The sequence below is a fragment of the Scleropages formosus genome, chromosome 7 (assembly GCF_900964775.1).
Source record: "Scleropages formosus chromosome 7, fSclFor1.1, whole genome shotgun sequence".
Classification (NCBI taxonomy): Eukaryota; Metazoa; Chordata; class Actinopteri; order Osteoglossiformes; family Osteoglossidae; genus Scleropages; species Scleropages formosus.
The window spans coordinates 3,382,975-3,527,153 of NC_041812.1; the positions used below are offsets into that span (position 1 = coordinate 3,382,975).

General features: G+C 45.1%; 4 protein-coding genes and 1 long non-coding RNA gene across 9 annotated transcripts; 2 read left to right on the forward strand and 3 right to left on the reverse strand.

Moving 5' to 3' along the window:
* Positions 1–27,893: 27,893 nt before the first annotated feature.
* LOC108927977 (uncharacterized) lies at positions 27,894–33,801 on the reverse strand. Its single transcript, XM_018741695.2, has 8 exons — positions 33,798–33,801; positions 32,506–32,700; positions 31,299–31,443; positions 30,863–30,976; positions 30,135–30,279; positions 29,561–29,709; positions 29,004–29,143; positions 27,894–28,796 (listed from the first exon to the last, which is right to left on the reverse strand). Exons 1-8 carry the CDS (start codon positions 33,799–33,801, stop codon positions 28,642–28,644), a joined length of 1,047 nt encoding a protein of 348 aa, XP_018597211.2. The 3' UTR covers positions 27,894–28,641.
* A 4,892-nt stretch (positions 33,802–38,693) lies between these two features.
* Positions 38,694–39,194, forward strand: LOC108927978 (uncharacterized). Its single transcript, XR_001965637.1, has 3 exons — positions 38,694–38,769; positions 38,880–38,905; positions 39,010–39,194. It is a non-coding gene; the product is annotated as an uncharacterized LOC108927978 (long non-coding RNA).
* A 2,217-nt stretch (positions 39,195–41,411) lies between these two features.
* msrb2 (methionine sulfoxide reductase B2) lies at positions 41,412–45,682 on the reverse strand. The gene is made up of 5 exons (XM_018741725.2): positions 45,463–45,682; positions 44,955–45,061; positions 44,648–44,724; positions 42,794–42,941; positions 41,412–41,735 (listed from the first exon to the last, which is right to left on the reverse strand). Exons 1-5 carry the CDS (start codon positions 45,572–45,574, stop codon positions 41,613–41,615), a joined length of 567 nt encoding a protein of 188 aa, XP_018597241.2. The 5' UTR covers positions 45,575–45,682; the 3' UTR covers positions 41,412–41,612.
* Positions 45,683–56,726: 11,044 nt separating this feature from the next.
* LOC108927992 (phosphatidylinositol 5-phosphate 4-kinase type-2 alpha) lies at positions 56,727–105,686 on the forward strand. 3 transcript variants are annotated; one of them, XM_029253279.1, is made up of 11 exons: positions 56,727–57,916; positions 83,264–83,361; positions 83,991–84,087; positions 89,135–89,287; positions 90,188–90,334; positions 90,447–90,485; positions 95,091–95,192; positions 102,948–103,061; positions 103,218–103,458; positions 103,758–103,861; positions 103,946–105,686. In XM_029253279.1, exons 1-11 carry the CDS (start codon positions 57,776–57,778, stop codon positions 104,024–104,026), a joined length of 1,317 nt encoding a protein of 438 aa, XP_029109112.1. In that variant the 5' UTR covers positions 56,727–57,775; the 3' UTR covers positions 104,027–105,686. The 3 variants fall into 3 exon arrangements, with proteins under 3 accessions (XP_029109112.1, XP_029109113.1, XP_029109114.1); XM_029253280.1 differs by having other exon boundaries at positions 95,094–95,192; XM_029253281.1 differs by lacking the exon at positions 95,091–95,192 and having other exon boundaries at positions 56,728–57,916.
* A 17,329-nt stretch (positions 105,687–123,015) lies between these two features.
* LOC108927998 (polycomb complex protein BMI-1-like) lies at positions 123,016–131,792 on the reverse strand. 3 transcript variants are annotated; one of them, XM_018741717.2, is made up of 10 exons: positions 131,768–131,792; positions 127,261–127,391; positions 127,050–127,146; positions 126,539–126,594; positions 126,386–126,436; positions 126,122–126,230; positions 125,422–125,467; positions 125,186–125,284; positions 124,786–124,866; positions 123,016–124,362 (listed from the first exon to the last, which is right to left on the reverse strand). In XM_018741717.2, exons 2-10 carry the CDS (start codon positions 127,376–127,378, stop codon positions 124,033–124,035), a joined length of 987 nt encoding a protein of 328 aa, XP_018597233.1. In that variant the 5' UTR covers positions 127,379–127,391; positions 131,768–131,792; the 3' UTR covers positions 123,016–124,032. The 3 variants fall into 3 exon arrangements, with proteins under 3 accessions (XP_018597233.1, XP_018597231.1, XP_018597232.1); XM_018741715.2 differs by lacking the exon at positions 131,768–131,792 and adding an exon at positions 130,678–131,162; XM_018741716.2 differs by lacking the exon at positions 131,768–131,792 and adding an exon at positions 130,105–130,187.
* Positions 131,793–144,179: the final 12,387 nt, after the last annotated feature.

Below are 144,179 nucleotides of genomic sequence, written 5' to 3' on the forward strand. Positions count from 1 at the left end.
AAACACCTCTCTGACACTGATGTGATTTCTTACAGAGCTTTCCTTTTTCCAAGGTGTCTACCTCCAAGTGAGGTCCCTATAAAGGATATCCGCATGAAAAAAAAAAATGTTTCTACTAAATGATTCCATTTACTGCTTCCGTTTCTGTGGCTGGATGCGAAATAACAAGAAGAGGTGTGCTGGCACAGCAGGACTGGTATAATGATAGCAGCGGGTGTAAAGTAGTAGATGAGATGACCGCACGAGTATTGCATTTACACAAGACACAGCAAGATTGTTCCCAGGGGTATTTCTCATGTCCAGTTGAAGACGTTGCAGGAGAAAATGGTGTCTCTAAATAAATTCTACCGGGAGCGATCTTGTGCAGTTGTGTGGGTGAATTTATTACTTTTCCAAACGCTAAATCACCAAATCCTTTCGGATGTAATTAAATTGTCAGCGGTGCTACATTGTAAACTTATGTCGGTTATTGGAATTCTGCCGCACTTTAAACGGAATGGCGTTAGAAGTATTTTATGTGTGTGTGTGTGTGTGTGTGTGTGTGTGTGTGTGTGTGTGTGTGTGTGTCTTTTGCATCAGTGTAGTAAGCTATTAGCTGGCATCAATAACCATGGAATGTGTACGATAGAATTTTAATTGCTTAAGAACATTGTTTTATTACATCCCTGGCAATGACCAATAGCCCGACATGTCCAAGTCCCTCGCTCCCTCCGCTTCGATTTCGACCAGCGCATGGTAACCCCTACGAAGAAGCCAAACCAGAGCAGTGAGACCACGGAGTTACTCTGCTCGTCTTTGCCTTCCTCGGATGACATACTTGGCTTGGCTTCACTTTGGCTGGGAGCTTCGCTTCTCCACAGATGGATAACACTGGTGAACAGGTTTTTGTCACATGGAAAAGAAGCCTGTTTTCTATGCATTTCTGTACACTCAATTCAAATACACACGCTTACTGAAGCCGCTTGTCCCAAGCGGGGTCGCGGTGAGCCGGAGCCTAACCCGGCAACGCAGGGTGTAGGGCTGGAGGGGGAGGGGACACACCGAGGGCGGGGCGCCAGTCCATCACAAGGCACCCCAAGCAGGACTCGAACCCCAGACCCACCAGAGTGCAGGACCCAGCCAAGCCCGCTGCACCACCGTGCCCCCGCACCACGCTGAATTCAAATACATTTTCAGAATTTCTCTATTACCCATAGTTTTTATGTGCCAGTACATTTACATATCATACTGTATAGTATATTGGTACCAGTATTACATTTGAAACAAAAATCCACTTTTTGGACTCGTCCCTTGGACTTTTTCCCAGACAATCTCGAGGCAGTCGGTGATGAGCAGGGCCAAAGATTTCACCAAGACATTTTGGATATGGAAAAAACGGTGCCAAGGCAAGTGGAGTCCCAATATGTTGACAGACTATTGCTGGACACAGAAGAGAGATGTTCCGAGGCCAAATACAGCCGAAAATCATACACTCGTACGTTTGTACATATTTTAGGTGTCATAACAGCCTTGTTTATGAATAAAGAGCATATGTTTTTTCAAAACTTAATTGCTTTGCAACTTTTAAATCCTGCCTGATATAAAAATTCTGAAAACAGATCTGAATTCAGCATAAAAAAAGTACTATGGAGTACAAGTAACTGGTTCATGCTTTTGTTTCAAGCAGGCTGGATTACTGTAATGCTTTATTGTCGGGTTGTCCGTACCAGATTGTATCCAGGCTACAGTTGGTACAAAATTCTGCTGCAAGAATTGTTACTAGAACTAGGAAGTACGACCATATAACATCGGTACTCAAATCACTGCATTGGCTCCCGGTCAGTAGAGTTGATTATAAAATCCTTCTTCTGACCTATAAGGCAATACACGGCATTGCACCGGCTTACCTTTGTGAGATCATTAATTTTTATATCCCAGGACGATATCTCCGTTCATTAGATGCAGGTTACCTTAAAGTACCTGCGATCAATAAGACCTCAGTAGGAGGTCGCGCCTTTAGTTATAGAGCACCTAAACTGCGGAATAGTCTACCAGTTACTGTCAGAAATGCCCCGTCTGTTTCTGTTTTCAAATCCCGACTTAAGACTTATGTGTTCACTCAGGCATTCCACCTCATAATGTAATTCAACCTACCTTGGTTATTTATTTTATCACCTTTACAAAAATGCATTTTAAATTTACTTAAGTAACAAATTACTAACTCTGTCCTATCTTCTCGTTGAGCGCTGCCTCGCTACATAAGACCCGAGGAGGCCGGCCGGTGGTGACGGGCGAATCCCGTGCCGACGGAGGATGATGTCCGTCCGCCGTGACGATCGAGACGTTCCGTGCCGAGCCGGGGACCCAAGATGCCATTTACCAACATTATAATTACTTGGTAAACACTGGCTTACAAACTGTTATTTTCTAGAATGCCCAGGAGGGGTGGGCTACCACTGGCCCGTGGACCCCCAGAGGTTTTTTTTCTCCCTCAACCTTCAGTTGGGAGTTTTTGTTCCTTTCCCCGGTGGCCAGTAGGTATACTTATAGCTCTATAATAAGTTCTTCATTATGGTAGCCATTAGTTGACCGTCTTCTTTGTTTATATCTGTTTTTCTTGCCTTTGTGTTAAAGCGAGTGGGGTGCGGTGGTGCAGTGGGTTGGACCGCAGTCCTGCTCTCCTGTGGGTCTGGGCTTCGAGTCCCGCTTGGGGTGCCTTGCGACGGACTGGCGTCCCGTCCTGGGTGTGTCCCCTCCCCCTCTGGCCTTACGCCCTGTGTTACCGGGTAGGCTCCGGTTCCCCGTGACCCTGTATGGGACAAGCGGTTCTGAAAATGTGTGTGTGTGTGTGTGTGTGTGTGTGTGTGTGTGTGTGTGTGTGTGTGTGTGTGTGTGTGTGTGTGTTAAAGCGCTCTGTGTCACTGCATGAGAAGAGCGCTCTATAAAAAAATAAAAATAATACCGTATTTCAGTTCGTGGGACAAAAAAAGTGAAAATTTTGTTGACCACTGTAAGCGAAAGAAAGACAACGAACAAGATGTCCATGAGCCACAGTAGCAACATGCATGTTTGTCCTCGAGAAGCCTGGACTTGACATCAAATGTAAAAAAAAAAATGCACTTTCGGATTAGGAAATCTAGACTTGATTTAAGAACAAGTGAAAGCCACACACACTTACTGTGGATCTGTCCTCGTTTAGACATAACGGTGGACACAATGGATCTTTGCAGGCGAGAAACAACGGCGGAATTTCGGAAAGAATGTAAATCGAATGCTAATGACACAGACAGATCCTGATAATAATGCGCTTGCAGAGATATCCAGTACAAATAACCGTAGGGCTGTAATTACAACAGCTGATAGGATATGATAAGGGACTCCCAGCAGAGCACATGGAGGGCGAGAGAGCTGGTTTACACTCGCTGGGTTCAGGATTCAGCCTTGACGTTGGTGGAGGATCGGGGAGGATGCGTCAGGAAGGAAGGGATGACCGCGAATGCGTCGACCCGGGAAAGCGAGGGGCAACGGCAGGAACCTCACTATGCTCCCATGCTCTAACATCTTTCGCTGGAGGAGGAGAGGTGAAAATATCGTCCGGGGCCAACACGCTTGGGCTGGCTCGCCTCTGCCGCCCTTTACATTCAGCAGGCCTCCTTCCTTGAGCTCCCCAAACTCCCCCGGTACCCACAAGGACCTGCAAGCAGTCAAGCTGACAGACCGCTGCCCACCTGGTGCCAGCCGGGGCCAGCGTGTCCAAGGCAACCAGCAAGAGGCTGGTGTGTTTGTCGGGGAAAAGCTTTTCATAAGGTGCCACTCTTTTCCACCGTAATTGATGTCGCTCTTCCCACCACCTGCGCAGTATGTGAAAATGTGTGGAGCTGAAAAAACTGTTACTTCTCAATTTGTTTGGAAAAAAAAAACAGTTATAGAGTGAAACAAGATACAGAGAGTCTGTGGTCTGTATATACGTCCGAATTCCTGCCCCAGGACGCAATAACACTGCGGCAGGCTGGAGTTTGGCCACGCCCATCGCTCGACCCGAACAGGACGAGCACCTCTTCATACTTCTTCGAGGTATAAAGACCTCAAAGGAAACAGTGCAGACACATCGTGACAAAGAACTGAGTTAGGCTGAAGTGACAGGGTTTTGCTCCTCTTTGCTTCTCTTCGAGCTCTTGGCTTTTCCTTTCTGTTGGATCCGTCAAGCCATTTCCCTGCCGCATCTTCGATTTTGACAGTTTTCTCTTTTTCCCCTATAACTTCTCCATTTATTTTACTGATTTTTTATTAGTTTTATGAACAGCACCAAATCACAGCAATAGAGAGGCTGGAAATATGTCAAAGTACATGCAGCATATTTCACATGTATGATCGCGCTACACCTTCTAATAATTTCCAGAAGGGTGTCCAGACATTCTAGAATTTATAAGGCTTGTTATGCGAATCAGATTTTAATTTTTCAAGTGGAGGAAACTGAACAACTTGAGTCTTCCACGTATTTACAGAGGCAACTTCAAGTATAGATGAAAGCATAAAAATCCAATTCCAGTTGCAATTCCAGAAGTCCACTTGGGAACGGTTGGTAGTGTAGTGATTCGAGCTGGTGCCGTTAGATCCACAGGTCATAGGTTTGCTTCCCACCTCTGGCTATAATACCTTTAAACAAGGTATTTACCCTAAAATTGCTCCAGTAAAGTTACTTAGCTGTATAAATGGATGAATAATTGTAAATAGACTAACATTGTAAGTTGCTTTGGAGGAAAACATCTGATTAATTTTCTGCCAAGTACTTTCGGTTTTCTGAGGTTTGTTTTATTTCAGAATAACAAAATATATGAAGTCAAACCACGAACACCCAGTGCCCTGTCGCTCCTCGACTCATTTTGGAGACAAACCTTGAGCAACAGGGCACCACATCCAAGAAACAAGAAACCCCATAAGAAAGACTCGTCCTGTTACACACACACGCACACACACACACACACACACACATCCACTACATGACACTCCAGTGTGCATTGAAAACCTTGCACATATACAAATAAAAAGAAATTCCAGCCTCTACAGACACTCCTCGACTTACAATTTTTCGACTTTACGATGATGAGCTGGCGATAGACATTCAGTAGATACCGTACTCCGAATTTTGAATTTTTCTCAGGCAAATGATACGTGGTGCGATACTTTCTCACGATGCTGGGCTGCAGCAGCAATCCGCATCTCCCAGTCTGCCACCCGGTCGCTATAATTGCCCAGCATGAAGGCAGCAAGGCCATGATGGCAATTGTACATATGTTAGGCTGATATTTGGTAGATTAGGTGTATTAAATGCATTTTCAACTTACATTACATTTATTTATTTATCAGACAGTTTTCTCCAAAGCGACTTCCAATGAACTCTATGTAGCGTTATCAGCCCACACACCTTATGCACCATAGTGACTTACACTGCTAGACACACTGCTTACACTGGGTCACTCGTCAGTACAGCAGTGGAACACACTCTCTGTCACTCACACACTATGGGTGAGCCTGAACAGCATGTCTTTGGAGTGTGGGAGGAAACCAGGGCACCCAGGGGAAACCTACGCAAACATGGGGAGAACATGCAAACTCCACACACACTGAGCAGGGATGGAACCCACTGTCTCTCGCACCACCGAGGCTCTGTGAGACAGCAGAGCGCCTTGCTGTGCCACTGTGCCGCCCAACTTACGATGTTTTTGACTTACGATTGTTTTGTGGAACATAACCCTATCATAAGTCAGGGACCAGCTGTGCATCTTTTCAATGAACCTATTACCAAAAACACGCACGAGCAACTGGGACGATCCAAATGGAAATGTCCTTCTGCCTCAGGTGGGGACCATCTGGGCACTCTACCCATCTGCACTTTGGCCCATTTCAGGAAGTCCTGCAAGAGGCAATCACAGTTCATTATAGTTTCCCATCATTTAGCATGTGACCGTCCAAGGTGAGTGTCAAATAAATCAGTTCCAGCGCAGGCTGTCGGCAGCTACAAATATCTCCGCAGCCTGCAGTATCTCCTCTTTCTCCAAATCTGTCCATACGGCAAACCTCCACGTGCACATCAGACTCCCTCTTACTCTCGCTCTCATTTCCTCTCTTTCTCTCCATATTCGTGGAATTCTTTAGTGACATGCAGGAGAAAAAACACAGATGAAAGCTGGTTCAGCCCCCTCCGTGTTCTTCATGATTTAAGAGGAACAGGCGTTTGAACTTGTTCTCCAGGGGAACAAACTGAAGTCGCGTTTCAACGCTATTATTTTTTACAGTCAGCGAATGCTTCCTTACACATTTTACACCACAGCCGTTTTTGCTGCATTGAAGTAACACGGCTTCCAAATAACGCAGCTTTACAGTGTTTCCTTATTTTGTTGTGTCCTCTTTTGTGCGTGGCTCCGGGGTGGCATGGTTTATGAATCTTGACTGACAGTTGAAATCTCTGAAGATTTTACGGGTCTGTTTGGGAGCCCCGCAGCAGAGCTGGGGGACAGTGGAGTGCAGAGTTGTGCCGAATCCTGGGGGCATGTGGTTGGAATTCTGCTTATGTGGTGCATTCAAACCCGCCTGAGAGTTTTTGGTCACTACGTTTTCTTATTACGTCTCCTGCACTGTCCAACAGCCCACCATCTCCAAGCCGTTTCTCTGCTTCCTGTAGCTATAGTCAAGTGTGTGACCCTTAATATAGCCGCAATTTTTCATTAAAAGAAATATTGAATTGTTTAAATGACACTTTCATCCAAAGAAACATAGAGAATTTGACAAATTAATAAAACCGTGCATTTTACATATTTAACAAACACTTTCCTCCAAAGTGACTTCCAATGAACTCTATGTAGTGTTATCAGCCCACATACCTTATTCACCGCGGTGACTTACACTGCTAGATACACTACTTACAATGGCTCACTCATCCACACATCAGTGGAACACACACTCTCTCTCTGTCACTCACACATTATGGGAGAACCTGAACAGCATGTCTTTGGAGTGTGGGAGGAAACCAGAGCACCCAAAGAACATGTAAACTCCACACAGACTGAGTGGAGATCGAACCCAGCTCCTCTCGCACCAGCCAGGCACCGTGAGACAGCAGCACCACTCACTGTGCCACCATGACACGCTTTTTTTTTGGCAGCTTTTTACTTTTAATTATTTTATTGGCCCAGACCATGGTGATATCCCACCAAGGCTACCGCAACTCTCGCCTACCAGCCTCTGCCTCCAAACCTTTCCAGCTGTTACAGAACATTGCTGCATGAGTTGCATTTGACCTTCTGAAGGGTTCCCATACGTCCCTCTCCTCATCTCATGCATTGGCTTCCAATAGCTGCCCGGATCAAATTCAGCTCTCTGATTATCTCCTATAAAACCATCAATGGATCTGCTTCCCAATAATTGCAATGACTGATCGCTCACTAGACTCCAGACAGACTGCTACCCTCCTCCACCTCTGCTTGCTTGGTGGTCCCACACACAAGCAGTCCAAAAGTCAAAGGCACAAGGGTTTTTGGCTGTGGCTTCAATGTGGTGGAATGACCTCCCTCTCTCACTCAGAACAGCTGAATCCCCTTCAACATTTAAGAAGGGTCTCAAAACTCACCTTTTGTTGGATTCACTTCTTCCCCGATCTCCTATATACTCAGTAAACATGTGCTAGAGTTATCTGTTTAGCATTTTAAAATTCTACATGCAGCTATTTCTGCAATGTATGCTGGTATGTGATAAATTGACCGTAGCTGAGAATCACATGTCTGCATCCAGATCTCTCCTTTTCTTTGTGCAATGCATTGTTGTATTGTTGTCTGAGATGTGTGTCGCTTTGGAGAAAAGTATCAGCTAAAAAAATTCAATTCAATTTATTTTTATAGAGCGCTCTTCTCACATAGTGACACAGAGTGCTGAACAAAGGATCAGAGACGCAGTAGAAATAAAAGGTTGGCTATACATTAAATTACTGCAGTAACTATGTAATTATTAAAACCGTAAGTAAGCCAAGTGGCAACAGGAGAAAGGAACGGAAAAACTCCCAACCAAAAAACAAGAGAGGAAAAACACCTCTGGGGCTCCAAGTGTTAGTGGCTGCCCATCCCTCCTGGGCATTCCTTAAAACACTTTTAAGTCATTTTAGAGCTATTTATAACAGCTGTACGCCAGCTAGACGCCAATAAATTGATGTCCCGGATCATATCGGTGGGTTTTGTCCATCGTGGCCTGCAGTCATCAGCTTCCATCAACATGGAGCGTTGCTATCATGGCCGGCCTCCTCCGGTCTGGTCATGTGGGTTTGTAACTGACCATAACAAGATTAGAGAGCTTTATAGTGAAGAAACAACAATGCAAACAGGAATCACATCAGCTATGGATACGCCAGAGTAAACACATGAGTCTTAAGTCTGTACTTGAAGACTGAGACTGGCAGGGATGTCAATTTAGATGTAAATGCACATACCGGACCAATCTCAAAAGTCCTACAGCAGTGAAAGGGCCTTGTCTTAAATCTCTGTTCAAGCTTCTTGATGTTATCGTGATGCCTTCCTTACTTAATGCGATCAGTATGCTATTATTTAGCTCCAGTGAAATAGTACTGTATTGTATCACTCAATGAAGTTACAGCACTGCGTTAAAGTTCTGGATTTTGTTGCCTTCTCAGCGGCTTCTCGAAAGACAACGTTGATTAACTGTTCTGTTAAGAGGTTCACACCGACTGAAATGAACCGCCATCCAAGCTTGACTAATGAGAAACATCGAGCACTGCTGAAAATAATGATGCCTGTATGGTCGGTTGGAAACGCTGGAGTCTCTTCATAGAACAAACATAGACTAATGATGTGAGTCAGGTGAACGACCCTGAACTTTGGAGCACCCATCTGCCCGGATGTGTGCCGAGCTCAGGTGGAGAACATGTCCCCCCATGATCCCTGTGCGTTGTGAGGTTCCCGCGCTGCCACCACCGCTCTCTAATCAAACCTCAAACCAGATGGTTTATGTCACCCAGGGGGCAGTCGACTGAAGCGCATTGCTGTAACGTGCTTTTGTGCCCCTGGAAGCCTCGATATAGCTCCTGTGTGTCACCAGTGCCTCTGGAGAGTGATTTTACCACGAAACTCGTGGAATTCTGATGCTTGATCCTCCCGAGAGACTGACAGCTGTGGGGTTCCTCACCTCGCCTAAAGTCTACATTCATGGATGGCGTGAACAAGAAAAGGATGTTTACTCGCAATCCTTGTTCCAGAGTGGCTATTTATGAAACAGTACCATTTATGGTGAAAGGTTTATAGCGTTGCCTTTGCAAGGTAATTTACACTTACGCACATCAGATGGGCACATGCTAAGGAAAAATCTGTATCCGGGTTTGTAAGGCTGCATTTTTATTCCATTTGAATGAAATCTCAGCAAATTGAGAGCTTTTGAGAAGAGAGCATTTGCAGTAAAAGAGCGGTAATACCACAAGGTGATCATTTCTAGTCTATATTCTTGAGGTTCTGCAGAAAAATATAGCAGTCGTGGCTTGTCATTACTGAGGAGCAGACTTGGGAATAATGGCACAAAGTGCTGATTGACAGCCATTGAGTAAATTGTGTGAAATTTACTCCTTCTAGTGGGTAACATGAAATATAGCGCCGTCTATGTACCAAACTCATAGCTAAAAATTAAATGAAAACACCTACGCATATGGGAAGAGCTAGTAGTGTTGGGGTTAGAGCTGCTGCCTTTGGATCTTAAGGTTGCAGGTTTAATCTCTAGCTATGGTACCCTTGAGTAGGGTATCTACTCTAAATTGCTCTGGTAAACTTACCCTGCTGTATAATTGCAAAAATGTTAACATTGTAAGCTACTTTGGAGAACGGGGTTAAGTAAATATACAGAATGTAGTTTCCAATCTGTTTTTACTAGGTTACCATTTCAGGCTTTTTTACTCATTAAATTTAACACTATTACTTTTCGAATATAAAGGGGTGTGGTGGTGCAGTGGGTTGGACTGCAGTCCTGCTCTCCAGTGGGTCTGGGGTTCGAATCCTGCTTGGGGTGCCTTGTGGTGGACTGGCGTCCCGTCCTGGGTGTGCCCCCTTCCCCCTCCGGCCTTATGCCCTGTGTTGCCGGGTTAGGCTCCGGTTCCCCGTGACCCTGTTTGGGACAAGCGGTTCTGAAAGTGTGTGTGTGTGTGTGTGTGTGTGTGTGTGTGTGTGTGTGTGTGTGTACTTTTCGAATTAAGGTGAAAAGATAGATCCATACATGATGCACTTACTAATCAGCATCACTTACCACAGTTTGTTACATCATCAAAATATTGTCTGGACCGTCAAACATTCAACTCCAACCATTAAACACTGAACACCAGCTGAGTTTCCAAGTTAAAAGAACATGGAATCGCAGACATGGCTTTCATATTCCCTGTGGGTTCAAGTAAGGGCAAGTATTTACACTCTTCTCTGTGAAAATCTGATACCGGCGGCTGAAAACAACTAAGACAGAGTCTGAAAAGCACCAGAAAACTTGGGAAAAAAAACAGTAATATGATCTGCTACCATCCTGTAAGAGGACTGTAATAGAAATTAGAGTTAAAAACATGTAGTGTTTTCTTTAGTTCTGGGACCTTTATTCCCTTCCTTGATGGACACACCTGAGAGAGGCCTCTCCAGCCAAGGTATCCGATTGTTTTTTTGCTTTTTTTGTTTTTTTTTTTTTTTTGAGTAAGCTGTATCCCTGAATGGTCTTGGAGGATCTGAAGATATCCATATTTAATGCTCGAATGGAAGGAGCATGTCTGCGCTGGTTTCCAATATGGCTAAGCTCTGCACTCAGGGGATTGTGAAGATGTTGCAGTCCTCTTCAGAAGTGGACAGAATGTTCCAGGTCAGAGCCTGTTCCGGGTCTACAGACTGTGGCAGGCACGGCACTCTTTTCGTGCCTGAAAACATCTGCATTTCCCTTTCAGGCCTACACTCTAGAGATAGCAAAACAGGCTAGCCAGGCGTGGGATTGCATTGAGTTGGAGGATGGACCGCACCGCTGCCCGAGTGCTGCAGACGTGGTCTTAGGCGGTGTTCTCAGGCACCAGCCAGATTACTGTTCCCACCACGGAGGGCCGAAGAACTCGGGTCGTCGAACTCCCAGACATCTGGACGATCGCCAGCCGCTAGCTGCTAATTTCAAGCGCCATACTGTGCGGTAGGTATTTGAGGACTTTTCCTTTGACTCTCTCCGTTGCCTCCACTCGAAGTCACTCAGCCGTCCGGATCAGCCTCTGCTGCCCATGTCGATATCCTGTGTAGTTCTAGATGTCCTCACTTGCGATGGTTACGCTGCGCGCCGACAGGTTCCCACTGACGTACAAAGCCTGGCGCTTTTGACGGGGCCTCCTTCGGAAACAGGTTAAGGCTGCAGCAATCTAGGAAATTGCCTGAGATTCCTTGTCAGTCTCTTCTTGTTTCTCAAGCTCCTGTCATTGTGGAGCTCTAATGTGCTGTCCCCGCCAGTGGATTAGACGCTTTATTCACTTTATTCGAACCCATTCAGGGAAATGTGCATTTTCCACTAATGGCTGGGGCACATTGTCAGCCGGGGTCTGAAGCAAATTGCTAGGACATCTTCTGTGGTTTCACTGACGGCAGACGTCTCCGTCTCCTTTTTTTTCCATTTTTAGCTTTTATCTGCTCCTGGGGTTTGGAATTCTGCCACCCAACTCCACAATTTATACTCGTTCAGCATACAAATGGCCACAATATAATCGTTTTAGGAGAGGCATCCTGTTCCAACTTTGCCTTTAGGTAATTGGCTGACTTTTGGTGTCATTCCAATGCGGCGACACTTAAATTATTTTATGTCATTCTATTAAATTATTACACTGAATGGTTTGTCGTGTCTGACTGGATGGTACAGCGGCGATAGCAGCGTCCGTAAGAAATTCAGAGCAATGTGTATAATCGTTGTCCACCCAGCTCCCAAACTGTCCTCAACAAATTCTGGTTTATGAAAGATGGCCACAACATCAAAATCGTAGGAATGATCGGTCCTAAGGGCTGGACACGGTTCACGGTGCAGTGCGCTGAGGAAGGACAAAGCCGACTTGTGTTTCTACAGGCAAAGAGCTCAAGTCGAGCGTCGTGTGCAGCCCAGGAGACTTGACGGAATGCTCCACCCCGCTTCTCCCTCGGAGTCAAAACCTCTCCATCGACCAAGTTTAGATGTAACGCATCGCTTGGTTGCTCTTTTGCAGCGAGGCTCCAAAGTGGCCCCGATGTCGTGGGTACGGTACATAAAAGCATCTGCGAGCATCTTAATGTTACAATTATTATCTCACGGCCTTTTGAAATGCAGAGCCCGTGACGCTACGATGATTTTGGGAAATCGTGGTGATGTCACTGCTGCGTGCGAACTTCTTATACAGCATACAACATAGCGGTTACATTAACTGTACACATTACTTCCCTGTGAAGAAGTCTCGTGGTCGACATTCTCTCCCAACCCTCCTCCCCCGACCCCCGAAAGCTTACATGACTTCCCCGTGTGGGGTGACCCCTCACGTACGAGTGCATGCTCAGCCGTACGGGGGGAGGTCGGAGCAACTTCCCCAGCTACTAAATAATAGATTTCCAGGTCTCTGATGCCCAAGCACTTGCTAAGTGCAAAGCACGCCCCCTTTGACACCAGGATGGGTTTCATTCCTCCTCACTGCTCCCAGAATCCGCGCTCCCCTTACGGGCCATCCCTGGGATGGAGCGCTTTCATTTCTGGAGTTCGGTGAGGACACTTCAGGGTTGAGGCACCATCCTCTTTTAAGATCCAGATGTCAGCCCATTTCACCGAAAGCCATCAGCTCCATCCAGATGAGTCCAGGCCCATTAAATCTCCGTACAACTCGCTTTTTAGCGGGGAAGGACCATCTTGCTGCCACCGGTGGGAGTAATATCCTCGTGATGCTGGCAGGTCTCCAAGAACAGCCTAAAGTAAGAGCGTAATTAACACATCGTTCACACACTGGTGTTATTAAAAATGTGTGTGACGAAAGTGTGGTTTTGAATCACGCATGGAACATATAATTTTTTTATTGACTGATTATAACTGATTCACATGTAATTGTTTTATTAAACTTAAGCATCAGGGTTTAATACACACTCTCATGAACTGTTCAGGGGGATCCTAATGAGTTGAGGTCAGTATAGCTGTACAGATGAAACCGAGTAGCTGGATTTTTTGTTCTCCAGCCTTTTCCCTGCAGCCCATGAAATAACCATGCAAACTCACCTCTGCCACAAACGAAATGTCAAAAAATACTGTTTCTAAGTACTAAAAACTGAATGTTTATATAGAGATTATACAGATATGACTAGGGGGTGCGGTGGCGCAGTGGGTTGGACCACAGTCCTGCTGTCCGGTGGGTCTGGGGTTCGAGTCCCGCTTGGGGTGCCTTGCGACGGACTGGCATCCCGTCCTGGGTGTGTCCCCTCCCCCTCCGGCCTTACGCCCTGTGTTGCCGGGTAGGCTCCGGTTCCCCGTGATCCCGTATGGGACAAGCGGTTCTGAAAATGTGTGTGTGTATACATATATATGGATTATTGGATTAACAGTATCTGTTAAAACAGAAGCGCGATGATTTATTTTTAGAACCACACATACATTTTAAAGACATACAGACATTTTAAAATGGGCATTGAGTGGACTAGTTGTTTAGTGGAAAAGTGGCTTTATTTTCAAACATAAAGAGGGCAAAAGTGCAATGAAAGGAAAATCACTATTTAATTTGCAAATGATTACAGGTGCAAATCCTCAGAAATAATATTAAAATCTATCTTAGTTTGCTGCTAGTATCAAAATACAATTTCTCCCTATATATTAAAATCAGCTGACAGCACAGAGAATCTCTTTTTTCTTACGTTGTGCAAGAAATGGGGAGAAAAGGCTTCAAGAGCAGTTTACGTGACCGACGTGGGAAATATGTGTATGTATGTATTTCGGAAAATGAAACAGCCTGCAGAAGTTTTCAAAGCAGTTCAAAGGAATGAAAAACTTTGCTGAATATTGAACTTCAGGTTTTTTCTGTACCTGGTGCTGCGGAAGTTCAGCGTCATCCACTTCACATATTAAATCAACTGAATAGCTGTTGTTTGTTTTTTCGCACAGAATGGTATTAAGTGCAGCAACACAGACAGCTGCCAGTGTAGTGGTTAGAGGTGCTGTTGTTGATCCCAAAGGTCATGGGTTTGATACCCACCTCTGGCTGTACTACTCTTGAGCAAGGTACTTACTCTAAATTGCTCTAGTAAAATCACCCAGCTGTGTAAATGTGTAAGTTGGTGTGGTGAAGAGTTCCAGATGAATGTAAGTTGCTGTAATTCTCCAACATCACATCGGATCCTGTCTTGTGTAATCAGTTATTTATTGTAGTGTGTGAGTGACAGAGAGAGTGTGTGTGTGTTCCACTGATGTATGGATGAGTGACCCAGTGTAAGTAGTGTATCTAGCAGTGTAAGTCACCACGGTGAATAAGGTGTGTGGGCTGATAACGCTACATAGAGTTCATTGGAAGTCGCTTTGGACAAAACTGCCTGCTGAATACACACACTGCCTGAAACCGCTTGTCCCAAGGAGGGGGTCGAGGCGAACCGGAGCCTAACCCAGCAACACAAGGCGCAAGGCCACAGGGGGAGGGGACACACCCAGGACGGGACACCAGTCCGCCGCAAGGCACCCCAAGCGGCACTCGAACCCCAGACTCACCAGAGAGCAGAACCCAGCCAAACACGCTCCACCACCGTGACTCCCACCTCCTAAATAAATAAATGTACATTTAATGTACATACAATCAAAGTAAAATACAGGAAAATGTCTTATTTTAAAAAAAAAAATGGCACAAAATAATACACAGGACAAGAAGCCAATAATAAATACGTATTTTATAATAAGTACTTTATTTTATACACACACATTTTCAGAACTGCTTGTCCCATACGGGGTCACGGGGAACCGGAGCCTACCCGGTAACACAGGGCGTAAGGCCAGAGGGGGAGGGGACATACCCAGGAGGGGACGCCAGTCCGTTGCAAGGCACCCCAAGCGGGACTCGAAACGCAGACCCACTGAAGAGCAGGACCTGGTCCAACCCACTGTGCCACTGCACCCCCCTTAATTTATACATATATATATATTTTTTTACGAGTTTTGATGAGCAATAGAAGGAAAGTAATTTTAAATTTGGTTAATAATGGCCACAAGGAATTATTTTCTGACATATTTCACAACTGGTTGGTAGCAGTGTCACTTTTTTTGGCCTGGGACAAAAAGGTCCACATTGCACCAGTACAGTGCAGATGGAACAAAAAAATTAAAGGCACATTTAATACTGGTTAAGAAGCTTGGGACTGTTTTTATACATAACGGATGGCTTGTATAAAAATGGACTGACATCTGGATGCTAAAATTCTCTTTGGAGAATCATAATCACAACACAAGCTGTCAAAAAACACTGACTCATTGAGGAAAGTGCTATATGGAATGTTTATTAGAAGATGCATTCATTCATTCTGAATGCAAAGAATTGTAAAAATGCTCCAATAAAAAAATGTTAATGTATTAGTCAGGGATACGTTCAGCCTGGTGACTAACATTTTTATAAGTTATTAAACTATAATGAGGGTTATATCATGACCTTCTCAAAAAAACTATTGGACAGTCACACGCCTGTAAAAATGCACACACAGATAGCTAGTTGACTCATAGACAAAAATATTAGTGTTTAAATATTTAAGTCTGAATAATTCCTGTTTACTTACAATTTTTACTGTATTACTGCTTTTAAAAAAAAAACAATGTAGGCATTTTAAATGACAAAACTGAATTCCATGAACTTGTATTAAATTAGGGGGATGCGGTGGCGCAGTGGGTTGGACTGCAGTCCTGCTCTTCGGTGGGTCTGGGGTTCGAGTCCCGCTTGGGGTGCCTTGCGACGGACTGGCGTCCCGTCCTGGGTGTGTCCCCTTCCCCCTCCGGCCTTACGCCCTGTGTTGCCGGGTAGGCTCCGGTTCCCTGTGACCCCATAAGGGACAAGCGGTTCTGAAAATGTGTGTGTGTGTGTGTATTAAATTATTCAAATTGTTAATGAAACTATTTTGTGTTATTCATTATTCATCATTCATTTTTAACATAACTTTTTTAGTGGAGACATTACATTATGTATATTGCCAAACATCACCTGTTCATCAACAGGTACGTTTCTGAAACACAACTGCAGCTATGTCAGGATGGCTTTCCCTCGTGTTTATTGAGTTGACGAATAAAACGAAACAAAAGGAACTTAAACAGCTCTTCCAGCCATTAATTTACACTGTTTTACTGTATGAGCAAGTCAGTTATCTTGGATGCAGAACTTCTGCAGCATTTTCAAACCAAGGGAAACAGTTTTTGAGCATCTTGGCCCTCAGTGTGTGAGATGCTGTTCGGGGGCCAAACAGCATGAGAGACAGTGACACACACACACACACACACACACACACACACACATACAGTCTGAAGCTGCTTGTCCCAAGTGGTGTTGTGGTGAGCTGGAGCCTAATCAGGCAACACAGGGCACAAGGCTGGAGGGGGAGGGGACACATCCAGGATGGGACACCAGTCCATCACAAGGCACCCCAAGCAGGACTCAAACCCCAGACCCACCAGAGAGCAGAACCCAGCCAAACCCGCTGTGCCACCACACTCACCACCAGCATGAAAGAGCCTTTGTAAATACAATATAAAATACAGGGTATGGGACAGAAGGTGACCGGCCCACTATCGCTCAGGGGTCTTCTACAGCAGACCTCCAGTGTCCTGGTTTTGGGATGTCAACTCTGGTTTCTTGGCCCTTCTTCATCTGTCAGCTGCTTTTGCACTCGGCCTCACAGGTGGGACACGCAGCTGGCATGTCATCAGCACCAAGTGTGGAGGGATGAGAACAGTACAGTCCAAGAGGGAACTCGGTCCAATCCAATCAAAGTGCCGAGGCCGGTACATCCTAATTTCATCTGTACTTTATTCACCTGTTGAGCCTGGCTAAAAGCTCAGTACATTCAAGCACAGGAGAGAGTCATCACTGTTTTACCGAAATCACTATTTCATTTGGGGTTGTGTAAAATGATAGGAGCTCCGCCACGGATGGTCCCAAGCCCGGCTGAGAAAGGAGGAGAGGTGGGCGTGGGGTTAACTACCCCACACTGTGAAAACCTTGCCAGCTACAGAAACGCCAAGAATGAAACTTTATGACATCTCAGCTCTGAGGGACACCTGGAGAGCCCTCATTGGCAGCCTATGCCCCAGGAGGGGGGGGGGGGGGGGAAGAGAGGAGGAGAAGAAGAAAATGATTGCAAACACTGCTCTATGTCAAATATGTTCATAATAGTTCATTAACTGTAAAGCGTTTATGATCAAATACAAAGAGAAAACATGGCTATTCAGTAGATAGTTAAATTAAGACAATTTTTAAGTAAGCATGATGCTTTTGCTTCGAGTAGGTAAGGTTATTGTATACACACACACACACACACACACACACACACACACACACACACACACACTGACTGAAACTGCTTGTCCCGAGCGGGGTCACGACAAACCGGAGCCTAACCCGGCAACGCAGGGCTCAAGGCTGGAGGGGGAGGGGCCGCACCCAGGAAAAAGACATCAGTCCATCATAAGGCACCCCAAGTGGGACTCAAATCCCAGACCCACCAGAGAGCAGGCACAGGCCAAAACCCACTGCGCCACCACACCCCCATGCCAGATTACTGTAATGCTCTGTTATCGTGCTGTTTGTACCAGACTGTATCCAGGTTACAGTTAGTACTGAATACTTCTTCTAGAATCATTACAAGAACTAAGAAGTATGGCCGTATAACACCAGTCATTAATCTCTGAATTAGCCTCCAGTTAAATTTAGAATGGATTGTAAGATCTAACTTTGATGTATAAGGCAGTAAATGGCCTTGCTCCAGCTTACCTTAGTGAGGTTATTGATTTTTATGTTCCACAAAATTGTCTTTATTCATTAGATGTGGGTTGCCTTAAGGTACCTGTAATAAATATGATCTCAGTAGGAGGCTGTGCCTTTAGCTATAGAGTACCTAAGCTTCAGAATAGTGTGCCTGTTATTGTCAGGAATATCTCATCTGTCTCAGTCTTTAAATCCATACTTAAGACTAATATGTTAATTGTGACGTATCCATGACAGATGTACAGCATACAACAGAAGTGAGGACACCCCTGTGCAATATCACTTAAATGTTAAACGATTCAAAATTGTATCACCTCTCAATAATTTCATTATTTCTAAGTTGAACGGTAGGGTATTTGTTTTTTTTGTAAAAATTCTAACACTTTAGATTTACTATATTAAAAATACAGCCCCCACAGTAGGAACTCAGTGCAACAGAAGTCAGCACACCTTTCATTACTAAGAATCAAATCTTTTATTTTGCATGTCTACCTTTATTTTTGATGACAGACTCAATCCTCAGCATTGAGGATACCAGTGTTGCACAAATTTCTGGAGAAATGTTCTGCCATTCTTCTTGAGAATTGCGTCCCCGTGACTAGACCAGCACTATCCCCAGCTGTGATCCCAGTACTTCACGTTCATGGAAGCTGATGATACTATGCCATGGTGGATGAGACATGCCTGTGTGAACCGGGACATCAATTTATTAGTATCTAGGGACAATGTTATAAATAGGCGTATGAGTTGGGTTAAGTCTTCTTTAATCCACAATGCCCAAGAGTGGTGGGCAATATTGGCACTTCAACCCATAGAGGTTCTTCCTTGCCTTTCGACTGGGAGTTGTTTTGTTCCTTACTTCCATGGCCAGCTGGCTTACTTACAACTTTAATAATTACATAGTTATTGTAGTAATTTAATGTATCGCCAACCTTTTATTTGCATTGTGCCTCTGGTCCTTTGTTCAGCATTCTGTGTCACTGTGAGAAGAGCACTCTATGAAAATAAATTGAATGTAATTTAATTGAATTTATAAACAGGGCTTATCGGTCTGTTTGCGCCGCTATTAGCTCTTGCAGCAACTCACAGGTCCTCCCAGAACGCTGTTTGTCCGAGCGCAAGCATTCGCTATCAGTTATTGACCCATCCCTGCTGATTGACAGGTATAGGAGTCATACCCACCCAACTCGGTTTTTTGCTTTGTGGAGCCATCCTGTAGCAATTTGAGCTTCAGGTTAGACTACAGTGACTACAGACCACAACACCCCCCCAAATTCTGCCAGCAGAGGATGGGATTAGAAGCAGATGGGGGCAGGTGGGTACAGGGCCGGGGGTTTGTCAGTGAACACATTAAGGGCTGCATTTCTGTCTCTGTTGTCCTGCAAAATAAGCAGACAAGTTCAGTGGTTCATGACGAATCGGCGAGAGACGGCGCTCATGTCATCCATCTCAGCTGAGCATAAAAGATAAAGAATGCATGTAAAGCAGAGCTTTGTACACCATTGCATGCATTTCGATTAAGTAGCGGGCTGCTTCCAGATAAACACCTCTGTTTGTTGGGGAACCATTGCCCACACTGTGCCCCTGACCCTCCGGCCCACTTTTCTAAGTGCTTTATGATAAGGTAGGATAATATTGTCTACAGCTGCAGGTAAATATACAAAATCACCAGTCATTTTTATTTCGTCCTGGATTGATATGACAGAGTGGACATACTGCAGCTGAAGAAACGGCTTTTTCATAATAACAAAGGGTTATAATAAGATCTTATCGGTATCATCATATAATTCTGTAATTTTGTCAGAAACTATGAAGTTCCTCTATAAAGCTGATTAATATAAATGAATTAGATGAGGTCGTGGTAATCAAAGATACTCTTTCCCTTTTAACTCAATCTCCTTTCAGCAGATATAGACTTGCCAAAGAAAATTTCAGTTAATAAATCAGTGTGATATGGTATATCTGCACTTATTCCACAGACGCTCTGAAGGAGATAAAGTTGTGCCCGCACTTCCATTAAAACATGTAATTTCAAAACATTTCTTTTCTTTTTAGTATTTCTGCATGGTGCGTCATCACAGATGAACTAGGTGGTCTTCTGTTCTCTAGCCCTCCACTCATTTTCTTCTTTTTTATAGTTACGCTCCATTAAATCTGCAATCTACATTTCAGTCAGCCAGGCCTTTATTTCTGAAGTCACGTCACCAGGCAAATTTGAGATGATGACCCCCTTCCGGTATCGTTCCATTTACAAACAACCCTCATCATTTGCAAAAGTTAGAATGGATCACAGCAGACAAAGTGGAATATGCTGCTGCAGCAGCTCTGGACCAATAAATAGTGCCTTGCCATTAAAAACAGGTCTTTGTACTGTGGGAGGAAACCAGAGCACCTACAGGACAAGATCATGAACATACAAACTCTGTATGGGCTGAGCCAGACCCAGGCCACATTCGACCCCACGAGCCAGAAGCTGTAAAGCACCAGCACTACCTGCTGTGCCACCGTACATTGAAAAGAAGAACAATGAAATGGCAAAAGCAGGGGGAGTGCGGTGGCGCTGTGGGTTGGACCGGGTCCTGCTCTCCGGTGGGTCTGGGGTTTGAGTCCTGCTTGGGGTGCCTTGCAACGGACTGGCGTCCCGTCCTGGGTGTGTCCCCTTCCCCTCCGGCCTTACGCCCTGTGTTGCTGGGTTAGGCTCCAGTTCCCCGTGACCCTGTATGGGACAAGCAGTTCTGCAAATGTGTGTGTGAGTGTGTGAGAAATGGCAAAAAGGTTGTCCCATGTTGCAATGTTTCATTTTTATTGCTGAAGTTCAAAGCACCAGCTCCTTGTGAGTCTATGTGAAAAGGTGCACTAGGTATATTTTTATATTTATTTATTTAGCAGATGCTTTTCTCCAAAGCGACTTCCAGTGCACTCTATGTAATGTTATCAGCCCACACGCCTTATTCACCATGGTGACTTACACTGCTAGATACACTACTTAAACTGGATCACTCATCCATACATCAGTGGAACACACACCCTCTGTCACTCACACACAATGGGCGAACCTGAACAGCATGTCTTTGGAGTGTGGGAGGAAACCAGAGCACCCAGAGAAAACCCCACACAGACACAGGGAGAACTTGGAAATCCCAGACAGACTGAGCAGGGATGTGTTGAGTGGTGAAGCTTTTTGAACTTAACAGCAAACATTTGGTGTGAAATAAGTTTACTTATCCAACTAAACAAAACTACAAATAGAAGGAAACACCCAGTGTCCCACACACATAATGGTCATCTCTTTGGATGAAAACAGGTCAGCAGAGGGTCAGTTAAATAGAATATTTTGTGATTGCTCCTGACATTCACAGAAATTCTGTGCCTCATTTAAAAGCAGTCTGAACCAAGCAAATCCCGTACTAAACCGCGACAAATGATGCTGTCGTCTCGTCCTCCTTCTGCTGTTCTTCATCTATCAACCCTAATGGGTTTTACGTTGCGATTGCTCTGACTCCGTGGGTGGCCGGGCTGCGGGGAGAACAAGTGCACCCAGTAATTCCCGAAATTAAACTCTCGCTGAAATTATACTCTTGTTGACCAATCTGAGCAACGCCTACAAATTGCATCAGTGCCTCCCCCGCCAATACCATCACTGCCAGGCTGCCATCACCGCACTTGTTCTGCTCAAAAAACAGCACGGTGGCACAGCGAGTAGCACTGCTGTCTCACAGTACCTGGGTGGTGCGAGAGGATGTGGGTTTGATCCCCTTTCAGTCTATTTGGAGTTTGCATGTTCTTGCTGTGTCTGTGTGGGTTTCCTCTGGGTGCTCTGGTTTCCTCCCACACTCCAAAGAGATGCTGTTCAGATTCCCCCCTAATGTGTGTTTGTGTGACAGAGAGTGTGTGTGTGTTCCACTGATGTATGGATGAGTGACCCAGTGTAAGTAGTGTATCTAGCAGTGTAAGTCACCATGGTGAATAAGGTGTGTGGGCTGATAACACTGCACAGAGCTGATTGGAAGTCACTTCGGAGAAAAGTATCTGCTCAATATATATGTATATAAATGTAAAACACATGTTGTAATGACAGCTAGTGGCATTCCGCATCCACTATGGAATGACTGGTCCAAGGTGGAGCGGAACAATGGGCGTGGAACCACAACAGAACTAATGCATTCAAGGGTTTCCATGTACAACAGCGTCAATCAAGTGGAGGAAAAGTGTGTTTTTGGGGAGACTCAAGACAGGGGCAATTTGTAGTTGTGTAGTAGTGGGGGAGCAAAGTGGCAGGAGATCTGCTGAGTGTGGGATTGGGGCAAAGCAGGGGGTGTGGGGTGAGTGTTGATTTGTTTGGGCTGCGAAGGGCGGACCGGGGAGGCAGCAGTAAGAGGGCGAACGTTGCACTGATTGCGAATGGGAACTCCGCAGTCTGCCTGCTGCCAAAGGAGATTTGCCTCACAAATGGAGCTGTCGGAATGACTTAGAGAAACAAGGCTGGCCTTTGCAGCCTGACTTGCTCGAGGGGGTGGGGGGAGGGGGCTGGTGGGGGGATGCGTTGGCTTGGGGTGGGAGCACCGTTGGAGAAACGCGGGACTGGGAAATTGCCGTGTGTGATCACTGATGAGGGACAAACACACGTCGGCTGTCCTGCCCTAAGAGCTGTGACAGCATGGAATTTTTCCAAAGGTCTGGTGCCCCCCCCCCATACAGGAATTCAGTATTTTTAGCACGGTAATTCGGAACTACTTGTTATAACTGCATCGCATGAAAAGGATCGTTTTCTAAACGTATCAGGGCTGCGAACTTGCAAACACAGTCAATCGTGTGGATGTGGAGTTTGCTTTGAATATCTTTCCCTTTCGGGCTCTTCTTCATTTCCAGATGTCCAGGTGTTCGCCGAGCTTGGCATTCAGATTGTAAACATTTCATCGTCAATCGAGGTGACATCATCAGTGCTCAACATGTGCAATCCAGGTTTGAAGGTCAGTCTTTATATTGGGTCTGGAAGCTGGAAACTTCCTTGGCTTCGATTTGATTGGCTGGTTTGAGATGACCTTGAGCGTTGGATCCCAACAACCCGAGCTACGAACACCATCAACCTTCTTCGTGTCCTGCGGTGCAGGGAAACGTCAATAAATTAAAGGTGGTTTTCGAAGCCTCTCAGCTGCTTCAAGAATGATGACGTTTGACACCTGAAGTTTCCGTCACTGGAAAGCACCTTCGCCGACTCAACCGGGCAGACATGTAACCATCATGGTTGCGTTCGCGGAAATAAATATTCAGCCTTTCGACTCGTGTTCGGTTCCTCCCGAAGGCAAAGTCTACTGAGCATCTCTGAAAAAATCCTCCAAAGCTCTCCTCTCCGTGTCACTTCTGCACACATCCTGACCTCTACTCTGTAACATAGCGCCCCCTGTTGATCCCTGCATGACAGATCACCAGTTCTTCTCTTTGTCTCCTTCCCACATGTTCACCGATCCGCTAAAATCACTCCATCACCAAATTCTGTGTCGCTCTGAAGGTGTTCTCAGTCAAAGAGGCGGTTTTTCTCGACCCAATATCAGCTGTAACAACCATTTCAGCAGCGAACATCATAAAACATGATCAAGAGACACATCGTTGCTGTTATGATTCGAAATGCGTAACTGGGGTCACCTTGGAAAAAAATACAGTGCTGCTTGAAAGTATGTGAACCCTATAGGGATGTTCGTTATTCTAATCGGAAATGTTATAACCTTATAATAATGCTCTGAAACTTAAACGTATAAAATGAATAAATGACTATGATTTACACACCTAACTCTACTTACCTACTTGGTTTAATCAATGTAACTTGGGCTTCACTTATTTTTACACCTGTAGTACCTGTGTGTTTCTACCACACGATTTCCTGTAAAGAAACATATGGACCACATTGGTCATTATACACCTATTATGTCACATGAGAAACACCGATTCTCACTGAATAACCATTTCATGGTAAAACTGATGGAAGTACGGTGTTCACATACTTTCAAGCAGCACATTACATCCTTATTCCATGACAGATTGAAAAAAGCGTCTGAGCATCCATGGACGTGAAAAGAAAATAATAATTTCATTTTGATAAGGACTATATTATATTATATTAGATTACATTAGGGGTGTGGTAGTGCGGTGGGTTGAACCGGGTCCTGCTTTCCAGTGGGTCTGGGGTTCAAGTCCCCCTTAGGGTGCCTTGTGGTGGACTGGTGTCCCGTCCTGGGTGTGTCCCCTCCCCCTCCAGCCTTATGCCCTGTGTTGCTGGGTTAGGCTCTGGCTCCCCGCGACCCTGTATTGGACAAGCGGTTCAGACAGTGTGTATGTATATATTATATTATAATCTTTGATAAGGACATTAGTAACCAGCTACTCATCAGTCATTTCTGAGCATTTATTTCTCACAGTTGGGCTGTTCTGTTTCTCCCGGTCTGTATCCTGGACGACCAAAGCGGCTGCTGTAGGGTCCTACATGACATTTTGCATCACGCCTACCTCCTTTCACATTCTTGGCTGCCTTAAATTGTATTGCCCTGTATTTATTATCTCTTCTTTCTGATTTCTCCTCGAGACTTGATTTGTATGACAGTTTAGACTGGGACTCCCTACAAACAGATTCTGGTAGTTTTCTCTCAGATGGAAGTATAGCATATATATGTATATATGCACTTTATACTTTAAGATCAGAAAATTTCCACATTAATTCAGTTGCCAGTAGTGCTATTACTATTTTTTATTCTGCAACACTCCAAAACAAAAATATAATAAATCTTCACACTAGTGCCTTTTATAACTTTTAATTTGGTACTCAAGATGATATAAAAAACTGCAGTGAAAACTTTTTAGAAGTTCTTGTATAGGGCCTTCAGAGAATGTGGTACCGAATGATGTGTGATCGCTGTATGTTTTGAAGGATTAAAATATCTAACACTTAATGTATAATATGTATTATAAATGCCTTTTATAGGGCCTTTACATCTAAACACTTTTTCAAGAGAAAAATGCAACATTTTACCTTTATAGGAGAAAAATTATACACACACACACACATTTTCAGAACCGCTTGTCCCATACGGGGTCACGGGGGAACCGGAGCCTACCCGGCAACACAGGGCGTAAGGCCGGAGGGGGAGGGGACACACCCAGGACGGGACGCCAGTCCGTCACAAGGCACCCCAAGCGGGACTCGAACCCCAGACCCACCGGACAGCAGGACCGTGGGCCAACCCACAGCGCCACCGCACCCCCTAGAAAAATTATAATAATGTAAAATTCAATGTGGTGTAATTTAAGTCTGACTTGGACACCTTCTCGATAGAAGGTAAAAGGATGTATGTTTACACTCTGCTGTTTATTTAAGCCCAGCTGATGAGCTCACGCTTCCGGGAAGTCCGGTTCATAGTTCAGCCCTACACAGGGCGGCACGCTGGCGCAGCGGGTACGTGCTGATGCCTCCCAGCACCAGGGCTTTGTATGTTCTCATGTTTGTGTGGGTTTTCCCTGAGTGCTCTGGTTTCCTCCCAACGCCCAAAGACGCGTTTGAGGTGAGCCGATGACTCTCAAGCTCCCTGTACTATACATGTGAGAGGCTATTACATCGCTCTGCTGTACAAACAGATGAATGAGTGTATAATGTTCAGAGCAGTGTGTCCAGCAAAGGGATCATCCAAAAAAGGCTCAACAAATCGGTCCAAAAAAAGACTTTGGTGCCCTCAGGTGGTCCCGTCCTGCACATTCCCTGCAGTTTGATGGCACCGTGTGTGTTCCTTAAAGCCGCATCGCAATGCCAGACATGTACAACAATGGTGAAGCTACGTGGTTAAGAAAAGACTTTACTGATTATGATGGAAGACATTCTTATTTCTGCACTGGTTGGAGCTACTGCTGGATCTGAAGGTTGCTGGTTCAGATCTTAGCTTCTGCTATACATTTATTCATTCAGCTGATGCTTTTCTCCAAAGCAAATTACAATTATTTACCCCTTTATATAGCTGGGTAACTTTACTGGAGCAACTTGAGGGTAAGTACCTTCCTCAAGGGTACTACAGCCAGAGGTGGGATTTAAACCCAAACCCTTCAGAGCCAAAGGCACCGGTTGTAGCCACTACACTACCAGCTACATCACAGACCAAAGCCAGCTATAGTACCCTGTAGAAAGGTATTGACTGTCAAAAATTCTCCAGAAAAATTACCCACCTGCATAGTTGTAACTTAACAATATTTACATTTACATGTGTTCATTTAGCAGACTCTTTTCTCCAAAGTGACATAAATCTCAGAAAATGCAATGTGTTCATTACATTAGCAGGAAGAGACACTTAGATGCAGACGTGTGATTCTTAAGTGCAGTTTCTTTCTTTCCACCATATGAACCAACATTCATTACACGAGAAGCTGCATCAAACTTTATCAGAATATCCACGATTCCTGATCACCTTCTTAGTAATATTTTTTTTGAGATACATATAAACATTTACATTGTATTACAGGAGCAGCTGTGTAAAGGTTTATCCGGCATCATCTTAAACTTATGGTGCATGAACATTTACACCTTACATGAACTTAGATGATGGGAGAAGTGAGTCTGGAAGAGGTGAGGTTTCAGACTCTTTTTAAATGTGGACAGAGATTCAGCAGTTCTGAGTGACAGAGGGAGGTCGTTCCACCACAGCGGAGCCAGAACCATGAACCTCCGTGCTTTACCTTTTGTGCACAGGACCACCAAGCGAGCAGAAGTAGACAAGCGAAGGGGTCTAGCAGGGGTGTAGCGGTCGATCAAAACCTGTAAATAGCTGGGAGCAGTTCTATTGATGCATTTGTACACAATAACCAGGGTCTTAAATTTGATCTGGACAGCTATAGGACACCAGTGCAGAGAGACGAGTAGAGGAGATATGTGAGAACACTTTGGCAAGTCAAACACCACTCGTGCAGGAGCATTTTGTAGAAGCTGTAGAGGTTTGACGGCCAAACGAGAGAGAGTTACACATCCAGACGGGAAGTCATCACGGCCTGGACAAGTAGTTGGGCAGAGTCAGTTGCGAGGTAAGGACTGTGGATATTATGCAGGATGCATCTGCATGTCCGGGTTGTGGCTTTGATGTGCTGAGAGAAAGGCGGACTTGGGTCGATCGTCACTCCCGGACTCTTAGCCAAGGAGGTCGGACAAACGAGCGAGTTATCCAGTTTGATCGATAGAACGTGACAGGTTTTCTCTGTACATCTGTAATTTTGTGCGATGTACTACTGTACCGCCTGTGATCCATGTGTTCCCTAAATCCGACTGTGCTTAACTGTCTGTACATTCATATTTACCATGGAATTTATGACCATTAAAGCAAAGTGAGCTTTTAAAATGAAAAATTTAATAATGGTTCCAGCTGGTCATTAAACCCGTGAATACGAGAAAATCTGACCTTTACTGTAGTTCTCTTTTACATCAGTTTATATTTACATGTTTAGAGAGCAGAGCTTTGCTGCATATGTCCAGGTAAAAACTGCCTAATTAGTAATTCGACAAAGTTCTCCAAATATATTTGAAGGAAGTGAAATGTTTGAAATCCATCATCCTTCAATCAGACTCTAAGTATTTACATTTATTTGATGCTTTTCTCCAAGGCGACTTACAATGTTAAGGTTATAATTACCACAAGCTCACTATTTACCCATTTACAGAGCTGGGTAATTTTACTGGAGCAATTCAGGGTAAGTACCTTGCTCAAGGGTACTACAGCCAGAGGTGGGGATAGAACCTGCAACCTTTGGATCCAACCACTCCACTAGAAGCTGTCCCTACATATGCATCTCTATATAGAAAACTATAAGTTTTATTAAGCCTTTATCTCTAAATTTTTTCCATCAGGATAACAGTCACTAAACATCATCGGCATTAATAAAAGCCAAGAATCTTTGCCGATGACTGTAAAAGACAGTTTATTACTTCCAAAAATATTAGAAACAGTGAAATATGTAATACATTTGTTAAATGAGCAAAACGTGAAAATGAACACAATGTTATCAAAAATTAGTATCCGATACAATGGCATATGCTGATCAATGCTCAGTGTACCACACATTCATCATTCGGTGGTATTTTACCCAAACATCTGTAAAACTTTTGAATGAGTAGCTGTCTGCAGTTTAATATAATGTAAATAATGTAAACATTAAATAAAGGAGTCTTTTGGTACAAGTGTCATTTGGTTAATAAGTAAAACATCAGCCCCTTTTTAATTGTTTTACTGTAAAGGTGTTTTCTGCAAAAAGACTGATAGACTCGTTAATCAATTAATTAAATTTGGAGCGTGATGTTTGACCATAGGTCGGAAAAGTTTCTTATCCTCTCAGCCGTTTACTTGACTTTTTTTTATCATTTTCGTTTTAACACAGTACGGAGACAAACCGCCAGTACTGACTGTAAAAAACCTTATCGCCATGAGGTTCGGTTCAACAGCTCCTGCTTTTACCCGATGAGAGCCCTCGATTTCTTTAGAGAAAAATAAAAGAAAATATTCGGATATTGGCTTTGTGTAAGAGTGGGGTTGCTGACAGGTTTTTTTGAGGTGAGACGTTACAGTACCGCTATTTATTCTGTTATTAAAAGGAGGCCCAAAATAAGAGACACTGGACCTTAACAGATGACTCTTTTATACACGACCACTTGGCTAAATAAAGACTCTTTTCTGTTTCTCAGCAATATCTAAGGGTGACATCAGGGCTTCTGTGTTTTCGCCTCGGTAGAGAGGCTGCTTCCAGCATCTGAATACCACCAAGAGAACACGCAGAACGAAGAGCGCACAGGCCAAGGCCAGGAGAACAGCTGGGGGAGGAAATAAATAAATAAAAATACACAGCAATCCCTTGCGACGTAAGCGAAGAGCCCATTCAATCATTTCAATGCTCATATTACAATGAATAAAGGAATAAATCTGTGTACCGTTCCTTTTGAGACCTTTCCTACGAGACCTTTCCCTAGAAGCCGGCGTTTCTTCTCGCCAGCAGTCGCCCACCTTTATTTTATGCCCACCTGTAAAGATGCTGTTCCGACTGGGAGCTGCGGGGTCGTAACGTTTCGCCACGTTGCCGGTCAAGGCGACAATCACCACCGGGTAGACCGTGAGGAGGTAGCGTACGTGTCTCTCCAGCAAAACGTTCTCCAAAATGAACCTGGAAGAATTAACCCAGCAGGAGACTCACCACTCCGGTAACGCACTTCGGGACCTACTGTACATCAAGCCCCCAGTCGAATTTCTACTAAAAATTACTCTTTCTCTTCCATTTCACACATGTCTGAGCCACCTTTGGTATCAACTAGAACACCTGGTAGCGTCGTGGTCAGAGCTGCTGTCTTTGGACCCAAAGGTAGCAGGTTTGAATCCCATCTCTAGCTGTAGTACCCTTAAGCAAGGTACTTACCCTAAATTGCTCCAGTAAAATTACCCAGCTGTATGCAAAGGTGAGTGATAATAAACTGCTTTGTCAGCTGAACGAATAAGTCAACCTACCAACTAATCAATAAAGACAATCCTATCAAATCATATGGAGCACAGCAGGTTATGGGATACAAGCACACACTGTTCTTACCATATGATCACCTCTGCCAAAAGAAGAGAGAGACCCACGGTTCCTGCTCCGGCTCTGGACGCCCCCGCACTGTACTCCAGCACAACGCTGAAGTTGAGCAGCGTCGCTATGGTGGTCCACGTTGCATAGACTCCAACACCGTTCAGGATCTAAGGACCACAAAGAGTGCTTCATGAAAAACCCCACACTATATATCTGTGTGTGTGTGTACATATATAAATAAATAAAACCAATAAACACCAAGACCTTTCCCACATGAAGTTACCCACGTGTACTAAGAGGATCCTCAGAATAAATCGGACTCGTTCAGAACATCAGATGATACGCTATTCTTTCTTCGTGTCTACGTGTCTAATTTATCTAGTCAGAAAAAAGCAAATTTTTTTTAAATTAACATTAAAATTAAGTGTGAACAATGTGTCGGTAAGGTATTCAATCTTGTAACAAAGTTTTTTTTTTTTTTTAAAAAATCTGCTCAACGCTACTTTGTATTACTCATAAGCCGTGTGGTTCATTATGGATCTAGCAACGCTTGTTAGTGCACTATATTTGCTTGGAAAATGAGTGAACTCACCAGCACCCGAATGGCCCAGAGGTCCACTTTGTGGTCTTTGTTCAGCCAAGCCCCGTATAAATGCAACCCGTGACAGCAGAAGAAAATGACGAGGTAATTGGTGAAAGCGATGAGGGCCAACACAACAAGGCCTGCAACAAGTTGCCTTCGAGAGAGCACAACATTTCCATTAAAATCCATATTATGTTTCACCACAAACTCTCAGCACAGACTGAAATTTACATTTATTTATTCATCAGACACTTTTCTCCATAGCGACTTCTAATGAACTCTATGTAGTGTTATCATCCCACACACCTTATTCACCGCGGTGACTTACACTGCTAGATACACTCCTTACACTAGGTCACTCATCCATACATCAGTGGAACACACACAATGGGCGAACCTGAACAGCATGTCTTTGGAGTGTGGGGGGAAACCAGAGCACCCAGAGGAAACCCACACAGACACGGGGAGAAAATGCGAACTCACACAGACTGAGCAGGGAATCGAACCCATATCCTTTTGCCCCACCCAGGCACTGTGAGACAGCAGCACTACTCGCTGTGCCACCCAATGTATGCTTGTTAGCATAGTTATGCGAGAAAAACTTGAACTTGAAAACAAAAGACGGCACAGTCAAAAAAAATGCACTGAAATAAATTATAAAAGGAATGAATAAAGGAAGTTTGGGTTAATCAGCCATAATAACATATCCAGATGTGACAGATTAAGACACTACTTACTCTCTGTCCCACAGGAACAACCACACGATGTTTAAAATCATGTTCAGGGTCCAAGACAAGAAGAAGCCATAGGGCAGGACTGCAGGCTTACAGTACGTCCACCCATAGGAATTCCTGGACACAATGATACACAATCACTCGCTACCTCAGTATAAGTATCAATTTAATAGAAATTATCTTCTGCAAATTATAACAATAGCAGAGGCTGGAGTAATCAATACTCTAGTCAAACAAAATACACTATTCAGACACGATGGTTCAAGGACTTTGACGCATTTCTGCCCAAAGCACTTTTGAAAAGTTCACAAATTGTCTTTATCGCACTTAAACTAGACACAAGTGAACGTTTTGCCACGCTGTCCAACAACATTTCTAATCGATTTGTTGTGGCATCTCGGTCGGGGTGGTGTAAGGTTGGCTGCGGGACTCCTCATACCTCCGGCACAAACCAGTTACGATGTAGAGCATCATAGCAGAGAGCCAGGCGTAGATGACTCCCCAGATGGAGAAGGTCCAGCCCGCCGGCGTTATGTCCGTTTCGTATTTGGCCGATACGTTCCCTGTGCTTTGATGGAAGGGACCTGCAGGACGTTGAAGAAACGGTGGATGTTATCGGGTGATGATCACAGGGCCCAGTAAGTACAAAACCAATAGTTTTAACAATTGCAGCAAAAAAAAAAACACATAGCATGGATGTGGAAATTTTACAATATCTTGGATTATAGAGATTATTAAATCACTGTCTCCATTATGGATCTTGATATTTATAGTCAAGTTTGTACAGGTTGCAACAAAACGAGACCTTCCGGTGAAATCCGCCAGTGGTGCGGTGGTTACAGCAGCTACCTTTGAATACAGTTCTTATTTATTTATTTTATATTTTATGTTATTTCTGGGGGGGGCGCGGTGGTGCAGTGGGTTGGGCCGGGTCCCGCTTGGGGTGCCTTGCGACAGACTGGCGTCCCGTCCTGGGTGTGTCCCCTCCCCCTCTGGCCTCACGCCCTGTGTTGCCGGGTAGGCTCCGGTTCCCCGTGACCCCGTATGGGACAAGCAGTTCCGAGAGAGAGAGAGAGAGAGAGAGAGAGAGAGAGAGAGTGTGTGTGTGTGTGTGTGTGTTATTTCTGCTGCTGTTCTGAGGGTTGCCAGACTAAATTTCACTGTATCGCATACAATGACAATAAATTATCATCTTATCTTAAGGTTGCTGGTTCAAATCCCACCTCCAGCTATTGAGCAAGGTACTTACCCTGAATTGCTCCGGTAAAATTACCAAGCTGTATAAATGAGTAAATCTGTAAGTTGCTCTGGAGAAGAGAGTCCAGTGAATGAAGTTTGATTTGTGCTCATTTTTAAACAAATCACTTTTTTTTTCCCTTTATATGACTCTTTTCTTAGAAAAGAATTATAATATTAAACCAGTACAACCGTGGGTCCATTTACACAGCAGGGTAATTTTACTGGAGCAATTTAGGATAAGTACCTTGCTCAAGCCAAGGGTACTGCAGCTGGAGGTGGGATTCGAACCAACAACCTGCGGGTCCAAAGGCAGCGACGCTTGAGCACTATGCTCCCAGCGGTCGGTCACAGCCTCGACCCCGGTCCCCAAGCCCGTCGGGGGGGGGGGCTGTTCGCCGGAAACGTACCTCCTTTGCTGCCGGATCCGGCCAACGCGTTGATCGCGACCGTTACGCAGAAGGCGAGCGCTGCGAGCGCGAGGACCGCAACGCGCGCGGGGCTCTGATCTCCCATTGCCGTTACCTGGGGGGGGGGAACATTGTTCAACAGGTGAGAATGAAACAGACGGGACACGAATAAGAATGAACGAATGTGTCCCCGTGCTCACGTCACGTGTCGCCCTCAAAACGCGTTTCGTTCCCTTTTACCCACTTTTTACCTTCCTTGTTCCTCCTTGTAACGCGGGACACGTTTCAATACTGAACCCCCAGAAATTCGTTTTGTTTCCGAATCAAACTGCAGCCGCTGCACGAAAAGCGAAGCGAGCCGGTCGCGCGCTGACACCCCCCCGCAGCGACGCGCTCCCGATCGCCTTTTCGTGATCGATACCCTTACCGTTGCGGGGGGGGGAGGAGGGGGAAGAGACCAAAAAAATTCCTTTCAGCCACCGACGGACGATGATGGTCAGTTTGCGGGTCCGAGTGACCCGCTCGATGGCGCGCAACTCGTTTTATTCTTCTCCGTTGCGTAAGTGGCCAATTTTCCTTTCGTAACAGGCGGCGCGGGGAGGAGGGTCTGGAACCCGCGTCACGCACGCGCTCACGTGCGGGGTAAATTTACTGCGGTGGGATTTGAGCAGCGAGGGGAAAATGGAGAGGAAAAACTTCGCACCTCGCGCGTCAATAACATTCTTCTAGGAGGCGGATTATGTGTGTGTTGCAAAACGAAAGTGTTAGGATCTGATACATTTCTCACATCCTTTCCAGTTTTTTTTATTTTTTTTCCCCCTTTTTTATTTCATTTTATTTATATTTTATTTTGTTGCAACGCGTATGTTTCATAAGCGTCACTTGCTCTTTCATAATCTCACAGTGACCTGCTGTGCAACATCCCCAGTGTGACTCATGGTTATGTTTTATAACTATTTGGAAGAAAAGTATGCTGTCATTATACAAGACACTGAGAGGACACTTGGTTTTTGTAATGGTCTTTGCTTATAGTACTGTACCTTTATAGTAAAACCCAAGTTTTATAAGCGCACTACTAGAAAGCCTTTTCCACTTTTCCTTGCCTTGGCCTGCTGGGGAAGCACACTTGAACGAACAAACGCCTGAACAAACTCATCAGGATAAAAAATTAAAAATAAATTCCCAATGTTTGATGGCACGCTCTGAGAATTACAGTGAAACGCAGAGAATAAGTTGCATTCAAACACACCCTGTTAAACAACTGACCTTAAAAAGCCTGTATTTAATTTTACGCATAAAGGTCGTTAAAATTATATTTTTAATTTGCTTTACCGGATTTGCATGAATGTGTGAACCAAATATTGTAGCATTTAGGTAATAAGTATTAGAAAATTGTATTCCTGTAACATTTCAATAACAGCGGTTGACCCCAGGAGGACTTCGTCATACAGTAGGCCTGAACAAATACACACACACACACACACACACACACACACACACACACACACACTGTCAGAAACCGTTTCTCGCGTGTGGGGTCGCGGCGAGCCGGAGCCTAACCCAGCAACACGGGGCGCAAGGCTGGAGCGGACACACCCAGGACTCAAACCCCATACCCACCAGAGAGCAGGACCCGGCCAAATCTACTGCACCACCGCGCCCCCCCCACCTCCCACCTCCCACCTGAACAAATGCGTCATAAAATTCACAAGTGATATAACAAATGTAATAAACTAATACTGCAGTTGAATACACACACTTTCGGAACTGCTTGTCCCATAGGGGGTCACAGGGAACCGGAGCCTAACCCAGCAACTCAGAGCGTAAGGCTGGAGGGGGAGGGGACACACCCAGGACAGGACACCAGTCCGTCGCAAGGCACCCCAAGTGGGACTCAAACCCCAGCCCCACAGGAGAGCAGGACCTGGTCCAACCCACTGCGCCACCGCACCCCCGTCTGCAGCTGAACAAACCACAGTAATTGCAATTTAAAAAGTAAGTTTGTTAGTATTACTGCTTTATTCTATAAACATTGAATACCTTCAAATACACTATTATACCAAATAAAATGCAATGTAAAAGTATATTGTAAACAGGGCACCTGGAAGTGTAGTGGTTAGAGCAGCTACCTTTGGACCCAGGGGTTTGAATCCCACCTCTTCCCCCCAGTATCCTTGAGCAAAGTGCTTAGCCTAAATTATTCCAGTAAAATTATCCAGCTATGTAAATACTGGTAAGTACCTTAACATTTTCTACACTGATGTGGAGCAGAGCGTCACTTAAATGAGTAAATGTAAAATATTGCTTAATTCCAAACTAAACTACTGTATAGACATGCAGACCACCCACTTTGCATGAATGTTCCAACGTTTTTAAGCATAAGCTTAAATGTTTATTCACTTTTTTCACAATACATTTATAATACAGCAGAATACAACAGAACAGATAAATAGAACACAGAAAATGGTTTCAAAAAAATCTCCTGATTTCGGCTCTTTTCTTGCTTTCATATGTGGCCTGTACAGGTCTCCTTATTCTCTGTGTCACTTCTGAACGTTGTGGGTGAGTTTCTCTCCTCCGGGCTTTGTAGCCGTGGGTCGACGGCCGTGTTTTACCCGAGCTCGTTTGGGTCCAGGCCTTCTTGGTTCCGGTAGAGAATATTGAGAAGTTCCCATAATAGACTGTAGGTGTCGCCAAAGTCTCCTCTGTTTCGAAAGGCATTATTGAGAAGTTCCTGGAAAAGCCTGTAGATGTCGCCAAAGTCGCCTGTGTTTCGGTGGAGAACATTGAGAAGTTCCCGAAAGAGGCTGTAGGTGTCGCCAATGTCCCTTAGTTCCATCGCGCACTTCAGTAGCGCATCTTGTCCTGGAACAAAAAAAGGTCTTTTTCAAACCACACGAAACAATGACTAAAACCCGCGTCATTAGTGCAAGGCGGGTCACGGGTACAGTACGATGCTATTGCAGTAAATAAAATCTGCAGTAAATAAACAGCGCGACGTGAAAGAAACTCAAACTGTCAGGTCATGGTAGAGCACTGACTTCCAGAGTAAAATAGGAAAAATCACCAGAACTCTGAACTTCTTACTGTAATGGAAATTTCCATAAATATTCAGTCAAAGATTAAACTGGCTTCGGGATTTTTAATAGAGATTTTCACACTTTAATATGGTTATTTTGAAAGGGATGCAGTACCTTGAAAAGCCATCGTATTGCAATGATTTCACTTGTCTCTGGTGTAATTTTATGCTTCGGCGCTCGTTTCTTGGAGGACTGAGTCAGGCCGAGTTTCACTATTAAATGGTCCCATTAATTAAGGCTCCAGGTGCTGAAACGGGAGCTTTGGGGCATGTTTTCACATGTCCTTGTCATGCTCTATATTAATGATGACCCAGTTTAATCATGTTCCTCTTTCAATACCACAACTTTGAAATAACCCAGTCATCATTTTTATTCAAATCTGTTACATATACACAGATTTTGAAATGTATATTTCATAATAATACAAATTGTAGCACATAGACAGAGACATCTATTTATAATAGTATTTGCTTTAATTAATTTCTCTGTTGCTTTTCTCCAAAGTGACTTGCAATGTTAAAATACTAATGATTATTTACCTACTTATACAGCTGAGTAATTTTACTGTAGCAATTGAGAGCAAGTACCTTGCTGAAGGGTACAGCTGTTGGTGGGATTGAAACCTACAACCTTTGGGTCCAAAGGCAGCAGGTCCACCCTCTACAGTACCAGCCGCCCCTGCAATACTGTTTATGCAGAGCTATACATGCCACAGGTTAAGCACCTGCTGGAAGTTTAGCTTTGGATTACTGTATATATTTTCATGAAAACTATTAGGATGATTTGGGTTTGCTCAAAGAAAGAAGGAATTTTTAAGAAAAATTTTCCGCAGTATGAATGAAAGAATAGGAGAGGCGTCCTGTTGTAAGGATTTTTACAAACCTGTTTACCTCACTCATGTTTAGTTGTTTACCTGCTTGGTAAATGCCATATAGAGAATAAATGACCTTTGTTCTAAAATACTGTCTCCATGAATGGAAGACATGATGGAAGATACATGGAAATTGTGCAAGTGGGGGATTTAATACTTTAAACTGAAAGTAAATTTGAAAGAGGCCCATTACGGACAGGAGGGGAGGAATCGGATAGTGGTGGTCAGAGCTGAAAATAGGTTTTGCTAAAGAATTGCTAACCCACTTTTCACCTTCTGAACCAGCAAAGTCTACCGTGGTAAATTTAAAGTGAGTGGTCATCACAGATAATGTGTCTGCTGTTGCCTTCCTCTTCTCTGAATGCAGAATGTACAGTTAAATATCTTTGTTGCCAAATAAAACCTCAAGCCTATGTGCAGGAAAAGTTTAAAAATTTACCGTAGTACGTTCATGTATGCCTTATTGTACTGTTTGTCTGATTTTCTCTGTGCAGATAACAGAAGACACTAAATGTGTTGCTAATGCTCACTAGATGCAAAGCAGAAAACAAGAAGTTGTAGTCTAGTTGATATGGAAACGCCTACGTTTAGTAGGTGAAGAACGTTCTGTTCCGAAAAGTTATTTAGCAGTGAGCAAAGAACCTATAGAAAGCAAGTAAACAACCTTAGAGCCAATGAAATGTATACTATGAACTGGTTAAGTGTTGAATATGTATGAAGTCTGTTATAAATTGTCCTTTGACCGAAGTAAAGGATACCCCTAGCAAACCTTTCTTCTGTCTTTTATTACAGTTAAAACACAGTTCATTACTTCTGTTTTTTTGTTACGGGGTGGCACAATTAATAGCGCTGCTGTATCACAGTGCCTCGGTGGTGCGAGAGGACATGGGTTCGATCTCCACTCAGTCTATGTGGAGTTTGCATGTTCTCCCCATGTCTGTGTGGGTTTCCTCCGGGTGCTCTGGTTTCCTCCCACAGTCCAAAGACATGCTGTTCAGGTTCCCCCATAGTGTGTGAGTGACAGAGTTGTGTGTGTGTTCCACTGACCTACGGATGAGTGACCCAGCGTAAGTAGTGTATCTAGCAGTGTAAGTCACCGTGGTGAATAAGGTGTGTGGGCTGATAACACTACGTAGAGTTCATTGGAAGTCACTTTGGAGAAAAGTGTCTGCTGAATGAATAAATGTTAGAAATTGGTTTTGTGCAAAATTTCTGTCACACCTACTTCTGTTTATGTTGAAGAAAAACACCAACTCTAAGTGCAACGTTCCAGACCTCTTGTAAAAGTAGTCACACACACACACACACACACACACACACATACACACACATTTTCTGAACCACTTGTCCCATACGAGGTCGCGGGGAACCAGAACCTACCCGGCAATACAGGGCGTAAGGCCAGAGGGGGAGGGGACACACCCAGGACGGGACGCCAGTCCGCCGCAAGGCACCCCAAGCGGGACTGGAACCCCAGACCCACCGGAGAGCAGGACCCGGTCCAACCCACTGCGCCACCGCACCCCCCTGTAAAAGTAGTCATTTAAGGCATTTCTAGTGGGACTGAGTGAAAGTGCAGGTGCTGAGGACACACACACTTTCTGAACCGCTTGTCCCACATGGGGTCACAGGAAGCCAGAGCCTAACCTGGCAACACAGGGCATAAGGCTGGAGGGGGAGGGGACACACCCAGGACAGGACACGACACCAGTCTGTCTCAGGGCACCCCAAGCGGGACTCGAACCCCAGACCCACCGGAGAGCAGGACCCGGTCCAACCCACCCTGTGCTGAGGACACATCACTCTGTTTTAGGCAGCCAGCACAGGTTTAAACCGCCATCTCGAACCTAATCCCCAGGCAAGCTATGATGAGAAGAGCTGCCTCAGTAATCTTGCTTCTCAGGGGGTGCAATAGTACGGCGGGTTTGGCCGGGTCCTACTCTCTGGTGGGTCTGGCGTTCGGGTCCTGCTTGGGGTGCCTTGCAATGGACTGGCATCCTCTCCTGGGTGTATCCCATCTCCCTCCAGCCTTATGCCCTGTGTTGCCAGGTTAGGCTCCAGCTCACTGCAACACTGCTTGAGACAAGCAGTTGTAGAACTTGTGTGTGTGTGCTTTTGTAAGCACTTCAGTTTTTTCTCTCTTTTTTTAGCAGTGTTTTTTTTTGTTCTTTTAATTTTTTTTTTTGTGACTCTCACCACATTTCCTGTGCGTTCTCTCATTTCCTACATGTACAAGCTATTCATCAAACTTCACCAGTTGGTTAAGAGATTATTTCACTTCTGAAACATTATGGAAATGAATACACACCAAAGGTAAGGGAAAATACAATATATTAACATGTTAACGTCATTTTTAAGAATTCTGTGTTGTTTGCAGAGAGTGTTTTCTCAAAAAGTAAAGTTGTTCAACTTTGTTCAAGCAGTGATCACTTCTCTGGACAGCAGCCCTGTAAGTACTGATTTAAACACATTAAATTATATTATTTACATGAACTACAATTGCATTATTTTCTCAATGTGAAGTATATTGAGAATGTCTTCCGTTATCCATAGGGTTTTTGACTGAAGCATTTCGCTACGTTTTGTTTGTGGTGTGGATCGTTGATATTATAATGATATTTGTGGTCACACATTTGATCCACGAAACAAATGAAATTTACGAGAAAACCGTGGAAGCTGGATGGCTCATAAGAGATCCAGAAACAGGCTCGCCGAAGACCCCGCGAAGGAAACAACAATGCTGCTTTTGAAATGCAAATTGAATGCAAAATATTTTTTTCTCTCTCTGGTTCTACTAAAATTAATACAAGTGTAAAAAAGAAGGACAGATATGAAATGGAACCAGTTTTTGTTTTTGCTTATAATTATTGATGTAATAAGGTATATAAAACTATAGTTTCACACTTCCTGTGTTATTTTCCATGTCCATTTGTACATTTTCGTCACTACTGATAAAGAATTAATTGTAACATCCAGGGGTTTAAGTGCTACACTTGACCTTGAGTAATTTACATAACATAACATGTTTTTAAAGTGAGTGCCTCTTGGGACAGTTTAATCTGCAATGTCATACTGATGCTTTGTGTGAAAATGTACAATACATTGACACGTTTACTTAGACTTGTCCAAAATTGTTTTCATCAGTTTACATGTCCTCCCCATGTCTGCACGGGTTTCCTCTGGGTGCTCTGGTTTCCTCCCAAAGTCTAAAGACATGCAGTCCAAGTCAGTTAGTGATGCTAAATTGCCCGTAGTCTGTGTAAATAGGAGAATCAGTGTGTGTGTGTGTGTGTGTGTGTGTGTGTGTGAGTGGCTACCCCGTAATAGAGTGGTGTCCCGTCCAGTGTGAACCCCCCATCCTTGAACCCAATGCTCCTGGCTGGGATAGGCTCCAATTCACCGTGACCCTGGTGAGGACAAATGATTACTGAAAACGGATTGATTACTATACACTGGACATCTTGACTCTTTTGCTAACAAATCCAAATCCAACTGTCTGTCAATTAAAGAATATCTTTTTTTAAGCTGTAGAAGTAGTGAGAGGAGCTGGTATATTGGTGGTTAGAGTTGCTGCCTTTGGATCCAAAGGTTGCTGATTTGAACCTCAGATACTGCTGTAGGACCCTTGAGCAAAAGGTTTTTACACTGAACCGCTCCAGTAAAATTACCCAACTGTATGAATGGGTAAATAGTTGTACGTATCTTAACACTTAAGTTACTTTGAAGAAAGGTGTCAGCTAAGTGAGTAAATGCAAAACAATGGAGAAAAAACATATGACCTACACATTGAAGGTTAATTAGAAAACAAAACACTGTATACGAGTCTAACTTACATCAATCCAATTTCAATTTCCTTTCAAGTGCTTGTCCTGAGCAGGGTCGTGGTGAACCGGAGCCTATCCTGGAAGCACTGGGCACAAGGCTGAGGAAGGGGTTACACCCTGGACAGGACACCAACACAGGGTAGCCATATATCCATCAGTAGAACTGCTCCCAGATATCTACAAGGCTTGATCAACCACTACACTCAAACCAGACCACTTCACTCTTCAACTTCTGCCCACTTGATGGTCCCACACATGAAAGGTGAAGCACAGAGGTTCTCAGTTCTGGATCCGCTGTGGTGGAACAACCTCCCCCTTTCACTCAAAACTGCTGAATCTCTGTCCACATTTAAAAAGGGTCTTAAAACTCACCTCTTCCAGACTCACTTGGCCCATCATCTCTTAAGTTCATGTAAGGTGTAAATGTTCGTGCACCATGACTTTAAGATCATGCTGGATAAACCTTTACACAGCTACTCCTGTAATGTAACGTAAATGTTTATATGTATCTCTAAAAAAAAAATATTTGGAAGGTGATCAGGAAAAGTGGATATTCTGATAAAGTTTTATGCAGCTACTCATGTGATGAGCATTGATTTATATGGTGGAAAAAAACAAACTGCATTTAAAAAACACACGTCTGCATCTAAGTGTCTCTTCCTGCTAATGTAACGAACACATTGTATTTTCTATGAGATGTTCGTCGCTTTGGAGAAAAGCATCTGAAGAAATATCAGCATAAATGTAAATGTATGTATTCACTGCCCAAGAACTTGTATTGCTTCCTAAAATTAAAACAGCATTTGTCTGTGCTCTTTCCGCTTCTCTGTTGAGGTCATGTGTGTGTGTGTGTGTGTGTGTGTGTGTGTGTGTGAATCATAGTCATCATACACTATTTTAAACATCTCAGCAAAGTCACTTTTAATCTTGAATCTGACCAGTATTATTGATTATATTTTGCTTCATATCTCTTTGATTTTGAACGAATTTAACTCCTTTTTAGAGTTACTTTATTGCCACGAATTATCAGTCGTACTGTATAACACCATTATACTAATGCAAAATTTTCACAGCATGATTTCTAAAGACATTTTAAATTCTCAAGAGTGACTGAATTGGTCACAGACTAGCTGTTCATATTTTGTCCAAATGGTTTTATTGTAGTGAAGTAGTTTGTGACAAAATAGCAAACAACAATCTGCAAAGAACAGCCTAGAGAAATTATAGAAAACTAATATTGTGGGACGTGAGGTTTGTGTCTGGACTGTAGAGCAAATATTGGCAGCTCCATCATATTACTGCACATAGACAGATGTTGGACTCTTCGGTGTGTTACATATCACAGCTACGTTTGTTGGTTTTGGGTCTGAAATTCAAAGCCAAGCTGTTGATGCAGAACCGCTGGCCGGTGGGATCCGGTCCATCATCAAACACATGACCAAGATGGGCATCGCACTGCATAAACAAAGCACAATATCAGAACAGGAAAACATGATGAACATACATCAGTAAATACTTCTCTTAAAGGATGAACCTACACTTTGTTATAAATAGACCAAAAAAATGTCTCCAGAAAATCATTCCAATAATTCGCAAAATCCCTGCAAATTTGGCTCATTTATAAGAACCCCATAACACCAGGTTTCATAGGTGGGTTTGTATGACCATTGAGCTATTTCAGTATATTACGCAGTGTCCGGGATGTTTAACTTAGAAGACACCATTAAAGTAACAGACAGGAAAAGCTGATCACAGTCAACAATTTGTTATTCAAGCGGCTTAAAATTCCTTTATTTTAAAAGAGACCTCTGTGGCAAAATGCTGCAGCAAGGGCAGCACTCGAACCAGGAAACATCAGAGTGCGAGCCAGCAGCTCTAACCATTATCTTAATGTCAGAAAATACAGTCATGCACCGTTTAACAACTGAGCACATGTACGATGGTCGTCCCATAAGATTATAATGGAGCTGAAAAATTCTGATCAACTAGCGACGTAGCGCAACGTGTTCCTCAACGTGTTTGTGGTGGAGCTGCTGTAAACAAATCTGCTGCGCTGCCAGTCCTATAAAAGTACAGCACATACAATTATGTACAGTACATAATACTTGATAATGATAATAAACACCTATGTTACTGCTTTATGTATCTACTGTACTTTTTATCATTATTTTACAGTGTACTCTTTTTTACTGTACTCTATGATCGAGGCTATACCATCTAGGTTTGCATAAGTACACTCTGAGATCGAGGCTATACCATCTAGGTTTGCATAAGTACACTTTATTATTGAGGCTATACCATCTAGGTTTGTATAAGCACACTCTTAGACTGAGGCTATATCATCTCAGTGTGTATAAGTACACTATGATGTTTACACAATGACGAAATTGCCCAAAGACACATTTCTCAGAACGTATCCCCATCGTTAAGCGACGCATGTCTGTACTAATAAATGGCCCAGCAGTAATGTCACAATCTTACCTGTTTACACACTCTGATGCCCTTGGCCCTACCTGTTTGCAGATGACTTCTGTTGCCTCACTGCCCAGCGAGTTGTCCGGGCGACGCAGAATGTTGGCATGGCTCTCGTCATGTTCCCATGTTCCATGGGCCTCGCAGAAAGATGGCCAACCTGTCCCGGAGTCATACTTGGCTGCAGAGCTGTAAATGGATGCAAGAGTAGGAGATGACTGTGACCGAACCTCATGAATTTACATTTAGTCTTTTCCTGTTTCGCTGTCACTCGCCAGCAAACAAAAACAGGTACAATACTGTTAATCATAGGCACTTCAGTGGATTTTCATTCATGTTAAGTTGTACCAAAACATATCTCAAGGGTGTAAATTACAGTGACAGCAAAGTTGGAGCAGGAAATCAGCCTGGCATGTCTTGCCAGCTGTTTTGCAGCAATTCCCACAAAAATGGGGCGCTTGTGGGATCTTTGCTTCCACTTGGCAGCCCACTTTGTGTCACCAAACTATTGCCCAGGTTGACCGGTTCCCCAGAAAATAAGCTTTAAGGTTCGCAGACATAGAACTTGCTCTTTTAGTCTCAACTCACTTTTGTCACATGGTAAACAGGTGACAGAAGAAAAACTGAAAGTAACGTGGATGATATAAAAAGACAGCTGAAGAAATGCAGCCCTACCACCTTAACCCCCACAAGCACATATTGTTATATCCACGCTGAACAGACTGCTTTTTTTTACAGTTCAGCCCATTTACAGTCATGTGTTTTCCCTGGAACAGTTCTACTGTCTTCCGTTAGGCCAGCGCAGCAGCAGATGACTGGAACTGATGAACCAAAGGTTACAGCATGTGCTTCTGTCCTCTTAGATAAGTACCCATATTGAACTCTATTTTACCACTTCTCTGTACTTGGCCAGAAGAACCAATGAGTTTAAATTTAAAGTATTGTCAACGTTCTTCATTTGGTGATGTAGGAAATTATGAAATCAGAAGCTGCAGATGTTTCATTGAATGTTGGGGAATAAAAGTTTCACAGCTTCATTATTATTATGTAATTTATGTACATTGTCAGGGGGTGCAGTGGCACAGTGGGTTGGACCACAGTCCTGCTCTCCGGTGGGTCTGGGGTTTGAGTCCCGCTTGGGGTGCCTTGTGACGGACTGGGGTCCCATCCTGGGTGTATCCTCTCCCCCTCCAGCCTTACGCCCTGTGTTACCGGTAGTAGGCTCCGGTTCCCCGCGACCCCGTATGGGACAAGCGGTTCTGAAAGTGTGTGTCTGCATTGGCAAATTTACTATTATTTGCACTTATTTTACTGTTATTTGCACTTACAATTATTTATACAGCTGGGTAATGTCAGTGGAGCAATTTAGGTTAAGTACCTTGCTCAAGGGGTCTAGAGCTGGAAGGGGGATTCAAACCTACCACCTTTAGATCCAAAGACAGCAGCTCTAGCCGCTACACTACCAGCTGTCCCCATTATTTATAGAGCAGGCTTAGGTATTATTTATGTACATTAGAAATTTTCCTATTATTTCTAGAGCGGGCTGTTCTGACTGGAGTATTCAGGGAAACTTTTACAAGGATACCACAGTAGAAACTAGAGTAGATCCTTATCAAAGCAGTATTGAGCACCTTTGGGAAAAAAATTTTTACAGGAAGAAAGAAGGAACCAGTCACCGGTGACGCTGTTTCTGGCTACTGTTTAAATTGTTTCCAGTACGCAATGTAAAGCGGATGTGGTGTATATCACGGTATATGATATGGTATATCATGGTACATCATTTTGCAATTAGACGTTCACTTTTACTTTCAGTTTTCGCAGCTGCCTTCTCTTCATCCTCAAGCACCGCTTTAAGGTAGCGGCATCGGAGTCCTGTCTCGTAGAGAATCCCCTACCTGAAGAGGGGTGTGTCGCAGCAGACACAGTGGTACATTCCCTCCTCCGTGTGGTTCAGGTAGATCCCACTGAACGGCTGCACACAGAAGGTGGAGGGAGGCTTTGTGCAAAGACTCGCTCACTTACATCTTTCATATCTGTCACACTTCATATGGCAATTCTGCTTATTTCCTCTGTTCAAGTGACAATGCAAAGAAACATCCAGAAAGGTGTCGTGTGCAAGATTTTCCCACGTCTTTCTGGGCACCTGGGCCAAAGGACATGGAACGCAATCCGACACCGGTTCCGTTAGGGTCCTCTACTCACCACCTCTGTACCTTTCTCCCTGGTCACCACATACTGCTCTGGGGTCAACCTCTTCTTCCAGTCTGTGGCCACTTGCGCGTCATCGTATCGCGTAAGAGAGCTTGTGCCTGGTCACAGAATGAGTCTTTTGTCTTCTTGTTTTGTCTTTGGCTCCTTCATCACACTAAGTCTGGTTCCGCTCATCATATTCTCCACATATTGTCCACACTGGTCCATCAGCCCAGTTTTACTGTGTCACACAGCCCATTATTTCAAATCATGGGACAGATCATACTTTGTAACATCATTTCGTTTGCTGTCATTTTAATTGAGCTGTTTAACTTCATTTCATTTGCAACACAAACAGCAGAAGGCTACAATAACTGCTAATAAAATTAATCTGGACAATTGAAAAAACCCAGTCCTTTTATTTATTTTTTTTTGGCTTTTCACCCAAAACCAGCAAATTTCAAAAAATGAAGCTAAACTATACAATACCGTGATTAAGAAAAAGCAAGATATACAGTACCTGAATTTGTGCAAACTGGGCAAAGTCGCTGTCGATGGCCTGCGGACGGAATTAATCTGGCGGGTGTTCGTCGAACTGCCAAAGAGGTGTAGTGTGCAAGCAAACGGGCCATGTTTAACACCGGAGCGCCTCGCGCTGCGTCCGGCTCCCTGCAACACGCTCGCCGTTTCAGTCACGTAGGAAGAGAGTGGAGTACAAGTGCGCCACGCTTCCCAACCGCTCGGCATGGGAAAGGGCACTTGTCATTGCGAAACCGACCGAACGCTAATAAAACAGGACAACGATGCAGAGGATGGTCTGGAGTCCACAGTGCCAGTTGTACATTTACATTTATCCATTTAGCAGACGCTTTTCTCGACAGACATCTCACAGAAAATAGAGGGTGTGAAAATATGTAGCAATATGAGGGCAACATGGTATATTATGGAATTGTGGCATGGTGAGTAGTGCTCCTGTCTCACAGTCCCTGGGTGGTGTGAGAGGGCATGGGTTGGATTCCCTGCTCAGTCTGTGTGGCGTTTGCACGTTCTCCCCATGTCTGCGTGGGTTTCCTCCGGGTGCTCTGGTTTCCTCCCGCAGTCCGAAGACCTGCTGTTCAGGTTCCCCCATAGTGTGTGTGTGTTGCACTGATGTATGGATGAGTGACCCAGTGTAAGTAGTGTATCTAGCAGTGTAAATCACCACGGTGAATAAGGTGTGTTGGCTGATAACACTACATAGAGTTCATTGCAAGTCGCTTTGGAGAAAAGCATCTGATAAATAAATACATGTGATGACATATATAAATCTATTGATTACAACAGTTGTAGTTCTTACCAGGGTACTATTTTCAATGTTTTTTGATTTTTCTTGGTGGTGGCAGTGATGGTGTTGAGTTTACATTAGTGTTATTTTTCTTGTTCTTCATACAGTGACCTAAGTGCAGAAGAAAGTGTGGTTACACATTACCCTGTAGAGAAGTATATAGTTGTGTCTTTGGTAAAGTACAGCGTTGGGCTGGAGTTCAGAACAGCCTAGAAGCTCTATATTCAGTTGCACATTAACCATAGAAAAATGGATCCCAAAACAAAGTAAAATGCAATATTTTTGAACAAATTTGGTGTATACAATGCGGCAGCCCTGAAGGAGGAAGGGAAAGGGTATTCATGTTAATACAGGGCATGAGTGAATATGTTTACAAGGTTTACACTTCCAGAAAGAGTATGGGCTCAAGATTTGATGATGTGACTATATCACTGTAAGTGACCTTACTTGACACGTTCCAGAGAGTAACCTGGGGCTCTTTGTACAGTGCCCCGTTGTCACTGGGATCTCTGTAACTTGGATTTCTACCTTTGTCAGGTAGTGTGCACAGACAGCGACAGAGGTGTTCCCTGCAAGGGGCCCAGGTGGACTTGCAGGCTCTGTTACTTTACCTTCCGCTCCTTCTGGAACCTTCTGAGTCAAAACAGGTGGTGTGGATCCGCCGCGTCACTGCCAATCCTCAGCTCAGGGGGCTTCTGTCGCAAGATGCATGCAGGGATCAAACTGACTCAGGGCCCCAACCTCGCTCGCATCGCCCTTATGATACAACAGATGGCGACGGCCCTGTCCACCGACCTCCAGGGGACACCTGCAAGTGAAAGGCATGAGACAGAACTCCGGAGTGTCAGTCCCCAACACTGAGATTTTTTTTTTTATAATGTTTATTCTGTCTGTGGTCATCGCCCTGAAATTAAACAGCCGCTTTACATTATATAGCTTTATATTCCGTACGTTCCCACTAAATTTACATTTATATTCCCCCTCTGGCCTTACGCCCTGTGTTGCCGGGTAGGCTCCGGTTCCCCGTGACCCCGTAAGGGACAAGCGGTTCTGAAAATGTGTGTGTGTGTATTTAGTAGGCACTTTTCTCCAAAGCGACAAACATCTCATAGAAAATACAATGTGTTCATCACAATAGGAGAAGGAGACATAGCTACAGATGTATGATTCTTAAGTGTAGTTTGTTTCTTTCCACCATATGAATCAATGTTCATCGCATGAGTAGCTGCATAAAACTTTATGAAAATATCAAAGATTCCTGATCACCTTTCAAGTATTTTTTTAGAGCTACATATAAACATTTACGCTAAATTACAGGATTAGCTGTGTAAAGGTTTATCCGGCATCATCTTAAAGTTATGGTGCATGAACATTTACACCTTACATGAACTTAAGAGATGATGGGCGAAGTGAGTCTGGAAGAGGTGAGTTTTCAGACCCTTTTAAATGTGGACAGAGATTCAGCAGTTCTGAGTGACAGGGGGAGGTCGTTCCACCACAACGGAGCCAGAACCAAGAACCTCATTGCTTTACCTTTCGTGCAAAGGACCACCAAGCAGGTAAATGTGGAAGAGCGTAGCAGTCTGGTTGGGGTATAGTGGTTGATCGAGTCTTGTAGATATCTGGGAGCAGCTCTATTGACGCATTTGTAGGCCATAACCAGGGTCTTAAATTTGATCAGGCAGCTATAGGAAGCCAGTGCAGAGAAATAAGTAAAGGAGATACATGGGAACACTTTGGCAAGTCAAACACAACTCATGCAGTAGTATTCTGTATCAGCTATGGAGGTCTGATGTCAGTAGCAGGAAGACCAGACAGGAGAGAGTTGCAGTACTCCAGATGGGAAGTCACCATGGCCTCCCACACACAAACATCATCTGAACCACTTGTCCCATTTGGGGTCACAGGGAGCCAGAGCTGGAGCCTAAGGCAGCAACACAGGGCATAAGGCTGAAGGGGGAGGGGACACACCCAGGACAGGACGCCAGTCTGTCACAAGGCACCCCAAGCGGGACTCGAACCGATCCACCAGAGAGCAGGACTCGGTCCAACCCACTGCACCATCGCATCCCCCACAGCCTGGCCCACGTGTGCAAATTCCTAACATGAGGTTCTCTGCTAAAAGGAGTTAACGTGAATGTCTCCACACACAGCACACTGGAAGAGCACACTAAAACCTACATGTAAACATATGTGACTGATACTCGGAGATCTCTGAGCAAAACACGTGAAGTTCAAAATGTGCTGCTGACTCAAGCGGTCTTGCAAAAGGAGAGACGTGCAGGCAGAATGGTTTTCCTACGAGCGAGCAGCCCTCCGCTGCACGCTGACACCCTGATAGACGTGCGAAAACTCGGTGACCTTTAAGTTCCACAACAGCTCCAGCGCCTACAGAGCACAGCACTGGAAAGGGGTTTAAAGTCCAGAGCCAGAGAGGGTCTGATTTTTCCTTATCAGGTGCTCTGTTCTAAAACATTGTGTTACACATTAACCACACGATCCAGGCCATTGCAGCTGCTCAGAGCTGAAGCTGCTTGAGAAAAGATGACCGTGCAGGATGCAGTTATCCAGAACTCCAGAATCTAAAGTTGCTTCATGCAAAGAGGCCTGAAAGCAGAGTGCAGCTTCTGCAATTTAGAGTGGCATGGCAGTTTGACATTTTTTAATTTAATGGTCATGTTCTCTCCAATATTTATTGAATTAATGTGTAATTTAGCTCACAGTTGAGGCGGGTTGTGATGTCATGGTTGGAGCGGCTGCTTTGGCTCCGAAGGTTGCCAGTTCGATTCCCGCCTCCGGCTGTAGCGCTCTTGAGCACACTGCAATTTCTCCAGTTCCTTTGCCCAGCTGTCTGCCTGGGTACCTAGTTGTGGCTCTGCGATGGACTGACGTCCCATCCAGGGTGTGTCCCCTCAGCCTTGTGCCCAGTGTCTCCGTGATAGGCTCCAGCTTGCTTCAACCTTGCTTGGAACAAACGGTTATTGAAACTGTTTGGTTAGCTCACGGGGGGTGTGGTGGCGTGGCGGGTTTGGCCGGGTCCTCCTCTCTGGTCTGGAGTTCGAGTCGCACTTGGGGTGCCCTGCAATGGACTGGCATCCCGTCCTGGGTGTGTCCCCTCCACCTCCAGCCTTGTGCCCTGTGTTGCCGGGTTAGGCTCCGGCTCGCCGCGACCCCACTTGGGACAAGTGGCTTCAGTCAGTGTGTGTGGTTGGCTCACAGTCCAATCAAATGATGCTGAGCAATTGCTAATAAATAGGTAAGAAAGCAAAATTTAATACAGCAGCAAGCTAGGGGTGTCTTTTTGACTCAAAATGTCCTAATGCCTCCAAGGGATACGTTTGAAGAACACCTGTCTTAAACCAGGTGGAAGATTATTTCATGTAACACACTAAGCACAGCCAAAGTATATTAAAAAAAAATAAACTGAGTTCATTGGACAGAGGGCATATAACGAAACATATACCTTAAAAAGGGTGCCATGGTGGCACAGCAAGCAGTGCTGCTGTCTCAGAGTGCCTGTGTGGTGTGAAAGGACGTGGGTTCGATCCCTGCTCAGTCTGTGTGGAGTTTGCATGTTCTTGCAGTGTCTGTGTGAGTTTCCTCTGGGTGCTCTGGTTTCCTCCCACACTCCAAACATGCTGCTCAGGTTCACCCATAGTGTGTGTGTGTTCTGCTGATGTATGGATGAGTGAGCCAGTGTAACTAGCAGTGTAAGTCACCGTGGTGAATAAGGGGTGTGGGCTGATAATACTACGTAGAGTTCATTGGAAGTCCTTTTGGAGAAAAGTGTCTGCTGAATAAATAAATTTAAACAAGAGATGCACAACTGTGTAAATATTATAAGTCTCACCGGAATTATGTACATGAAGTAGCCCCACATAGTTCACGTGACCAGGAGGACTGATTCCTGGGTAAAACAAACACTTCCTGCGGCAAACGAGAATAACCAAGTTGTGCTGTAAAGAAGACTGCCTTTCTAACCCCAATGCATTAATAAGCAGTGGCGAAATCAGCTCAGCTGAACCATTGCTTGGAAAAAAAACATTGAGCCATTGTTCATTTCTGCTAAATTAGGCCCTCTACAGCTAAAAATGAAGGACTACATCCCAGAGCCATCTGTGTTACTTGGTCTTAATAACGGACCGAAATCTGCTGTGCTTAAAGTCACAAATCAGACCATATTGCTGTCTTACTTATTGTTTCAACAACAGCGGTGCCTATTTATTTACCTTATTTTCACATCAATTCTAATGAATTACAAAGCCCTTAAGTCATAAGTAGACTGCTGCGGCTCAGCATTTCTGACATTATCCGTCATCATCGAAAGAACATCTGTCCAAGTCCGAAACGCCATTATTATTATGACATTATATTATGACAATGGCTACAACGGTCTCTTTCCAGGCGCTCAGACCTGGAATTCATTTAGCCGACAATGGGCAGAGTGTTCCAAACTACTATAGGCCACCTGTTTTCGGGGAAAAATTGTTTATACAAAACGAACACCGTGGCACAGCGCATGAGATAATGTGATTGCCTGGTCTGGCAAATTTGTGATGCTTTTCAGGACACAGCCTTGAAATTATTTATTTCTTTTCTAACAGATCGAGTGATGTAATACGCCCAGTCAGCTAACTGTTTACTCAGGGCTGATGTTACTGACCTGTCACTTGTTTGATAATAGTCTCCCATGTCACTCTTATTTCCATCATGTTTCATTCCCCTGTCTCTTCTTGTTATCGTTGTGACCATTTTTTTTTAATCTCTGCTTGAGAATCAACTGTGATTCCAGGACATTCAAGACATTCAGGAAAGCTGGCATATCTTTTATCTTATAATCACAATTAAGGCTCAACGTGTCTTTGCTGATGACGAGAGTCTGTTTGAAACGGAAGATATTTTGGACTCTTCCAAAGGATGTTTCCAATTTAGGTACAAGCATGACAAGGAGGATAATATGGGACATTTTGATTTACCATCTGAAAACTGAAAAGAAAGAAAGAAAGAAGCTATTTTAATTCTGTATAACCTCAAATAACCTCATGAAGTCTCTGGATAGTTGTATACATTCAATATAAACTATATACACACACACACACACACATTTTCAGAACCGCTTGTCCCATACGGGGTCACGGGGAACCGGAGCCTAACCCGGTAACACAGGGCGTAAGGCCGGAGGGGGAGGGGACACACCCAGGACGGGACGCTAGGCCGTGGCAAGGTACCCCAAGCAGGACTCGAACCCCAGACCCACTGGAGAGCAGGACCCGGTCCAACCCACTGCGCCACCACGCCCCCCTAATTTATAGAATAAAAATGGGTAAATTTTTGTAAAGATCCACTTCCTTAATCCTCATTCTACTTGACATGTCTACTGCATTTGACTGCCAACCACCAGATCCTACCTCTCTAGAACAGATTGGAATCCAGACTGGAAGAGACTGAAAGGGTGATCAATGAAATGGTTTGAGTCTTATATACACAACGACACTTTTTTGTATATGAAGGTGAAGTTTATTTATTGCAGTTTCAGTACTGCTCTGAATCGAGGTGTCGCTCACTTTCTGATAAAGTCGTCGTTGCCATCAAACCTCTGCAGCTTCTACAAAGTGCTGCTGCACAAGTTGTGTTTGATTTGCCAAAGCGTTCCCATGTATCTCCTCTTCTCATGTCTCTCCACTGGCTTCCAATAGCTGCCTGAGTCAAATTCAAGACCCTGGTTATTGTCTACAAATGCATCAATAGAACTGCTCCCAGCTATTTACAGGTCTTGATCAACCACTACACCCCAACCAGACTGCTTCACTCTTCTACTTCTGCTCGCTTGGTGGTCCCGCACATGAAAAGTAAAGCGTGGAGGTTCTCAGTTCTGTTGTGATGGAATGACCTTCCCCTCTCACTTGGAACTGCTGAATCTCTGTCTACATTCAAGAAGGGCCTGAAAACTCACCTTTTCTGGACTCACTTTGCCCAAGATCTCTGCAGCTCATTTACGGTGTAAAAGTTCATGCACCGTAACTTCATGAGCATCACCAGATAAAGCCTTTAATCAGCCACTACTCCGGCATTGTATTTGCTTGCTTGTGTATCTTATAATATTTAAAAAAAAAAAAAAAAAAATTGGTAGGAGGGTATCAGGATTTGTCTGTCCTGTGTTTTATGCACCTACTTGAACGATGAACCTCGGTGCAGCAAGTGGTAGGGAACAAATTAGGTTTGCTTGAGACTTTCATGCCTGCAGCTATGTCTCCTTCTCTTAATGTAATGGATAAATTGTACTTTTGCTGAGATGTACGTCGCTTTGGACAAAAGCATCTGCTAAATGAATAAATGCAAATGTAAATAAATATTTAGGTTCAGCGCCAATGTCTAAAGCACATATAACAGGAGATGCAGGTAACAGAAGGATTTGCCTAACTGTTTTGCATCTGATTAGGGTGGAGTTGTGGTGTGTGGACATATTTGCAAATAGGTAACACCAGCAGACAGCTTGCGTTGCTTGGCTTTGCATTCAGTCAAGAAGATACGGAAAGGCTTACAGTCGGAAGGAGGAACCATAAAGCAACCATAAACAGAGTTAGAATATCACTTATGAACAGCAAAGCAGTCATTGGCAGGGTTTTCCCCACAGCTGACTGGGGGTCTAGGTAAGGAGTAGTTTTCAATGAATAAATTTTTATTGAAATATTACGGAACAGCTGGTAGCATAATGATCAGAGCTGCTGCCTTTTGGACCCAAAGGTTGCAGGTTTGAATCTCACCTTTGGCTCTAGTTCCCTTGAGCAAGGCGCACACACACACACACACACACACACACACTGGCTGAAACCGCTTGTCCCAAGCAGCGTAGTGGCAAGCCGGAGCAGAACCCGGCAATACAGGGCACAAGGCTGGAGGGGGGAGGGGACACACCCAGGACGGGACACCAGTCCATCACAGGGCACCCCAAGCAGGTCTCGAACCCCAGACCTGCCAGAGAGCAGGACCTGGCCAAGCCCGCTGCGCCACTGCACCACTGTGCCCCCTGCCCCATTTAAAAAAAAAATATAAGAAAAAAATACCCAGCCGTTCAAATGGGTAAATAATTGCAAGTAGCATAACATTGTAAGTTGCTTTGGAGAAAAGTGTCAGCTAAATAAATAAATAAATGAATGTAAGAGCAAAAATGATACTTTGAATCTATGAATTCCAACTCTGCTCACATATAAGCAAACTGTGTCTGAGAACATTGGCAGCTGGATCATTCATATCAAAGTGAGCCTTTGATGGGAGAAAACAAGATTACCGGAAAATTATCACATTAAATACAGAACATAAAACCAGGATGTCTTCTAGAATCTGGAAGTTTGCTGTAATTGGAAAGGCGTGCAGGAATTCTGACCTTGAGGCTATGTGTGGTACAATTTGACCATATTTAAACCATTACTTTTTTCTCCAGGGTGCAAGTTCTCCTCATACCTAAAATTGTGTGCATCCATATCGTGGCACCTTACTTTTCCAGTGCAGTCAATTTTTTTGTCCAAAGTCCAGCTGCAGCTGTCCTGAAATCTGTGACTGAGACACTGCTGTGATTTAGGTTTGCTGGCACAAGATGTTCAACTTGCAAGAGCTGAAAAGGTTGGGGAAAAAGGAGGAGCTGGAAATTATTATGCAATCAAGCTTTAATTTCCTCTCTCAGAGGACGTACTTCTTACTTCCAGCTGTTTTGGTGTCTGTGAACTGTCGATGCAGAGGAGATGCAGAGCGGGAAAGAGTGGAGCGATCTATCTGCAGGAGGCATTTTCAGCTGTCAAAGGGGATATAAAGAGACATGGCTTTCACCTAAGGGTTTGAAGCCTGGGTCAGTTAATGCATCCCTAATTATTTCAGCTTCAGCAATTTGTCTCAAACTGCAAAAGCAAGGAGACCCCCTTAATAGCGCAGCCAGAACAATGTTGTCCTTCCAGGAACTGCGTTATGCAAAGAAAGTAAGAACAAACTGATTTTTGGTGAAGGCGAAGCTGACAGGCCAAGGAATTAAACCCTTCATGTTAGCAAGGGCCGATGGGTTTAGACTATTTGTAAATAAAGCTTTGACATATAGAGTTTTTATCCGCATTGAATGCAGGTGGTTGTGTGTTGCTAAATGACCGTGACAGTTAAAACATTCATTCATCAAACATCATATGGCTCGAAAAAGCCAGCTGATCCATATGGCTCTTGGTTACGCAAGAGGCCAGAATTATTAATGCTGCTATATAGAGACATGTTTTCATCACAGCTACTGTACCTTCTGACTTGACGAAAGATTTTGTGAAGAATCTTGTTGCGAGTCGACTAAACTGCTCGGCCTAATGATCTCTGATGAAGCCTCCACTTCGTTTTTCCCCTGTGCTGTACCTGGGTAACACCAGGATGACATGTACCATATCCTAGTGTGCCTCTGTGTTATATCACAACACCAGGCATGGACTTTCTCTCCTGGCTGTTTCCTTTTCAGGTCATGTTGGTTTTGATTTGCCTGCTCATTCTGTGCCTTTATCAGGGTATTCAAAAGGCCTGGAAAATGTTCCATCGTGTCTAGGGACAGTCAAACTCAGACATTATGATTTTAAGCTGGCAATTTTGTTTTTTTTTTTCTTCAGCTAAGACTATGCAATTTAGAGAAAAGGAAAGTTAAAGCTGTCTTGCTTCAGTGATTGACATTGTTATTGGGTACTTTATATTTTTAAATATTTTTTATCCCTTGCTCACATACTCTATCTTCTCATCTGTGTCTTGTCACTGTCATTCTGTCTGTGCTGTGGTAGTTCCTGTCACCAAGACAAATTCCTTGTATGTGCGAACATACTTGGCAATAAAGCTCGTTCTGATTCTGATTCTGATTATTGTTGAGTTGTCAAGATGTGAAAGGTTTTAACATAAGTCCATCCATCCATCCATCGTCAACAACCGCTTGTCCCGAGCAGGGTTGCAGGTTTGAACAGAAGTTCACATACAATTTCAGCAAATAGTCCTTCATCAATGATGCAAAGACCTGTGCTTTTCCACGGTGGCAGTGGAGAATAGATGGCATGGTGGCACAATGGGTAGCGCTGCTGTCTCATAGTGCCTGGGTGGTGTGAGAGAACATGGGTTTGATCCCTGCTCAGTCTGTGTGGAATTTACATGTTGTCTTTGTGGGTCTCCTGTGAGTGCTCTGGTTTCCTCCCACCATCTAAAGACATGCTGTTCAGGTTCACCTATAGTGTGTGAGTGACAGAGAGAGAGAGAGAGTGTGTGTTCCACTGATGTATAGATGAGTGACCCAGTGTAAGTTGTGTATCTAGCAGTGTAAATTACCCTGGTGAATAAGGTGTGTGGGCTGGTAACACTACATAGAGCTCATTGGAAGTTGCTTTGGAGAAAAGTGTCTGATAAGTAAATGTTTGATAGTCACCAACCGCTGCTTGTCAGATCATGGACACACAGTTTTACTGTCACCCACCAAAATAACCGCATAAGCACCATCATGCAAAACAGCATACTGTCTCATTATCTTGCAAACCTACCGACATTAATTTATATTTCACATCTAAAGTTCCTAACTGTAGTGAAAAGGGCTTCTATTAACTATGAGCTGCAAGTTACACTGGAGAAAAGCATCATCTAAATCAAAAAAAGTAAATGTAAATAAATGCCAGTCAACTAATAATGCCTCTTACATATTCATAAACATAGGATATTTATTATTTCACCGTTACCCCAGAAATGCTGTTCTAAAAACGTCAAATGAGACAGTGGCGTGAAGTACATTTATTAGTGTATCAAACGTGCAAAAAAAAATTAAAAATTTACAGGTTCAGATGATGACACGTTTCTGGTATTTTTACAGCGAAACGCGGGATATCCGTGTCAGTAATACGCTAAATTTTGCATGACAGACTGTCTTCTGATTGGTCGGTTGAGTCGTTTCATCATCCGAACACAATTCTTTCGCAGCCTTTTGTGACTCCATGTATTATTACTTTGTTTTACGTTGCCGGCTACGTGTATTCAAACTGACCATTTTTCGTTAAACTAAACAGACAGTTAGGGCGAATTACATGAATCTATGGAGAGTATGGAAAATGTATTATTATTATTATTATCATCATCATCATCATCATTATTATTTTACTACTTATACCAATAAAATAATCATCTATGCACTTCGTTGTCACGGGCATGTTGAAACTTGCTTCTTGTATTTTATACACACTGTTCGAATGATGTAGTTAAACGAATGGGAATAATGAGACGAATTACTATGTTTTACTATATTCCTGAGTGCCTTTCATCTGCTTGACCTTTCTTAAGTCAGGCGTGACTCGCCGATTCGAAACGACGCCCGCCCGACCGGAGGCTGCACGGAGAAACAGGGGGACGAGCAGACAGCATGTCGGAGCGCTGGCGTCCTCCTTCGCCCCCTCCTCTTTCTCCTCCTCCTCCTCCTCCTCCTCCTCCCTCGAGCTGTCACTCAGCACAATCGCACCCGGACGGAAGCGCTGGGAGGGGGAGACAGTCAGTTGCACGCTCGAAACCGATCCGAATAATAAAAATTCACGCGACAGCAGAGAGGATATTGCCATGTGAAGCAAGCCGAGGCTTTTTCTTTTGCACGTTGTCACCGTTCGCAAAGCTCGAGGAGACGGCGGGAAGGGGGCGACAGTCGGTCTCGGGAGCGACGCGCTGCGCGTACACGCGCCGTCTCTGCGCATTGGGCTGGATCTCCAGCCTGCACCCGCCCGGGCTGCCTTTTTTGGGGTTCGCTCGGAAGCCTTGCTGATGAGCTAGGTTGCTCAAATCTGTGGAGCTTTTCTACATTTTTTTTTCAACGTTTTGAATCTTTCCGTGACCGTTTTTTTTTCCCCGTCACGCCAGTTACACTTGGCGTTTCCCCCCCGTGGAAGATGGAGCGTACCGAGGCGGTGCAGTGCCGCTACTACTAGTAGGAGACTGCAGCTGCCTGGACTCCGGGGGTTTAGGAAGAGGCTCGTTGCCGGACCGTCCGCCCTTTGGGGAGCCCGGGGTCGCGGTTCAGGTTCGAGGGGGCGTTGCTCGTGCCGGTGCCGCTTGCGGGACGTGCTCGCGAGGCACGAGCTTCAGCAGCGAGCGGGGTGTCTCGAGAAGAGGGTCGCTGCAGTGTGATGCATTAAGGAAAAAAAAAACACACACACACACTTGATAGCGAAGCGGTTAGCTAGACACCTAGGCTAGGCCACGTTTTTCACATCATGTCGAGGGCAACGTTGGTGTAGCTACTAGCGGGAACAGCTGCACGCCTCGTTGCTTTTAAGAAAAAAAAAAAAATCTTTCTTTGCGCTTCCCGCCCCCCCCTCCTCCTCTCTCTCTATCGCGCGCTGCAGAACCGGAGGAGCGCGCGGCGGCGGCGCGACTCGAGCGCATTGATTGATTGAGTTCGCCGTGGAGCGAAGAGAGGGGGTGTCCTGGGGTATTTAGTTGTCTTTAGTTAATCCGGTCGTCGGGTGGTATTTGTGTGTTAAACATGGCTACTGCCGGCAGCATCGCCGCGTCCATAGCGAGCAAGACGAAGACGAAGAAGAAGCACTTCGTGGCTCAGAAAGTGAAGCTGTTCCGGGCCAGCGACCCGCTCCTCAGCGTGCTCATGTGGGGGGTCAACCACTCGGTGAGTCCAAAGCAAAGCGCTCGCCGCTCTCTACTCTACTCTGTCTGCGAGGAGTGTGCGCGGACGTGTGCGCAGCGGCAGCAGGCGGCCTGTGTGCGGGCGGCTCGGCTGCGCTGTCCGTGTGCGGGGAGCTGCGCCGAACCGCGCCGAACCGCGCGTCCGGTCCTGCAGCCCTTCGGCGGCTAAGCTAGCCGGAGAGACTGGCTGTGTGTGCGCGCACACACCGCGCAGACTCGCGTTTCGGCAGCGGCACTTTCGCAACTTCGCTGTGCTGCAACAATTTCCATCCGACTGCGGGGCCTCGGCGCCGCTTCATTAATAGATGAAGCCGAAAATGTATAAACCTCACGGATCTTGATTGGATTGGTTTTCGTTGGGAACCACATTAGAGCACACGTTGGGCTAATAAAATGCCCCCTTTCTCGTTGCCGTTTCGTAGTTTTCTGCCTCTCTGAGCCAACGTCAGCGTGTTGGGTGACGTCTGCTGGGTACGAAGCGTTGTGTGTGACGTCACGGGTGACGCAATGCAGGCGCTCCTGTGACAGCAGGATTGTTCCCCGTTACCCGTGATGCAGCCTCTCAGGCCCTTGCACAGGATGGGATTTAGTGTTTGCATTGTGGGCTCTCCTTTTCAAGTGGCAAGAGATGAGTATCATGCGCATGAGGATTTTTGGGTGTTTTTCACACTTACAGCAACTTCACAGAAGTGTCTCTCCAAAGTGGAACCCAGTGGACTTTTTTGCCAGACTCTGCCAGGGTTCGGGGAGTTGACAGCAAAAGTAGTCACCGAGGAGACGCGTGTGTTGTCTTCCCAAGAGGGACAAAGTCGAAGCAAGCTTGAGAAGTTTATGGAAATGAGATGACGCTTCTGCCACATCTCTTCCTGCTTTTTGTCACTTTGATTTTATTCTGGTTTAGGGATGCTGGGTAATGCAGCGTTTTTGAGCACGCTGTGTCTCAATGTTGCTAGGCGGTGAATAATAAAAACCTCCACTTTGTCAGAGAAATGAATGACAGTGACAGGTCTGGACTTTCTCAAAACTTAAGATCTTTGATTTATGCATGTTGTCTCTATCGAGATCATTAGATGGTAAAATCCTAAAGTCTCTCATCTTCATGCTTTACAGTGGGGATTGCGCTAAAGGAATTCTGCATGCAGGGTTGGACTCGAGATGGGCCATAACCATAGAAGAATCTAGTAATGTGGCACACGAACATGCACTCTGCCTTTATATTTGAATATCTTTCACTTAATGTTTGTTTAATTCTGGTTAGAGTGCTAAAGGTGTCATGGTCCTAATGTGTCGCAATCACAGCTGAAAGTAAATTCCTCCAGGAGGTTACTTACAGTCCTGTTAGATCACAAATCGAAAATTAGCTGATCAGAAAAATCCCTCCAAAGTCGGTGCATAACATTCAAAATACCTTATGTTTATAGGTTTGTCTGATTTATACGGTACTAATTATGAATTGGTTAAAATGTGAACATGTGTTGTTCCTTAGTGTGTTGTAGCCTTTGGTCAAACTCATTTCTGTTTGGAACTGAACAGGGTAAACGTTGAATTCAAGGGCTTATGTTTTGTTTCTCGTTGCCTGCAATTACTAATTTCCGTATTTTGTCATACATGGGTTTTCCGCTCTGTTCAGCGGAGTATGGTGAGCAGTATAACTTTGTTTTCAACGTGCTATATATTTCCATATATCGATACTGTATGTTTTGAAAGTGTGCTGTCTACGCAGGTATTTTTAAACTGTTCCATGAACTGCTTGGGAAGTCCAAGATATTTATTGTTTTGCAGTTCAGAGCTTCATTGACAAACAATCTGAAAAAAAATCGAACAAAAGTGTTGTAGCCTTTTGCAGGAAGTGCCGATTACCTTTAGGGTTTGGGTCCTGGGAACTATGAGAATTAGAAACTTTTTTTAGTTGCGGAGATTTCAAAATGAAATCCATCGCTGGACAGAATTATTATTTGCACGATAAAGTAATGTTCCTCTTAGCAGTAAGTCATTCAGGAGCTGGGTGACCTGTTGAGATTAAGGTCTTTTACTGCTTTAAGCCTTTCTCCATCTTTTGTCATTCAGATGAACAATTCTGACATTAATGCTTCATTTAAAATCTTCCATTTCCATTTATGGCTACATTTTATTGTGAGGATATTTTTAACCACATGTACTAAACCCCAACGCTCTTTGTGTCTTCTCACTTGAGCACTGAAACTTTAGTCGTAGAAGGTTCATTCTAATGTATAATCTGAAAAAGTTGCATATAAATATCTTTATTTTTCCACTTTAAAAAAATAGTTATGACTCCTGCCCCCCCGGTTTATGTTTGACGTTAAACCAAATCATCAAAATCAAGTTAATCTTCCTTCCTAAGCTCCAGGAGCTTTAAATGTCATGTTGAAGATGTACGGAAAGTGAACTGCACATCACGTAATGTCTCCTGAAGTTTAGACTTGTATTGAAAATAAATTATGAGGACCGATTAAGGCCCAGTTTCTTTTACTGGCGGAACGGCCTCCCTTGCTGCACCGTACCTGGCAGTAAAGCCCTGCTTTTGAGCGCTCGTTTTCCCATATGGAGAGCTGCGCTAATCCGGATCATCTCCACCTGACGATGCGGGTGTAAACAGAGCTAATCGCCGATTGCTCTTTGTTTGTGCCCCTTAATTGGACCAGTGGGGAGATGACGTACCTGCGTATACCGGTTACGTGACCTTCCTTGGGATGCGATGGCCTTGCGCGCCGCCCAAGATCAGAGGCTTGTTTGAGTGAAAAGCATCTGAGGTGCGTTTGCTGAGACAAAGAGGATTATAATTTCATCTATTTTAAAATGGCTTTAGGGGCCTCGTACTTTGCATTTAGCGCCGATTGAATTGCGCCTTTTTTAGTCTTCCTCTTCGCGGTGTCAGAGATTCCGATGCCTCTGCGTGGACCGGAAATGATACCAGTGACTCATTTCTGTCACGGGGCCCGAGAAGCAGAGCTGCCTGTTTCACCATTTGCCTCTTCTGCCTTTAGTAACTACTGTAGCTGTTTTGCATCGACGCATTAACGGAATTCCTGTTTTCCGTAGATACTCTAATAATCGCCGAAAGAAAAAATACGGGGAAATCAGGCCTCATATGTTACATGGTCTTGTTTGGTTTTTTTTTTTTTTTTTTTTTCTTTTTTGTGATTCCACAGACAAGTTATACAACCCATGGACATTTTTGGTGTAACGTGATTCGGTTTGAGTTCATACCATTTTTCTGAGGAGGAAGTCTAGAAGCGCGTCTCCCCCCCCCCCCCCCCCCCCCGATCCATAATTTTATCAGATAACTTTGACGCGTAACTTTCCCTGCCGTGCCTTTGATTTCCATTTGCATGCCTTTGGTTTGAATGATATCAGTAGCTGCTCAGAATGATATGAATAACGTCGGAAGTGATTTGTTCGCATTTGCGGCGCACGGTGCTGTCAGCGGCCCGTTTGTGCTTTTGAGTGCGGTCTCGCCACGCAAATAGCTTCAGAATAACTCTAGCTAAATATTCATCTTCGTAAAGTGAAATGCATAAAAACATATGGTGAGCAGTGAGATAATACTGGAGAGGAGTGAGGAGAGCAGTCCAGTATGGACTGTGCACAGCAGCCCCTGAAAAAGTCATATATGTGTGAATATGACTTCTTAAAGCTTCTGAGATTTTGCTTTTTTTCCAGGGGGATCATTTGCAGTGCTTTAAAATAACCCCCTCTTTCCTCTTTTCCAGGAGGGCAGTTCATTCCTCTTTCCACCCCCCCCCCCCACTCGGTTTTCTTAAGCCAGTTCGATGTTCTTTTTGGACAGAGGGATCTGGAATGGATTACAGGTGGCTGAGTCACTCTCAGTCCCTTCCCAGAGCAGCAGCTGCTGTAGGCAGGACTCTTTGGCGTGGCTTCGTGGACGTGGCCGGTGCTTGTCTTCCGTTGGGTCTGTGTTTAGGATACCGCTCTTTAGAGCCAAGCTAACACTGAAGTTCTTCATGCGTATGCGGCCCATCCCTGGAGCTGGAACTCGCCAAAAAAAAAAAAGTGTTCCTTCATGTAGAAGCATGAGAATAAATACAGTACAGTCATGTGCCGCTTAGTGACTGACCCCCTATACAACGGTGGCCTCGTAAGGTTATAATGGAGCTGAAAAACTCTTATCGACTAGTGACGTCATAGCGCAACGTGTTAATCGCATTCGTGGTGGTGCTGCTGTCAACAAACCTACTGCGCTGTCGTATAGAAGTATAGCACATACAATTATGTACAGTACATAATACTTGAGAATCATAATACACAAACTAGTAATATAGGTGTTTATTTACTGTACTTTCTATCGGTATTTTACGGTGTACTCTTTCTACTTCTTAAAAAGTTACCGTAAAACAGTATGCTGTGTTACGCCAGCAGTAGGTAGTCATAAATCTTGTGTTTACCGTGTCTCTTGACTGCATCGAGGCTATACCATCTAGGTGTGTATAAATACTGTATGCTGATTGAGGCTATACTGTCTACGCGTGTATAAGCGTACACCATGATGATCGCACAACAAAATCACCTAATGTCGTATTTCTCGGAACGTATCCCCATCGTTAAGCGATGCATGTCTGTATATTGGTGCAATGTTACGTGAAGAAAACGCTTTGAATTAAGAAAGGTCGCACGTGTTGAGCGGGGAAACGGAGCTTGTGTTGACACTGCAGTGTTTCCATTGTTCAAGAGGAAAAGTTATTCAGCGCTGAGCTCAGTACTCAGGTAAATATTGGTCATCGTGCATGTCACAGATAAGAACCATTAGAAGGATATTAGTCTTTTCAACGCTTTATTGAATTTTAATATTCGTTTAGTGCTCTTTACAAAAGACGAACGTGAAGCCGCAATCCTGGCTCAGCCGTGAGGTTGTAACTTGATGATATTCCTCTTTTAAGCTGCGGTTTTTAAAACGTGCAGGTGATTTCAGCTACGAGAACTGTAGGGAGCTAGCACGAAGCAGCAGCATGAGGCATCTCTCCAAGAGATCATATTACTCTGTTTACCTCAGAAGCCTTTCACCACCCAGATAGCCTCAGCTTGGTGGTTTAGTCAACCATACATGCTCTCCATGGCTTTGTTCCATTTGTCAAGTGGTGCCGACACCGTGCAGACCTCAGAAGCTCGCTGCGTCCATCTGTTGAAGAGTAAGCTTGTTGACAGGACAGATAAGCAAAGGGTAGCTGCAACTGAGACACGAGAGAAACCGAGGTTTTTCATGACATGCCATGATGTTGACTGTGCGGTTCAGAAGCGGTGGTTTTCCGCCCTCATCCTAGCAACTGGCTCATCGCTGCCGCTCGTTCCAGCTTCTACCTCTTGGATAGAGTCAAACGTTTTCACTGCTTTTTGTGAAACTGAGTTGACCCCACACATTTCGCGCGTAGTGGTGCTGTTGGGGCTTTCACGCAAGGTTTCATAAAACTGACAATTTCCTTGCAGTCTGAATAGAAAGCCTACATACCTTGTTAATCTTCTACATGAAGGCCGTTGACCTCTTTTTGGAAAGTTTTGTTCGCTTAGCTTTTAGGTTTTCAGTTCCCCATGTTGCAAGTCCCTCTGGAAGGGAGTTTCCATGCTTCGGGTCAAACGTTTGCCGTCGTGGAGGCCTCGCGGATCGGAGCCCGTCTCTGCGAAGAGTGCCAGTTGGAGTAAGAGGGTTCGGTGAGGACAGATGTGACCTCCTTTTAGGCTCCTCTGGAATGTCCCCTCAGATCACCTCCTGTAGCGCATGGGCACACCGTGCACATCTGCACAGCGGGCATCTCGACACGTTGATGTGGTCAGCGACAGATCTGCAGCCGTTACGTGCGTTTCTTCCTAGCTGCTGTGTGACGACTGGCTAATCTAGCGTTCCCTGGTTCTCCCTTTATGGATGCCTTAAGATGTACCTCAGTGTCAACGGTGCTGGCGGTACAGTTTGGGTAACGACACGGGAATTTACCCCGCTTTTAGTTCTGTGCCGCAGTTACAGACTGGCAGCGAGTGCCACGCCTGGCATGGTGTTGTTTTCTTAGACCAGGTCTTCAGTGACGGGAAGGAAATTCCGAAAACATTAATGAGTTTGTACGAGTGCCCCTAAACCGAAGCGAATGAAAGGCTTTATTAGGAGCCTGACTAAAAATGGCACAGCCGTGTCATTATGGAATATGAATTTAATCTCGAGTTAATCTGATTGACAACCAGTGTGTTTATTTTGCTGCGAAGTCGTCTTCTGTCCTTACGCAGTTCACGTAGGTATAGTGCCAGCGTGCTGAGATGGGTACCTTTAGGGACTACGTATTTACCGTGGAGCAGCAATATTGTGCAAGGATGCAGTACATTTTACATGATTTTACATTTATTCGTTTAGCTGATGCTTTTCTTCAAAGTGAAATGTTAAGCTTCTAAGTTATTTACCCATTTATACAGCTGGGTAATTTTGCTGGAACAATTTACATTTATTCATTTAGCAGACGCTTTTGTCCAAAGCGACGTACATCTCAGCAAAAGTACAACATATGCGCTAATTTCATTAATTTAGGGTAGGCACCTTGCTCAACGGTGCTACAGCTGGAGGTGAGACTCAAACCTGCAACCTTTGGGTCCAAAGGCAACAGCTCTAACCACTATGCCTGGTGCTCTGTTTATGGGAGGAACGGGACTGTAGAGCAAAATCAGAGCGACCCACAAATGTGGTACACCTCTGACAAGTCTCCTCGTTCGATCCTAATCGAATTTGTTAACTTGAGGGGGTAAGTGGACTCATAGTTTTGATTAGTCCTTACATTCAAGGTTTATTAAAGTGGATTACAGGCAGTCCCTGGATTATGAATGTAACTAGAGTATTTATTATAGACATAGAAAAAGATGATAATAAATGCTACTACAGTATGTATAATATAGAGAGAGAGAGAGACATCGGGACAGAGCCTTTTACATGCGCCATTATTGTCGCTTTGTCCTTTAAAATTGTCCCGATCCTTGACCGACTGTAGCCAAACACTTTTCCAGTGTTCTTTGGCGTTTCGCCTTTTTCCAATAAGCTTTATTTCGGGTTTAGTTTCAATCGTGACCGTTTTCCTTTTCTTTTATGCATCGCCATCGCTTGCATCACATTTACACTTTGGTGCCATGCTTAGGAGGGTAAAACCAAAAAAAATTGAAGCCAAATACAGTAACGCACAAGACACTTAACGGCAACGTGGTACGACTGAGAAGAACCAAGTCTTAGTCCTACCTCGGGTTCGCGAGCCGACGAATCGCTGCAGACGCACGGTGTTTCGATGAGCGTCGCAGAGTAGCGCCGTTTGTTATTACGAACCGTTGCGCGTAACTCGAATTTTTAATATAATGGGCTTTACGGGGGGTGGTTCGTAACTACGGGTCGTATGTAAGTCGGACGTTCGTAACCCGGGGACCGCCTGTATTTTGTTACCAGGCAAGTGTCAGTCTTTTCACTGTCGCTGATGTGAACTGTACCGCTTTCTAGAAGCGCGTTGCGCGTAAGACAGAAACGGCACCGAGGTTTACGCAATAGAATAGAATGTTACACACAATGATTCTTTCATTAAATAGCAATGGGGGTGGGGGGTTCAAGGAGAGTAAGCCATCATTCAAAGAATGTTATTTAAGAATTGTTTTAAGTGAGAATTCGGAGACGCCCACGGAGTCTTCGTTTGCCCTTCGTGTCGCTGTGGAGTTCACGTATGTCCAGCCTGGGCGGAAATTTATGGATGGTGAGGAGGAGGCGAAGAATGCGGAGAAGAATGCCGGAGGCTGGAGCGCCGTAGGGCCGTGCTTATCTGTGACCTCACGAGCCGACGCAGATTACCAGCTGCTTCCTGGAGAACCGTGTTCCTCCTCTCCGCACTTCCTACGGCTCTCACCGAACGTTCGTTCGGACGCGTTTGTTTCGTTCCCCCCCCTCGCACGTCAGCATTGATTTGTGTAAAACTCGTTTCCCTTTTCCTTGAAACAAGACAGCGATGCCACCGTTTGCTGCAAGCCTGACATCGTAGGCTGAGAGTCTGCCAAAAAAAGAACCCCTGGGTACATTTGATGTGAAGTTTTTGGCTCGACAAAACCTTATTCTGCATATATTTCTCCGAAAAATTTGTCCTGTGCTACTAAAGTATGCGTGAACGCTCGGTGGTCGTAAGAATTACGGCTATTTGTGCGGCGCGGTGGCGCGGCTCATGGTCTCGGTGCCGTCGAGCTCCTGGACTCCACGTCCACGAGTTTGGACGTAGGTTTGCGTCCGGTTCGGTATGCGTCGAGTTGGAATGTCGTTCCCGTGTTTGCATGGATTTCCTGCCGGTGCCTTCGTTTGCTCCCGCAAATTTGACTCTTAATATTACTGCTTATCTCCAGCCTTCTCTTTTCGGGGTAAAATTTGACTCTTTAATATTACTGGTCAATATTATTGCTCATCTCCTATATTCCAAAAACACGTTTCAGTGAAATTGGTGACTCTAAATTGCTCTCTGTGTGTGTGTGTGTGTGTGCGTGCGCGCTACATGACTCTTATGTGGATGGGTAGATACTTGGATGGAGTGTAGTGTATCTGGCGTTGTGATTTGCCTAAGACAAAGTGCTCAGCTAATTGGAAATTATTATTAATAATAATAGTAGTAGTAGTAGTGGGAGTAGTAATAATGTACCCAGCGAGCCACAGAAACACACCGTTCGACTTTGCTCAAGCAGCCCATGTTCTGCACTTAAGAGGCACTGCAGAGGAGCACGGAGCCAAAGCGGTGGAAAAGGAAATGGGCCTCCGTTCTGTTTGTTCCGTCACTATTTGTTTCTGCGTTTTATTTGTTTTGGTTGCTTAGTCAGCAGGCTGCGCGATGTTTGGGAAGCGGTTCCTGATGTGTAGCACATGCGGTATTCCGGGGCGTCGCTCCCTCTCCGAGGTGGGGCGGAGGCTCGGCGGCGCGGCTCCGGATCGGGCCGCTCGCCGTTAAGCGCTTTCCGACCGGCTCGTGCGGCGAGCCCCGCGGCTCGGCGCTCCTCCTGCCCGCGCTCGCGCCCCTGGCGAACGGCGGCGTTTCCGGAGGTCGCGGTGCAGCTTCGCTTCGTCGCGGGAACGGCGTACGAGCGCGGACCGGTCTGGCGCGCCGGCTAGCAGAGGCGCGCCCTGAGACGGCGTCGTCGCCGCCGCTCGTAAATCATGCAAGAGGCGCTTGACTCCAGATGAAGTCAGGCTGTCGAACAATGAGTGCAGGGCAGCTCCCTGTCCGCACCGGGAGGTGCGTGTGTCGTGTGCCCCCCCCCCCCCCCCCCCCCAAGTTGGACCGGGCGAACCCTTTGGCTGCCATCGTGGGCCTGCCGCCGGTCGGCTTTCCCGCATCTCGCTCCGCTTCCGCCGGGATCCGAGCTCCTCGGGACTGCGCGGCGTTTACATTTCCGCTTGAATGTGATCCGGCGAGATTGCGGGGAGGCGTGAGTGCGGATGAGTAGCGATCGTCGTCTGAAGCGGTGACGTCAGGCCCACGCGGTTCTGGAAAACCTGTCCTGCCACATGTGGATGCAGCCGTAACACCGGCTGCGCAACGTGATGCGCCGAGTATCGATCCGAGTCCGATGCCAGAACGACAGCGCAGCTCTGCCGTGCTCTGTTGCTGGGGGAGCGGGTGGCGCGGTGGTTACAGGGTGTCGGCGGTGGCACAGCGAGTAGCGCTGCCGTCTCACTGCACCTGGGTGGTGCGAGAGGACGTGGGTTCGATCCCCGCTCAGCCTGTGTGGAGTTTGCATTCCTCCCCGTGTCTGCGTTGGTTTCCTCCCGGTGCTCTGGTTTCCTCCCACAGTCTAAAGACATGCTGTTCAAGTTCATCCATAGTGTGTGAGTGACAGAGACGGAGTGTGTGTGTGTTCCACTGATGTATGGATGAGTGACTCAGTGTAAGTAGTGTATCTAGCAGTGTAAGTCACCGTGGTGAATAAGGTGTGTGGGCTGATTACACTACGTAGACTTCGTTGGAAGTCGCTTTGGAGAAAAGCGTCTGATTGATAGATAAATAAATAAATGTCAAAGTAATGTACCCCACGCTGAACTGCCTACGGTCGTAAAAAGTACAGCAGCCGAGTCGTGCGCCGTTAATGACAGTCAGCGATACTCTTGAAAGCATTTCTCTCCGTTTCGTCGGCATGTTGCTCTGCGGCCCTGTTTTATGCTGATGACACGTTTATGCAAATTCAGACGACTTGTACAGTTTTGACTACTTTAATGTGTCACTTAATTTTATTTTAGGGAGTATTTCTTGCGCATGTTGTTTTGCACCTTTTATTTCTTCATTTTTTTTTCGTTCCCAGGTCATCCACCCCACCTAACCCCCATCCAACTTCCTTGAGATAAATGAACCTCGACGAGCGGCCGGTGAGCGGACTGCACCGATGCCGTTCGGCGTGCCGCGCTGCTCTCCCACGACGTTAGCTCTAGAGGATCCCTGAACTCCCCCAAGGCATAACACACCCGTACCCCCCCCCCCCCCCACTCCACTCACAGACCCTCATTTCTCTAATTGTAGCCCTTGAAGTACCCACTTATTATGCAAAGTATCAGGCTGTCTGGGTAGCCATCTTGGAGCCTTTTTTATTCTCATTGAAATGCTAAAGATCGTGGGGTGGGGGTGGCGGCGCTGAATTATTTCATAATAAAATGTTTTTAAAGGGTTATAATACAGCTTCTCGGAGAAATGGCACTGAAACCGCCAGCGGGCTTTACCGCCGCGAGCAGAGCGAGAGTCGCAGCAGGGCCGGGCGTAAAGGGCGCACCGTTAATCACGGTGTTCTAAAACACGGTATAGTACTCTGGAGGTTGTGTGTGGGGCCCTTGTTTGGATTTCGGTCTGGTTACGCATGTCGAGCGGAGAGCTGAGTGGCGCAACTCTGTCCTCTGTCCTCCACCACCGTCGTGTTTGCAGTTTTCCGTCTGTCTGTCCTCCTCTTTTTTTCCTTTTCTTTATTTTTAATCTGTCCCTCGCCCTCCCTTTCCCTCCTCCTGTGCAGCCTCGTCTCTGCCAGCGTTGCATAAAGACTTGCTATAAATATCCCGGAGCCTTGATGTGGCAGTAGGTGAGCGGACGCACCATCTCCGCGGTGTCCCTGCGTGAAAGCCGGAGTCAGTCAGTCACTCTTACACTTTGTTCTCCTGAAATAGCTGTTTGTGCCAAGAAAAACATTCATTTGACAGCTCATGTTAAAGTTCCTGAGCACCGCGAATGTGGCGGAGAGCAAAGAATGCTCTCGGTTCCAGGGGGGGCTGAGTCATCTACAATTGTCTTTTCTTTACCGAACGGCAGAGACCCGAAACGGTGACGACGTGTCCGGCTGAACTCTCGGCGCAGACTAGCGTGGATTCCGCGCTTAGGAAACGAAGAGCAGGTACAGGAAAGAGCAGTTTGCCCTCGAGGTGCCCTCTCCCGCTGTCCGCGGGCCACGGCGAGGAGGCTCGGACTCGGGAGCGCGGACCGTAATTACGGGATTGAGGGCGCCGCCAGATCGCCGAGGGCCGCCGTCGCCACGGAGGCAAATTAATTTCCCCGTTCGCTCCGATTGCAGAGACTGAGAAAGGAACCAAGTTTTTTTTTTTTTTTTTAATATAATATCGTTGTATGGGCACTTCTCTCGTCGCTTGAACCGCCCGAAAGGCCTCTAAACCGAGGGGTCCGCGGCCCCCGGCGGAGCGTGACTCGGCGCCGGTGAGTCTGCGCCTGGCAGATGGAGCGCAGAGTGTGGGGGATCCTTCGGGGAGGCTGGGGGGCGGGGGGAGGCGCGCCGAAGGAAAACGAAGCGATCGCACTCCGCCCGCGTGGCTGGAGAGGAGCGGGATGACGCCGAAAGAAGGAAATCTCCGGGCGGTGGGGCCTCGCCGATGTCAGCGGGGCCTCGTGTCGTCGCCGTCGTCGCTTGGCCGGCGTCTCTTATGGGAGCGGCGACAGCTTTCCCGCGACGCTTCTCCGCCGTGATTTGGCAGCGGAGCTCTCGGGGCTTCGGCACACGTGTCAAAATGGCCGACGTCCTCGACGCCGCGCGGCCGGCGCTCGTCGGCCACGTTTAAGCCGAGCCTACGGAGTCCGCCGAACGCGGCGCGGAACGTACCGAAGGACTTCCGAAATGGACCGAGATGCGGGGCCGTCGTGTTCCGGCTCGCGCGCCGGGCCCGTCGCGCCGACCCGGAGCCCCTAAACATCCCTTCCGCCCGTTTCGGTCGGCGGGCCCCGCCGGGGGCGGACGGGTAACTCGGTCCGTCCGAGACGGTGGCTTCCGCCAAGAAACGAGAACGCTAAAATCGGAGCGTGAAATAGGACCGTGGCGGAACGGACCGGAATCGACGGCAGAACGCGGATTTCCGCTTGACGGGCGCTCGGATTTCAAAGTCGTCCTCGTAAGCGACGCGCCGTGTTCGCCCGCGTCAATAAGAAGAGCCGTTTTAAGTGGACTGAGGACGTTTGTCTGCAAGATGCTTCCCGATGCAGTTTAGTCTGTTTGAATATTGTGAACATCTGAAATGTGCTGAGCCCCTTTGCACTACGGTAATACCCAGCATTAGGGTATTATCCTCCCTCCTGCTGCTATTCTGCTCTTTCGCTGCGTATAAACCTATTATTTTTACACAAACCTTTTTTTTTTTTCCCCCCTCCCTTCACGCCTTTCACCAGAGCTCTGCGGAGCAGCAGCGTTGTGGCTTTTGTTGGCGGGACGTTTTTCCGTGATCATTTAAAAAGTTTGAAGTTTGTCATGCGGTCGGTTAAGGAGAACTAGCGACCCTACGTCCTTACTCCTTTTCTTTTTTTTTTTTTTTTTTTTAAAAAAAAAGCACGTGTTTGCTCGAAAATCGCACTTTCAGTGTGCGTGTTGAGGACGGAGAGCTTCCCGTCCTGATGGAGCCCCCGGCGAGGTCGTACTTGCAGCGGAAAACATAACCCCGCGGCCGGAAACAGCAGCACGAAATTTGGAAGATGAGAAGAGCGCAGAGAGAGAGAGAGGCGTGTCGGCAAGATCCAGTCCCCCCCCCCCCCCGGCAAATGGCTGCTGGTTGGCGTCCAGCCTCCCGGCTCCTCCAGCGCAGCCGTGTCGAGATTTTAACCTTTTTCAGGGAGCTGCGAAGCTTAAAAGAAAATGAAAGAAAAACACTGCAGTCTTTCAAATGGTAACTGAAGCCATTATGGCCTGAAGAAACTCCAGGTTCTGGAGGCCAGAAGAATTACGCTGATCTCAGGGCGACCGTGCTGGGTGCGCTCCAGCTGGGAACCGACTGGAGGGGTTGGGGAGATAAAGGGGTGAAGAGCATGGTGCTCGGAGGGGGAGTAGCCCGAGGACAGATGAGAGCGAGGAGAAAAAGGCCTCGCCGTTGTGCGGAACTTTCCCATCGTCTTCTGCACATAAATTGGCGCACTTGGTCTCTCACACACACACACACACACACACACACACACACACACACACACACACACACACACACACACACCTCAGCTCTGCTGCCTGGATACCTCCGCTGCATGTGACTGGACAGCGTTTCCTTTCGTCTGGTGTTTCTTTCCAGAGGAAAAAAAAAAAAAAAAAAATTTGCTGGACATTTCCAGAATCGTAGGCTGGTGCAGGAGAACATGACAGCTGAGTAAATCATGTACCGTTTCTCTGCTGTCGGTGTTGCTGTTATTAATGTACCTGTCACGATGCTAATAAGTCTAGATCCCTTCGCTTAGGAATGTTCCACGTGAACAACGCAGCCTGAGAGCAACGCTGCGGGAGGAGGGATGGGGCGGCGCTGTAGCGTAGTGGCTGCTGAAGGTCCTGGGTTCGACTCTCGGCTCCCGCTACGGTACCATGAACTCCTTGAAATGCCTGCAGTGCTCTGAATTGCCCAGCTGTATAAACGGGTGAAATTGTTGTAAGTTACGTGAAATTGTCACCTTGTATAAAGGAATCGCCAAATTGAATAAATAACACTGTTCTAGGATATATTTATTCATTTATGTGACGGCTTTTCTCGAAAGCTGCTTAAAATGTTAAGATGCAGACATGCGCCACTTAACGATGGGGATATGTTGGGAGAAATGCATCGTTGGGCAATTTCGTTGTGCGAACATCATAGAATACTTATACAAATCTACGTGGTATTGCCTCAATGATAGTGTATTTATACACACCGAGACGGTATAGCCTCGATCATACAGTGTACTTACACAAACCTAGATGGTATAGCCTTGATGCAGTCAAGAGATGCGGTAAACAAGATTTATGATGCTGCTGCTGGTGTAACACAGCATACTGTTTTACAGTAAACTTTTTTATAAGTAGAAAGAGTACACTGTAAAACAAAAAGTACAGTATAGTAAGTACATAAACCAGTAACATAGGTGTTTATTATCATTATCATGTACTGTACATAATTACATGTGCTATACAAAGTCACCATGATCCGCTAAGACGACGTCTAACGGTTTACGATGCAGAACCCTGAGGATGTTTCCAACATAGGAAACGAAACGTTGGGATTAGTTTCTACGACGACGCGGTCTACTCCGGAAGACGCTAAATTCCAGTCTGTTTGTGCTATACTTTTATACGACTGGCAGCACAGTAGGTTTGTTTCCAGCAGCACCGCCACGGACACGCGAGTAACGCGTTGCGCTACGACGTCAGTAGCCTAAGAATTTTTCAGCTCCGTTGTCTTATGGGACCACCGTCGTATATGCGCTCAGTGTCCTTACAACTATTTAGCCATTATACAAATGGGAAATTTTCCCTGGGGCAATTTAGGGTAAGTACCTTGTTCAAGAGTACTACAGCTGGGGGTGGGATTTAAACCTGCAACCTCTAGATTCAAAGGCAGCAGTTCCAACCACCATGCTGCCAGCAATTCCATACTCCATGTTTTCATACTGTGTATTTCGCTGGTTTTTTCGGTCAGCGTCACATAATTTACAGCCCTTTTTAAAGCAGGCTTTGTGCTGAAGTTGGAGTTTTTGGTCTCTTGCTGCCATAACGCCACGTGTCCAACACAAAGCTTTCGCCGTTACCGGGATTTGACACTTCGTGGAGGCCCCCCGGCAGCGTCGTGTCCGCGGGAGTGCGACGGCGTGCGGAGCCCCAGCCGTCGGCGCAGCCCTGCCCTGCCCTCCCCGACGCTCTGGCAGCTCGCGGACGAATTGGCACCCCGAGGAGCGTTTGGCCGGGAAGGCCGACGAAAGGCTCCGAAAGCTGCTGTGAGCGAGGAGCGGCGAGGAGGAACGACATGGCGCCGCCACCGCGTGCTGCGCGTCTTCCGGTTGTGCTCCTCTGGGCTTCGGCGGAGTTCCCGTCGGCGACCTCTTCTCGTTTTTCGTCCTCTTCGATCGCTTGCGAACCTCGGCCGCGCACCGCCGGCTAGGCTCGAATCTCCGGACGCCGGGCGTCGAATAAGGGGAAAGAGTTTTCCCGTTAAAAGCTTTTTAAAGAGCATAGCCTTGGTTTTTGAAATATTAAACTGCGCACCTCAGCAGTTCTATCCCGCCCCCCTTTTTGTAAGAGTCGATTTTCACGGAGCAGTTTTGTTGGAAACAATCCGTGCTGTAATCTGAAAGTCTGGTTCTGCTGTTTTGCTGCAAAGTGCAGCACGCAGTCACGGTAGGTGTGTGCGTGTGTGTGTGCGTGCGCGCGCTGCTGCTGTGTCAAGGGTTAGCTAACATTGTGTCAGTGCTCATGCACGTGGCCTTGAGGCCTGACCCCAGCCAGTCCCACTGTGTTGCAATGGTGTGTGTGTGTGGGCGAGTCTGTGTCAGGATGCTTAGCACACTGCCTAGCTGTGTGTCTCAATGTGTGTGTCTGGATGCCATATGTTTGCGTGTGTGCGCCGCTGCTCTGCATGCAGATGACAGCCTTGCATGTGCAGCAGTGGGAGTGTGTGATTTACCGCCGCTGCGCATCGATCCGACAGACAAGGCCGACTTTCGGGGCCCCGACGGCTGTGGTGCAAAAGTGTTTGAACCCCGTGAGCTCCGTAACGGAAAATCTGCGCTCCGTCAAAAATGACCAGTTTGCCGTGTTTTAAAGTCTTTTTAAATTTTTTATGTCCTACATGCTATTTTTCTCGCCGCCCAACGGAGTACATGATTTGTGACGCGATCGCGCAATCTTCCCTGGCATTTACTCGAGGTGCTCTAGTAATTTGTCATGCTCCTGATTTAGCGCTGTCGGAGACGCGGCCTTGTTAGCGCAGATGCAGGCAGGTGGCGTGTTATCCGCCGCGCAGGGAATCCCTCGGATGGAACGCGCGCCGCCCGCATCCAGCCCTCCCCGCCTCCCGTTGGCCTCCCGTCCGGCTGAAGAATCCGTCTTTACCGCTCCGCCCGGGCCGCTTTGCGCAAAGCTGTCAACGTGCCGTCTGTTCGTCGTTCAGGCTTGCGCGGACAGGAATTACGAGGCCTCGAGTCATGAGTTCCAACATGAGTGGATTGCAATCCCTTCTCGCACACACTAGAATCGAGGTGGGAAATGCTGGAGGGCTGAGTTTTCTGCTACGTATCAATGATCGGAGCGTCAGTACGGCCAAGGACGGTGGATCGTGAAACCGTGTTTATAGGGAAGCACCCCGAGAACCTCAATCGAGAAGAAGGTTTCAAACTATCAAGGACCTGGACGCCCTTCATTTCGAACCTTCGTTCCAGACCCGCGACGACCCGACCGCCTCACGCAGAAGCTCAGATCAACGAACCGACCAGTAATTCGAAAAATACATTGCGGGTGGAGAAAACGGCAGGGACGCTACCCAATGGGACCAACGGCGATGACCTTCGACCCCACCCATAAATACGCTCAACCTAGTCAAACGCTCCAGTTCACATCGCGCCTTCGCAAGATGCGGAAGCTCCCTGAAGATGCTTCCAATAGGGGAAGCGAAACGTCGGAACCGGTTTCCTACACGCCGCCGTCTCATCCAGAAGACTTAAAACCGCAGTCGGTTGACGCAACCGAAACCACATTTACTTTGCAAAAGATGCCCCATCGATGTTTTCCTAAATTTGTAATATCTTTTAATTATGTGGGGCAGCAGGTGGCGTAGTGGTTAGAGTTGTCGACGTGCAATAATTACGTAGACGGTTTGTCATAGACTAGGCGAGTCCATATTTCGTACTTTAATTTACACCTGTGCTCGTATTTTTTCACGTGAATTACTGTCAGTTTTCTCAGTAAAGCGTTTTTTTTTTAGGGGAGGCCATGCCATTTCCTGGTGCGTCGAACAACTTATTTTTCCATTTTACATGTTGCCGGCGAGGCGGCTGTTGAGGGCTGAACATTCTCCGCTTTTAGTCACACTTCCTCAAGGGGAATGTTAAGTTGATGCCATTTTTCACTGCCGTGCATTTACCCTGGAACATTTCCGCTCCGTTTGCACGCAGCTCGCTCGGCAAACGCCGAAAGACTGCGACGCGGGTTTCATTTAAACGTGCGTGACCCTCCGATGGCATGTCTTCACCCTTTAAGGATTTAGCGTTTTGCGACTCGGAAATCGGATCGATTCTACATTTGATTCCGGTGTCGGAACCCGAACGTGGTACCTGACCGTCATCGCTTTCGCCTCCTTTTACTGCAAGGTCCTTATTCGTGTTTTTCGTGACGCTTGAGATTTCCTTCTGTTCCATGTACAAAAAAAAAAAAAAAGCATCCGGTTAAGACCATGTTGTCCTAGCTGGTTACTTTGTTGCAGCGCTGCCTCGTTTTATTACGGACTCATTAGTGTAGATTAACGAGAATTGAATACAGATGCTCCTCAGCTTTGGGGTGCGGTGGCGCAGCGGGTTTGGGCAGGTCCTGCTCTCCGGTGGGTCTGGGGTTCGAGTCCCGCTTGGGGTGCCTTGCGCCCTGTGTTGCTGGGTTAGGCTCCGGTTCTCTGAAACTCCTCTGAAGCGGTCTCAACCAATGTGCGTGTGCTCCTCAACTTGTGATGGTTCTACTTATGATTTTTCAAGTTTATGATGGTGCAATAGACATTCGGTAGAAACCGTACTTTGAATTTTGATTCCCAACCCCCCCCCGGTCAAGCAATATGCGGTACAATGCTCTCTCGTGATGCTGGGCAGCGGCAGCGATCCACATCTCCCAGTCTGCAACGCGGTCACCGGCGTCTAAAACCGATACTCTACAGCGTTCTGCGTTTCCAGCGTTTTTTTGAATACCCCTCCTCCCCCGTATCTACGTTGTGTTTTGTGCATCCAGCGTGTCTACGAAACACCGCCTGTCTCTCCTGCTACTGGTAAGAAGAAGAAGAGGAGGGCAATTACTCTTGAGAAGAAACTCGAGATGATCGCCCAGCACGAAGGCGGCAAACCCGTAATGGCCATCGCACATATGCCGGGCTATGATGTTCAGTAGGTTCGGTGTATTAACTGCATTTTCGGCTTACGATGGGTTTCACGGAACATAATCCCATCGTAAGTCGGTGAGCACTCGTAATTGCAGTTATGTCTCTCGCCGACATACAAACAACGTAACTGATGCGACGTCACCTTCAATTTCCAATATTTCAGTAGGACTGCAAGAGTGACCATCAGCATCCGCTTTTCAACTGCCCTGCACACATTCTTGAATAAAACATCACTTCATCAAACACCAACAATGGATACATTGTGCATCCCTGGCCTTATTTGTAATGGTTGCATGATCCTCAAAAGTAGCATCGGGCCATTTTTACTCCGGATGTTTGGCACAGGACATGCGATCAAGATTCAGTCGTAAGTATGCAGAAGCTGCGCTCATGTGGCTGTTGCTGACCGGCAGCCTGTTCCAGGAGGAAGGGTGTGGGAGCTAACAGGTCTTCATGGCTTTGGCCTCATCCTGTTTGGGGAAGAAGTGCGACGTTCCTCCGCAACGCAGCAGGCGCCGCGGTCGTCCGACTGCCCCTCTAGGCTGACGTTGGTGGCGATGAGGATCGATGCTGTAATGTGTAACCCGGAGAATGTGACTGAACGAACCCTCGGCGCCACTTTTGCGGCAAAACTCATGAATTACTCCGATTTTAAAGGAATTCATGGAGTTGCGCTTAGGATATTTATGCTGCAAAGACCTATGAAGAATGGCGAACTAATGGTATCGGATTCCCTTCTTTCTCAGTTAACGTCACTTTGTTTGAGCAAATGTTCGGTGTTGCTTGAGCAAATATTTGCTCGACTCTCACTATGTGGCACCGGACATGTGCTGATGGTAGGTGGCATTTGTCGTTAAGTAGTCTTCAAACGTGGAGCCAGCCCTTTCTGTTCGGGCAGTTAAAACTGTGCCTGCTCGGGTTTTGAGGGGTAAACAACCGTGCTGTGGAGCAGTTTCGAAGGATTTATCGTTGTATTCCCATAGCCCAGGAGCGACTGGAAAGGTCAAACGAGGTCGTACGCAAGAAAGGTCGCGAGCCTTCACCTAGCGGCTCTGCTCGACTTTTCAGGATGCGGACCTGATTGCTTTTGGCGGGATGCTGAAAGACGGGCTCCGCCACGTGGCCCGGTTTGGGGGGGGGGGGTACCCCCCCCCCCGACACCGCAGAAGCAGATGGGAAGCTGCAGGACGACGCGCCAAAATAGAGCAGCACGTATGTGCGTCAGCAGACACGCTGCGCGGTCGAGGTGAGGCAGGGGCAGGGGGAGGGGAGGGGAGGGACCTCCGGAGAGGTGCGAACGAGAAGGCCGACCTCAAGGGCGAGAGTCGCAGCGCCGTCGCATCGCCCCCGCCAGACGGCGCGACAACGGAAAGGAAATGAGGCGCAATAATCTGAGCTTCGCAGGACTGATCGGTGTGAGGGTTTATTGAAAATGAAACCATGCAGAAGGATGGAAACTGTAAATGGAAAGCAATTTCTTGGAAGCATTTGAATGTGAAGCCGAGTTCTGCGGTAAATTGGGCCCTTTCTGCTGCAGATTTCAGCAAAGCGCTGTGTTATGTTACCGTGGAGGCAATGTGTGTTTGAGTGCCATCAGTGCCACCTAATGCTCTTATTTCTTCATTCATTCATTCATTCATTCATTCATTCATTCAACTGACACTTCTCCCCAGTGCCTTACAATATGAGGCTTGTATAATAAGCTGTTTGGAATTATTTGCACATTTTTACATCTTGGTAATGTTTACTTTATCAATCAAGGGTACTACAGGTAGTCCTCGCGTTGCTAAATACAGGTGGTCCTCGATTTACGATGGTTCGACTTACGATTTTTTTTTCGACTGGTGAGAGACGTTCAGTAGAAACCTTACTTTGAATTTTGATTTCCAAAGCGATATGCGGAACGATACTCTGTGATGCTGGACAGCGGCAGCGATCCACATCTCCCAGTCTGTCACGCAGAGGTGTGTATTAAATGCGTGGGTTTTGCGGAACGTTCACCCATCGTAAATCAGGGACCAGTTTTTTTTTTTTTTTTTTTTTGAGTCCCGACTTTTGGTCGCAGCATCTAAGAACGAGCTCTCCATGTGCCGTAGTGTCTCTCCGTGCTTCTTACTGTTTGGGTGTGTAGCAGAGATTTGTGTTTGCTTTGCAAAACTTGTCGTATGAGTCCCTTCAGTTCTATTTAAAATGGCGAACAAGCCAAGCAGTGTTCTGGTGGTGCTGAAAAGAAAAAGCGGACAACGGTTGCTTTAGAAATGAAGTAAAAGTACAGCATGAAAATGTAGTTTTGCACCGTGTTTTTATCGTTCTGTGTTATTTTGTCTTGGACAATTTGTTAAATTAGCAGGGGGGACCCATTATACAATGTGGCATTCATATAAACTGTAAATATTGTTATAGTTCACGTATATCAGGATTGTCGGAACAGAATCCTGTCATAAGCCAAGGACCACATCGACTGCAGGAGGTGGAAGCTGAACCCGAGTCCTTTGATTGCAAGCCTTTGGCTCCAGCTACCGCTCTACCCGCCGCCGTACCTTATTTTATTGCAAGCAGGGATTTGATTAAAACATTCCCCTGTTATGCCTAGTCCTATCTTAACGTGAATTTTTCACTACTTTTGCCCTTATTGTCTGTCCGGTTTAGTCCGAGAGTAGGTTTCATCAGAACTGGGAAAGGTTCCATTAAGGCCCTGTGTGTTATGGTGGGTTTAAAGGCTCATATTTTCCTCGTTGGGCCGTTGTCCAGGCCTGGAGATACCAACCCCTGCTCTTCGATGACATTGAGATGTTGGGTCCAGGTGCGGGTCTGGTTAGGGATCCGGCTGGCGATGAACTGCATTGCTGATGGTGGGGCTCAGCTGCGAGGGCCTGCAGGTGACGGTGACAGCTGCCTCTCTGGGCCGGCGCCCCGCCGTGGGCCTCCCCCAACCAGCGTGCCCTTCTCCAGAGGCCAACTGGTCTCCGGTCTCTTGTAGGCTGCACCGAGGCAAGTCGATTTGCGGCGTACGCCCCTTGGAAAAAAGGCCTCGAGGACAGTGGAGGGGGGAGTTGCTGCCCACTCTTTTCGGTGCACGGCGGTCTTTGATGGAGTGAGGGGGACACTGGGGTCCATCAAGCAGTCCAAGGCAAGCCCAGCCCTGATTTCTACCATCCCTCGACGCAGCTGTCCATGGCCAGGGCCAAGTTAGCAGAAGATGAACCTTCATGAAAAGCGAGTGGTAGTAAACCTCCTGATGCCTTGGAATAAACCGTGTTACTTTCACTGCTCACAATCAGCACTATGAAGCTGCACATTAAATATTCTTTGTGTTCAGTATTTACATTTAGTGCTTTTCATGTATCTGACAAGATGCTGAGGTTGCACGACAGTTCCGGCCCTTCCGACGTTGACCGAAAGCTCAGAGTGGGACCGCTGCAGGTCACCGTGTGAGAAATAGTTTTGTTTCACGATATTCCTTGTCCAGACATTGGAAAACAGTTTCCTAATGTAAACTAACAATATGCAGCAATGACTGTATTATTCGCAAGAGTCGCCAGTTCTGTTGAGCACCATCGAGTCAATGTCAACTCTTGGCACCCACGTAAAGGGTGTCTCCCAAAGGCCCTGTCCTCCCCTTTTGTCCATAGTCTTGAAAGGGGTGCGTCCATTGTCGCTGTCATTGAGTCCATCTGTCTGATTGCTGGCGTCCTCTTAATTGTCGGCCAACATTTCCAAGCATTAGTCTTTTCAACAGATTTCATTCTACACGATATGTTCGTGTGATAACCTCGTTCTTATCACTTCTATCTGTTGTAACAATTCTGGTTTTATATGGTACAGTATGCTTCCCTTTGCCTTTCGAGCTTTCCACGGTATTACCAAGTCTAATCGGAGTAAAACATGGGAACGACAGCCCCGAGTGAAATGAGTAGCAATAGATCGCCGTTAAGAAAATTTTAGTGTTTAAAGGAGTGTGACGTTTTGTGAAATGACCCAGATCGGGTTTATCCAAACAGCTTTTGTGTCCGTCCTCCAGTTTGATAATGGAAAGGCCAGTATATGGATTTTATGCCGGTCTTCAACACACACACACACGATGAGTTTGAAGATGATGAAAACAAGGAGGAAACTGGGGGGGGGGGGGGACAACGACGACGTTTGTTGGCCAAATGAAGAGGAACGCCGCCATTGATTTGATTATTGACAGTTACGCCTGTGTTTTTTGTATGCGAACGAGGACCTTCAGCAATATTCCATCCAGGACCTGCTGTAAATAATTCCATCCAGGATTTAGTTTTGAGAACATTCTGAGTTAGCACATAGCAGACAGTTAATGATTTTGCACTGTCATCAACTGCTGAAGGGCAGAAGAACCCTTTGAGTAACATTCCCAAGGCGGCACTCCTACGTCGGCTTACTGCTAAACGAGAAAAATGTTGCACACAAGACCTTTTGAGTGAGATGCCATGAGTTGCAGGGCTCCATTTAGCAGATCTTTAATCAAAGTTCAGACTTGAAGATGCATTTGTATTGAGTTTTGAGCACAAGATGGACTACTGGTTTTTATTCCTCCAGGTAGAAGAGAATGAAACGAAACAGCTGGGGGTGCAACGGGTGGCATAGTGGTTAGTACTGCCACCTTGGACCTTGAAGGACCTGGGTTTGAATCCCCTGCCCTGCTCTAGTACCCTTGAGCAAGGCTCATGTCCTGCATTACTCCAGTAAAATAATATAGTCGTGTCAATGGGTAAATCACTTGTAAGTCACTTTGGAGAAAACTGTTAGTTCAAAAATAGTTCTTGAGAAGATTTTTATTGCGTTACTGTTTTTGAGCAGATTTGTGGGAGAGATTCGTTGGTAAAAATCTTCAGTTCCCGAACGTAAATTTGAGATATTTTCCAATTCTGAAGTTTGCACATTTAGAATTTGACAAAAATTTGCAGTGAAACTCAGGAGAGTTACGATTACTACATCTTTCAGGATGTAACATCAGTCAGATGTTCCGTTCAGTTCAGTTTAGTTTATTTGCGTATTATGTGCATTATTGATTGGCCTGGGTTAGCTGAGCATAGTGCGTTTCAAAAATAATTGATGGATTCACCACAGTGACTGGTATATTTTCAATTAAGTTCTTGCATCCTTACACCTGCTTAATGGTGAATGAAACTGCAAGTAATTTCTCCACTAAATTTTATGTGTTAGGGAGGATCCAGTTAGAAGAAATGAACTAAATGTAGTCCAGTGCACGTTGTCATATAACGTAAATGTGCATCAGAATGCGGTGTATGGACCCAAACCCATTTGATTACCAGATGGTTGTGAAATGTAATTCCCAGGGCCCCGGGGTCTTGAGTTTTGCCTCAGGACTTTGCACTTTTGCTCCAGCGAGGCTCCTGGCAGTGGGAGTCTCAACAGCTCATTGATCAAAGGGGCTACATCATTTTTAACATAGTCTTCCCAGAGGCCATTTTTGGCATCTGAGCTGAAGGTGCGGTTGCCTTTTGAACAGGTTAATGTAAAAGACCCCCGGTCAGCTTTGTGTGTGTGTGTGTGTCATCTTCCAGGGTTCAAAAAAAAAAAAAATCTCAGCAAACCCTGTATGCTCCTTAGGGATGTTGCATAGAGGTAGACCCTCATCATTCTTCTTTACTCAAAAGTAATTCATGAAAAGCCATAGCTTTTCGTTTAAGTGGTTTACCCCAATCTAAATAGTGTAAAGAGTGCTAATGTTTTCCGGAGAACGTGTACCCGGCGCAACAAAAAAAAAAAAAAGACGTAGCTCTCTCGTGGATCAGGGAAGGACATTGTCTCGGTTGCCGGGTGATGGTGCCTTAGAGACGGCTTTGTGCCGCGGGGATGTCGCGGCCTGAAGCCACACAATGAAGCACTCTCATAAGCATTGTGTCCACTGTGCCGCAGCCCCAGGGCATGCTGGTCATCTTGCTCTTATAACAAACATTTCCCGTGAAGGAGGCAGCGCTGCCGCAGCGGCTATGAAATAAATGGCCCTCGAACAGGAGCAGGCCCGTTTCACCGTCTCTCTTCCCTTTTAGCTTTACAGTGTCAATTCTTCGTAGGAGATGAGGCCGGTAAAGCCGCTGGATGTTATCGTAACAAAAATATGGGCCGTAACAGTGCAGCATATTTATTTAAAGACCGAAGATTTTAGGTTCTAATTCTAGGTGATGCATTTGCTTTTTTATCCCTACAATAAATTAAATGTCCAGATTTATAAAATAGGTGATCCAGAAAAAAGGCATATTTGCATTGACCTTCTTCAGTTCATGTATAATTACATAGCTGTAAAGAGTCCCCCCGCCCAATTACAAATACATATATCACATTTATTTATTGTACTTAAATTCTGTTTATTTGTACCTTGTAAAAATGCACCTTATAATCAGCCGCCTCTAGTCGTTGGGCATTTCGATCAGCGTGAGTTCTGTTATGTGTTTTATACATGTGGTCTTATAAATTACTAATGACGTCTTTACTGGAAAAGGGAGGGGTCCTTTACTTGACGTAATGGCATTTAACGAAAATGTCCCGCAGTCTCTAAAAGCATCTGGCAGAGACTTGCAGAGCTGTGACATTTACACGATGTATTGATTTAAAAGCAATGGGGGGGTGTCTCCTGTACATTGAATCGGTGCTAAGGTCCTATTATGACCGATACAGCAGAAATTAGCCTCAGGGTTTCGTTCCGACAATGCGTAAAAAGGAGCGAAAGGACAAATAAATCAGATTGCGAAGAATGGGAGGACTACGCTTGATGCTAATTGGTTTATGTTTTATGGCTGACCTGTTTAAGAATTAGATGCCCAAAGTTAAGGACTGGGCATTTTACGATCCTTCTTACGGTAACTGGGTTTCCAGATGTTCCCTGGTTTAGAATGACTGCTTTTGGACCAGATATGATTATGAAAAAACATGCTTTACTGTGGTTCACCAGAAGACAATCGACTACATCTTTTTTTTTCCCCTTCTCTCTGTTCCCAGATCAATGAACTCAGCCATATTCAGATTCCCATTATGCTGATGCCAGATGATTTTAAAGCCTATTCCAAGATCAAAGTGGACAACCATCTCTTCAACAAGTGAGTACAACTGGAACAGCACCAAGCCTGCGGTATCTGAAGTCTTAAAAATGTAAAGATAAAACAATGATGGCAGATGATTATGATGATGATGATAATAGTTATTCTTACTATTATTAGTTGTTATAGCAATAATGATTATATGTTTATGAAAACATAATTACTCATAAAAATAACTGAATATACTTTATGGTAGATACTATACATCACAGAAATTAGTAGCTTCTTTATACTGAAAAAGAGTAAGGTGTTGGGGGGGGGTATCTAAGGGTGTCCTCAGTGGATGGAGACAGGGTTGATGTTCCTCACTAGCAAACAGAGTTTATTAAGATATAGAAAGTTGTATAAAACTGAAAGCATATGTTAAATATGGTTGTGCTGTACTTGGTATTGTATTATCCCACTTCTAACACCGTAGTGCCTTTCACAATAGAACTGTATGCACACGAGTTAACTTTTTTTTTTTTTTTTTTTTTTTAAGTAAAGCTCTTAAATGATTTCCAGTTAATGTGGATTATATAGATTCATACATAAATGAAGTATAAATAAAGGTAAATCTTATTCATTAACTTGTTGGATATTTTGCGGAAAGCTATATGTTAGTAACGTGATTTTTACCGTTTTAACAGGGAGAATATGCCAAGCCATTTTAAATTTAAAGAGTACTGCCCTCTTGTCTTTCGAAACTTAAGGGAACGGTTTTCCATCGATGACCAGGACTTTCAGGTATGTCTCCGAACCTGTGTTGTAGATCCTTGTGATGCTTTCCTGAATGGAAAACCTTAATTATAAAGTTTCACTTAAATAGATTTTTTTTCAGGCTGATGAAAATGAAATACAATACACACATAAAAAATAAAAACAATATTGAAAGGCAAGCTAATAAAAACATCAGTATTCTTGTGGTGCAAGAAGGAAAAAGAGAGGGGAAAACCTAGAAATGAGCCTGATGTTATCAAACTTCACTGTATTATTATTGTTATTATACATTAGTATTTTAAGAATGTGTAAAATTAATGGAAAATAGATCTATTATACAACATAGCATTTGTGTTTGTTTATATATCCTTATGGTTTACATAATACAGAGTAAGGGGATTTGCGACTTACAAGGAGGTTGTCGGCACAGAATCCTGTTGTAAATTGAGGACTATACAATGAAAATTATAGAAAATGGAAGTTTGGAACTAATAAACCCCGATTAACCCGCTCGTTGAAAAAATTTGTGACTTACAGTATGATGGTTGAAAAAAGACTGCAATTTTTGCTGTGCTCAAAACAGAATCTGTGTTCAGGGACAGCTGTATTACTGATGCTGCACATCCATTCATTCCAGTAAAATATCTTCCCTTTATTTAATTATTTGTGAAACTTAAAACAGAATAAATTAGCATTGATCTTAAATAATTGATTAAACTAAATTATTCAATCGACAGAGGCCTATGAACTTTTGACTACACATTCAGCCTGTTTGCTGATTAAACAAAATAATCTTTTTCCTTTCTGGGAATTTATTTGGTAAATATAAAATACTTGTATTATATACAGTAAAAATGTGGACAGTCTGAGTTCCTTTTAGACAGACCCTGGTATACGCTGGCTTGCCACCCTTCTTTGGGAGCGTGGTACTGTCCCCTCCACCCCAAGACTGCTATGTATTATGTGCATCTTTAAGATGGTTAATTCCCTCTATCCCCCCCTCCTCTAAGGGACTCAACCCGTTCTCTGACCCACTGCCTCTCCTACTGACCTCACCAGCTGTTCCCTGCGGATTACGTTTGCTTTCCCGGCCGAGCTTTGACTCTAGGGATGCGGCCGCTGCTGCGGTGGGCATCGGCAGGGTCCCGTGATCCGGGCTGCTGCTGTACTTCCCGCCCCACCTTGTTCTCTGCAGATGTCAGCTGGGATACAGCAGCAGGGAATTAGTAATGTCAGCTCGAGGGGAAGGGGGGGGGGGGGACGCAACTTTACAGCTACAGGGATTTGTTTGGTTCTTTCTGTCATCACTTGTTTGTTAGTATAGGCGGGGGCAGCGGAGTTCTTCGTTTAGAAATGACGGCAGCCGTGTCCGAGAGGCCTGCCAACTCAGACTGGGGATAAGCTGATGTAATTAGAGGCTTTGAAGGAAGATGGGAAGATGCATTTAAAAAAAAAAAAAAAAAAAAAAACGGCTCAAGCAATGTCTCCAAAAACACACGTTTTTCCTTATGGGTTGCAATGTGTCCGTAAGGAATGTGATTCACTTTAATGAGTGATTATGATGAAGTTGTTGCTTATTCAGTTTTCGTTTCTTCGGTATAGAAGTCCCTTTAGCTGTCCCTGTTTGTATGGACCTTACGTTTTTGACTTTTAAGAGGCGTTTCTGGTTTTGAAGAGGCGTACCAGCCACCATTAGACACAGAGGTCATGGATAGTGACAATGAAAGCCTTTACCCTCTTGTCCTTTGCCAGGCCACTTACGGGCGAAGAGTCTACGTTTACACCGTGCTAGATGCAGCGTTGAGGTTCTGCCTGTGGCTCCGAATCGGCTGCCTTACGATCCGTCTGCATAGCGAAATACATCCAGTCATCCGTCGGTAGCTGTTATTCCCAGCGAGTGCAGAGCTTGAGTGTGAAAGTAGGTGTCCAGGCATCAGTGTTCGCCCAAAACGGGTGACTCTGTCCACATGGGCTGTCGAAAAAATGAGAAGTTGCACAAACTGTCCCATTGTTAAACTTCCTTTTGTTCTGGCCACACACACACATACGCACACCCCACACGTTGTCTGAAACCACTTGTCCCAAGCGGGGTCGTGTTGAATCGGAGCCTAACCCCGCAACACAGGGTGCGAGGCTGGAGAGGGCGGGGACGCACCTAGGACGGGCCGCCAGTCCATCGTAGGGCACCTCAAGCAGGACTCGAACCCCAGACCCACCAGAGAGCAGGACCTGGCCAAACCCGCTGCACCACTGCACCCCCTTGTTCTGGCCACTCAAGCTATTTTTTTTCTTTCATCTGAGTCTTCATATATCTGGGCGGAAAAAAAAAAACAACTACATATCAAACTTCTCAATTGTGTTTTTGAAGAGTTTAACATCCAAGTCCCTTGTGAGGAGGTTCAGAAGCTGTCCTCTAGTTCTACCGAACCTACCAACATTGTGGAAATGAGTCAGTGTTTCTCTGTGTTATCAGAATAACGTGAATGCAGCAGAGGGCTTGTATATTTTACAAGGATTGTTCTGCTCCCTTTAAACTGATCTGTCAGTACTTCTGGCCCGGGGGGGGGGGGGGTCACTGAGGTTACTGGGGCAGTTTTATACATGGTATATTTCATAGAAATCCCATGGTTATCCACCACCGACTTTCTCAGATGTAACAGTTCATTCCTTTCTCTCTCTTTTGTTCTCTTTGGAGGATGTTGTGGAAATGCTCTCTGCGCTTGGCTCTGAAATCTCTTTCTGGGTCCTGTTTTTGCCCCAGGAAACCACAGGTGTTCTTGCTCAGTGATGAGGTGTATTCCCCAATAAGCAAATGGGCTCAATGTCTTTGAGCTACTTTACCCAGGTGGGCGTCTGCCTTCGTTCCCTATTGTTTATTTGGAACTCAAAGTTGAAAATGAAAATTTTTTTTTTCCCCCCTCGTCTGGCTCACCATCATCTGTAATCTGTGCTCTGTACAACAATGAGTCATCACTACAGTACGTGGGCAGCTGGACGTTCGCGCTGCCGGCTTTAATGTCGCTGGTGCAGAGATTTCATTGCATTAGGCGCCTAAGACCCTCCTGTGTATTTACACGTCTTTTTCGCCCACACGTGAAAACCCAGTCAAATCCCAGAATGAATCTTAAGTTGCCATGTTTCTTTATTAAAACCAAAACAAACGCTTGCCGAGTTCAACAGTAAGAGGCTTTTTTTTTTTTTTTTTTTTTTTTTTTTTGTGCGCGTTTAATTATTCACAAAGTACGTCCCCTTGATCAGCGTTTCCTTAACCTGCTTGGCTTAATGCAACAGCAAATTCTCGAAGTCAACCCAACCACCCACCCCACTCCCATCTGCAGTCTGTATGTTGGTGGTCTCTACATTTGCCCTGCTCGTTACCATGGTTTCTGCAAATTTTTGACTTTGAAATTTGCAGGCAACCTCCGTGGAATGTAACGGATACTCTTTCCTGCCACGAGATTGATCGCTGGCGTCGTTTCTCCGTTACGCTCGTGAAGCGTTGCTCGACCGCCGGCTAGCCTACGTTCGCCAACCTCAGCACGTAACCAAACACCTCTTATCTGGAGCTCCTTGCCGCTCCTGTGCTGTAAATTAAACTTGTTGTGCATTCAATACCAGGCTTGTGGTGTATGCAACACCACGGGAGTGTCGGAGAGCACGTGGATGGCTTAAAAAAAAAAATTAAAGTGTCCCATTTGTCTCTCGGCACCAAATGAACCAGTACCGGAGACAGCGGCTGGAGACTACGATCCTTTGTTCCTCCTTGCCCTCTTTGTTGTTTCAGCTTTTACACTGGTTTTACTGACAGCTGTATTGCGCTGCTTCTGCAGAGAATCGCCGCTTATGGGCCGTGTTTGACACCATTGTTTTGTCACTATGTTGTATGGCGCCTTTGACGGCACAGGATTAACGCTTCCGGCGCGTCGACTAGCTTTAATAACGTCTCGCTTGAAGAAATGCTTGAGAATGGCACGATGGTGCGATACGCCAACATTTCTTCAAGTATCTGAGTCGAAAAAAACCCCCGTACTATATGGTATTTAAAGGCTTTACTTAAAAGGCCCTTTCATTTAATTTTGTGTGTACAGCTGATGCGAAATTGGGCTCTCTCTTGAAGCCACGTCAACACTTGTCGTCAGCTTCGCGGTCCCCCGGCCGTACGAAGCTGGCCGCTCTCCCGGAACGCTTTGGTGTCGGCTACTTTCGGTGGAAACGGCTTCGCCGGCAGCAGCCGAGTTGCGCCACGCGGTGCCGATGGTGTCTGGGAATGACTGGCGGCGGGGAGATTCTGGGTTCCGGAAGGTCGGGGGGGCAGGCCGGCTGAGCGTCAGTTCCCGCTGTATCGAAAAGTGAGCGGTAGCTGTCCCCGCCGCTTTGTGTCGGGAAGTGCGGAGGTGTGCGTCAGCATGTGGGGGGCACGTTTCCTCCGATGGGCCTCTCTCATTAAGCCGGGGTGGAGTCCTCCTCCTCCTCAAAATGACCTTCTAAATATGATGGATATAAAAAACGACGGTCGTCTTCGTGATCAGTCGTATGGAAAATTAGCTGAATTCTGTAGCGTCTCTTAAACAGAAATGTTATCTAATTGCGACTTTCTAGCAAACTCGCGTGGCCTTTTGTCTGCGGATAACAATGGGCTCGCAAAACATGCTTGTGTAACCATCAGCAGTCTCGCGTGTGGGTTTTGTCATTTTGCGTTGAGCTCATTGTTTCCAGGGAGCTACTACACGGTGAAAATTACAGTGCCCTTTAAAGCCAAACGCAAAACAAGTCTTATTTTTTTCGTCATGTAGAACCGAATTGAAGCTGTTGAATGTGACATAATAAACAAGAACTGCAAAAAAAATGTTAGAAAATTCAAACATCGCTCACTTGCAGCCAGTCCTTGTATGTAACTCTTTGGAATTCGTCCAGCGTTGTGCAAGAAGTCAACTGTGCGCTTTTGCTCATCGAGGCTCAGAAATGGAACCCAAGAGGAAGTCTGGGGGTCTTTGCCTTCTGTTTCTCATTGATGGCATGAGCATGTCTGCAGAGGTTTGTCATCCAGCTCCCTCTTTCTCCTTCCCGCTGACAGAACTCCCTTACTCGGAGTGCGCCCATACCCAGCGACGCACAGGGTCGCAGCGGAGCGCGGTTCCATACCTCCTACGACAAGAGGTACGTTATCAAGATCATCACCAGCGAGGACGTGGCTGAGATGCACAACATCCTCAAGAAGTACCACCAGGTAGGGTTGCGTGTTCAAAAAAAAAAAAAAAACAAAGGACGGGATTCTTAAATCTTTAAATTTGAGGCTTCCGTATTGGGAGGACTAGAATACACCGACCCTCATGCAGTCATGTGAAAAAGAGGACCCTCTTTCAATCCAGTGCGTGTACATGTCACCAAGACATGTAAATATCAAAAAGAAAGTCAAAGTCAAGACCTCAGCACTGCTGAGATGCTGTGGCCAGACCCTCGAATATCAATGAACCGAAGCAATGTTGTAAAGAAGAGTTTGCTGGAATTCCTTCGGAAAATTGTGAGAGACTCATAAACTCATGCAGAAAACAATCACTTCAAGTTATTGCTGCTGAAAGCACTTCCGCATCGGGGTCTACTTAGTTTTTCACTCATGTCTTCTGTACGTTGGCTGATTTTTTTTTTTTTTTTTTTTTTTTTTTTTTTTTTTCCATTTTTAAGTAAATAGTCACAGTAGAATCTGTTGTCTTGTCACCTGAGATTAGATTTACCCACCAGATGATTTTATGTCCTGATAAATGAAGCCATAGAACCGAAAGAGGTTATTATTTCATTTTCACATGACTGTATATGAACATGTTTGATACCTTGGAATCAAATGTGGACGTCAGCTCACGACAACAGAGCTGTTGGTTAACGATATTGACCGAAAAGGGTTTCTGTGGTATCTTCTAGGTACTTTGCATTCTGTCGCTAATTATTAATCTATTTAAATGGGTAATACACCTTTTTTTTTTTTTTTTTTTTTTTAAATTGTATGTTGAGTTGTATCAAGAATAATAGAATTAAAATAATTTAATTGTTAACATATCAACAAGGAAAAAAGATAATTGAAGCTGATGAAGTGAAGTTAAAGTTCTTTGTGTGTGTGTGTGTGTGTGTATAGTTTATCGTGGAATGCCATGGCAACACGCTGCTCCCGCAGTTCCTCGGCATGTACCGCCTCACCGTGGACGGGGACGAGACCTATATGATTGTCACGCGCAATGTTTTCAGCCACCGCCTGTCTGTCTACAAGAAGTATGACCTCAAAGTGAGTGCCGAGCACTTCCGTGCTTTTGCTGCGCAGCGTGACTCCGTCGTCTTCGATGGTGGCGGTTCGTAGACCCGCAATCACCGTGGTCGTCTCTGGTTTTGTCTTTCAGGGTTCTACGGTGGCCAGAGAGGCAAGTGACAAGGAGAAGGTAAAGCCAAAAAGCTCCTTTTCAGATCTTCCTTCTCGGTTTGTTACGGGCAGCGTGGCGTAGTGAACTGCTCGATTGTTCGCTTAGTCGGGAAACGCGGATTCAACGTTAACAGCATCCGTGTGGATTTTCCGTGTTGCGTCTTGTGGAAAGAGTTTGTGTGATGCACCGTGGGTTTTGAAATGCAGTAGGGATAGAAGGATCTCAAAGAGCAGAGGAGTGTGTTTGCCCCACTGTCATTACCCAGAAAAGATGGGGGGGAAAAGATGAAATAGAATGATCATCTTCTCTCTCCATACTCATTTCAGTTTTTATGTTTTGCCCCACATCGTTCGCTGTCATCCATGTATTTTTTTTTTTCTTTGAATCCTTAATTCCTTGCTTCTGAGTGTGAGAAGCCCGCCTTGCTGCTCGCGTCTCCAGTCGCAGGTCTTGGTTTCCGCTTGCCTCGTGTGTGAGTGTGAGATTGTGTGAGCGCTCTTCCACATCTGCTCATTAGCCTTCGGAGGACGGAGTTGAGACCAGCAGACTGTGAGCGCGACGCGAGTTCGTGGCACCTCTTCGGGGCGTTCGGAGCAGAAAGAGGTGATCGTGGAGGCAAATGTAGGAACGATAAATGTGAGCATCATCTCTGAATGTCCTCCTATACTTTGTGTTGCTGTTTTGTACCGAATCATCCTTTTCTGCGCTCTGTGGAAGGGTCTCGAACGCTTCCTCCCCGTTGGCTGTACAGTCTGTTGCACATCCTTCGAATCGCAGCTTCCATTATGAAGACGTAATGACGACTGAAAATGCAGCCATTGCTGGGTGGGGGTGGGGGGGACACTTCCAGTTCAGTTTTATTCAACTAGTTGTAAAAGTGAGGAGGGTCAAATAGCATCAGTACTTCTGTAGGCAGCTTTAAAATAGACTTGGTTATGGACTAAGGTTGCGTTCAGATAGTAGATTCGCAGATGTTTCTGCCTTCATCAGGAAGCGGGGGATTTTATTAGTTCTAGCTTTCAGCACGACAAGCAGGAGACCACTTGACTAGAGCCTCCGCGATACTTTTTAAGCCGAATATGGACACGGAAAGCTGTGATGTCGATGGCAACGCTTTAAAGCCATTAATTTTACTGTGATCCTGGGCCTGGAAACGCCAAGTCGTGACAAGCGGGGTGAAGTCATCTAGCCGGCGTTTTCGCAGCTGTCGTTACCGTTCGCGCCGATGGGTTTGAGTAGAGAAGGTCGTTGCGAAGACGATGTGCTGCAGCGTGGTAAATCTGCTTTATTCTCTCTCTATGAGTCAGAAGGGCACCGCGGCACCTAAAGCCCGTTGTTTGCGGTCTGTGTCGGCGTGAGCCGACAACGGCACTACGTTTCTTTCGGCTTCAAAACAGTAGAGAAGGAGAAGAAGCGAAAGGCCGGGTTCATGCTTTCGCGCTCGACCGGTTGCAGGCGGGGCTGCCGCTCCATAGATGGAGGGGGGGGGGGGGGGGGGAGGTGACGTGAAGCGCGGGGCCCTGGCATCTCTGCCTCCTCCACCCCCCCCGGGAGCAGCCGGCACGGGTGGCAGCAGGTGGCGGGAGGTGAGAGGTCTCCTGCGCTAATCCTGTTGTGCGGCAGAAGCAGATCGCTCTGGCTCCGTTTGGGCGCTTCTTAATCCCCCCGTCCCGGTCTGGCCCAGGACACTCAACCCCTCCTACAGCATGTCACAGATCAGAAGACGCGCTAAGGCACGATGTCAGCCGCACCATGTGACTTTGGGGGGGCCCCGCCCACGCTGGGTCCGCGACGCTTGACACGCAGGAAAGATTAACCGATTAATTAAAACCGCTTTCTTGCTCCGCTGCCTAGAGACCGAGCTTCTCGCACAACCAAAACGGCGTCAGGCCCTCGAAGTTGCCAAGCGCTTGCGTGGGAATCGCTCACCTCCAGAAGCTGCCTTGAGTCGAATGTTAATTTCTCTCCTCCGAATGTGTGAATTTTCTTAACTGTGCACATGAGCCAGTCCCAGAAGGACAGTCCTGTTGACACGACCCAACTCTTCCGAACGAAACTGGTTTTTCTTTTTTTTTTTTTTTTCTTTTTTTCGATTACTATTTGCAACTGATCATTATTTGTGTGCCTGTTTTATTTAATTATAAACTAAAAAAGACGGGTAACTCATTCTCTAGTATGATTGGTGAGGGAGGAACGTGATTTCGGTAAACATCTGGCCGCGCGTTAACTTCCACGGAAGTTTCCTTGTAAGAGATGACGTTCCCTGCTCTTCTTTGCTCGGCACCAAACGCCCAGTTCTCAAAAGTAGCTGGTTCTCCGTGTCATTTGTGGCCCTCGCTGCACCGGGGTAACGTCACGGCATAGTCACGGCTGTCCGTTCCCATAACAACGAGGCCGCGATGGGCCCGAGTCTTGTGTTACCATAACAGCCACTTCATGCACAAATGAGCTTAATTACTGGAGTCGGCCTGCTTTTTATTGCTGCTTTTATTTTGTCGGCTTTCTCTTCTGTTAGCTTTAGAGAATTCATTTACGGTGGTGTGTGTGTGTGTGTGTGTGTCCCCCCTCCCCCCGTATCCGCAGGTTCGCTTTCCGCGGTTCTTTACCTGCGGTCAACCGCAGTCTGAAAATATTAAATGGAAAATTCCAGAAATAATTCATAAGTTTTAAATTGTGTTCCGTTCCGAGTACCAGGATGAAATCTCGCGACGCCCCGGGCCGCGAGTCATCCCTTTGTCCAGCGTATCCGCGCTGTATAGGCCTGCGCTACCCACCCGTTACTCACTTAGTAGCGTCTCGGTTATCAGATCGACTGTCGCGGTATCGCAGTGCTTGTGTTCAAGTAACCATTTTTGATTTATTTAATATAAATAAAAACTTTCTTTTAAAAAAATCAATACTAATGAGGACCTGAGCATCGGTCCTTAGTTTTCTTTCTTCCTCTTCTCTATAGGAAAAAAACATGGTGTGTGTGTGTATATATAGGGTTTGGTACCATCCGCGGTTTCAGGCATCCGCTGGGGGTCTTGGAACATATCCCCGTGGATAAGGGGGCGCTGCTGTGTGTGGGGTGGGGGGTGCATCTGTTGAACGTTGTGCATTTCTCAATGGGAGTGAAGCCATATTGTGAGATCGATATCGAGATACGGATACCGGTTTGGTGGCGTCGGGCAGACGTAAGCGAAGAAGCCGAACCGCTCGAGTCGCGCGGTGGCGTTTGGTTCGGAAAAGCCCCATCTGCGGATGTGAGCTTTTGGAGGCGACGGTCCGCCTCGTCGCAGTGGATACAGTCATTTTCTCTCCCTCATGAAGCAAAGTTTTCTGAGTGGTCCTCTCCGGACATGTTTTTGTGTCATACATCCGTATGTATGAGCATGAGATCCGAATGCATGCACGTATCTGCTCGCTTCAGTTTAGTCGTTCAACAAATTTACACCGAAAACGTAGCCCGTAAAATGAATGTCCGTTTATTTCGAATCGCACGTAACAGCCGAAGGGACCGACCTGAAGCGAACGGATATATTGTGTATGTGTTTCGCATACATACGTGGGTTTGCTTGCGCATTTATTTTGGACGAGTCTCCTGTCATGTATTTGCACGATTTGCAAATAACTCATTCATGCACACAATAAATCTTACAGGAGGCAATAACTAGAAATACACTGACTTTAAAGGTTTCTTCTGCAGCATCTGCAAGCCTCCATAAGTAATTGAGCCCGAATCAATTACTGTGGCTCGTCTTTGGTTTCCTTGTTTTGGTTTTTTTTTTTTTTTTTTTTTTTTCTTTTTGTTCGTTCCCATTTGGTATCTTCATCTGGAATGCGGCCTGCTGGTTGTTCACCTCGGTCACTGCCACGGAGAGCGTGAGAGTGTGGGGCATGTTCATGTCAGGCGTCGGACGCTCTCCTTCCAGCGCTTCCGCATGTAGTCATCGGACGCTTTGGAAGGACGACCAAGGGTAAAGATCCGAAGTGTGGCGGCGCCCGGCGTTCGCGCACTTCTCATTCGGCCAAGAGCGACAGTTGCAACATGTTCATCCATACAACTTCTGCTAAATCAGGGACATTTGTTCAACGTCAGAGCATTTATGGAATGCATTGAAGGGCCAGTGTTCTCTGGGATGAAGATCGGGATGTTTTCGGACGAGTTCCGCGAAGCGTCTCCAATTTACGACTCGGACGCGTAGCTATAAACGGACGAAAATTTGCTCGAAAAAAAAACAAAAAGGAGCAGGAATTAAGCGACACGTAAAACCATTGAGGTTTACGAATGCGATGAAACGTTATTGCCGTTGACAGATATGAATATTTATTTCTTCTTTCAAATCTACCCTGTGTCTATTTTTAGACCGCTTTAAAAACGCTCCTCTCTATTGAAAGACAATTGGAGTGAAATCTTTGTCGCGTCTTCTTTCTGGCCGGATTCTAACGTCGGCGCACTTTCCGAGCCGTAGCCGGCTCCTTTGGGGGGGAGTCGTCTGCGGTCTCCTGCTCCGCCGCTTCCCCGGCTGCGTCGAAGTTCCAGGAAGCACTGGCCCGGCTGATGTGAGGTGATGCTGTCTCGGTGAAGCTACCTGAAAAAAGAAATCTACTCCCCCCTCTGCCTCTCCTTCCATGTTTTAGCAGCCGCGTCCGCACGAGGAGGCCGCACCGCCCAAATCGCGCATGAGCCAAAAGCTGCAAACGATCAGGATCGCCACGCGTTTTTACTGCGCCATCAAACACGTAAGAAACCGCGGAGGCACCGGGCAGTGCAGCCACCCGCTGCTTCATTCACCGAGCACTCTCATTCGCTCCGCTTTGTCTGAATCTTCACCCCTGCAGTGTCCCACTGGATATCTCTTTGGGTTGCCATCACTGTCCGTGCCGTGCCCATACAAGAGTCCTTTCAACTTTTACTTGTGAAACACATTTATATATACATTCCTTTTGATGCAAGGTTGGCACACATAATCCAGTTAAATGGCTTTCACGATCTGTTAATTTTAAAAAAGGAAAAATAATCACCCCCCGGAATGTAAACTAATTGCATTTAAAAAGGAAAAAAAAAAATACTTGTGTTGCATTTATATTTCGAACCTTTGAACAGCAGCATGCATACAAGACTGACATGTTGGCATTTACTGTGTTCTGGAATTTGCCCAAAGGGGTCAAATGAAACGGATGCCGGGCTCTTCCATCGGTGGTCACGGGTAGAGGGCGGGCGAGTCGACAGGACCCGGTCCTTCACCTTCCTGTTAGATCGCTGCCGTGCAACATGCGTTATACAACAAAACGGCAATTTTGAATGCGTGACCTGTCCTACTGTGGGCTGCTTCTATAGGAACAACTTTTCAAGGCTCCATTTTACCGTAGCGCTCTTGCCGTCAGCTATGGGTAACAGGGCCCAAGGGTTTCCTTCGGGCGGGAGAAAATGTCGCTCGGCTGCCGTTGAGAAAGCGGGGAGTCGGCTGAAGAAACGCTGCCTTAGTTTATTTTTCTCACTTCCGATCCGTGTCGAGACGGACGAGCTTCATCTTGACCTCGACGCCGTCTTCTGCGGGGAGTTTTCGTAGTGCTGTGTGAACTGCGCTCGTGGAAGTCGTGCAGTACGCGTGAACGTGCGGTTTCCTCCTATACGACGCACGCTGCTCTCTGCTCCCCCAGGATGACCCGGATGCCGCATTGATCTTCCAGAGCTTGTCTGTTTCAGACCACTTTCAACTTAAAAAAAAAAAAAAAAAAAAAAAAAAAAAAAGTGGTATCCAGAAAAAGTCATTGTACCCCTTAGAAAGGGAAGGTGTTACTATTTTTTTCTGCTTTATCTGTGCATTCATCTTGCACTCATCCGGAGTTGTGCCGGAGGGTTGGGAGCATTACGGAGCCAAGAGACATTATTTGCCGTGATGCAACCTTTCTGGTGTCACAATTGTTTTTTCATTAGGGTCGGCACTGCCCCAAAACCAACACGCGAGGCATAAGGGTATTTGAGTTGTTCTGTTGCACTCTGATCCCTTGGCGTTTTTAAGCACGTGTTTTTATGGTTTCTCTTAAAAGCTGCCTCCAAATGAGACCAGTTCTGAATGTTAGCCGCTCACATCTGGGAGTGCTTTGTGCCCGTTCCCCTGCAGGCCCCCTGCGCACAGAGGGTTCAACAAACACGTGAAGCTCGGTCCTGCGACCTCCATATTTGCTTGGCCTCCTAATGTGTGTGTTTGTGTGGCCGTGCAAAGCTCAGGTTAACGTTTCGTTTACTTTTTTTTGTTGGGACACGGTACGCTTTTTATAGTCAACACTTAAAGGGGGGGCACTTTACGGTATATTTTTAAGCCATCTCTTGATATGGTACAGAATTGGCCCATCAAATTTTTAATGCTTTATTATCAGTGCAACATGGGTGCATTGCTCTAACAGGTAGTACACTTAATACCGTAGTATTTCTCTCTATAAAGGCACTCGACAGACCTAGCAGTCATTTACTGAGCTTTTCTTAGAGGACTCGAACGTAATCGCAGATGCGAGACTGTTATCGCCCTCTGTCTGCCCTTCCGCTGATACCGGTGATCCCAATCTGTAATGTAATTAATGTAAATCACCTAATTTCTTGGACTGAGGCAGGAGCAGTGAGTCTTCCGTGACTTTTGTTAAGCTGATAATTAATGTTGGCTGAGCAAAATGTCAATTTTTTCAGTGCATCCTGAAGCCACTTTGTTTTTATATACAGTCATGCGCCACTTAATGGACCGCATTTAAGACGGTGGTCTCGTAAGATTAAAATTCTTATCGACTAGTGACGTCGTACCTCAACGTGTTACTTATGTGTTCGTGGTGGTGCTGCTGTAAACAAACCTACTGCACTGCCAGTCATATAAAAGTATAGCACATACAATTATGTACAGTACATAGTACTTGATAACGATAATAAACACCTATGTTACTGGTTTATGTATTTACTATACTTTTTACCCTTATTTTACAGTGTACTCTTTCTACTTACAAAAAAGCTTACTGTAAAACAGTATGTTGTGTTACGCCGGCAGCATCATCATAAATCTCGTGTTTACCCCGTCTCTTGACTGCATGGAGGCTATACCATTTACATTTATTCATTTAGCAGATGCTTTTGTCCAAAGCGACGTACATCTCAGTAAAAGGTGTATAAGTACACTCTGTGATCAAGGCTATACCATCTAGGTGTGTGTATAAGTACACGCTGTGATCGAGGCTATACCATCTAGGTGTGTATAAGTACACTCTATGATGTTCGCACAACAACAGTCGCCTAACGACGCATTTCTCAGAACGTATCCGCATCATTAAGCGACGCACGTCTGTATAACTGCAGTGTCCGGATAGTGCGTAACATCATTTCGCTGAATCTCAATGAGCCTTGCGGAGTAGCCTTTGCAGAGCACCGTAACAAGGCCTGCGGGACGGCATTCTGTCTGCTCTCATTAACAGAACTATAGCTGCGCAGTTTATTTTTTTTGAAGAAGAAACTCTGCTGAACTTCGTCCTGCTAAATGGCGTAGAGTTCCCTCCAAATGTGGGGCGAGGCAGTTCCTCCTCTACCTGCGTATTGAAGAGTAAGCCTCAACTTCATGTAACGTTTGGAGCAGAGCCTGAAGCAGGTGTTTCACGATTAAAATGGGTTCGTGACGTGGCGATTAGGATCCGTTTCACTGGTTCATTGTGTCCACCAGTTCCTCGATTTATAAACACAGTTGAGAGCAGAAGTCTGTTCATAATTCATTTTCTTCCGAACTTCAGTCACTCTCACTGTAAAGTCGCAGTCAATAAAGGGTTAATTATATAGACGTGGCTATTTACTCATACATTCATCCATCCATCCATCCATCTTCCTCCGCTTTTATCCGTGGCCGGGTCGCGGGGGCAGCAGTCCGAGCAGAGTACTCCAGACCTCCCTCTCCCCGCACACCTCCTCCAGTTCCTCTGGGGGAACCCCAAGGCGTTCCCAGGCCAGCCGGGAGACATAGTCTCTCCAACGTGTCCTGGGTCTGCCCCGAGGCCTCCTCCCAGTGGGACAAGCCCGGAGCACCTCCCCAGGGAGGCGTCCAGGAGGCATCCGGAACAGATGCCCGAGCCACCTCAACTGGCTCCTCTCGATGCGGAGGAGCAGCGGCTCTACTCCGAGCTCCTCCCGGGTGACTGCGCTCCTCACCCTATCCCTAAGGGTGCGCCCAGCCACTCTACGGAGGAAACTCATTTCTGCCGCTTGTATCCGCGATCTCATTCTTTCGGTCATGATCCAGAGTTCATGACCATAGGTGAGGGTAGGAACGTAGATCGACCGGTAAATTGAGAGCTTCGCCTTACGACTCAGCTCCCTCTTCACCACAACAGACCGGTACAATGACCGCATTACTGCAGACGCCGCACCGATCCGTCTGTCGACCTGCCGCTCCATTTTTCCCTTACTCGTGAACAAGACCCCAAGATACTTAAACTCCTCCACTTGAGGGAGCAACTCCCCCCTAACCCGGAGGGAGCAATCCACCTTTTTCCGACTGAGAACCATGGCCTCGGATTTGGAGGTGCTGATTCTCATCCCCGCCGCTTCGCACTCGGCTGCAAACCTCCCCAGTGCACGCTGCAAGTCTTGACTTGATGAAGCCAACAGGACCACATCGTCCGCAAAAAGCAGAGACGAGATCTCGCGGCCACCAAAACAGACACCCTCCGTTCCCTGACTGCGCCTAGAAATTCTGTCCATAAAAATAATGAACAGAATCGGTGACAAAGGGCAGCCCTGGCGGAGTCCAACATGCACCGGGAACAGGTCTGACTTACTGCCGGCAATGCGAACCAAGCTCCTGCTCCGGTCATACAGGGAACGAACAGCCCGTAGCAACGAGCCCCGAACCCCATAATCCCGAAGCACCCCCCACAGGATGCCACGAGGGACACGGTCGAATGCCTTCTCCAGGTCCACAAAACACATATGGACTGGTTGGGCAAACTCCCACGAACCCTCCAACACCCTAGTGAGGGTATAGAGCTGGTCCAGTGTTCCACGGCCAGGGCGAAAACCGCATTGCTCCTCCTGAATCCGAGGTTCGACTATCGGTCGGATTCTCCTTTCCAGTACCCTGGCATAGACTTTCCCAGGGAGGCTAAGGAGTGTGATCCCCCTGTAGTTGGAACACAATCTCCGGTCCCCCTTCTTAAAAAGAGGGACCACCACCCCGGTCTGCCAGTCCAGAGGCACCGTTCCCGAACTCCACGCGATGCTGCAGAGGCGTGTCAGCCAAGACAGCCCCACAACATCCAGAGACTTGAGAAACTCGGGGCGGATCTCCTCCACCCCCGGAGCCTTGCCACCGAGGAGTTTTTTGACTACCTCAGCAACTTCAGCCAGGGTAATGGACGAGTCCCCCTCCGAGTCCCCAGCCTCAGCTTCCTCTACGGAAGGCGTGTCGGAGGGATTGAGGAGATCCTCAAAGTACTCCTTCCACCGCCCGAGAACATCCTCAGCTGAGGTCAGCAGCGCACCACTTCCACTGTAAACAGTGTTCGTGGAACACCGCTTCCCCCCTCTGAGTCGCCGGACGGTTTGCCAGAATCTCTTTGAGGCCGACCGAAAGTCTTCCTCCATGGCCTCGCCGAACTCCTCCCAAGCCCGAGTTTTTGCCGCGGCGACTGCCAGAGCCGCGCTCCGTTTGGCCCGTCGGTACCTGTCAGCTGCTTCAGGAGTCCCATGAGCCAGCCAGGCCCGATAGAACTCCTTCTTCAGCTTGACGGCATCCCTTACTTCCGGTGTCCACCACCGTGTTCGGGGATTGCCGCCGCGACAGGCACCGGAGACCTTATGGCCGCAGCTCCGAACAGCCGCACCGACAATGGAGGAGCGGAACATAGTCCATTCAGACTCAATGTCCCCCACCTCCCTCGGGACCTGGTTGAAACTCTGTCGGAGGTGGGAGTTGAAGACCTCTCTGACAGGGGCCTCCGCCAAACGTTCCCAACAGACCCTCACTATGCGTTTGGGCCTGCCAGGTCTGTCCAGCTTTTTCCCCTGCCATCGAATCCAACTCACCACCAGGTGGTGATCAGTTGACAGCTCAGCCCCTCTCTTCACCCGAGTGTCCAAGACATATGGCCGAAGGTCAGAAGAAACGACTACAAAGTCGATCATCGACCTCCGACCTAGGGTGTCCTGGTGCCAAGTGCACTGGTGGACACCCTTATGCATGAACATGGTGTTCGTTATGGATAAACCGCGACTAGCACAGAAATCCAATAACAACTCACCGCTCGGGTTCAGATCAGGGAGGCCGTTCCTCCCAATCACGCCCCTCCAGGTATCACTGTCGCTGCCCACGTGGGCGTTAAAGTCCCCCAGTAGAACGACAGAGTCCCCAGTGGGAGCGCTTTCCAGCACGCCCCCCAGGGACTCTAAAAAGGCCGGGTACTCTACACTGCCGCTAGGCGCATAAGCACAAACGACAGTGAGAGACCGTTCCCTGACCCGAAGGCGTAGGGAGATGACCCTCTCATTCACCGGGGTAGACTCCAACACATGGCGGCTGAACTGGGGGGCTATTAATAAGCCCACACCAGCCCGCCGCCTCTCACCTTGGGCAACGCCAGAATAGTGGAGAGTCCACCCTCGATCGAGTAGAGTGGTTCCAGAACCCAAGCTGTGAGTGGAAGTGAGCCCGACTATATCTAGACGGTATCTCTCAACTTCCCGCACCAGCTCAGGCTCCTTCCCCGCCAGTGAGGTGACATTCCAAGTCCCAAAAACCAGAGTTGGCGCCCGAGGTTTGGGTCGGCCGGGCACTCGGCCCCGACCACCGCCCAAATCACAACGCACCGGCCCCTTATGGTTTCTCCGGCAGGTGGTGAGCCCACCGAAGAGCGGCTCCACGTTGTGGCTTCGGGCTGAGCCCGGCCAGGCCCCGTGGGCATAGACCTGGCCACCAGGCGCTCGCATGCGAGCCCCCCCCCCAGGCCTGGCTCCAGGGTGGGGCCCCGGTGACCCCATACCGGGCGGGGTAAACGGACGCCTTGATTTTTTTGTCATAAGGGGTTTTTGAACCGCGCTTTGTCTCGTCTGTCATCCAGGACCTGTCTGCCATGGGAGACCCTACCAGGGGCATGTAGCCCCAGACAACATAGCTCCTGGACTCATTCAGGCACTCAAACCCCTCCACCACGATAAGGTGGCGGTTCACGGAGGGTGGCTATTTACTCATACATTCAGTTCTATAAAAATGTGATATAATTAAAAAAGTAAGGGTTAACATTTTTAGTAACTTGGAGCTACATAAACTTGTTTTTATTTCCACTCTTAACGTCCACAAATTGCTGTTCGATCTCAGCTGTTGACTTAATGCTGCTCTTCTGTTTGTCTGAATTTTTACTGGCATCTGCCAGCTGGCCATGTGAATGCGGGTCATATTTTCTCCAAAGCAAAAACTTTTGCGAGGAGATAAAGAAGATTTAAAATGAGCTGGAAAATGTTTGCATCTCGGAAAATTCGTAACTCGAGTTACGAATTTTCCGAGATGCAAACATTTTCCAGCTCATTTTAAACCTTAAACTCGAGCCAAATGCACCGGCTCCTCTAATGTGAGGAGCCGGTGCATTTTCCTTTAAAGATAATATCAGATTTAGTTTGAAGTGTGTTGTTTTTATCGCTACTATAATCATAATGTATTCGTTCCAGTCTGGGAGGGTTAGGGTTAATAGCTTTTTACTATTATAATATTGCGAGAAGATGATGAGGATGGAAAGGTTACTTTCAGCTTGCTTCATGCTTCCAGGCTGTTTTCCTCAACCGCCTTCACCGTAGCGAGAGCATAACGATGAATGCTGGTTTGTCTGAGCCGCATTCATGTGAACGGAGAGATCATCCATTAGCCTGATGTCACAGCACCGGAGAAGCATACACCGCAGTTTAGAGTGCGTTCGAGTGTGCGTTCCGTCAATGTGCCGGGTTCGATCGCTGTCGCAGCCAGCGCTGTGTTTGAGATGTTGACCGTCCCTGTTTGTCTGCGCTTGATTGTCTCCTGCGCGTGTGTGTGCGTGCGTGCGTGTGTGTGCGTGCGCGCTGCTGTTCTGCGGGACGTGGCTGCAGGTAGGTTCCGGGATGCGGGAGACGTCTCGCGTTGACCATCGGGCATCCGCGGAGCGACCCCGGCCATCCAGGGGTCGTTGCGATTTCCTGTCGTGTCACGTTGGCCTTTCGCTGCCGATGGCGCCGGCCACACGCGAGACGGAGCCGCTCTTAGAAAGCCCAACAGCACCCTCTACGGTCATTTACTGCAGATAGGATGATGGCAGATGAGCCTCGGAAATATCGGCCTCTCGCTCCCCTTACGAGAATACGGTTTAGGTCGGGAGAAGCTCTTTTCCACACTTTACTCGGCAAAGCGAGTTTGTGCAGGTTACCAGATGATGTGTGGTGAACAGGGTGCGGTACCGCGACGCGAACGCCATTCACTTTTTTCTGGGCTCTTCTCTCCCGATGATTAGACTAAGGAGCTTCCCACATACAAAGACAACGACTTCATCAACGACGGCCAAAAGATTTATATTGATGAGGACAACAAGAAGATGTTCCTTGATAAGCTAAAGAAAGACGTCGAGGTGAGTGCGCAGCGCTGCTGAGGGGCGACTCGTCTCCTGAGGTTTTTTTTTTTTTTTTGGCGAAAGGTTGGTGACTCTCTTGGGAGCTGCATGGAGGTGTGTAGTGTGTTCCAGTAGCTGTGTCCTCTCATACCTTCTCTGTCTGCCTTCATGCAGTTCTTGGCGCAGCTCAAGTTGATGGACTACAGTCTGCTGGTGGGGATCCACGATGTGGAGCGGGCTGAGCAGGAGGAGGTGGAGAGCGAGGACAACGAGGGAGAGGAGGAAGGGGAGAGCGACGGCGGTGCGGTCGGCACCCCGCCCGACAGCCCCAGCAACACCCTGGACAGCACTAGGCCCCTGGGTCCCGGAGAGTTCGACCCCACCATAGACGTATACGCCATTAAGAGCCACGACAGTAAGCCGGAGGGTGGGCCGTGCTACGGAAGGGCATAAACGGAGGTATACGAAGAGGTATCTTCAAACACGCACGGGGGAGAGAGGCAACAGGTCCTTAGCAGCCACGCACACAATCGGCCACATTTACGTTCTTTTTTTTTTGGTTGTTTTTATCTCGATCGTCCTTCTGCACCTGCACGACGCGGTAGATTGCTTAACATGTCCTTCTCCTGGCAACCAAGTTCCGTATCGTTTTTGATCCCCGAGTCGAACGCCAGCCGCTGACTTTTTATTTTTTATTTTTAAAAACACCCCAAGATTCACCGAGAAAGGAGGTCTACTTCATGGCGGTGATCGACATCCTCACCCACTACGACGCGAAGAAGAAGGCGGCCCACGCGGCCAAGACCGTGAAGCACGGGGTGGGTGCGGCGCCGAAGCGGCGGCGGCGGCGGGAATCGGTGCCCCGAAGCCCTCGGTTAACTCGTCCGTGTCCCGCTTCGCAGGCCGGAGCCGAGATCTCCACGGTCAACCCCGAGCAGTACTCCAAGAGGTTCTACGAGTTCATCGCCACCATTCTGTCGTAGCGGGGATGGGCCGCCGGCGATGGGGACGGCGTGGAGTCGATGGGGCCGAGAGGGACCCGAGCGGCAGGAAGGCAGACGCGCGCACGTTTCCACCTCGGGGCGACCGTCTCGGCAGCTATGTCCACAGTTTGTTTACATTTATTTTTCTTTCCTTTGTTTCGCTTGTTTTGTGGGAACCGAAGGGTGAGAAAGGAAAATTAAAATATATATAAATATATATATGAATACCCAAAAGGTGGTAATATGTGGGAATTTGGCTGTTCTTGTTTTGTGTGATGTGTGTTTCTCCTCCCAGCATTTCTGAGTTTCCTCTTTATTGTTTCGGTTGTTCTCTTTAATGGAAAATTAAATGAGGAACTTTTAGGTGCGGGGGGGGGAGGTCGCAGATAAAAGCGAACGTGTTCCACTTGGAGAAGAGACTGAAGACATCCGGGACTTGCCTCTGGACTGGATTTTGAATATTGTTTGTTTGGTTTCTTTTGTGTTTTTAAAAAAAAACTTTTTTCTTTTTAAAGGAAGTAGTTTTACAGTGATTTTAAGGTGTATGCCCATGCAGGGCCAGCGGGCACAGAGAGGGAGCAGAAGGAGCTGCGGGTGCGGCCGTTTTGCGATTTTAAAAAAAAAAATGAAATAAATGAAAAGAATAAAGAAAATAACAAGCTCCACCTTAGCACCGTGGAGCAGTCTTCCATGAAGTGGTGTTGTGTCGCCTGCTTCAGCTCCCACCACCCGTAGCTCCCCTCTCGACGACGGCCATCATCTTCATCCTCATCCTCCCGTCTCCCAAGGAGACCGGTAACGGCGCCGGGCAGCGCCGAGCCCTCCGGCTCCTGGCCGCGGCGTGGGCTCTGCCCTCCCGACAGGAAGTCGTCCGCTTTCTTCCGTTCGCTCCTCCGCTTACTCGCTGGCACGTGCAGAACGCATTTGTGCTCATCCTTCTCGTTCTTACTCTAGGTTTTGTTGTATTTTTCCCCCCTCCGTTTTGTGTCCCCTCCCCTTGTTTAACTGTTGAATATTCTATTGCCTCCAGATGGAGTGCTGGATTGAGTGTTACTGCCAGGCGAACTGCAGTTTACCTGTCATATTGTTGCATTTATATATATATATATATTTGTTTTTTTTTTTTGTTTTTTTTGTTTTTTTGTTTTTTTTGTTCTAGTATCACATCAAGTTTGGAAGTAGTTGGCTGTTACAGAATGTTTTTATTTTCATCGTCGTAACACCTCGTCGGTCACGTGACTGTACCGTTCATTCAATTCTGCTTTTAAATGGAGTCATTCACTATTTCCAAACAATGTTTCCAGATAAATATCTGTATATTTTGCACATGATCAAATGCACCTAAATTGCAAATGATCCCAGTAGTTACCATGACCTTTACAAGGGAACTGCAATACTGGTACCAAGTAAAGTTAAACTGTAGCCTACTCTGGTATGGTTTTAGGCAGTAGGTGGTCTCACGCTGTACAATTTGTCCTCTTGACTATTTGGCTCAATATTACTGTTATTTTGTAACTCATGCAGAAGACTAGCGCACGTTTAGTTTTCTTTGGATATGTGGGCTATATAATCTATTTTTACATTCCATTTTATTCACCGCATCTTTGTGAGTATTTTACATGCCACCCAGCGTAAGTGTTCTGATAAACTGTATGAAGGACGTTATTGTTCAAAATGTGTACAAAACTTAAGTGGTGTATAAAAAAAAAAAAAAAAAATAAGCATGTTGCCTAAACAAACTACTTTTTTTGTTTGTCTGGTTCCAATAACCTATAGTATTACATATTCTAATACAGTTACATGTTTTTTTTTTTTTTCCCAGAATATAGTTTGCAAAATAATCCTAAACATGCTTTAAGCTGTTTTCAATGTATACACTGTGCGAGAGGTGTGCCTTTTTACTCCAAATTATTTAATTTTGTATTTTAAATCTTTTTTTAAACAAAGGTGAAAGGTTATTTTCTAAAAACCGAGGTTAAAATGAGTCCTGACATTGTTCCACTTTTTTCTGTCTAAGTGTATTAATGTGTTATTGACACGAGAATATTTCGGTTAACAGAAAACAGCCATGTGTGTTAGAGGAGGCGACACTGACTTTGTGCACCAGTAGCCACTCGGTCGCGACAGACTCGCGTGTCGTCACTTGCTTTAGTGTAGGATGGCGTCAGACGTCAGGCGTCAGGCGTCGCTGTCGTCCCTGCTGTCGTCCCTGCGCTCGTCGCCTCCGTCGACGTTTGGGGACGGGAGCTACCGGCGCCCTCCGCGCGCTCACGTCCACCCGGCCCGCCTCCCCGACGACGTCAAACGCTCGCCCGCCGCACGTTTTCTCCGTCTGTCCGTTTTTGAAATGTCAGCTCAGTGCATGAGGGAGTAACTTTCGATTTTTCCAGTTTTTTTTTTTTTTTTTTTTTTTTTTTTTAAGATTACGTGTCACATTGCAACCATTCAGAAGAAGGCAAAGATTTCGATTTGCATTGTAAAGCAAGCCCAGAGGAACGATGAATGGGATGTGGAAGGGATTGCTCGGCGAGGGTGCGTTTTCGGCCGAATGGACCGGACCGTTGAACTGTGCGTCTCCGATACCTTATGACCCAGTTGAAGGAAATGAAATGAACGCCCGCCGTTCCGGATGAGGCTTTTGTCGCACGGCTTTAAATACTCGCAGGGTTCACAGTGACCGTCTTGTTCTCCACTGGTTTTCGGTTTGTCTCGTAAATGTCCATCCACTTTTCACTTTGCCAAAACCAATCTCGTTCTGAGGTCATGCAGTTAACTGTGCTCTGTTACATTCTTGTTAACGTGAAATAATTGCCGAAGCTCAGTAATGTCTAGTATATCGAGACCTTTGCAGACAAAAAAAAAAAAAAAAAAAGGGCCTCCCCCCCTTCCTTCTCACCTTAACAAAGGTTGCCGCCATCTGTTTGTTCATGTGACTTTGAGTATAATTAAATGTTTCCATTAAAAGTATGAAAATGTCCTCAAAAAATGTGGCTGGTATGCTCTATGTTATATGCTTTGAAATGAACAGTAATAAGGAAAATAATTTAATATTCATAATATGATGATGCTCATAAACCATTGTCTGCCAGTCGTCGTTGTGAATAAATTCTCGAGGGTGAGGGCTGCCTCGTTGTAAAGCTGTATCGAAAACAAGTGTTTGAACCCACTCCACCCATTACGAATCGCTCAATAAACGAAAGCACTTCGTCTGCTCTGCCTCGTCTCTGCAAGGCGTCTGTGTTCTCTTTCTCTCTCTCTCTCTCTCTTCTTTCTCTCGACCGTGTGCTCCTCCTCCACCTGTAGGGCGCAAAGTGATGTCTGTCCAGCGATCGCTCTGCACTGCGTTCCTCTCGTTTGTCATCATCCGGAACTTGTCTGCGTAGGTTTTCATCGGGAAACATCCCAAGCGAACGTAGCCGCGTGCCTGCTTTTTAAAGCTCTGCAGTGATTTGTCGTCTTACGGTATTTGCGTAGCCGGTGTTGGTTTCGCAGGGAGTTAGTTGGGCTCCCGCCTGCTCAGCGTTCAAGTCACCTCCACTTAATCCTCCAATAGGGTAGACTTGACTGCTGGTACCAAACGAGAGCTGTATGAGTCTTTAAATGCTTTGATCGCTCTGTTCAAATTTGGGTACGCGTTTCCTCCACCCACCCGTTTTCCTGCCGTTGCTTCAATGCTTCTAATTAACAACATCTTTAATCTCAGGAACAATCATTAAACCCCTTGGGACAACCATGTTCAGCTCAAGTGTCCGTCTTGAGACGATTTAAATATTGTTAGCGGGTGTTAGATTCTCCTGCGCGCTTTCGGAGGTGAAGAGATCAGGTTTATTCCTGCATCTCTGTAAGACCTGAGCCATGAAAATGTGAAACGAGAGCAATGGAAACCATAAAAAAAAAGGGAGGGGGGGCCACGGTTCTTTTCATGAGAAGTACCAGCGGACGGGACTAAAAGTTTTGTTGGAAACTGGGCAAAAAGTCGTTTTTTAGAACCTTGCAACAGTTCCCTTTTTGAAAAAAAGCGAGAAATAAACTGCCGCGAAATTATGCTGTAACGCTTTCGCTCAATTGCTGTGGCTAAAATGTCAAAGAATTGCCGTCTGCTGTAATGCCACCTTATTAGCATTCCTGTACGAGCATCATAATACGACAGCTGCGGTGAATGGATGTTACTCTTAGTGGTCTTGTTACAAAGAACACAAGCATTTTATTAATAGCACATTAATTATGGCATTTCACCAACAAGCTTTCAGTTTCAATATGAACGAGTCAGATTAATGTCTGCTCATTTTTCTTTTCATTTTATGTGACAGCCTCCTGAAGCCTCAAAGAATGCACAATATGCCTCAGATGAAAAAGATCACGACCTTGAAGGAGATACAATTATAATATCAGTATCCGCACAGGCCATTCTTGTGTACCCTTAGTATTTATTGTTGCCTCTAGGTTATTATCCCTTTGTAAGGGTTTGGGGGGCTAAAAATAAGATTTTGATACTGATGTACCGTCAAAGGAATCATGATGGCAAAAATAATGTATTTAACTTTTTTCTGAGTGAATGATTTCCTTAATAATGCTGATATTAAATATAAAGAAATCTGACTGTCTGTACATTTTGTAAGGCCATGGCAAAGGTGCGGGGGCTTCTGCTGTCCCAACTTCCACGTGTCACGTCAGGGTGGGGGGCTGGGGGTCTGCCTCACACGTGTCCGTGCCCGAGGGAGTCTGCAAAGTGGCGGAAACCGACTTGGATCAGAGGCAAGAAGCACGACGCCACATGTGCGTCCAGCTCCGCACCCATCTAAAGACACGGCATCCGAACGTTGGTTGCAAACATGCCCACGCCCAGGGGACCACGCTGCTGATGAAGAACACTGCCCCATCCCTTTAAATAAATATAAACAACAGTGTGATTAACCTTTTACCACCCCCACGAAATTCCATTAAGCAGTACCTTAAAGCCATGGCAGCAGCCCTCCTCTTGGAGTAACAGCCTTATCTATTACATTCGCATTGATCGGTGGTGAAGTGACTGATCTGTAACATCGGGTTCTGAAACAAACAAATAAATAGATCCGTATATGGGTGGATCGATGGACGGATGGATGGGGATGTTTTTATGAGGATTTTATGTGGAAAGGAGATGTTCGTTCCCGCGGTTGTGCTCCGGTGACGTGGATGCGTGCGGCCGGCAGAGGGCGCCAAAGACACCCTCGTTGTCCCCCCAATGAGTCTTTCTCTGCGCTCGAACAAAAGATGAGGGACATCGGGGAGGATGTATCTATGGAAACGCACACAAAATACGGGGATGCAGCCCCATCAGATAGGCGGTCGCATATGGATGCATCTCCTTGAGAACGGGTCATCCTCAAAAAAAAAAACGCACTTTTCCGTCTCGCGGACTTGGACGGACTGACGAATGAACGACGCGCTAAACGTCGCTTTTTAGCCTGATTTGTGTTGCCGAACATGATAAACGCATATAATATTTTTCTCACGCCAAAATACCCGCCCGTTTCCAGAGGTTCATAAAGGGCTGTTTGTGTGCAGGATGTCTGAATGGCCATATTATCCAGTTTCTTTCTGTTGTCAGCGCGAGACATTTCTCCCCCCAAGCCTGGCTATGAAAAATGGAGCCAGATGCAAACAGGCGGATATGATATGTTTAGTCACAGTAAAGGGACTAAAGCCCTAAACCGTGTTGAAAACCCCGAAACAGGGATTCTAATCCATCCTAAACGGCTCTGTCCGTGATTCTGGGCACGGCGGCGGCGCCAATCGCTCGTGTAGCGGCGGCTCCGAATTTGCAGCCTAATTGTTCTCATTTCCTCGCTTGTTCTGCCTGCTGCTGGAGCTCGGAGATGCGCGTTTTTCGCCAGTCCTGAACCCTGCTGCTGTCGCACACCTGCAGTGTTTCATTCATTCATTCATTCATTCGTCTATTTTCTATTATGTTAATCTGTTTAAATGTTTTTCATTCCATCTATCTATCTATCTATCTATCTATCTATCTATCTATCTATCTATCTATCTATCTATCTATTTAATTTTTTGTATTTTTTTTCTTTTGTTCGCCCTTCCCTTTATCCATCAGTCTGGCTTTATGCTTAATTATACTTATTTATTTATTTGTCTAAATTAGTTTGTTTAGACGGCGCGCTTGTCCGTTTGCCACATTAGCGGTGTGTGGAAAAGCGGCTCTTCGCGTCTTTTCATGGGCCGAAGTGTGTGACGGTGGCCTTGGACGCGTAACCAGGCTCTGTTTTGGGGGAAGGTGTTTAAAATGTGACCCGTGATGTCAGGTGAAACCAGAGTTAAAATTAATTCAAGGCTATTGTTACGGTCACTTCTGTCTGCGCTGAGAAAACGGATTAATTTTTGTTATAAATTAACACTACAAGTTGCTTTGGGCAAGGGTTTCGGCTAAGAATAATCATTTAAAAAGAATTATTTTCGTCTCCACTGTGGGAAGCATCATCTATCCGAGAAAGTGTCCAAAACCAGATTTCACTGAAATTTAACACAAATTCCCATCTTCGCAGAAGCGGCTCCAAGCTGTTATCACTATTATTCCTGCATAACTCCAACAAACAGTGACTGTGACTTTATTTAAGTGAAAATCATTTTTGTCGTTTTTAAATTTTCTATAAATCAAAATTGGGTCACAACTAATTGCAACGTGTTTTTTACTCTTTAGTGATACTGAACTTGTATTGTCCACCTTTCTGTTTCACACCTATATTTCTGTTGCCCACCAAAGGTTTCTTTACATGTCTCATTTAATAAAAGCATGATTTTTCACTGCTGACGGAGGCCTTAAAATGTTAGATAATCTACTTTACAATGATTTACCCATTTATACAGTATAGTGTAGTGTCACCTTACTCAGTGGTGCTGCAGAAGGAGTGGGACAAGGGACAAGGGACCTTCAGTCTGGAAGGAACCAGCTCTAAGCAGGAGACTACCTCCTGCGCCTAATCTATTTTTAGAAATCCATTCCATTTTTATAACTAAGTTCCCAAAACATTTCAGTGACATGAGAGAAAAAAACTGTCAATAGAAACTCTCCTTGAGTTCATCACTGTCACAGCCTGTTGATAAATCTCTAGGCGTATTTCCATTTAGCAGTTTATACAGGTGGCCCATGTTGCCAAAATAGAAATAAAACCAACATATATTAATTTCATTTTCACTTTAACTTACTCCGAAAATTACCCACCTAAACATTAAATCGACATATGGCCTGGAGGTATTCAAGCTGCTATTCAAGCAGTCTCAGAAAATACAAATTCAACAAACAGTAAGGCTTTTAAAAAAAAGTCAGAATATCCATGTTTCCAACAGAAGGTCCAGAAAACAGAATCTGTTACAGAGCAGGTATGACTGTGATATACAAGTGCAGAAAGCACCCAGGATCAGATGAAATATATGGAGAGGGATGTTATGCAGCCCATCTGTAAACCTCGGCAGAACAGATGTATTTAATCCTGCAAGTTACTTTTCAGCTTTCAAGGTAGAGTTCGGTGACGATTTTCCAGGAGCTGCTCTTGGAGGCCCAAGTCATGTAATATGTCAGAAGACACGCAGTACGGACCTTGATGGACTGTTGTAATGCAGACTGAGTGAGGAGAATACAGGATAACTTGGAGAACAGAACGTCTCCCATTAAGTCTTCTGTCCAGCTGAACCAGACAAAATACTTTGTCCCAGTTCATTTCATATCCAGTTACTATGTGAAATGTGTTTTTTTTTTTTTTTGGACAAAAAATCCTGAACAGAACGAATGAATAAAACCCCCAATTACATTTATTTAAATGTTTTATTTCACTTTTATTTAATATTTTTTTTTACTCAAAGCAACATTGTCTTTTTCACTGCCTTAAAAGCATGTAAAAATTCACCTAAATAAGATTAATTGAGGTTGGATTCAAGCAGAGATTTCTGTTCGGTACATAGAGCAGAAGCATTTTATTATTATTCAGAAGTGCAGTTATCTGAGGCCCAGCTGAATGGGAAAGGGTTAAATCTTCAGTGAAGTTCATCTTGACCTATAGAGCTCAATAAAACAGGGATGCGGACATTTGTATTCCAGTCATATTCACCGGCACATGAAAAAAATATCAGTAGGTGTTTCAGAAATTCCTGTTAGACAACAGAGAAAAAGATGTATTTTTCTACATGAGCCTCATGTTTATATTCATTTTATCTGTTGCTTATAATTTGATAATGTGCCTGATGCATTGCATAATCAGTGTGACGTCAGATGGGTCGTTACATCATGTTGTGCGATTTCTGAGGGAAAAAGAACAAGACAGAAATTAAAAAGATATGTTGCACTTAGTGGTTTATGGTCACTTGTGTTTGGATGCATCAGTTACATTTACTCGTTTAGCTGTCACTTTTCCAATTGAAAAACTTACCCATAAAGCTGGTTAGTTTTACTGCAGCAGTTTAGGTTAAGTACCTTATTCAAGAGTTCCACGGCAGCAGCAGGTGAGCTTTAAACCTGCAACCTTCGGACCCCACGCCAGTAGCTCTAAACGGCACACTCAAAGATCACAGAACCCATGAGAACAAGGCCATTACATTTATGTGACACTTTTTTCCTGAAGAAACACACAATGTTAAGCTACCTGCAATTATTTACCCAGCTGGGTGATTTCACTGGAGCAAGTTGGGGTATGTACCTTGCTCAAGGGTACTACAGCTAGATGTGGCAGTCGAACCTGCGACCCCCCCAATCCTCCTCCACGGGGGGTGTCTGACATCACTGTAACCGAGGCCTCGAGCCTGCGCCTCTGCAGGTGAGCGTCTGCAGCGACGTCGTGCGCGCGCGCCGTCCGCGGCGAGCGCATCTGGCGAGCGCACGTAATGCGGAGAGACGCGAGGAAACACGGAAAAGGAGACGCGTCAAAAATAGTGTCGCTTATAGTCAGAGGTGCCTGGTCCGCGGTCTCGTGGAAGTCAGTTGTCAGTTGTCACCGCAGATGAGCGACACACACCCACACACACACACACACACACACACACACACACGCACAGAGCGCATCCTCTTCGGATCGCACTTCCACGGTGCAACACTTACAGACGTCCTCGACCTGATGTGGGTCGTGAAAAGGACAATCCCAGCTCTGAATCCATGACCGACACAGCACGAAATTCTTTTCAATGGAAGCTTATAATGTAACCTCTCGGAGGGTCTGTGAATGGGGGGCGCGCGGGCCCGAGGAGAATTTTATTGACTGTGAAAAGAGCAGCCGCTTATCAGATAATGCGGTCAATATGGAGGGAGGTCGAGTCCCAGGACTGTGCTCGTGCTCGTGCTCGTGCTCGGACCGCCTCGCAGGACTGTCCCTTCAGACGGAAAGATAAATACTGCAAAATGCCTCTGTGTGACTCGCGCACACACCGGCCTGCGCAGCTCCGCAGGACGCAACGCACACAAGTGCGCGTCGGACACACGGATGTGCAGAAGGTTGTGGGGTAGGAGCTCGTGACCGCGAACCGTTGTGGACGGAGCATCTCGGATGCGGTCAGTTTAACGTCTGAAAGGCAAACGAATGGCGATCACAAGAGGCAACAATGTTGCACGCGTTTATTAACGCTCGTGCAGGTCCGCTGAATTCGCAGTTTCTTGTTGGCGGCCGGGAGGAAATGTTTCGGATTTATTACAAATCAACGTGATGAGTGTGTCAAGTTCTGGGTAGGAAAAAGCGACAGGGGCTCTATTACTAGCAACACTATAAAGATTATTATTATTATTATTATTATTATTATTATTATGAGATACATGCTGCAATTACACGATAGGACCTGTAAGAGCAACTATTAATTATATTCAGTGTTTTAGTAGCTGCATAACGGAACTCTTCAATAGGTTCTATTATTTCTAAAGCGCACGAATTGCTCTTTTACACTGGTATTGTTTCGTAAGGGGAGCGCGCGGTCGGCGGGGTTCGGGGGGGGGGGGGGGCTGCGCTCGGGTTATTAACAGTAAGATAAAGAGCCCCCAAATGGAGTGTGATCTTGTTAAAGCAGTCACTCCAATTACTCGCGCGGACCGGGGAGCGGCGGTGCTAAAATAAACAAACACACCAGTGTGGCGTGTTTCTTAACAGGGGCTTTAGACTTTGGCCCCTGGGATGTCGAGTGGTCCCCCGGCGCTGGAACGCAGCTGCTGGCATGGCGCGCTGCCCAGACGCTCCTCCCCGGCGGCGGTGGGTGCTGTGGGGGGGGGGGGGCGCACTATACCGGAGGGAGGGGTCGCGGAAGGTGGTCGCGGAAAGAGCGGCGGCCGAAGCGCGAGGGCGGCCGGGCTTGGGGGGGTCGGGGGGGGGGGGAGCGTCTCTGAGCGGGCGGACCACCGGCGGTCCGCGGTACCGGAGCTCGAGCCGCCTGTCGTCCGCGCGTAGCGTCACGAGGCGCGCGCGCGAACCCAAATGGAAACACAGCGCGACGTCTGTGTTTCGAAATCACCTCCTTCCCTTTGTTGGGATCCCAGTTTTAACCCACAGTGACGAAAGTGAGGTGTTTTGGTATGAAACGCGGAGCTTTTCCCCACTGAAGCTAATTTCACGAGTCTGATGATGAAGATAGTTCGTTTGCCACTGGAAGGAGATCCCGAAACCTAGATAATTATTCAGGCTTAAACACAGGTTGAAAAAAAGAAACAAAGGAGCAAAATCAATGAACGAAAGGAACAAAATGTTTGAAAGAGGCAGGCAGGACACAGAAGGTGCGGAAGGATGGAGAAAACATGGTGGTGGTCTTTGCACGGCATACATGCGACGACGCCGTTCATTAGATGGGCGACGCACGGATATGCGGCTGTTAGACGGCGTCAGAATCATCTGGGGCACGCAGGCATGTGAATGGTGGTCTCACACACCACACTGGAGACGTTCCATTCCCCTATATTCACCAAGGTCCCTCAGACCAGCAGAGAAAAACACAAGAGTGTTTAGAGACCACACAGAGACCTGCAGCTCCAGCCCTGCGCCCTGCCTGGGCCCGCAAGACCCCGAGAATCTAGTGCACCGTCTTCGGAGGCTGCCGTGAGTCCGGAGACCTCTAAACCGATCCTCTTTCCGTTCTGCCCGTGATCCATCAATAAACTGACACGCCATCGTTGCAAATGGCCTTTGTGCTCACCGCCTTTGTTTTCAGCCCATTACAGGATGGAAAAGGAGCGCTAGTTTGCTGGTATGCATGGTATCTGCCAAGTGTGTTTCCTTTCAAATTCCAGCTTGGCGCCGTGGCTGAGAATCACCTGTGTCACATTGTTCATCGTGTCAGCACCCACAGCTCGGGGGCGTGTCTGATGATGTCGCTTAAATCGCTGGCGAGCGTACCTTTAAACGGTTACCTTCGGCTTCTGAATTCAGGTACGGCTCCGAAGGCCGAAGGGGACAGGGGACAATGGGGAGAGTTTGACCCCCTAGGCAGGGCCATCCTTCACCCTGACACAGGGAAAGGGAAGAGGGAGGAGATGGCAACTGCGTGTAAAGGGAACGGAAGAGGACAAAGTGTGTAAATGTGGGGGGTAGAGTTGCTGCAAGAGGGTGTGGGGTGGGGGCTTCCCCCTCCCTGCATCTGCATTACAAATCAGCTTTGGTGAGGCTGCATGCAGCACATGGGACCTGTCAGCTGTTGTGGAGGACACAGGTCAGCGCCTGGGTCCCATTAGCATCCACTTTTTACACATATGCATCCGCGCCTTGTATGTTTCTGCATGTGTAATTACGGGACTGCATGTTTGTGTGGATGCTCGTGCCTCTGTGCTCATTTTGTTCCCGTATGTGCACGCGTGTGTGTTCGTGTGCATTGCCTGTGTTCGCGCCCATGTGCCGGATGCAGAAATGTTCCATTTGCAACATTTTGTGAGCTAAGAGTGCTTCAGGGTCTTCTGAGGGTTGAGTCTTTCCACTAATAACAACAATCTCCAGCCCATCTGACTGAATGTCCCCTCATTAGGCTGTATAATGAGTTGCCTCTTCTATGGACTGGGGGGTCAGGGGGTCCACTAGGTCCCATTTTCTGTCAAAGTGCTGTCACATGTCACCAGCTGGGAGGGCACAGACCCCCCCCGGAAAAAAAAAAGCATTCTCATCCAAATTAAACCCGACGGAACAAAGAGTTGAAATGAAGGAGAGTGTTATAATGAAACAATAAAATGTGTGCAGAATAAAACCAAACTTTAAAACAGACATTGTTTTAAATCAGTAGCCTCCAGGACACTAGACATCAAGCATTGCAACCATGATGACAGATTTATTATTATTATTATTGGATATAGTCCATTTGTTCTATTATTTTTTGAGGTGTAACATTTAATTGTGTTTTAATTCAAGGGCAGTGAAAATGCCAGGGAAGCATATAATGAGGTAATTTTAACATTGATTCATTATTTTATTTAACATCATTTTAACATTGATTTATTGCTGTAATAAAACAGTTTCATTGACTTCAGTTAAGTTCTTATTTCTGTACAGTTTACAGTTCCTTCCCAATGTGAGAATTATTAATTTATGCCTGTGATGTGAAATTATAATATATAGCTTGCTAAAGTTGGATATTTAGTGTGTTTATGAGCTCAGATCGAGCTTGACCTGTGTTGCTAACACAACATAGATTGTAGTACAGGCCGTTCCAGCAGACATTTCAACGCCAAGGTTCAACACCCACAACTGGTGGGGTGGGGTGGGGTGGGGGCAGAGGGATCCCTCGGACAACAGTTTAATCCAGCTCTGGGGAGCATTTAGCCACCACTGGCAGCTGAATCAGAGTCACTTCGCAGCATGAAAGATGCAAAGCAGACACACATCATCTTTGTTAATGTCATTACAGCTGATGGCCAGGAACCAGGAAATATATAAATTATGAAAATACCTGCAAGCAAGCATACATTTTATTATTATTATTTCAAACCAGCTTGAATATCATCACTCCGGATGATTTTAAAAATTTTAAGATTATATGACATTCAGAAAAAAATGTTACAAATATTTCATGCAGAGCCTAGTCTGCAGATGTGATATCACAGCTGTATGGCTTCAGACGACAAATTCAAGTAGAAATATCCAAGTCAATGAAAAAGGTCCCTTCCCCTTATGGCCTTCAGACTGAAGTCCTGCTCTAGGCCATGGTCATCTTCCCACTCCTTTCTCATTGACCGCTTGACTCCTGCACAGCTGTTCCTCACTATTTCAGCCCCCCTACATATCATATGTGAGATTTATTTCACTGTTGATTCTTTTCAGATTGGACAAATGTGGAGCAGCTTATGCGTTGCAAAGTTAACGAATTCCATGCAGCAAATTAATAAAATGTTCACGTTTTTCAGTGTTTGAAAAATGTCTTTTGTCATTTAAAAATTTAAATCTAAACATATTGGCTTTACCAATGAATGAGCTCTGATGAAAGCAACCAGCCTAAGAAAAAAGGCATTATTACGCAAAAGTAATAAAATAATGTGCCCTTTACCAGTCGTTAGTACATCCACTTACAGAAAACAACTTTGTAAGAGTGGGGGAGGCTTTGTTTTTTGATATAGTTATAAAACGTGAAACTATATATACATAATATATATACATGTGAAAAGGTCCAAATGTCGCAATTAATGATGCTGCTGTACCATTTATATTTGCGACATTAATGTAAAACCGCATGTGTGAAGGAGCTGATAAACGCTGATATCGTTTATTCTAGAAGTTTCCGCAAGAGCCTCGCCGTGAAAGTTGTTATCGAGACTCTGAACTCAACACCCAAACCGCTGCTCGAACACCTGCATCAAACTTCCGTGATCTCTGGCTGCGACCGCCCACGCGGTTCCCATGGCAACCCTAAATTCGGTAAGAGTAGCAGTTGCTCGGCAACAGACCGGAAGTGAGAACGGTGACGAGCACGCGCTCATCTGTCGCGGAGGAGCTCGTGAACGGAAAGGAGGAGGTAGAGAACCTGAGAAAAATAATGTCCCATCAGGCCGGAAGGGGATTTTTTAATTTTTTATTTTATTTTATTTATATATATAAAAGATTCTCATCTTAATGACCACTTGTTATTACTATGTGTATGTCCTGGAGCGAATTTTTTTTTTTTTTGCTTTCGCAGTTACCTGTGGCATTAACTTAGTTTGCGCAGTGGAAACAACATGGATGTTAAGAAACGACGGGTAAAAGAGTATTAACATAATGAAGTAACTTGGTTTCGTACGCAAAGTCCACTGTGTTCGTATGGCTTTCGGTAGCTCGTCATCCTCACCTTTCCTGCGTAAAGCTGGATAATTTGGATAAACCCCTCAGTAAATAAGACAACTGTCTCGCATCTTTTTTTTTTTTTTTTTTGCTGAAGTATTCGAATATTTTCATTAGCAATTAGTTTTCCCTACCCGGTTTTTATAGTAATATAAATATGTGGTGACGAGAACCTGCACTACCGGAAGTGTAGCAAGGAGCTCATTATGCCCGACAGGTGTTTCCTTCCCATTACAAAATTATTAATTTAACCACTTGTGTCTAAGCGTGTAAGTTTCTCCATTTTCGTGTTTCCGCGAGTTTCGTGTCTGACCTTGCATGTTATTTCAAGCTGTTAATGAAATTCCGGTCTCCTTACCGGCTTGTGTCGTTCTGTAGTGTATGAATAAGAAACTTCTGGAACGGGTACTTTTATTTCTTCAAACTCTTCATAATAGTGAACCTAAGAGCGTCGTCGAATGCGCGTTCGTCTCCTCGGGGAGGATTTGCCGTGGACACGTGTGTTTATCGTGTTATTTTCAGAAATATTTCGTCAACATCAGTGTTTGTAGGAGTCGTCCGTTTAATTTCAGCTCTTTCGGGTACACTGTGGGGTAAATCTCTGGAAATACAGAGGAATCCCTCCGTGTTAGCCGACGCGGTGAATATTTATTTCTAAGGTATATTTTCGCTTTCGATTATTCGTTATGGATATTTCAGCTCGTCCGAGGCGTTTTTATGGCGGGAAAAAGGGAACAGACGCGCGCGACCAAGTGGAGGACAAACGGAAGAAAAACGGCTCCTTCACACTTCTTCCAAAAGCTGTCGAATCGGTTTTAGATCACAGATCTTCACAGATATTGATTGAGGATGATAGGTTTATTTTACACTGTTGTTTACTGCCTTTGTTTGAACAGCTGGGGACTATATACTATATTATCTAAATCAAACGCCCTCTGACATATACACATTTGCTGAGTGTGTGTGTGTGTGTGTGTGTGTGTGTGTGGCAGCAGGTGGCGTAGTGGTTCGGGCTGTAGCCTGATAATGGGAAGATTCCCATTCATTTAAATTTAGTTCATTTTTATAGACTTCTTCCACTTCCAGTTATTCCAGAGCGCAGAACAAAGGCATAAGACGGATAGTTGGCTATATATTAAATTACTGCAATAACCATACATGTATTAAAACTGTAAGTAAGTCAACTAGCCGCAGAGGAAATGAATGGGGGGGGGGAAAAAAAAAAACTCCCAACCGAAAGACAAGGGAGGGGGGGAAAAAACCTCGCACCTGACTTTACGTAACAGTACATTTACATGTATTCATTTAGCAGATACTTTTCTTCAAAGCGATGTACATCTCATAGAAAAGACTGTGTACATAGAGACACTTAGATTCAGACGCGTGATTCTTAATTTAGTTTCTTTCCGTCATATGAACCAATGCTCATCACACGAGTAGCTGTATAAAACTTCATCAGAATATCCACGATTCCTGATCACCTTCCTTGCAAATTTTTTTAAAGATACATATAAACATTTACGTTACAGGAGTAGCTGTGTAAAGGTTTATCCAGCATCATCTTAAAGTTATGGTGCATGAACATTTACACTTTACATGAACTTCAGATGATGGGAGAAGTGAGTCTGTAAGAGGTGTTTTAAGACCCTTTTAAAATGTGGACAGACATTCAGCAGTTCTGAGTGAGAGGGGGGTGGTCGTTCCACCACAACGGAGCCAGAACCTAGAACCTCCGTCCTTTCGTGTGCGGGACCACCAAGCGGGCAGAAGTGGAGGAGCGTAGCGGTCTGGTTGGGGTGTAGCAGAAGATCAAGTAATAATAAACCCAAATAAACACAATCATTTAGAAAAAGAAAGTTAAAGACAAAAACATCCATTTAAATTCAGCATTAAAGGCTTAGCATTTCCGATGAAATCTTGACACATATGTGTGGCTCGCTTACCATTATAAAGGTAAGACGGGGTATACAGGTCCCTACCGGGGTTACTGGTACTTAATAGTTAAGAGCTGCTGCCTTCGGGTCTGAAAGCTGCAGGTTCGAATCGCATCCTCTGTTGTAACACCCTTGAGCAAGGTAATTACCGCTCGGTATAAATGGGTAAAAAGCTGTAGGTAACTTACTCAATATGTACAGTAAGTCGGTTTGTGGAAAAGCGTCAGTCGAGTGAACGAATGTAGAGGTTGTTCGGATCGACATTATATTATTGCTTCTTTTACTGCGGTGTGATTTTTACATGACTGCGACCCCGTATTTGGACGAGCGGTTGCGCATGAATGAATGAATCGCCTACATTCCACGTACTCACGTGTGTGGTGCTTGTGTTGTCAGTGACTAAAAAGGTTTATTTCTCTGCAGAGGCTCAGGGAAAGAAGGACTCATGGTTCACCAAGTTCCATTCGGACAAGATTAACTGCATTTGATGGATTCCAGTTGGATGTGATGGATTCCAGTTGGATTTGATGAATAATTCCATTTCCTTGTGCCGCATGACGATCCAGTTATTTCTTTATATAAATATATATATGATATCCCATTGAGGGAACTTTCAGTCTTGCTGGCAGATTTTAATTACATGTATTTGTCCTATTCGAAGACATAAGATTGCTCCTGGTAATTAATTTTAGCGCAAGCAATTTTACGCTCATCCAATGGCATGCTGATGTCACGTGATTGTGTCCCCAGAAAATCACAGCGTCTTCAAAGTATATATATAATATGACTATGTTTAGATATTAGTAGATATTAGTTTTTCATAAAGCTATTAATAATATGATTCACTTCAGCATGTTATCCCATGCAGGTCACATACACTGAGGGTGCAGAGGGTGAGGTGGGGTATTTAATGTGCTCGAGCCCATGTCCTCTTTGGTGGGAAACATGAAATAGAGACATGAAATGAGGAAAATAGCCCATGTAAGATATCGGAGATGTCTTTATAGGGTACGAGTGACCCATTGCACATGACGGGGTTCAGACTTCCAGGAAAGCGTGTGTTTTTACCAAAGTTCAGGAGACTTTGTTAAGAAAAAGAAAACTATTATGTGTTTTTTATTCTGCGTATTGAAAGTCAAACTTTGTCGGAAAGAATAGTCGGGATCATATCACAGGGATGACTAAAACACCAATAATAATCATAATAAGAGACTTTATCAGTGAAGTAACTTTCTCAGATTAATTCATGTTGAATTAAAGATAATTCTCTACTTATCCGAGACCACATGGATACACCACGAGGGAGACTCTCCTCATGTAGTCCTGGGCGGCAGTACATTACACAAGTATTATTTTTGTCACATGTATCTTCATTAACAGTGTAACCACTGTATATGAATAGTCAGCCTCCGTCTGAATGATCACGAAACGGGGATGTTGGTGGAAAAAAACCCCAGTCTTACGCTGTTCTTTGGCGAGGTCAGGGAAAGATGATGTTTTATTCTCTTTTATCCGCATTTAAAATGTTCTTTCAATCACTCAGTCCTTTTCGCTCCGTTCTGTGCATAAAAAGTGTGCATTTTTTTCTTTAGAAAAATCCCTGTCAATGATAGAACAAAAACCACAATTTCGCAAGCTATTGGTAATATTATTAGTAGTAGCAGTTAGTATTGGTTTTATTACTGTTATTATTATACTTTGTTAGGTAAACTAGAAAAAACGAATATGGTGATTTTGATATTTTAATTTATCTGAAAATATTTTCGTTTTTTTTTTTTTAATTATAATCCCTCCAGCGAGGGGTATTGCGAATTTTGTGGGGGTAAATTTTACAAAAGGTACTTGTCCACACCTTCTACAACTTTTTAGAATGTTTGAAAATAATTTTATTATTTTAATTCATTTTTTGAAGTAGGACTTTCTGGAGCTGTTAATGCGATCCAGATTCGAGCTCTAAATTACCAAAATATAATATAATTCCACCAAAGTAACCCAGATATACAATCTTTCAGGGAAAAAAAAGTCACTCCGAAATTTGTCACCTCATAGAGGATTTTCATTTTTAATTTAAAAAATTTTTGCTTTCATTTCGTAAAAAATTAAATATTTAATTAAATAATTTCGTGAGTTTCCCAAACAGGCTGCACCTGTGTGTTTATTAATGCAGAATTCTGACCCTTGTGTTCATCACTGTATTTATTTCAAACAGCTTTTTACAAGTCTCATATTTTAGTCTTGCAAAATCAGGCCTCTGTATTTTATTAATTCTGATTCCCTTGTTCAGATACCGGGGAATGAAGAGTTCAGAAAGTTCTGGAGCTTTTCTGCATGCTACGTGTCTGAACTATGGTAACTACATCCCTGTATACTGGATTCTATCAACCTTTTCTACTTACTTACTTACTTTTGGAACTGTGTGTACTGTAGGACTTCCAGAAAGCTATTTTCAAAACAAACCCTGAAATACCATGTTTAAAAAATAAATGAATCCCACATTTGGTTGAAAATGCTAGATGACTTGTTCTGGTTATATTGTTATATTGTATTGCTGTGTTGTTTGGCTATTATTTTTATGGAACAGACTTGCTAAAGCATATGCACTGTTTTCTTCACAACCATACTTGATGTTCATGAGGTATAATTTTACAATACATTACCCTCAAAGCTTTTTTTGCTCAATAATTCATGTGGGAAATAATCACCTTCAAGATTTGCTTTTAAGTAATAAAATGTAAAATGTTTATTTAGATAGACGTTTTATACTGTGCAACAGTAACAATACAATAGTTTTACATACAGTCGACCAAATACAGATATTTAGAACACTGTGGAAGAGACACCACAAAAACACTTGAAACTAACAAAGACTTCCTTGCAGGTTATAGAGAAAAGTGTCTGACAGACACAAGGGACCTGTTAGTTTATTACACTTCTATATGTCAGCTAAAGTAATCATATATACATGTCTATCTGGAGCTCAGCATTCTGCCCTGTGGGGGTTAAACCAAAGTTGTACAACAGACTGAAATAACATAAAAAGAACAGCTTATTTAAAAATCAATATAGCTTTAATCTGACCAATATCTGGGTCTTTTTCTGCTGTTCTTATCCTCATTAGTAACACACTTTATAAACATAATACTGCCCCATATTGGGATATAGATAGCAAAGTCTACTCCAGCATGATAGCCCCCGTTATGTTAATGCACACACAAGATACAGCTCCACTTCATTTGGTTTATGTAAGTCCTTGTACATAGTACAGTGTCAGGTGGCAGTATGAGCTGTCAGTGTATTTTCTTTTCTCCGTCTCCATCCACCCACCGACAGTCCATTTGTGAATGCTTGGATATACGAGTAACCATTTTAGAACATCCTTTCTAAATTGCAACCATTCAGTTTCACATATTCAGATGCCTTGTGAAATTCTTTATGCATTCACTTTTGATTAAAGTGAAATTTCACTTTTTCCAAAAAAAAAAAAAAAAGGCAAAAGAAAAAAAACTGTACAAAGATTATCCCATGTCAGAATCTATGGTTCTTCCAAACCTCTTCAAAATGTTCTCTGTTAAAAACTTCCTTCGAGAGCATACTTCATGTGCTTGTCTTACTTCCACCAATGTCAGCTCTTCAAAGAACACATATCGGCCAGTTCCCCCCTATTTTTATACTGAAATGTGACTTTCACTATAAATTTCACATAAAGACAGTAAATGGCAATACAATGACAACTGGAAGAAAAAAAGAAAGCATCTACAACAACGCTACGTTGGCATGGAAAGAGCTGGGTGATCTTGATGCCGGCAAGACGCCGCTACGGCAGTCATCCCGAAGACCCAGATGAGCCATTGAGCGAGGCTTTGCGCGCTTTGTTGCAGAACGGGGCCTGGCGGCTCGGGCTCGGGTTTGTAGAGGTTCCGTTGACGGCACTGGAGATGTGCGGGAAGTGAGGGTGTGGGGACTGAACTGGGGTTCCCGGACTGGGTAGGGACGAGGAGGTGGAGGGAACGCCGGCTGGACTGTTGGCCTTGTCACTGCCCGAGTCGCTCTCCATCTCCGACCTATTCACACTGTTCACACCTTCTCTTGGGTGGATAATCTTCATCTTTTTGCAACTGGGTCGAACTCTGTATTTTAATGGCAAAGGTCCATTCTGCAAAAAAAAAAAAAAAAAAAAATCTGTTATGCTGTATTTTTGATATATATATACACACAATTTTTGGTTGGGGTAAGGAATCATTTATAAGGCTTTTAAAAATGCATAGAACCTGGTGTGATTAAAAATTAATATGATTAATTTTCATTTAACAGTTAACTTTTCAGACAATTTCAATATGAAAGTTTTGTTCTATTTATAACCACTTCAACACTCAGAAATTATAGTATTAATGCAAAGGGGAAGACTGCTTTTCCTCTTTCTGCCATTTCTTTAAGTATCTTTAATTCACGCTTTAAAAATGTTGGACATCAGTACTCATGCAAACTAGAAAATGCAATAAAGCCATATGGTTCATTTTTGCTTTTTTTAACTTCAAAGCAAACTAATTAATAGTTTTCTCCATTGTTTATGTCTTACCCTTCTCCAGGTGTAGATGTAGGCAATATCCATTAATGTGTAGTAATCTTTCAGCGGCTCATCTTCATACATTACTTCAATCTGTTTAAATGCACATTTATTTGTGATGGGCACAAAGAGAATATATCAGTTTAAATAAATTATAACAGTCACACTACAGAATGAATATCTGTATATCAAGACCTTTAACCAACAAAATTAACTGAATTGTCAAATCGTTACAAGCAAAACAACTTAGTTGACTAAATAAATGAATAAATAAGTAAAGGAATGAATGTATGAATTCATCCCAACATTTTAGTGCATACTAATTAAATAAGACAATATTAAATATTTAATTAGAAAATATATATTACTGAAATTTCCAAAAATAACTGGGCCATAAACAGTGTTCCTTCACCTGAAATGTGCATGGAATATCCATTTTACTCCGGAGGAATTTCCTCAGATGCATCACTGTCATAGCAGCAGGACACTGCAAGTACCGCTTGTCACTTATCTACAAATTGAACACAAAGTCAGTGTTCCCCACTCAGGAAAACTTTACACCACTATTATAGCTCACAAATTACTTTGCACTCAAGAAAAAAAAAGTTTTAGAAGCAAGTGCAGCTTAAAGATTAAATGCAATGTCACCTCATCTTTTGTCTTTTCCTTTTCTCCATCACCCTGCTTTTCAATCCTAAAAAACAAAAGAACGGTCAGCTAGGACACCTAGGCTTAGTGTCGATTGCTTGGCTATTACGTATATTTACAACAGAGGATAAACTTGATTTAGTGCCAAATTCAGTGCATAAAATGATTGGCCAGGGTGTGTGTTACAAAAACAAAAATTTTCCAATGTTTAAATGAATATTTTTTGAAAGAATGTTCAGCGTAGCATAGAACATTAAATTTTGCAGAATTTTTCCCAAAAAATTAAAAAAACGGCATTCAACTTAATTGCCATTTGTCCTAAAGTTCAAGTTATCCTGGTAGTTACACAAAAATGAGCAATTTAAGTCCACTTGAGAAAAAAAAGCACTGCCACTCAAAATGAGTTTATAATTCATTTATAAAACACATTTCACATGTTATTTACAGTTTCTGCATTTGTTCCTATTAATGGTTATGGTAGCTTGCTGACAGAAGTGTTCTGTTTAAGACTAAGAAACGAGAGCCTGACTTCAAGGGGAAAAAATTCATTCCTAACCAGTGAATTAAAGCATCAATTTCTTGTACGGTAATTTTCCCATGTTTACAGTGACTGAGATCACTGTCAGATCAGTGTTTCTTAGAAAGAACAAAACAAACAAAAGCAACGTTTTCCCAAACACAGCATTCTGTTCTGCCGTACTTGCTCGGGTCGAAGAATTCTATGGATAAGCTGATTATCTCGTCATCTGTGATTATTCTCTTGTCCTCATCAGCCACTTCTCCACGGTCTTCATTTGATCCATTTGCAGCTTAAAAGCAGATACAAAAGGACAGTTTTGCTTTACTCATATTTTTCGGCCAAGTGACGCAGTAGCCGGACCATCTACAAAATGAAGTACCTGTAAGAATGTAGTAATACCACAGATAAGCACCCGCTTTGTCATCCAGCCGCTTAGAGACTTACCGTCAACTGATGGGTGTTCAGCATAGAAGTCCCGTCTCCGTTTCATTTCATCTACAGGGAGACACAGGACACCACTTCGTAAACCTACGCAGGATAAATACGCTAAAAGCACCTTACAAGTTGCAGGAAAAAAAAAAAAAAAAACCAACTTACTTTTGAAAAGACCAGGGACCAACTTGTACACAATGTCTTGAAGGGTCTTGTCAGACCTACAACATAAGTAACAATTTTTAACACATTTTCCTCATATAATATTCACAACGAGCTGAGATTGTAAGTCACTTTAAACAACAGTCCCCTGTCATGCAACTATTAATGAAAGCTAACTAAATGCGTATTTTTTGTTATTTGGACATTTTTAATAATGATCCCATTTTTCATTGCTTGAAATTCAAACTAGAAAAGCGAAGAATACTATTAAAACAAACAATCGCTGTGCATGATACCGACTACTGACAAACTAACTACAATCACAACTTTTACTCATGAAGGGTACACTTTTCACAGTTTTCTCTGTATAATAATCACAGAGTGGATAAATGCATTATTCATAACAGTGGAAATATTTAAACTTCAGGCAGATCTTCCATGCTGCTTAGACTTCCACACAAAGGTAACAACTATGTATGTCCACCTGTTTTAGTGGCACCAGACAGATACTTGCCTGATATTTAGAAGCGGTTTGGTTTTGTGTACCTGGACATCACATATTGGACAGTACTTGCTGGTCTCGAGATAGCGCACAATGCACATTTTACAGACTATGGGAAAAGGAGAGTTCTCAGGTTAATGGAAAGCGGAAACATGAACGATGTAAAAATTGTCCAAAAAAAAAAAAAAAAGGCAGTAATTGCAAAAGCTCTTTGGAGACTCACAGGAGTGCAGACACTCCACGATGGTTGTTGCGTCGATGAAATATCCTCCACACAACACACACATCAAATGTGGATTCAGCTCCGTTATCTTTATCCTCGTTGTTCGGTGCATCGTCATGGAAGGCAAATACCTGCCAAGAACATAATAATATTCATCATAATATTTGTCATGATATTCGTCATAATATTCGTCACGCCTCACAAATTATTTCGCACTTTGTCTTGCCCTCCTGGCATCATTCGAGGCTCAAGAGGGGCGTCCTGCCAAAAATCCAGCGATAAACATCATCTGGGACTTTCAGTTCCATAGATTTAGTGGATCTCGAGCTCGTGGGTCCGCTAATGAAAACCGCCGCGCGCGTTCACTGGTTATGAAGCGTTTCTACAACGATTTTGGGATTTTTTTTTTTTTTTTTTTTTGGGAGACACCTTCCACGCACGGTCCTCTTACTGTAGAACGAGTGTCCGAACGCATTTCACCCGAAACACAGGTCACTGATCCACACACACACACACACACACACACACACACACACCTGGTCAGAAGCACTAACGGGGTTACAAGACCTTTCAAAGCACGACGTTCTTAGTTCACCATTTGAGGAATCGGGAGCTGGGTGTCTCGTGCCAAGCGCGATAACTCTTATTGTTGCTATAGCAACAACTTAGGTTACACTTGGCATCTTGCCAGCGAAAATAGAGCCCCCCACCACCCCAATCGCACCCACCCGTTCCAGCACGGGGGGCTCGCGCCGACGTGACGACCAACAGACCCCGTGGCGTGGTTGGACACGCGGCACGCGGACCTGCACCGCCGGTACCGGTCTGAACCGGGCTGCCATTCCGCACAAAAAAAAAAGAAAGAAAGAGGCGCAGGTGAAAAGCAAGAAGCTGCGAAGCCTCAGCGCCACTGTACTGCACACCCAGCGCGACTTCCTAAAAACGAAGTGACAATTACAGCGACTGTCATCACAATTAGAGCTTTTTCACGGCTCCGTTTCCGGCGACAGCGCCGCTCGACCTTAAAACACACTTACATCATAATTATTGCCGCGGGAGCTGCACGTACGGAGACCTTTCTGCGCGGCGTCGTACCTTTGCTGGAGAGCATCCAGGGATGGGGGTGGTGGGCTGAGGATGCGGGGAAAACGCGCGCGCGCGGCGCGGCGCGACACGGCGACGGACGGACGGACGGACGGACCGAGACTCCGCCGCGTTCGCACAACGGAATCGCCCCGGTCGGCGGACAAGCGGAGGCTCCACCGGGGAGACGCGGGAGCCCGGGAAGCCGCCCCCCCCCTCCGACCTCAAGATTCCCATGACTATCGTTCTTTCTTCCCGTTCTGACGAAGCCGAAGTGATCTGACGGTCTGGTGACCTTCTCAAGAAGATTAAAGGTTCTCCAACTCCGACGTTCTCTCCCCTTTCACATTATAACATGTTACTGCTGAGCCTCAAGTAAATTTTGTACTGAGCTTATCTTCGCAAAAAAACGTAGTATGAAACCGACTGTCATGAAAAAATATAGATTTAAATATACATGACCGCGAAAGGGGAAATTCAAGGTTTCTGGTAGTTCTTTTTTTTTCCGTTTGCGGCGTGTTTGGCTCCTTGAACCTGATCTGCAGCAACTCTTCATGCGTGGTGCTTGTAACACAACTGGAGTCACATGCATGACAGGAGAACCATTGGTGATGTCCTCCAAAACGACAGGAACCCTTGGTACCAACATTACTCTTCAGCATCACCAAATTTGACTTTTGTAACCCATGAAGCCAGAGTAAACCACTTGGTATCCAAACAGTTGTCTGCTTTGCACACCAATTATTTTTTCCATTTACTCATCATTGAAGCCATGCCTTTGTGGAATAAAATGCCTTTGAAATTTTCCATTGATTATCAAAAAAATGCAGAAAGAGCAGGCCTTCTTTAACTGGCACAAAAGGTTTCCAACACTGAAAGGCAAGACATTCCCGGGCTCTTCCACCCTTGACATAGATTCAATTACAGTTCCAAAAAATGAAGGCTTACAGGCATGTGTAGCAATGAAAAGAACCTACAGGGCAATGAAGAGAAATGCACGGGACCTAAACAAACCCTTCACGCGGTCCTTAATTTCCATTTATTGTAATTAAACTTCCTTGGTTCTTTAGCTCATTTAAGAGCTGAATATCTACAGTAAGGCAGTGGAGCTCAACGAGCAGTCAATGTACCAGATGATCTAGACAAAAATTGTAAGAAATGCGACAATAAGTGAGGTCACCCGGTGGTTGAACTTCGGTCTTGGAGCATCTAAACACAACGTGCAGCAACATCTCCCAACAGATCGTCCCTACTGGCAAATGAGGAAAAATGCCTGCGTTGTACCGCGATGCTTAATTAAATAGAGACTGTAGAGTGGCCTACACAAATGTCAAGATATCGAGTGGAAAAAATAAAATTAACCCCACAAAATGCAACTTCTCACTCTAAGTTAGTCAACAGCTCAACTGCATCAAGAGCAGCGGATCGATGGAGTATCGATGGACCACGAGGACGGCAGAAAAACAAACAATTACCAAAAAAAGCAAAATCACCACCGCGTCTATAAAGACAATTCTCCACACTCGCACATCACTTCTCACACTTTAACTCGAAATTTCGGCTACTTCGATAGTCTTCCCCCAACCCATTGGATACCCAATCTAGAAAATGTTAAATCCAGAAACGGTGGCAACGCATAAAACACACATGAAGCACAGTGAGCAAGAGTCGAACATAAACGTGCGATGGATTATGACTCTCTCATTCCGAGATGACTGTCTTTTTTAAAAAATATCAATCAATCTTATAAAATTGACTCACCCATTGCGTCAGGGCTCGGTTACCAGGGAATTTAAGTTAATAAAATCCCAGACGTGGAGTCTACGGGCAATGTAACCAATTTGTTAGATTCTGCACTCAACGGGGTTCCCGTTTCTATAAAATAACGGCGATATCTTTAATTATAATGGCGAAGGGAACCGTTCGAAGGCTCGCGATCGAGGAGACCTGACCCATTTCGAGTCTCATTCCACGGGCTGCCCGACTTCCAGGGAGCCCGAAACCCTTGAAAAAAAGCCCTTCTCCGAAAAAGCCCAAACGAACCCCAAGCTGAGACGTTTGCCTGCGAGGCGGCGTCACCTTCGCAGGACACCGAGACCCCCCGGGCGAAGGACGCACGTGAATTTAAAAGTACTGCGTGCGACGGGAGCCCGTGCCGTGCGGCTCGGCGCGCCGCGCGCCGCTGTCACAAGCCCGCGCCGTGCACGCGCCGTCTCCTTTTCAAGCATTTAATAAATAAAAAATAAATAAAAAAAGAAAAAAAACAACCGGCGCAAGCAACGAATCCAGTCGCAATCCGTGCATTAGTAAGAGTAAAGCGTGCAGGACACGTACCCGGGAACTCCGCTGCGGATCCGTGCGAACTGAGAGGAGGGGGGGCGGACAGACAATGAAAGTTCGGAGTCGCTCAGCAGCGGGCGAGCGCGAGCCGGGCGGCCATCTTGGAACGAGCCTGCAGACGCTGTCAACCGCGGTAGCCTTACAGCGCAGGGGGGGGAGGAGAGGGGGGGTGGTGGTAAAGCAGCGCAGTTTCTGCTCTTTCTCTCCACGGCCAGAAAAAAAAATAAGCCCCCTTCGCGAGGCAGCAAGGGCACGAGCCGTTCGAAGGACTCCGATCCCCCCCCCACCCCAAAAGCCGGGCCGATCCTGGCGATCGAGCTGCTGGATCTGCGCGCGTGTATATATGTGTGTGTGAGTGTGTGAGTGAGTGAGTGTGTGTGTGTGCGTGTGTGTTGCAGCCGAAGTCAAGTTGTTTGAAAAATGCAGCGCCGATGGCTCGGTGGAAACTGACACCGTCCCCAAAATGGCTTGTGGTTCGACCGCCCCGCGCGTCACGTGGTCCCGCTCCTTAAGGGCGGCCTGGGAATTAATGTCGGTGTAACCGGGGAGCACAAAATCCATGCCTCCAGAAAATTTGGGCAACCTTTCCTCCCTTCTTTCTGCTTTCCGTGCCCAACATTTATGCGTTTTATTCCCTCTTTAAGCACGCGGCGCGTGTTTACTTACGAACCCGCATAATGCGACTGAGCTCTCGTTTTCCGTTCCGCAAGGAAGAGAAGATTTCTCACATAAATCCCGCACATTTTCCACGTGTATTCCGTTCCTCTCTCACGTTTCTAGAAGTAAACATGTGCTTTGCATCCCAGCATAAATAGTTAAAGGCTATTAATCCCTGTCGCCGGGCCCGAGCGCTTTCTCACAAACGTTTCACATGATCATACTTATGAAGTCCCGCTTTCCGCGTGGAAAAGCAAGGGGCTCCACTCCTGATCTTTGCGCGTCTATTTCACCAGTCTTGTATTATTAGTTCTGGCACTCGGGACTTGCGTGTTTGCCGTGTTCACGTCGCAAAGGCCAGAGCCGAAGTGCAGCTTTTCATACTGAAGCTCAAGTGGCCAAAGGGCTTTTAGTGCGACTCTCCAACCTGTGGTTCCGTCCTCATCTTTCCAGCCTCCTTCCTTGCGTTTCTCTTTCTGCGTTTTACCGACACCGCGTCCACGCGAAATTGTAGTTGACGCACAGTCTCCGCCAGCTGCACGGGTTGGAATTAAGAAGCGGGGCGGCGAGGCGAAACGCGAATAGAAAATGCGGCCGACTTCGTAAATTCCAAGGCAAACTTTTACCGAAAATACAAACGAATTGTCCGTTCGCGTTTATTTATTTATTTTTTCCCTTCTGAACTCGAAGACTTTTACCGAAAGACCGATTCGAATCGGATAGTGCAGCCCGCGTTCTTTTCTAATTTAATTTAAAACTGCTTAATATGCTGTGACAAAGTCCAGCAGGGCGCCGTTCGACGACGTCCACAAGAAAAAAACACGGAGCTTTTCCAAGAAAGTAAAAAGAAAAAAAAAAAAAAATGCAGTAACTGACGGTAAATGCGATGCGAAGTCTGCGATATCGCACACATTAGTTTAATTTAGAGAGTAAAAGAACATATTTATATTTCAGCTTTCATTTCCTAAATCCATGCCCACCAACATATTTTAAGCTTCCTAATGAAAGACGCAGTTTAACAGGAAAGTTTTGAACGCACTCCAGATTTTTTTTTTATTGTTTTTCACTCGTGTTTTTCACCACAGCGCAGATCTAACAGCCTGAATGAATTGAGAAATGAGCGCAGAGGAAGGCGATCGACTCCAGCGCAAAGGTCACGGGCAAAGTCATTCTGCACAGACCCCCTCGGTACCTGAACAGCTTTGAGGTTATGTGCCACCCTTTCCAGACTCTCCTGTCGCCCCCCATTAGTTCCTCAAGAAGCATTAATATCCAGGTGCTCAAGCGACCATATAATGTGCTGAGTATGAAGACACCGTATGACCATGTGTAACTGGAGAAAAGACAAGACCTGGATCTCCTATGTGTATTTGCAACTGTAAAAAAAAGCACAAATTCAAGTTAAAAATTATTCATGGGTTTTCTGAACAGTGGGATTTTTTGTAAGGCCTACAGAGATTCACACAACTGGACATCACCAAGGTACGGATGCAGGTTCTTCATGACACCTCGATTTCTCCGTTGTCCTCATCTTCTGGATATGAATTACCATGAGTTTCTTTTCTAGCCACTGGATCTTGTCCCTTCTTCCTTCTCCTGGGTTTGGTGGGCGCAGTTCTTCATTACCAGAACAATATTTAAAGTTGTGCCCCGTTCTAATAATTAACTTTTATGACGACTGTGTCCAAAATCCATTCTCAGTTTGTAGAACCTGTAAAATGCAGACTTAGAAATCCCCAAGATGTGTTTTCCTTCTCACATAACAATTTGTCTGAAAATGAAGGCACAATGATGTGCAATCCGGGTGAAAAAGGCCTACAAAAATTAAATGTCTTACAACACAAGCTCTTGTCTATAATGTTATTGAAATAGACTACCAAAATAAACATATTTATTATAAGAATCGCAACACTTTACAGTCTACAGCCACCTTGAACATGTCTTTTATTACACAGTAAACCAGTTCACAGGGGTTTATGATTAGGAGTCAAACAAAATGTCAGGAAACATAATACTGGATTCTGGGTTTTACTTTGCATGTAACTGAAAAACTCAGATGAACTAAAGAAAACGATTTCTAATTTGCTGTTAAATATTATAAAACAATCAAATTATGTGGCTAAATATGACAGAAGTGGAACTAAGACAGACGTTTTGAAATTACTTTGAAAATCTGTATATTATGTTGAATGAATGAATATATTTGTCTTAAATTTCAGGTTTGTTGGATGCTGGAACAACAAAAGGAGAACAGCTCTCCGACATTATAGTTTTTGCTTAAAAAATAAAAACTGAACAATTTCTCAGACTTTTCCCTTTTACTTCCATGCTCTTTGGTTTATCTGCTCGCCTAAGAGAAAGAGGCAACAAAAACAATAATGCAGTGACACCACCAAGATGATATTTTTAGGATTGTAATTATTAGCAGGTACTGTTAGCTGATAACATTTTAAACACTGACATTATTCAATTTGTGGTTCAGTTTGAGTACAGAAACTGCTCTCCTCCACTGTAGTTCCTTCTCTCTCTGGACCTGTGAGATCTTGGAGTCAAACAGATGTTTATGAGAGGATCCCTGCAGCTGCCCCAGTGTCCAGCTTCAATGCATTCACCACAGTAAGATAAAATAAGAAAACATGACATTACAATAACAAACATCCACGACACTAAGGTAAAATACCACACCACTGGTTGACACATTTTACACAGATTCCCTAAAACTCATTTCCACAGCAGCTGCATTGCATCATTCGTCTATAGGCAAAAGGTTTTTGAAAGCGGTACCTGCAGACTAAATGAAACGTAGTCCTAACAGGAGGGCGTTGGGTCGAGTCTAGCAAAAGTGGTCAAGGAAGAGTGTTTTGTGACCCGGGAATTCAGTTTACCTTCATTACCTTGTTTTTATTTTCCCCAACACCAGTATCTGACCAGTTGTTACGCTCCTGTAACGTAAACAAATTACGGGGGGAAGGGTTCCATTTTTATTATCTTAACAAAATCCGAATAAATCATGCGATAATTTAGTTCACGACACCTTTCCGAGTGGAATATAAGTCGTAAAACTATATACTGAAAATATAAATGAGACCTTTGATGTGACCGTAAAACTCTGCAAGTGAATTTGTGAAAAACTTAAGGGTAATAAAATTGTGAAAAGTGTACGTAGTCCTTCCAGGGGTAAACTTGCTCTGCAGTGAGATAAACGTTAATGTAAGAGGAAGGCTGGAATATTTTCCAAAAGTTCTTTCAAAAAAAAAAAAAACACAAACTCCTGCTAGAAACACTTGGAGGGCTTAAATGAACACAGCGCAAATATTTTAACGTTTTACTGAACGTAATGTTGGCCTTATGACCAATACAGCGCAGACAAGTTTCACTAAAGGTAAACGGCACGATCTGTTTGGCGATTTTACCATAGTAACGCTCGTAGGTCTATGTAATCAAGGAAAATCATGATTCCAATTGCCGTTTTTCTAGAAATAAAAAAAGGACACAAAGATTTGGGGAAACTTTATTGAATGAACTCTTTATACAACATGAAGTTTAATAAATTTTCACAGAAAAAAAAATTAACCTGAACACTCTTCAGTGAATAAAAATTCAAAATTCAGGTTTAAGTATATTTTACAAAAGTTATCGCTCCAGCATTGCTTTCATACCCGACAATCAATGTCTCAAAATTGCTTTTCTTCTGGTTAACAATTCACCTTGAAAAAAAGTTTCCCAACTTATTTTTTTCTATGAGACAAGACAACATGTAATCACAGTAGCACAGACTGAATGAACTGGGGCCTAAATTATAGAAATAATTGGACAAACCTGCAGGAACTCAGAAATGCTTATCATTCTCTGCAGGAAACCTAATATCTTCATGAGAGGTGTTAACACAACACACAGTGTATATAGTGCCAGGTAAATAGCAAGAGGGAAAGGTTTACAGATACCTAAAGTATGTCTGTGTCACCTTAGATATTTATAATAAGCCATAACTGCAGTGAGCAATTCTTCAACACAGGCTGGTCAGTGGGCTTGGATCTTCTTCACCTAAAATAAATAAGTACATAAAAATAAATGAAAATTACGTTTAAACTTTAAGCTGGAATTTAATATTTCCACAGCATCACATTGGAACTACGAAGAGTTTATCATAAATAAAGCAGGGGCGTTCTAAAAGACACAGCTTGCACTATTCGTTTCCCGGTGACGAAAATGTGACTAAATGAAGACACATGTTCTTATTATCATGATACGATAGGAACAAATTTCAGTTAAAGGAGAATGTTCTTAACAGTAATATTAATAAGGCCATCATCTTGTTTTTATTATATTAAACAAGAGTTATGGAATCTTTGAATGGTCCGATCGACCCTCTTTAACTATGACTGTTTAATGATGTATTATTGTAGCTGTAAAAGTCTTTATGTAGACATGTAACTTTTTAAGAATTACTATTCCAGCATATTTGTAGCTGAATTGAATTTTCCACTGGGCTCAACTACAAGTTTGACTCTGAGAAGCTCTTTGTACGTTTTTATAGTCATTGTTAACGCATAAGCATTTCAATGCGGTATATATAAATTGCTTTACATGTGCAACATACACATAGATGCATATAAACATCATAGCTCCTGAAATCTTCACGACTTACTCCTTCACCACCCGCTCATTTTTACCAACCTTGCTGTTCGAAGCTGCTGGAAGGAACACGTGAGCTCCGACAGGTCCGTACCGAATAAGATGCGCTTCAATGATTTTGTCTGTGTGTATCTAAGCCATCTCTTGTGTGATACACTTTTTGACTCTTGAGGTAGAAAAGCTTCTGCCAAATTCATAAATGCAGATGTACTTACCGCAGTAAGCCGGCTCAAGAAAGTGCAGTGGAGAAATTATCTTCTACTACATCGTCATATAAAAGGTGTTCACTCAGGTGTGAACGCGTAAACATGAAATTATTGGAATAACATGAGAATGAACCTAGAACATTTCCACGGCAGTTTCCCCACTGAAGGAACGCGGCCGCGGGAAGAAAACGGGAACGTGTTAAAATTACGACCACGAAGATGGTTCGTCAAACCATATTATCTGTAAACATAATTTCCAACTTGTTGACTGAAAAATAAAGTCAAGGGACAGATGTTCAACCCACAGCCCTTGAATCAATGTTCCTCCACAAATAACCATAACTAAGTATCCACAGATGTTACATTTGTGAATGCAACGAAATGAAAGGGTCGCATCACTCCGCTGAAACAAAAATTGACATTTCATTGGTTTTTTAAAAATTAAACTTACTTTCAACATGTTTCGCGCCACCTTTTTTAAAAAAAAAAAAAAATTACGTGCTATAGACCTACAGTACAGGACGTTAATATGACAGCGCGGTACTGACAGCGTTTCAATGTGTCTCTCTGCGCCTAATCGCCCGAGTCTTTCGTTTTCCCCGCGCCGCTCTCGCGTTCCGGAGCACGCGCTCCGGGGCATGTGTTCCAGCCACTGTGACGTCACGAACCCCCCAGAACGCGCCCACAACGAAAACAAAGGAAAGAGAGCGCAGACAACGATCGACACGCGCTCGCGAGCAGCAGCGGCCGCAATATATTCGGAGCTGCTTCACTGCACGCGTAAAAATAAAAGCCTCGAGTGTCCTATCAGCCTGGAAAGGAAACGAAAATATTAATTTTGAGAGCGGCTCGAACAAAGACAGCGCCCGAGCCAACAGCTACAATTAGCAGCACGCCGCGTGGAACGCGTGCTCGGCTCGCATGCAAAGGTGCTATAAATAGTCATGTGGCGACAGAGAAACCGCACTCTGCTTTCATGCGCACTCTGCTCGTTGTCGCGTCTCTCGGCCAGTGCGCATCATCATGAGACTTGCACCAAATGTGGCCCACCGTGCAGCCCCCAGCGGCGGCGTCCGCGCGCTCCCGACCCGTTGCTAAGGAACACAAAGAAAGAGTCTTACCGCAGAGAACGGCACTGGCGGACAAGGGCGACAGACTAGAGCGGCGCAGTCGGACCTCCAGCAAAGCGCAGCGCGCTCGTTCCTGCGCATCAAAAAACGCTCGGGATCGGCAATTGCTGCCACTCCATCGTCGACGCCGAGTGACCTCCGACACCGCGCCACGTGACACGTTCTCAGCTGATCCGCTCTCGCAGACACCCACGTCGCTGCCAGCAGAGGGGAACGGAGCCCCCCCCCCGGTCCCCCTCGCCCCCCCTTCGCCCCCAGTGTGGCTGAAACCTCATTACGTGCACTGCTAACCCCCCCCCCCAGCTCTTGTGCTTTAATATCTACTAGCATATCATGTGTGCTAATGTTCCAGAAGCAACCGACGGAAAAGTTCTGTGACGTAACTGAGCTATACATTGATGAATTTAATAATTATGTTCCCCCTTGTGGATGCGGGGTTTGCGTTCATCTATTGTGCTATTTTTACATTAATTCGACACATCGCAAAGATCACCAAAAAGATTTACCAAAAAAAATCTACATTCATTAAAAAAAGTTAATTTTAGAGCAATTGGTCATTACTTTGGAGCCATCCACTAAAGACTTAATTATTTATACTTGTGAGCAGTGCAGAGAAAATAATAATACAGCAATGTATAAAGAATTTTATATATCACTATATAGTAAAATTGATTTTTACGGAAATAAAGTCAATTAGTGTCTAAAGCACATAAGCAAGGACTTTCCAAAGTAATAAAACCATAGCCTTTATAGCGCATAAGTTTTTTTCTCTTGCCAAGTGAATGACAAAATAACACGATGTAATTAGACTAAATTCATATTTTGTGTCTTTGTACAAATCTGAATTTAGTACCCAGAGCACATTGCAGCATCGGCGGAGCCTGGCTGTAGGGCCTTTCCACAAAAAATGCGACATTTGTCTTGGTAGATATAAATAGCTTAACAGCTATGAACCTATTGGTGTTATTTGAATAACCTGGTTTTCTAAGCAAATGGAAAGATGTTTTTGAAAACGTGCAAAAAGTGAGGTTAGGTAAGTGGGAACTTAAATGTATTGCTCTTTTTACTCTCACATAAATACTTACACACACATGCTACATGATGGCTTATATATGGCCCTTTTGGCCACTCCTAAGAGTTAAAGCTGAACATAAGAATGGCTGACACACACAAACATTAAATTGTCATTGTTTTCTCTTCCAGCAGCAAACAGCATGAAAGCAGAACTTTGGGAGGACATTTTCTAGTTAGTTCATTTGTTTCCATTTAAAGCTGTTGGTTTTGATCTTTTCTCTGATGATAAAATAAAACCAATAACACAATATCTCCCAGAGAAGGACCTGGAAGGTGCCAAATCATCCCACATTTGAAATAAATCTTTGGTTAAGACCAGCATTCAGTGATGAATGAACACAAATTATTTCTCCCCAAACTAAGCATCTTTTGCTGCTGAGAGGTGCTAACTCATGTTCCATTTAGATTCTGGTTATAGTTTAAATGTTAATTTCAGTCATAATATAAAAAGATAATTTTCCTCTTTTCATTCTATACTGAAAAAAAGAAAAAGGAGTGATTTCAACTGATGGCACCAGAACAAGGCTATGCAACTGCGCTCAGAATGTCCGTTTCCTCTCAAGATTTGAGTATTTTTTTGTTTGAATTTGAACAGCACTCGTTTACTAATAATAATCCATAAAACATTCTGGCACAAAGAGGAATAATTAAGCGTCATGTGAGACACTGCTGTACGGGTGCTGGAGTCATGGAAGATCGTTGAAAATCCTAAATTCCACGGAATCCTCCCTAATTCTAAGGTCTTCTTCTGGTTTTTACAGACTCTGACTTTAATACAATAACTCCATCCTAAATGAATTCCAATTGAGCTCAAGACTACATCCACATGTATAAAAACGAAAATTATTCTGCTTAAAATGGGCTAAACTTTAAAAAGTTTTCGTTCTGTGGCGAAGTCCGCCACAGCATCGATGTTGAACTGATTTTTTTTGTCGGTTTACCACCTTTTCCCCCAAAATATTCCTTCCTGCGTATAAGAAACGAAAACATACACCTCACTGTATATCCAGTACAGCAGAGATGTGTAAAAGTGCTAAAGTTGTCCGATTAGTATGGCAGCAAGAAGACCTTGCAAAAATTAAATAAAAAATGTAAATGAACCCAGCGACGCAGCGGGCAGCGCCGGGATGTTCGGGTTTAGGTCCAAATCCCGCTCAGTGAGTGCGGAGTGTGCATCTTCTTCCCAAGTCTGCGTTGTTCTCCTCCAGATGCTCCGGTTTCCTCACACATCCCAAAGACATGCATTTCTGGTTGATTGCTGGCTCTAAGTGTATGTAAGTGTGAGTGACTGTGTGCTCCCTGCGATGGACTGTCGTCCTGCCCAGGGTGTACACTGACTTGTCCAGCGTCTAGTGATTCCAGAAAGGGCTCCGGAGTACTGCCACCCTGACATAAACAAGTAATCAATGATAGTGAGTGAATGTAAATGAATAGAGTTTTGAAATAACTGGACATTCCGTTAGTGGAAGGTATGGCCACTGATCACTATTTTATGTGCATCCTACAGACCATCGGTTTAGACGGTATATATGTATATACAGTATATATATATGATCTTCCATAGAGCTTCAAGCCTGTATAGAGTAAATATAAAAGCAAAGAATACTGAGATGTGATACAAATGATAGTTTTTCCAAGTCAGTTGTGATCCAGTTGTGATTTCCTCCAGATTTGTGCCTTCTAAACGCGATGACGACACTGTTCTTCAGGGTAAGTGTAAAACGAACTATAATGTAATATTTTAACGTATCGAATTATTCCGATTTAGTCGGAAATTCTGACTTTACTGGAGTCAGGCTGAAGGTGGAGTGAAGAGAATGGGACACAGCGGGACTCTGGAATGATGGTTCTCTTGAGATGGAAAAGCAATCAGATCATGGAGGTATGATAAAACATTCAGCTTTAAATACACAGGGGCAAAATGTATAAAGTGCCAGTGGCTATAAGCAGCTATGAATGAAGATGAACACCAAGGATGTAACAAGTTAAATAAAAATAAAACAAAAAATGTCCAGACCAAATGGGAGACGTAATTCAGTAAATACGCATTATCAGTCCCTCATATCTTGGCTGGATGACAGGGGAGATTATTCAATATATTTTTATTTCATTTCAAGTTTTTATTCGTGAATTACAAAGAAACGTGTCGGCCCAGTGTTGAGTTACTGAACTGAAGTTACTGCTCCTTTGTACAAATCAAAAATAGTCTTTAATCACGTCGCACTGTATCAGATCCCGGTCAGATGATGGCAGCCCAGGGTGAAATACTGTATTTCGCAACAGGTAACATGACGTCAGGCAGCAGTGGACTGGACGCGATCGCTGGGACCGACGAAAGAAATGTAAAATTAAACTTGTCACTTCGTTATTGTCAGAAAACATCGTTTCTGACGTTTTTGGCCAAAGCGAAAGACAGTTTTACCCGTTACATTTCGCATTCATGTAGTCCGCCTCGTTCGAGAGCCTTTTAAAGGGTTTTAACTGCTCTTAACTACCCTTTACCATGCTTTACCATCTGCCCTGCGGAACTTCGCTTGGTATTTGCTGCGTGAAACCACCTCAATCGGTTTACACAGTTATTATAGGCTTTGGCTGCAGACCAGATGTCTATTGAGGCCTACACAAGGAAATAATGCATGTCTTATGTCGAACCTTTTAATATTTACATGGTAAAATACCCAGGCAATAAAACTGCATTGAAAATGGATAGTGCAAATACACCCCATCCAGAACGAAAGGTAGCAGCTGGCATCTGGGGTCCTAAACTCTGTTTCAAATATTTTTGCTCTGATAGTATTTAGGCATTAGCCAATGATTAGTCACCGTCATAAAATTATTAATATATATTTCATGGCTTCCATCTATATTGGTCTGTTAAAAATAATCACCACTGTAGTGTCTAAATGGTTTGGCTATTTAATCACTGGCAGTCACTTCTTTCAGATGTACAGCACTGAAGTGTTTCTTGTTTCTTGAAGAGAATTCAGTCAGTAACGCGGTGCAAATTTCTCTGAAAGGAACTTCTGCAAATTCAGAAGAGGAAGTCAGGGCGACACCAGTAACTAAGTGCTGGGGTTACTTCCTCTAACACTCTGAACACGAAATAGCAGAGATGTCAGGTAGTTATTTTGACTTTAAAACAATCACTCAATCAATCAATCAATCAATCAATCATTATTATTATTGATCAAGTGAACTTCCGATTTGTACGCAAAGGGTGTATTTCAGTATTAATGAAACTTTTAAAAAAGTGACGCTAAAGGGGAAATTAAATTATGTGTCAGACAGCTAAAGTTTTCCGAGTTTTCCAAGTTCAAGCTCCACAAGTTCATGGTGCTCATTGGCAGTGAGAGAAAGAGCACGAAGGACTGGATGATCAGGGAGACCCAGCCTGTCACTGGTGGGCAGTTAAATAGTTGCCACACATGATTTAAATTACAAGTCAAGTGCAACAAGTTCTGTAGCTGATGTGTAGAGAGGAACGGTGTTTTTTTCTCACACGAAAGAAGTACCACAATCATAGTGAAGATGAACAAATGATACAGTCGATCTCAAGCTGTGTTTGGGGAACAGTTATGTGTATTTAATGAGCACATGTGCGATAACTTTGAGGACAGTAAGGTACTCAACCTGCTGATCGTTGTCTAACATAGCAGCAGTTATTGAATTTAATTACTTTAGTGACACGATGCAGCTTTTAATACTGTCAAGTTGGAATTTTTGCTCAGCAGGAAAAGGGTCATATTGTTCAGTAGAGCTACACCTCACTTTTAAGGGCTGCTTTCTGCAGTTACGTAATGCGTCTGTGTGAATGGGAAATACATTGATATACTGTACTTTCATATATACGGGTGGATTTTTTTCTTCCAAAATACAAATGGAAAACATCTTCTCTGACATAAAAATGTAGTGATGTAATGTCGTTGAGGTATGTTGTCATATTGGATGTGATACCTTGAAACCAGCAGCAAAACTACAGAAAGAGACACTATGAAAGTTCCAGACGCTTTTTTCGAAGTTTTTTTTTAATATGTCTGTGTATTTTCTTTGTCCTTGCTAGCGCATCAAATTCTAAAAATGCTCTATCGGTGACGATATTATATTTACCATTGGTACCTTCTATTGGCCGGTTGGTCCAGTGTACCGTTGTTCATCTTTGTAAGGCATCATTTTACTCGTAACTCCAACTTATGAATATATAGCCTGTTCATTTGACCCATTGAAAACAATGACGGTATTAATATAAGATACAAATTAACAATAACCTGTGTTACTTCACACTCAAGCTGAGATTTCTGAAACCGCGACCGTTTTTTTTCTCTTTCTCTCTGAATGACGAATTAAATCAGTGCAACTTCAGTCGTTTAGATTCTAGAGAGCAGGTCTGGCTATTTACTGGTGATATTCAGCAGTGTTTTTGGAGAGAGTGTCGGACACCAAAAGTTGCTCTGTTCAAAATATTACAAGACACACGAAAGTGCCGAACGGGGAAGATGAAAATCCCCATATAATAGTTACAATATTGCACGTTTATTAATTCTAGCGGGGTGCGGTGGCGCAGTGGGTTGGACCAGGTCCTCCTCTCCGGTGGGTCTGGGGTTCAAGTCCCGCTTGAGTGCCTTGCGATGGACTGGCGTCCCGTCCTGGATGTGTCCCCTCCCCCTCCAGCCTTACGTCCTGAGTTGCCGGGTTAGGCTCTGGCTCCCCGCGACCCCATCTGGGACAAGCGGTTCAGAAAATGTGTGTGTGTGTGTATTAATTCTAGTTGACACTTTTCTGTCAAGTGACTGCCAGTATGAAGCTACTTACACTTATATAACAATTTATACAGGTGGGCAGTTAGGGGTAAGTACATTAGGCAGTGGTGCTACAGGTGGAGGTGACGTTCAAACCTATAACCTTTGGGTCCCAAGACAGCAGTTCTAACCAGTAGGGTACCAGGTGTCCCGTGGGCTTCTGTTGTCTATATATTGGAACCGGAGCAAAAGCAGAATAATGTTACTGTTCAAAGAGAAGCAAGCAGCTACCTCAATACTTTCTTTTCAGGGGTTCTTGAAAGTATTGTTTCTGTTCCTGATCCAAAAGGGTTTCCTTGTGGAGCCTCTTGGAAAACTTGGTACTGTTTGTTATGACTGCACACATTACAAATGATTGACTGACTAATAAATTCTTATTCAGTGTTGCCCTTAAACTGGCCCACCCCTGTGTTTTTTTTCCTGCAGTTTTTTTTGGACCTATTAGGCATGGAGCCAACTTCTGATGCCAAGCAGTGCCAGTCCAGTTAAGAACCCTGTAAACAAAGCTTTAATTTTACACAACTGCCACTGTACATTTCAAATTAAGCCTACTCAGGAAAACATGTGGTGACGCCCTGCTTTGTGGAAAAGTCCAGCAGTTTTTTTTTTTTTTTTAAAAAAAAAAACATGTTCTTCCCGTAGCAGTCAGTTAATGTTTTTGTCTGTTATCCCAAAGCATAAATAAGGTCTGATCACATTGTTCACCTGGTTTTTAAGGCATGTGTCTCCATTAAAAGCCTACTATATTATATATATATAATAAATAGCATGTTCAACAGAATTCTTTCACAACTTTAATCCGAGGCATATTTGTGCTATCATTTAGCAGCTCGTCTTTTGTTGGTAAAAAGTTGCAGGTAATGCGACAAAATGTATGTTCCACCGAAGACGTTAATAAAATGTGTCTTCGGCACATCAGGCCCGTGCGCGTGACGCAGCAGAAACAGAAATGGATGAGAGACGCAGTATGATTATTGCTGCGCGCGGGGGTTCAGCGA

Coding starts and splice junctions, on each gene's coding strand:
- LOC108927998 (XM_018741717.2), bottom strand. CDS start 127,378: ATGACGATGCACCGAACAACGAGGATAAAGATAACGGAGCTGAATCCA. Junction 126,437..126,538: donor GGTCCCTGGTCTTTTCAAAA/GTAAGTTGGTTT, acceptor GTCTCCCTGTAG/ATGAAATGAAACGGAGACGG. Junction 126,231..126,385: donor TGAACACCCATCAGTTGACG/GTAAGTCTCTAA, acceptor TCTGCTTTTAAG/CTGCAAATGGATCAAATGAA.
- LOC108927977 (XM_018741695.2), bottom strand. Junction 31,444..32,505: donor CGGATCCGGCAGCAAAGGAG/GTACGTTTCCGG, acceptor AACGTCCTGCAG/GTCCCTTCCATCAAAGCACA. Junction 30,977..31,298: donor GTAACTGGTTTGTGCCGGAG/GTATGAGGAGTC, acceptor CATTGTGTCCAG/GAATTCCTATGGGTGGACGT.
- msrb2 (XM_018741725.2), bottom strand. CDS start 45,574: ATGGCCCGTTTGCTTGCACACTACACCTCTTTGGCAGTTCGACGAACA. Junction 44,725..44,954: donor GGGAGAAAGGTACAGAGGTG/GTGAGTAGAGGA, acceptor TTCTGTGTGCAG/CCGTTCAGTGGGATCTACCT. Junction 41,736..42,793: donor CAGAAGTCATCTGCAAACAG/GTAGGGCCAAGG, acceptor TTGTTTATGCAG/TGCGATGCCCATCTTGGTCA.
- LOC108927992 (XM_029253279.1), top strand. CDS start 57,776: ATGGCTACTGCCGGCAGCATCGCCGCGTCCATAGCGAGCAAGACGAAG. Junction 90,486..95,090: donor AGGCAAGTGACAAGGAGAAG/GTAAAGCCAAAA, acceptor TCCATGTTTTAG/CAGCCGCGTCCGCACGAGGA. Junction 95,193..102,947: donor TTTACTGCGCCATCAAACAC/GTAAGAAACCGC, acceptor CCCGATGATTAG/ACTAAGGAGCTTCCCACATA.